Source organism: Nicotiana tomentosiformis, chromosome 6 (assembly GCF_000390325.3).
Source record: "Nicotiana tomentosiformis chromosome 6, ASM39032v3, whole genome shotgun sequence".
NCBI classification, from domain to species: Eukaryota; Viridiplantae; Streptophyta; class Magnoliopsida; order Solanales; family Solanaceae; genus Nicotiana; species Nicotiana tomentosiformis.
Genome location: NC_090817.1, coordinates 5,553,482 through 5,697,660, shown reverse-complemented (window position 1 = coordinate 5,697,660; position 144,179 = coordinate 5,553,482). Strand labels below are relative to the sequence as shown.

Below are 144,179 nucleotides of genomic sequence, written 5' to 3'. Positions count from 1 at the left end.
TGTGATTTTAGAACTTTGTTGTGCCTTTTTCCTCTTCTCCAATATGTTAGATAACCTAAAGGAGGCGTTTTTGGCTTATATATTGCGTACAAAAGTCGTGGGCCAAAGCTCTCCTATTCCTAGTCCAAATCGGCTTCAGGGATTGATGCTAAGGTGGATGCGACGCATCCACCTCGTCCTCCATTTCAATTTTGCCTGCGAAGGTGGATGCGACGCATCCACCTTGTCCTCTATTTCTCAGCTTTGCATGCGAGGGTGGATGCGACGCATCCACCTCTAGTTCCTCCATCTCAACTTTGCCCAGGTGCGGATGCTATGGCGGATGCTATGGGCTGACTTCACTGCTAAGGGTGCGCGAAATCTGATCTTTTTCTAGATTGGATGCGACGCATCCAATCTCTCTTCCTCTACCTAGAGCACCTTTTCTTCATATTTTTGTACTTCACACACCCTAATTCACCACACACGACTCAATTAGTCATAAAACTAATAATTAAACCATGTTGGGCATTTTAAAGATCAAATAACATCAAGAAGCGGTTAAAACATGGGTAAAGTAACATCAACACATATCGAAATATGCCAAATATCACTTAACTTCATGAATGTTGTGTAAATATTAAGGACAAAGTGTCTTGTATTTGCACCTTCCGTTATTAAACTTTAGGACATCATGTCCTTAACTTCATATGTGCAGTGTAAATGTTAAGGATATGGCGTTCTTAATTTCATGTGTGCAGTGTAAACAGCACTCATGAATAAAGGATAAAAACGTCTTTTCGTATTAATTTTAATAAATTAGTGGCTATTTTTGCTCAACATTAAAAATACCGGATAAAAGCTAAATATCATGTTAAAAAGTGGTTATCCCACGCCATTTCTATTGGAAAAAACATGTTATACTTTTATCAATTTGGTGTAAATATCAAATGTAGATATATTTTCTAATAGCAACGACGCGCAGCTACAGTATGAGAGCAAGTGTGCCCGTATTTATAACTTTAGATATTAGACTTGAATCACTTACATAGTTTAAGAATTTGTAAAACAAAATACTATATTTTTATTGTAGTAAATTTGAACGCATTACTGTAGATAATTTGTGAATGCAATAATAATATGGACCACTAAATTAAACACTTAAATTCTATTTTTTTGTATCAAATCTTAGTTGTTTCTAGGAGTACTTTGTAACGATTAAAATTCCAAGTTTACGGCAACTAGCAATGTTGTCTAATTTCTATTTATCTTGTAGATGTATATTTATGAGTATAACTTTCGAATGTGAATAAGAAATGAATGATTTTTCAAAAAGTCTAAGTTTTTTCTTTTTTCCTTTTTGATTTCTCAGGTATCATATATTCGCGTTCGGGCTCGACTAATTCGGATTCGACCTATTGGGGGAAGCATTCCCTATCAGAATTTTATTTATTTGCAAAGTTCAAATGCTAGACCTCTAGCTTACAGTAAAAGGATTATGCCCGTTTGATTACACTACAATCCTTGGTAATATAAAAATTGAGTTATTTGTAATACATGTAAATTAAGTAGAAAGTGAGAAAATACCTTCAGTTGCCAATCTAGAGAAAATAATTATTCATTTTTTTCCTGTCAAATGTTTATTCATTTCCTACCATGTCAATTTTGAGTTTAATACACACAACACATAATTGCTTTTGCATTAACAAGGATAAAAGAGAAAATGCAAAACAGAAAAAGTCATAGAAAAAAATTATGTTCAAAGCATCTGCAGTTCCATTTTTTAATTCTATTATTATTAGTTTGCAAAAGAAAGAAAAGTGACAAAATATATTTAATTTGTGGCCATTGTAAAAGAGATTACAATTTAAGCAAAGTTGATACTTGAAATCCAAGATGGTATAGTAACTATGGTATAAAATTAATTGTTTAAAAGCAATTGGCATTTGTTTATTATTTTCATAAAACTGTTTCCAATACAAGATGATGTTATTTAGTTTAGTTATGTAGTCCCAATACAAATTGAATTTATTTCCAAAAAAGAAGAAAAGAAAAGGTTTAAAAGACTAATAGTTGCAATAAAACAATTATGGTAGCACTGATTTTGGGCAGTAAAAGAAAAAGGAATTTAGGATTTTTAGTTGTTGCTGTAAATCTTGCTGAAGATAAAATTTATACCATTATACTAGTTTATCAAATCAAGATGATAATATGTAGTTAGTTAACTATAATTTAGTGATAACAATATTTGTAAAAACATGTGTCATACATTAATTGGTTTCGAAATTCTTTTTACTGTTTATAAAAAGAAATGTACTACAATTTTAATAGGGCAAAATGGTGTTTCTCCCTTTGCAATTTTCCTGTTAAAAAAACGAATTGGCAATGCTCTTAACAACCATTCAACTTATCAAAAATTGAAAACTACAGTAATAAAAGTCAGAAAAAAATCAAAAAACAATGTAATTAGAAAGACTTACAAAAGAGATTTTTGAAAAGCAATCGTTGAAGAGCAAAATGTTCTGCAAAAGAAATTTCGTGAAATGATTTTAAATTACCTTGAATTTGTTTCTTTTTTAAAATTAGCATATGCCAAAATTTATCGTAAAGGCAAAAGTGAGATTATTTTTTCCTTTTCGTTTTTGGATGATAAATGAGCATGCAAATACAGAAGATGATTTTTTTTATAAAAATAAGAGAGAGATTTTTAGCAAAATTTGAATCCTAATCCTGAATGTGATTATTGACTAATGAGTGATATATACCACCTAAGAGGCGTGGTGGGTTTCATGGCAGAGCTCTGAAATTAAAAAAATTCTTGATAGAAAATGTTTTACCCCTTTGTGAATTTAGTCGGCTCGAGTTTGGATTAATCTGCCAGGAATTTCGAATATCACATAAATAAACAAAAAAACACATAAATAGGGATGTAAAGTCCATTAGAATATGATTTTAGTGTTAGGGGAGCTAGAAATTACTCGCGCTTTTAGTTTAGTGGTATCGGTGAAAGTCTTTTTAACTAACATATATGAGTTAATTTGAATCCTTTTCCTTCTAATTCCTAAAGTAATAACGAGGGAAAAAAATACTAGGTTTAGGACCGTTAGGTGAGATAGAAGTAACAATTGGCTAATTGTTATTGCACTTTGAGTAATAACCTAAAATAGATTGAAACTAATTAAGCGACTTTAACGCTAATTTCACATGCCTAAAGGATTTGACTTGAAGTAAAGCTAATAAATGTAAAGAGAATTGACTATTCTTTGTTTTTGATTTCTCGTTCGGTGTTTGATATCTATATTGGGGCCAGATTAAATTCGGATTTGCGCCAGAAAATTTCACATTGAGGATAAAATGCTCTCTAACAAATGCTACTTCATACCCGGGGATTGAATCCAAAATCTCTAATTAAGGATGAAAGAGTACTTACTACTCCACCCGAACCCTTGTCGGTCAGAATTGACTTCTTTCTATTTATATGTTAGTGTACAATTTGTGGAGCACCCTTGCTAACCTTTGTTTCTTCTTTTAATAATCTTCTTTCTCTTCTTATTTTTCAATTACGTTTTAAGTGTGACGAATCATAATTAGTATTTCCTCCTGTCCAATGTAAGTGTCGTTTTAACCAAATCATAATGAGCAGAACAAGTGAAAATCAAGAAAGTAATTTTTTTTCCGAATCCATCCTTACTCCATATAAATGATTTATATCTTGCAATATTCTTAAAACTACAATAGAAGAGAAGGTTCAATTGAAACAATTATTTATTTCGGTTCAGGATTTCTCGTCTTTTTTTTTTAAAAAGAATTTTTAAAAAGGGAGGGTATGAGAAGAAATGACAAGAAGATGTTGGAATATATGATGGAGGGAAGGATAATTTGAGTGAATAAAGACTACTCAGGTAAATAACTTTTATGATTAATGTTAATAAATGATTTGATTAGATTTTTGAAACCTTAAACGACACTTATTTTAAACATGAAGGAATAAGAAATAAAAAGAGGAGAAAAGATGAGTGAACCTCTTTTTGTGAAATTTTAAATTAACAGCTAACTGATATATAGTTTGAAATTACCGTTACTAATCGTGTATTTTTTTATTTTTTTTGAAGATCGCAAAAGGTACCTTTCACAACCTAAAAAATAACAAACTAATATGTAATGGTGAATTATTAAAACATCTTTTTATTGAATATATAATTTGATAATACGTACATCAATAGATTATAAATTATCGTCCTACCTTGTTTAGGATCGAAAAGGTAACGATTTTGCCTTCCTTACTTGTACTTTTTTTTTAGTAGAGAGGTAAAAGCTCGGGCAAATAAATTTAAAAAAATACAAAAAATAATTGCGTATTCTTTGGGTCTACTCTTTTTTTTTTCTTCCTTCTCGTCCTTATTTTCTAAGTCAGCAGTCAACCGAAAAAAGAAATTTATGGCCACAGCTTTGAACGTCAAAAAGAATATCAGCCTAACGTGACATTTTATTATTGGCTAAATAAATACGTCAAAATCAGTACGAAGTTTATTAAGTCAGCAAAAAAGAAAGAAATTAATATCATCTTAATTGTGCATTGAATAACGTCTGTCACAAAACAAAAGAAGAGGGGACTGAATATGTCAAAACCATAAATGAAGCTCCGTTGTTCATAACAAGTACTTAGGTATATTAAGTGTTTAATAGAAAAATTAACTTTAATGATCTCTTACCCAACCGCTTAAACTTAAATTAGTTGATAGATATTTAATCTACGTATAATTCAGACGTAATATGTGTATAACCATATATAATCTATGTATGGCTAGAAAACATACACAGCAAATTTGGCCAATTAATTGTGTAAAGATCCCTAAGTTATATGCACTAACAATGTAACAATATTCAAATAATTAGGTCATTTTTAAAGTACCTACAGATAAATATCTTTTATAAGCATTAGGTGGTACCCTAACAAAATGGTGACTTATTGTCACGATCCCAAATTTCCTCCGTAGGATGTCGTGATGACACCTAGTATCTAAGAATATTTAAGCTTATCAATGCGGAATAACATAATAGAAATCTGAAATAAATGAAACTGCAATTCAAATAATTTCAACTCCTAAAATCCGGTAGAAATAAGTCACAAACTTTTAAGAATTTATTCTAAGTGTCTCTATACTTCAGGGTCTAAAGATAAGGAAAGCAAACATAATAAGGATAGAAGTGGACTCCGAGGTGTGCGGACGCTGGCAGATGTACCTTGAAGTTTCCGCATACGGCTAGTTCATTGATGCATGGTCTGATATGAAGTACATGGATCTGCACAAAAAACATGTAGAAGCATAGTATGAGTACACCACAGCGGTACCCAGTAAGTGACAAGCCTAACCTCGGTAGAGTAATGGCGATGTCAAGTCAGGGCCCTACTGAAAATAATAAAATACTGGGAGAAAAGTTTAACAATAAAATAATAATAATAATAATAATAATGACAATGAAAGTGAGTCAAGTAAGAAATAGGTCACAATTTAACTATACAGAATACAGGCAAATAATACATCACTAAAAAGAAACAGAAATTAACATATTTAGGGAAAAGCAAAACAATCAAGACAGTACACAAATGAGAAAATATCAACAGGGGCACTCCCGAGGTACCGCCTCATAATCCCAAAATCTTAAATAAATTCACAATATTTCATTTTCTTATATCACCACGGGAGCCTTCACATTTAATTTTAAAGAAATTATTTTTCCCGAAATAACATCCTGCGTTTTAGCCACTCTTATCACACCGCATGACTTCTAGTAGTTTTCCTACTAGCCACGCGTATCAAGCCACCCTTATCTCACCGCATGCGTTTCAACGCCCAGACCTTATACCACCGCATGCGTATCAATATCACAATATATCATAATTTGCACCTCAAATGCCCAAATATTTCAACTTGTCGAAATAAATCAACAACAACATTGTTTCCACAATAAGGAGCTCACGGCTCAATTATAATGAATACAAAATCTCACAAAATATTCGAAAGTGAATAACTCAACAAAAATAATATTTCACAAATTTAACATCGTACCTCAATACCAATTTTTAATGTCAAATACTTCATATTAATAATAATTCAATTAAGAAATTCAACTTTCAAATAATGAGCATAGAATAACAGAAACAAAGTTTCAATTAAACACGTAAGCAATTACTATGAAAAAGGTAAAGAAACTTTTAAAATATAAAAATAGACCAATGATGATGAGTATAATAGAATATAATAATTTAATTAATATGAGACAGAGATCTACACAATTTAAAATTAAAATATTTCACATTTAGCATGTGTACACACTCGTCACCTCGCGTACACGACTTTCAACACATCACAATTTTCATAACAATACCAATCATAAGGGAAATTTCTCCCACACAAGGTTAGATAAGTCACTTACCTCGACTTGTATAATTCTTTACTCCGATATGCATTTGCTTCGTGAATTGGCCTCTGAAAGTTTCGTATCAAGTCACAATTAATTCGATTTAATCAATACAAATTATTAGAATTTATTCCATATGAAAATATAAATTTTCCAACAAAATCCGAAATTTAATTCAAAAATTGCACGTGGGATCCACGTTTTAGAATCCGACAAAGTTGCAAAATATGAACGTCCATTCAACCACGAGTTCAACCATACCAAAATTACTAAATTATGACATCAACTCGACCCTCAAATATTCAATCTAAACTTAGGGATCTTCACAATCTTTCCAACTTAATCCACCAATTAAATATAAAAAAACTACCATATATTCGATTATTTTAAACAAAATTGAATTAAGAACATTTACCCCAATGTTTTCCTTGAAAAATCGCCTGAAAATCACCTCACCCGAGCTCTTAAAATCTAAAAATGGGGTAAAAATGGCCAACCCCCAAATTATATGTTATGTCCAGGCTTTTCGCACCTGCGACTGAATTAACCGCATCTGCGGTGTCGTAGGTGCGGCCAAAATTTTGCACCTGCGCTCCCTGGCCTCCTCTCCATTTTTGCTTTTGCGCTCTTCCCTTCGCACTTACGACGTCATAGGTGCGGAAAAATGCTCGTACTTGCGCACTCTGCCTCACCAGCCCCTGCTCACTTCTGCGCTTGCCAAGCTCGCTTCTGTAGGCTAGCACATGCGAGCCAATTTCCGCATGTGTGATTGCATTAGTAGGCAGTAGCAAGTTTCAATTGTTCTAAGTCCAAATTTGATCCGTTAACTATCTGAAACTCACCCGAGGCCTCCGGGACCTCAACCAAATACACCATCAAGTCCTAAAATACCATATAAACTTAGTCGAAACCTCAAATCACATAGAACAACGCTAAAACCATGAATCATACCCAATTCAAGCTTAATCAAACTTAAGAATCTTCAACTTCTATATTCGATGCCGAAACCTATCAAATCAAGTCCAGTTGACCTCAAATTTTGCACACATGTCATAAATGGCATGAAAGGCGTATTTAAATTTTTAGAATTGGATTCCGACCCTGATATCAAAAAGTTAACTCCCCGGTCAAACTTCCAAACTTAAGTTTCTATTTTAGCCATTTCAAGCCTAATTGAACTACAAACTTCCAAATAATTTTTCGGACACTCTCCTAAATCCAAAATCGCCATACGGAGCTATTGGAATCATCAAAACTCTATTCCGGGGCCGTTTACATATAAGTCAACATCCGGTCAACTATTTTAACTTAAGCTTTTAACCTTGAGACTAAGTGTCTCAATTCATTCCGAAATTTCTCCGGACCCAAACTAACTACTCCGGCAAGTCACATAACATCTATAAAGTACAAAATGAGCTATAAATGGGGAAACGGGGATACAACTCTCAAAACGACTAGCCGGGTTGTTACATCCTCCCCTTCTTAAACAAACGTTCGTCTTCGAATGAGTTTAGAATTATACCTGGAGTGGTGAAAAGATATGGATAACAGCTACGCATATCATGCTCGGTATCCCAAGTCACCTCCTAGACCGCATGACCCCGCCACTGTACTTTTACTGAAGCAATGCTCTTCGATCTCAACTTTATAACTTGTCTGTCCAAAATGGCCACTGGCTCTTCAACATAAGATAAATCCTTAGGCAACTGGACTGAGCTGAAGTCTAACACATGAGACAGATCGCCGTGATACTTTCGGAGCACGTAAACATGGAACACTAGATGAACTGCAGTGAGACTAGGTGGTAGTGCAAGTCTGTAAGCCACCTCTCCAATTCTTTCAAGAATCTCAAAAGGCCTAATATAACTAGGACTCAACTTACCCTTCTTCCCCAATCTCATAACACCCTTCATAGGCGAAACTCGGAGCAAGATCCACTCACCAACTATGAATGCAACATCACGAACCTTCCAATCGACATAACTCTTCTGTCTAGATTGGGTTGTACGAAGTTGATCCTGAATCAATTTAACCTTTTCCAAGGCATCATAAACCAGGTCTGTACCCAATAGCCAAGTCTCGCCCGGCTTGAACCAACCCAATGGATACCGGCACCGCCTTCTATATAAGGCCTCATACGGAGCCATCTGAATGCTCGACTGGTAGCTGTTGTTGTAAGCAAACTCCACAAGTGGCAAGAATTGGTCCCAAGCACCCCCAAAATCCATCACACATGCAAGAAGAATATCTTCCAATATATGTACGCTCGGACTGTCCGTCTGTATGGGGGTGAAATGTTAGACTCAACTCCACACGAGTACCCAACTTTCGATATACGGCTCTCCAAAATCGTGATGTAAATTGCGTACCCCAATCAGAGATGATAGATACCGGTACGTAATTAAGCCTGACAATCTCACGAATGTAAACTTGAGCCAGCTGCTCCAAAGAGTAAGTAGTAACCACAGGAATGAAATGAGCTGACTTGGTCAATCTATCCACAATCACCCAAACTGCATCGAACTTTCTCTGAGTCCGTGGGAGCCCAACAATAAAAACCATAGTGATCTGCTCTCATTTCCATTATGGAATATCTAACTTATAAAGCAATCCACCCGGTCGTTGATGCTCATACTTCACATGCTGACAGTTTAGGCACCGAGCTACATACCCCACTATGTCTTTCTTCATCCGCCTCCACCAATGGTATTGTCTCAAGTCCTGATACATATTTGCAGCACCCGGATGAATAGAGTACCGCAAAATTTGAGCCTCCTGGAGAATCAACTCACGCAAGCCATCTACATTGGGTACACATAGCATGCCATGCATTCGCAATACACCGTCATCGCTAATAGTGACTTCCTTGGCATCACCGTGCTGAATTGTGTCCTTAAGGACAAGCGGATGGGGGTCATCATACTAATGCTCCCTGATACAATCATACATAGAAGATTGAGAAACCACACAAGCCAAAACTCGGCTCGGCTCGAAAATATCCAATCTGACAAACTGGTTGGCTAAAGCCTGAACATCAAAGGCTAAAGACCTCTTTACTACTGGTAGATATGCTAAACTACCCAAACTCTCCTCTTTGCGATTCAGGACATCGGTCACCACGTTGGCCTTCCCGGGATGATAAAAAATGGTGATGTCATAATCATTACCCATGTTGCCGCAAATTAAGATCCTTCTGATTAAACAGGTATTGTAGACTCCGATGATCGGTATAAACCTCATAATGGACACCGTACAAATAATGTCGCCAAATTTTCAAGGCATGAACAATTGCTGCTAACTCAAGGTTGTGTACCGGATAATTCTTCTCATGTACTTTAACTGTTTAGACGAATAGGAAATCACCCTACCATCCTGCATTAATATTATGCCGAGACCAATACGTGACGCATCACAATACACAGTATAAGACCTTGAATCTGTAGGCAACACATATACTGGGTTGTAGTCAAAGCTATCTTGAGCTTTTGAAAGATCTCCTCATATTCCTCGATCCACCTGAACGGAGCACCCTTCTAGGTCAATTTGGTCATATGTGCAGAAATAGAAGAGAAACCCAATACAAATCGGCGATAATACCCCGCCAAGTCAAGAAACTCTGGATCTCAGTAGTTGATGACGGTCTGGGCCAACTCTGCACTACTTCAATTTTCTTCGGAACTACTTGGATTCCTTTGTTCGTTACTACATGACCCAAAAATCATACTGAATCAAGCCAGAATTCACACTTTGAAAATTTTGCATACAACTTCTTTTCTCTCAAAGTATGAAGCACAGTCCTCAGGTGTTGCTCATGATCTTCCCAGCTCCGGAAGTACACCAGAATATCGTCAATAAACACAATGACGAATGAGTCAATATATGACTAAAATATACTGTTTATCATATGCATAAATGATGATGGGGCATTGGTCAGCCCAAATGACATTACAAGGAACTCATAATGACCATACCGAGTCCTGAAGGCACTCTTCGGGATATCTGGCTCCCGAATCTTCAACTGATGATAGCCTGAACGTAAGTCGATCTTAGAGAACACTCTGGCACCCTGAAGCTGATCAAATAGGTCATCAATACGTGGCAATTGATACTTGTTCTTCACTGTAACCTTGTTCAACTAGCGTTAATCAATACACATCCGCATGGAACCATCCTTCTTCTTCATAAATAAGAAAGGAGTACCCCAAGGCGATACACTGGGCCGAACAAAACCCTTATCAAGCAGTTCTTGTAACTACTCTTTTAATTCTTTCAATTCTGCTAGGGGCATACGATATAGTAAAATATAAATGAGCTGAGTGCCCGGTAACAAATCAATGCCAAAGTCAATATCTCTGTCGGGGCGGCATACCCTGAAGGTCCGCTGGAAATACATCTGGAAAATCCCTTACTACCAGAACTAACTCCACGGTAGAAGTATCAACACTAACATCTCTCACATAGGCCAGATACGAATCATATCCCTTCTCAACCATTCGTTGAGCATTAAGAAATAAAACAACCTTTTTAGGAACATGATCTAAGGTACCTCTCTACTCTAGCCGCGGTAGACCTGGCATAGCCAACGTCATCGTCTTGGCGTAACAATCAAGGATAGCGTGATAGGGTAATAACCAGGCCATGCCCAGAATAATATCGAAATCAACCATACTGAGCAATAATAAATCAACTCTGATCTCAAAACTACTGATAACAATCAAACATGACCGATACACGCGGTCAACAATACTAGATTCACACACACGTGTAGATACATAAACAGAAGAACTCAAAGAATCACGGGATACGCCCAAATACGGGGCAAAATAAGATGACACATAAGAATAAGTGGAATTTGTATCAAATAAGACTAATGCATCTCTATGACATACCAGAACAATAAATATGATAACAGAATCATATGCAACTGCCTTCGTCCTAGCATGAAGGGCATAATATCTAGCATGGCCTCCCCTTCTAGGATAACCTCTACTTGTCCGACCTCCACCTCTAGCTGGTTGTGCATGTGGAGTAGCAACTGGTGCAGTAATCATGGCCCGAGAAGCCCGAGGGCCTTGTGGAATAGGTGGGTCCTCAAAAATCAGTGGAGGTGCACCCATCCTAAGTCTTGGGCAATCCCTCATGATATGATGAGTGTCACCACACTCAAAATAACCCCTCGGAGGACGTGACTGCTGGGACTGGCTCGGGCCTGATCAACTGGACTGACCGCTGAAAGCACCCCGTACATGAGGTACAGTTGACACCGACGGTGCATAATATGGAACCTAAGGTCTGGGAGTAGTCGGAATACCGCTAGCAGCTGGAAGTGCTGAATGAATAGGACGACCCACATAGCCTCTACTATGACGGGATGCAACTTGTGTACGAGAACAGTTATACGTGCCAGAATCTCGGGGTCTCTTAGATTCCCTCTCTTCTCTCTCCCGGATACGCATACCCTCCAATCTCCTATCAATTGACACTCACATGCTGGTATGTGATGTCCATCTCCAGCTCTCGGGCCATACTAAATCTGATACTAGGGTGGAGCCCCTCAATAAATCGACGGACACGCTCTCGAACAGTAGCAACCAAGGATGGTGCATGCCTAGCCAAATCACTGAATCAGATTGCATACTCTGATACTGTCATAGAGCCCTAGCGCAATTTCTCAAACTCAGCACGCCGTGTATCTTTGAGATTCTGAGGAACATACTCCCTCAGAAAAATATCTGAAAACTGAGTCCAAGTGAGTGAAGCTGCCTCGGCTAGACTATCCAACTCGTATGCTCGCCACCACTGGTAGGCCACTCCTCTAAGCTGGAATGTCGTGAAAGAAACCCTGCTAGTCTCTGCAATACCCATAGTATGGAGGATACAGTGACATTCCTCAAGAAAACCCTGAGCATCCTCTAAAGACAAACCGCTGAAAGTGGGTGGGTGGTGCTTCTTGTACCTCTCGAGCTTGAGCTGATCTCCCTCTGAAACTGCTACCCTAACCTCTGGCCGAACTGGGACAACTGGTTGCACTGGTATAACCCCTGGAGCATGGTCAACCTGGGCCCGTGGCTCTGGGGTACGGGCGGCGGGAGTCTGTGCTTATCCCCCGGCATGAGATATGGCAGGAGCAAATGGAATCAATCCTACATGAACTAGAGTGCCAAACATGCTCAAAAAGTGGGTGAGAGTCTCGTGAAATGCATGAGTAGTAACATGCATTTCAGGTGCCTTCTCTCCAACTGGAGCTACTTGGTGGCTCCTTTGCAACAACTCGTACATGTGCTCTGGCTTCACCGCGTGGTCTTCATCGGCCCCGGCCTCTTGCGGCACCAACATAGGGTGCGAGTGTTTGATCATCAGATCCAATTGTTCATGTCCTCACCATTTGTGAGATATTAGAAAGACAAAGGTTTAGAAATTTTAAGTCAACAAATGTGCATGATGAGGAATCAAAGAAGTGAACATTTCCTAAAAGTTCCATAGCCTCCCGAAGATAAGTACATACGTCTCTGTATCGATCCGCGATACTCTACTAAACCCGCTTGATACCAATTTTCCACGATCCCAAATTTCCTTCATGTGATGTCGTGATGGCACATAGTCTCTAAGACTAGGTAAGCCTATCAATGCGGAATAACATAATAGAAATATGAAATAAATAAAACTGCAATTCAAATAATTTTAACTCCCAAAACCCGGTAGAAATAAGTCACAAGCTTCTAAAACTTTATTCTAAGTGTCTCTATATATCCTGGTCTAAAGAGAATAAGGAAAGCAAACATAATAAGAATATAAAGGGACTCTGAGGTCTGCGGATGCTGGCAAATGTACCTTGAAGTCTCCGCGTACGACTGGTTCACTGATGCCTGGTCTGATAGAAAGTACCTGGATCTACATAAAAAGATGTGCAGAAGCGTAGTATGAGTACACCACAATAGTACCCGCTAAGTGTCAAGCCTAACCTCGGTAGAGTAGTGACGAGGTCAGGTCAGGGCCCTACTAAAAATAATAAATTATGGGGCGAAATGTTTAACAATATAATAATAACAATGACAATGGAAGTGAATCAAGTAAGAAATATGTCACAATTTAACTATAGAGAATACAGGCAGATAATACATCACTGAAAAGAAACAAAAATTTACATATTTAGGGGAAAACAAAACAATCAAGACAGTACACAAATGAGAAAATATCAACAGGGGCATTCCCAAGGTACCGCCTAGTTGTCCCAAAATCATAAATAAATTCACAATATTTTATTTCCTTATATCACTATGGGAGCCTTCACATTTAATTTTAAAGAAATTATTTTTTCCGAAATAGCATCTCGCGTTTTAGCCACCCTTATCACACCACATGACTTCTAGTAGTTCCCCTACTAGCCACGTGTATCAAGCCACCCTTATATCACCGCATGCATTTCAACACTTAGACCTTATACCACTGCATGCTTATCAATATCACAATATATCACAATTTGCACCACAAGTGCCCAAATATTTCAACTTGCCGAAATAAATCAACAACAATATTATTTCCACAATAAGGAGCTCACGGCTAAATCGCAATGAATACAAAATCTCATAAATATTCGAAAGTGAATAACTCAAGAAAAATAATATTTCACAAATTTAACACCTTGCCTCAATACCAAATTTTTAATGTCAAATACTTCATATTAATAATAATTCAATTAAGAAATTCAACTTTCAAATAATGAGCATAGAATAAAAGAAATAAAGTTTCAATTAAACACGTAAGCAATTAGTAGGAAAAAGGTAAAGCAACTTTTAAAATATAAAAATAGATCAATGATGATGAGTAAAACAAGATATAATAATTTAATTAACATGAGACAGAGATCTACACAATTTAAAATCAAAATTTTTCACATTTAGCCCGTGTACACACTCGTTACCTCGCGTACATGGCTTTCAACACATCACTATTTTCCTAACAATACCAATCCTAAGGGAAATTTCCCCCACACAAGGTTAGACAAGTCAGTTACCTCGACTTGTGTAATTCTTTACTCTGCTATACCTTTGCCTCGTGAATTGACCTCCGAAAGTCTCGTATCTAGTCACAATTAATTCGATTTAATCAATACAAATTATTGGAATTTATTCCATATGAAAATATAATTTTTCCAACAAGATCCGAAATTTAACTCAAAATTTGCCAGTGGGACCCACATTTCGAAACTCGACAAAGTTATAAAATATGAACGGCCATTCAACCACGAGTTCAACCATACCAAAATTACTAAATTTCGACATCAACTCGACCCTCAAATATTCAATCTAAACTTAGGGATCTTTATAATTTTTCCAACTTAACCCACCAATTAAGGGTTAAAAACTACCATAGATTTGGGTACTTTAACCAAAATTTAATTAACAATATTTATCCCGATGTTTTCACAATCGCGTGAAAATCGCCTCACCCGAGCTCTTAAAATCCAAAAATGGGTAAAAATGGCCAACCCTAGAATTATATGTTATGTCTAGGGCTTTTCGCACGTGCGACTGAATTAACCACATTTGCGGTGTCGCAGGTGCGGCCCAAAATTTTGCACCTGCGCTGCCCGACCTCCTCTCCATTTTTGCTTCTGCGCTCTTCCCTTCGCACCTGCTACCTCGCAGGTGCGGAAAAATGCTCGCACATGCGCACTCTGCCTCACCAGCCCCTACTCGCTTCTGCGCTTGCCAAACTTACTTCTGCGGACTCGCACCTGCGAGCCAATTTCCGCATGTGCGATTGCATTAGTAAGCAGCAGTAAGTTTCAATTGTTCTAAGTCCAAATTTGATTTGTTAACCATCTGAAACTCACCTTGAGATCTCCGGGACCTCAACCAAATACACCATCAAGTCCTAAAACACCATACGAACTTAGTCAAAACCTCAAATCACATCAAACAACGCTAAAACCATGAATCATACCCTAATTCAAGCTTAATGAAACTTAAGAATTTTAAACTTCTACATTTGATGCCAAAACCTATCAAATCAAGTCCGATTGACCTCAAATTTTGCACACAAGTCATAAATGACATAATGGGCGTATTCAAATTTTCATAATCGGATTCCGACCCTGATATCAAAAGTCAACTCATCGGTCAAACTTCCAAATTTAAGTTTCTATTTTAGCCATTCCAAGCCTAATTGAACTACAAACTTCCAAATAATTTTTCGAACACGCTCCTGAATCCAAAATCACCATACAGAGCTATCGGAATCATCAAAACTCTATTCCGGGGTCGTTTACAAATAAATCAACATACGGACAACCATTTCAACTTTGAGACTAAGTGTCTCAATTCATTCCGGAATCTCTCTGGACCCAAACCGACTACCCCGATAAGTCACATAATAGCTATAAAGTACAAAATGAGTAGTCAATGGGGGAGCGAGACTACAACTCTCAAAACGACTGATTGGGTCGTTACACTTATTTACTATTACATGTTAAATTACATTAGTAATATAACAAGTTTGCATTGATAGTAACATAACTTAAAATTCTATTTCAAATAAATTGTAAGCTTTTTCCGAAATTCTATTAAATAAAAATTATAAAAAGAACATAACCGAGTAAAACGACATTTTAAATATGAAACTACAGCTCTATAATTCAAACATAAATGTGATTGAACCATAATCACAAGCAAAATATAATTAAAATGTCCAAACAAGTACCTCGCATAGAAAGTATGCGACTTACTCGTATTTTTGTACTAAAACCACAAACCGAAGACCCTGCCCAGTATTTCAGCAGTTCGTGCAAGATATGGGAAGCTAATTTTTAATACCTGCGAGAAAAAAGAAAGAACGAAAGTGAAAGTAACAGAGAGCTACGGGGAGCTACAATATTAGCGTATAAGTTCAGATAAACTCAGTACCTTTTATATAAACTATATATTTGTATTAGAAAATTCATAAAATACGTATAAATATCAAAAGTGAAGCTAGTAACTATAAAACGAGTTATGTGTTCAGTAGCAAGTTCAGACCTATAAACTTAATCCTAGTTTCGCCGCGATTGGTATATGTAGACAATGTCGGAGCAGAATTCACTTGTAGCAGTACGAACTTCTTACTACGAAGCTGGAGCTCACTTACAATAGAGCGTAGTGGTGGCAAAATGAATAAAAAAAAATAGTTATCCACTCATATTATCCATTAAAAATGAGTTGAATAACCAACTTTCTAAAAATATGTTGAATAGGGATAAGAACCATATTATCCATTTAGAAAACTAATGGGTTAAATTTTTACATTTGTAAAGCCTCAAATTGGGGGTTCCTCAAGTTTGGGAGACTAGGAATTCTCCCAAAAGTGATCATATCCAATAAGTCATGGATAATATGGATATTCGTATTATCCGCTGGTTAACCCATTTTTTATCCGTATGAAATATGGGTCGGGTCGAATAATTTATCCCATTTTGCAAGGTGAAATTAAAAAATAGCCAGATTTACAAGTGGTAATTGAAAAATAGCCACAGTTTCTAAAATAATCGAAATTTAGCCACTTTTCATGTAAAGATAAATCTGAACGAAAACACTATTCAAAATCCGGAAAATAGTCCAACATAATATACTGTAGTTCGAATTTTTTACATATGAACTTCCAGCATAATATACTGGAGTTCCAGCATAGATATTGGTCCAGCATAATATGCTTGAAGTTAATACACAAGTGTTCCAATCTCCAGTATATTATGTCGGAACTTTACGTGTGCTGGAGTTCCAGCTTAATATGATGGAAATTCATACACATGTGCACCAATCTCCATTATATTATGTTGGAACTTTCTGTGTTGTAGCAAAAATTTTCAATGACTTTGCAAACGCTGACTATTTTTCAATTATCAGTCCGAAAACTGGCTAACCCGTGCTATTTTCACGTTTTTGCATTACCCGTTTTCGACTCGTCCACCTGATCCGCCCGTTTGCCATTCCTAGTAGAGTTACACTCGATTCTAAAGTTTGCTTGTAGCTGTTTCGAGGTCTATTTGCTTGTTGCAGTGCAAACTTCAGAACTCGAGCTATATTTATCCTCCATGATTGACTCCATCTTAATAAAGACTAAACTTATCGTAAAATTAATTTTAAATCATCATATGATATAATTTCGTATGGCTATGGAGTAAGTCCACCAATGCGGCCTGGTCTCTATCTCTACGTGGTACGTGCAAAAGCAAAAAACGCAACACTTGCATGGGCAATTAAACAATAAAATTATATAATAAGTACAAGAACTACTAGTACAGTAGTAGATAGAGAATGGAACAGCAGTGCCTGACTGCCAGTTATGAAGAATATGTAACTGTTAAGATGGGGGGAAATGAAGCGGAGCGGTATTTTTGTTCAAATTTTAGTTACTTATTAAAAAGTGGCTAAACTTTAAATAGTTATACTGGCTAGGTATTAAACAGTCTCCTTACAATGGGCTTTTGTGCATTTCGGCCTTCCAACAAATGCCAGGGAGCACCTCAGTATACTATCCGGTATAACATATGGGTTCACGTGAACCCAAAAGTTATTGCCCCTGTCCGTGTTTATGTACAAAAACAACAACAACAAACCTTGTTTATATAAATATTTGTAGATATTTAACTTTTAACTCAATTATTATTGTATATTAATATGACGTTGCTGCAAAAAGTAGGAATCCATAAATTTTAAATTCTGGACCGGTCTCTGATTGGGAGGGCTATGACACCTAAGGCAAATTTCAAATCACCAAACCAAGTTTCAATATTCTGTTGTTATGATCAAGTTATTGTTTCACACTTGACATAAAGAGTTAAAATGTATACCCGCGTTCTTTTCAAGAAACACGCAGGTTATTTAACAAATTTTTGTTGCACACATTCTATTGAAGGTGTAAAAAGTTAAACACAACAAAACCCTTCAAATACTAGCTTTTACTTTGAGTAGAACCGTAGAATATGATTTCAAGGGGCCCTCGGTTTTTTTAAGAAGAACTTAAAAAGGTCAAAAATATCCCTAAACTATTAAAATTGGTACAAAAATTGACTCCGTCTACCAATTGAGCCAAATTTGACCCTACCATTAAATTTTTTGCTCAAACATATCCTTAAAACTAATAGCCGAAAACTAATTCAGAAAATATTATAAATTTATATGACGTGTCTCATTCCTTATAAATTTGTCAAACCCACCCATATAATCTGACCCATTGGACCAACCCGACCCAAAAAAAATGGTACTGTCGCATAACATTAATCATGGTAATAATAGCACGAGCTAGCCAATTTTCGGACCGGTCATTCAAAAATAGCCAGCGTTTGCAAAGTCATTGAAAAATAACCACTATTTTCCTGCAACACGGAAAGTTTCAGCATAATATATTGAAGATCGGTGCACCTATGTATGAACTTCTAGCATATTATGCTGGACCGGTATATTATACTGGAACTCCAGTATATTATGCTGGAAGTCCAGTATACTTATGCTGGAACTCCAATATATTATGTTGGAGTTCCAGTATACTTATGCTGGAACTCCAATATAATGCTGGAGTTCCAGCATAATATGGTGGAGTATTTTCCGGATTTTGAACAGTGTTTTCGTTCAAATTTATCTTTATATGAAAAGTTACTAAATTTTGATTACTTTTGAAACCGTGGCTATTTTTGAATTTCTTGCTTAATCATGCCTTCGAAAAATGTACTTCATTCAATAATAACATCTCATCAGCACTTTGGCTAACAAAATTGCAAACAATGGCTCAAACATGTATCCTACAAAAACAATACATTTCTATTCCTGACTTGAGCTTCATAGCAGGATATGTTCGAATATGGTATAGCTGCTTCATCCCCGATTATTAATACATCGTTCAAGGGCAGTAAGCAACGATCGACTAATCTGTTATTGGACTGAGAGACTTTCGCTACAGCACGCCAATTTGTCACACGACCAGGAACTAAAGGCAGTGCTTTGTGTGAAAATCTTTATCAGATAAAAGATCAGAAATAAGAATTTTTATTCTCTGTGCACCTGGCCCGGGTCTCAGTGAAGTTATGTTTCTTAGAATGTACTGTGTGATGGTGGCATTTACATCCCCACCTTCAAACCAACTACCAGGAACAAAACCGTCGGCTTCACGCCCCAAGAGCTCAGAATCAATCTTGTCGAGCACTGGCTCGTTCCTTCCAAATTTTCTGGCGAATGATGCATTGCTGTCGACCATGTTCTGGTAATCGTTAAGAGTGAGAAAATGCGGATGTTGCTTTGGAGGGTTGTCCCAGGATATAAAATGCAGGTCGTGACTCACTGTAGTGTTTATGAACTGCTCTGCATTGCATATGACAGTGTGGAAGTATCCTTCAGGCGTCGAAAGGAAGTTGGCATAGTACATTAAGACTATCCTCGGGAGGTTATCCCAACCCCATAAAAGGTACTCCATAAAGGGGCGAGAGAGCATCATCCAAGCAGAGCCTGAGGAAAAAGGATAACAGCACATCTTCAAAATCTTTAATAGGTTATATTGTATTGATTTTTCATTGTACAGAAGCAAAATTTTACATTTTTAATAGACGTGAGACAAAAGTGCAAAATTGAAACACTGATCATATAGTGCTAGCTCAAAATGAGTTTCTCTGTTACTGCCACACTGGTGCAGTATTCATTTCAATATTCAACAAGAAAAAAAAATGGTTGTTTGGAGTGGTGACTTTGCTTTCTTCTTACTATTTTTCAGAAGGCCTAATATATATTTAACTTATTATTCACTTTCACTTTTATTTTATTTTGGTATATGATGATATGATCTGAACTTAAAGAAAGAATCGAGGATTCATGTTGCCGACCCCAACTTGTTTGGGATTGAGGCGTAGTTGTTGTTGAAGAAGAAAAGAAAATGGTATTTTGGAGTGTGGTTGCTTTCTTCTTACAATTTTTCAGAAGGGCTTCTACTACCCCTTGCGAAGATGCCAAGCACTAGGAAATAGAGGCAAACATTTGAGAGTGTCTGCGTATCAAGATCTCCTTTTAATTCATCCAAATTTTGTGTGATAGTTTTGCCAAAAGCTTACAATGTTTCATCAGCTCAGGTCTGGTATCCTTCCAATGTTTTGATGCCTCAGATATTCTGAACGATCATGCTTTAGGTTATAACAAAACATAATTCACGGCAAAATGTTTTGAGGTCATATTGTAGCACGAGATAACTCATGCTTGAACTAAGAACTAAGCGACAATAACAGTTTAAATGCATGCGGACAAATAAAACAGACAGCTAATCTCAGACAGTAGTAAGGAAGATAAGTGAGGTGAATCTGGTTTTGGAGTTATAACGTAATTTTAGAAATTCTTGGTATCAACATGTGCAGATACTCTACAAAGAAAAATAGTAAGAAGAAAGCAAAAACACCCGAATCGACAATTAAGGAGGCAAAGGAACAAGGCAGCCAAAAGAGCTTGATCACTTCCTTTTGCATCCACCAGTAATTGACTCAGAAATTAACAAAATTCTCACCTGTGAATAGTTTAAATGCTGTCGGCATACTTCTTTTCTGTGGGATCCAGAAGACGTCTGATTTATTCAGGCTGTACAACCCTGGATCGATTATTACAGGCCTGGCTCTGTGGTATCTACAAGCAAAAATAAAATTCGTAAGCTAAACCAGCTTCCTCAATCTCATTTTATTTTTAGCACCAAAGATATGATGATTAATTGATCAAATGAAAGCGATCCACATACTCCTTCCATCCAATGTCACTTGTATGCTCAATAAAATTAAGTTCTCTTGGCACGGTTGAAAAGGTATGAAGTAAATCTGTCAAACACAATATCAAGGCACAACATCATTAGAAATAGGGTAATCGATGAGCCAGTTCACACGATGAGAGTTATGCTAAAAATGTTTCACAACAATCCCCTGCACACAAAGGTGCTCCCCCACCCCACCCCACCCCTCCACCCCCACCCCAAAAAAAAATAGAGGAATCAATTAAATGTACCAATCAAGCACACCTCGATTCCATAATAGAAGGGCGGCTATATGAATATTTTGCAGCCATTAAACTCTATTTAATTTTAGGCTCATCTCATTCCAATACTAAAAATTTTGCTTTTATGGCAAATTAGAATTCTCTGAAGTCTCACACTTATATCTACATGAACACAAGTCTTTTCTCAATGAACCAGTTCATGCACTTATATTAAATGGAAGCTGCTTAAAACAATTTCGAACTCCTGTTAAACTTGGATTCAACAAATTTACTAATTTATTTTTCCAGATGATAGGATTAGCATAGTATTCTAAAACTGTTGCACCACAATCCCCTGGACAGAAAGTGCCCCCATCCCCTAAACCAAACAAAAAAGAGATTTCAATCTATGTATCAATCAAGTACACCTATCAATCAAGTACACCTCAATTCCAAACTAGCCGGGCACTACATGAATATTCTATATCCATTAGTTTCTATTTAGGCTCATCTCCAACACTGGAACAAGTGCACTAAGCTTCGGTTATGTGCGGAGTCCGGGGAAGGGTCGGACCACATTGGATCTTATGTATGCAGCTTTACCTCGCATTTCTGCAAGATACCGTTTCAGCAACAACTTAAACCGCTGCGTCAAGGCTCTCATTCCAATACTAAAATATTACTTTTGTAACGCAAATTGGTATTCTCTAAAATCTCACACTTATATTTAGACAAGCATACAAGTCTTTTGTCAAATTCAAAGGGCTCCTGCATTAGAGTAACAACAACTAAGTCTTAATTGAAACTAGTTCGCATCATTTGCAAGCAGGGGTGGAACTAGAGTATTAACTACGGGTACGGACGAACCTAATAGTTTTTCTTTAGACCCTTAATTTGTACGAGGAAATCCATTAGATATGTCTAAATAATTAATTGTGAACCCAGTAAGTAAAACAAGCTATGGAATCGATGGCAAGTTAAGAACCCATAAATTTTAAATCTTAGCCCCGCCTCTGCCTATATGAAACAAAAAGAATGGAAGCAATAGCAAGCACCATATTAACCTAATCTGAAAACCAAGAATCTCAGCAAATGATTGAAAGGAAAACTGAAATATTAAACAAACAATGACAACTAGCTCATAAAAGGATACTCACTAGCAAACACACAGAAAAGGGCAAGGACTAAAAAAGATTGCAAGAAAACAGTTTTAACCACATACCATCTTGTGTAACCAAAGGATAATCAGAAGCACTAAGATTAATAAACCAATCCCACTCACCACCTTCCTTAAGCAAAATAGCAGCAGCATGAAGTGTATTACTAACCATAGTAGGACCTCTATAAGTAACCAAATTAGATCTCACAATAACTCTCACATTCCCAACTTTAACAAATAAAGGCTCATTTTTAACAAAGTTTACTAACTCTAATCTCTCATCAGCTGGTGCTTCAAGGTCTAAATGAACTACATATTGGTTCAATGGATGGTACAAAGCTTTTAATGTTCTCTTTAAACTAACCCCATCTCCACTTGAACCAGATATCAAATAAGCTAATCTGGGTATTGTTGAAATAGGCCTAGTTTGAGATGTATGTAGCTTTGATTCAACAAAGATTGGAACTTTAGCTTTATTGGGTGATTTTTGAAATGGGGTTTTAGTAGAAACGAAAATGATTAGGAAAATGGAGATTAAAATGGTGAAAACTAGAGGTAGCATCCATTTTGTTTTCTTTATGGTAAGTTCCATTTTCTTGATCTACTATTTCCAAGATTCTTTTTTTGTTCTTCGGACTTTATGTATTCTTGGAAAACAGTACTACCATTCTTGAGCTTTGTTCTTTTGCTCTTATGACTTGAAAATCTAGTGTGTGTGTGTGTGTGTGTGTGTGTGTGTGTGTGTTTTCACTGAAAGTTTGGACAGTTGTAAAAAGGTGTTTCTTGCGTTGGTTCTGGAGCAGTTCGCAGGTTAGGGAATCAATGAATGTTTTTACAAGATTAGTGCAAGTATAAGAAAACTTGCTTAATTCTCTAAACATGGTGTTAAATGGAGGTTAGTGGACCCTACCACCAAGATAAGTGTAATGAACTGAATAATCTGTCTTTTTCTTAGGGAATAATTTTATTCTATGATGCTTCAAAAATATTCCAGTGAAAGAATCATTTAACAAGAGTTTAAGTTATATATATTTCATTACTTTAATGATGGAATGGTAAGTATTTTTTCTTTCTTATATTTTGAGTTCGAACTTTAAAATAAAGTCAGTTTTAGCTGGGAGCTTTACTTCCAAAGTGATACCTTGTGGTACGAATACACACTAGTCTGACTCAACGTGAATATTGGATGCTAGGTGAAAAAACCAAAAAAAAAGAAGTTATATACGCCATAATATAAAGAATTTTTATATTATCATGTCATCTAAAGGATATATATAAGTAATTCTCCTTAAAATATGTGATTCATAATCTTAAAAAAAAAATTACTTGCTACAATAAATAAATATAAACTAATGGTGTGAGAAGTCATTACCCTGACGCGAATAGAAGCATGAATTCATTATTTTCTAGCGAAAGAATATCTTAATCCCTTTATTAAGAGGGTACCAGAAATCTAGCGAAAAAAAAGAATTAACTTAAATAATTATCTATTCAACCAAAACTAAATACTAAATATATAATTTTATATATAATATTTGTATAATTGTATTATTTATGTATTAATTATATATATTTGTTGAAAAAATAGGTAATGAATTTGGCACATTATTTATGTGGAAAAAAAAGAAAGTTAAAAGGACTTTGTGCTAAAAGGCAATGATATCGTCAACCATCATAAGATTGACAGCTTCTCCACGCGCGACCCCACACGGTTCATTTTGTAGCATGGATTTGCATCTATACTCACTTTTTTTGTCATAATTTAACTTATACCCGTTTTACAAAAATAATTATAAGCGTACCCGCTTTTCGGATAACTTCAGACATACGGAACCTGAAGTAGCAAGAATTTATGTCTGAAGTGTGACCTTATCAAAGTAAAACTTCAGATATTTTCGTCTGAAATTTGGCCTGACTTGCAAAAGCAATCAAAAAAACTTCAGCTCGTAGTGCAAATTTCAGACAAATTAGTCTGAAAATCTTCAGTTTGTAGTGTAAACTTAGACAAAATCAGCTTGTTATATTTGAACTTCATATAATTTTCTCTGGCATGATAGTTGCAAACTTCAGACAAAATTTAACTTGGAAATGTCTGAAGTTTGGCCCTGCAGTCCCAATCTTAAGTTGATGCTTCTTCGAGTTTTGACAATAAACTCTTATTTTATTATTTACGTACTTTGTGGTGGGGTATAAATTTCAGACAAATTAGTCTGAAGTTTTTCAGTTTGTAGTGCAAACTTCAGACAAAATCAGTTTGTTATATTTGAACTTCAAATAATTTTTTCTGGCACGATAGTTGCAAACTTCAGACAAAATTTAACATGGTAATGTCTGAAGTTTGTCCATGCAGTTCCAAACTTTAGTTGATGCTTCTTCAAGCTTTGACAATAAACCCTCGTTCTATTATTTACGTACTTTGTGTTGAGATGTATTCATGTTTGAGAGGCAGTGGCGAGTATTTCTTTCTTCTTGATTTGTCGCTTTATCCAATTTCCAGAAACGATAACATGTGTAACTTACAGGATAACATGTTTGAGAGAGAAAAGAAGAAGAAGAGGAAAAGAAGAGAAGGAAGAAAGGAGCGCATAGGTAATAGGATCTGAAGTTGTCAAAATTAGGGTATATGTTAAATAATTTTAAAAACATAGGTACATGTTAAATGTGGGCGACCAAATAAGGCGCCCCATGCAATTTTTACCTAATTTTCGCACTTTTAATGGTAATCAACTATTGCGCTACAACACTTTCTTTTAGTATTGATTATACCCAACAATAATTACATTTTCTAGAAAAATTAATGTATTATATGATAATAAAAGTATTTTTTGTACTTGTATACTTTATCCTCCTACTCCATATTTATGTGAAAAATAGAGAACTTATTATTAGAATTATATAAAGTTTAAATTCGATTTATATGTGTTTAGATTTTTTAGCCTTTCATACTGATTAACGTAATGTAAAAAGGTACATATGCAACTTTAATTTATGTCTCAATGACTATAAACTATTTGAAATGAATTAGACTTTTACGTTAAATGTAACCATTTTCTATAAGCAAAATCTTTGTTCTTTTATTTTTTTAGTGAAGCGTGTTAAATTCAAAATGAGCTTATCTTAATGTATTTCCCACTATAGAATAGAAACACCACTTTAAAAAACTACAATTTACATAGTTATTATTCAAATAAATCAATAAATGTAATCCACAAAAGGCCACTATATGTTCCATGACATGATGATCTTATGAATTAACCTTTGCTCACGAGTTTTTATAGCACTTAAATGGTCAATTTACAAATGGCTTGTCACCGTGAGTTTGGTTTAATGGTAAGAACATAATACGTGATATGCCGATTAAGCATATTCGCCGATTTTCAAGTCATGAGCCACTGTCCTTAGATATTTCTTTTTCGTATAAAAGAAATTCAATACTAATTTTACAACTACAATAACAATAATAATGTACCCAATATTATTCCACACGGGGGGTTGGGAAGGTAGTGCATATACAAACCTTACCCCTACTTTGTGAGGATAGAGAGGTTATTTCCAATAGACCGTCGACTTAAGAAAGTATAAACACCACATTAATGAAAATATAGATAAGAAGGGACAGTACAAAAATATATATAAAAACATAATAAAAACAACAAGACAATAAGGTGATCAACAATGAAAGAAAACAGTGGTTAGTCATAAAAACCTACTACCAACAGAAAGTAAGTATATGTGTCAATACTACTGTTATGAACACTCTAGACTATCTACTATACTACCTTAATTCTCGACCTCCATACCTTCCTATCAAGGAGATGAAGCTGCGCCGTGTCTTGCCTAATCACCTATCTCCACCTCTTATTTGGCCTACCTTTACCTTTCCGTAGGCCCTTTAGTGTCAAACTCTCACACCTCCTTACCGGAGCGTATGTGCTCCTCCTTCTCACTTGACCAAACTATCTAAGCCGCGCTCCCCGCATGTTATCCTCAATATAGGTCACACCCACTTTATCGCGAATAAACTAATTTCTGATTCTATCACGATTTTTACAATTATAAAAAAATATAATTTATTCAATTAAATCGAAATTTAAGCAATGCTCTTCCTAATACTATAGTATAAGTTAAATTAACGTTTTAACTCTATATTACTTATCAAAAAACCAATTAAAAATGGAACTAGAACTACAAATATAGAAAAGACTAACGTCTCGAGGCATAAAAATAAGACCGTTGAACCGGAGACTGTAAATTTCCAAAAGAGAAAAAGCTGGTGCCTTTACTTCTTCCATACTAAAACCCTAAAACTAGGGTTTTTCCCGCCTTCTTCTTCCACCCATTTCGCTGCACCAGCGAGAGGAGCACGCTCAGAAAACTAGGATTTATTTTTTATAGTTCCGGCGAAGAAAGCTGAAAAAGCTGAGATTAACGGAGAAACAATGGTTTCTGCGAAGAATTTGTTATCATTAATCGAATCTACCTTATTGGGACCCACCCCTCCTACGCCATCGCAGCGGATTGAGCTGCTTCACGCCATTCGTCATTCTCTTCCTTCTCTTCAAAACCTACTTTCCTATCCGGTAAATTTCTATTCTATACATTTATTTAATCGATTTAAGTTATATAGTATAAAGATATTTTTTACGCTATCAGGTTGTCAATTGATGCTTATCATATGAATTTGGTCAGTATTTACCTTAAAAATGACATGATTGTTTAAATATTTACTATCATTGAATTTTAACATGTAATAGCAAGTTAATTATCATACTTAGTAGGTTTCCAATTGATAATCATAATATAAGTTTACTTGTAATTCCCTTAAAAATGACCTGATTGTGCAAATATTTTCTACACTGTCAGTTAATCTTGACCTGTGATAGCGAGTTAGACAGTTAGTTACCCTATTTACTGCCAATTGATGCTTATCATATTAATTTACTTGTGATTACCTAAAAAATGACATGACTGTGTAAATATTATCTAGACTGTTAGTGCATAGAACTTAAACTCTTATTTGGTATGTTAGTGTAGCTATTGAACTAAATCTTTACACTGTAAATGTAAAGATTCTTTTTAAACTGTCAGTGACTTTTTACTTGTGAAAACAAGTTCGTTTCCAGTTTTACCAGATTACCCAATTAATGTTTATGAACAGATTTACCTGTAATTACCTGATAAGTGACCCATTCGTGTGAATTATTTTTTCACTTGACAGTAATATGGAAGAATTATTGTGAAAGAATGACTGTGTTAAGTATTAAGCATGGGGATTTTTGTGTGCATAGATTTATTGAAATCATGATTGTTCTGGACGGATATGACCTGGTTTGCGAAAATTGGTAGTTTCTCAACATGTGAAGAAGTTCATTTCCATTTTCCTAAGTACTTGGTAATTTGTATAATTGCCAGGGATATTGTAATTCAGTTTTCTGAGTTTGTTTGTGTTTAAATATTGAAATTTTATAGCTTTGTCCAGAGTTCAGTGACCAAGTTTACATTTCTTCTTAATATGTAGCCCCCCAAACCCTCGGACCGAGTTCAAGTCCAGTCCAAAGAAGTGAGGCTTCCGGATTCTGGGCCAATCTCACTGGATGATCAGGATGTTCAAATTGTGAGTTGCATCCCGTGTTGTATTCTCCTTGTGTCCTGTGTAGTTAATTCATGATCTTTCTTAAAGGATTCTTCTATCATTACTTTCAAATCATCATTATCATTTGGAACATAGAACAGGACAGTCAAAACTTTTTATGCTAAGTTTACTGTTAATGCCTGCTATAAATATTTCCTGAAGAACTGAGGGTCTCAAGTTAACTGGCCATGGAAGATAATCTGGAAGGCCATTCCACCCCCAAGAACTGCTTGTTTCACTTGGATTGCCATTCACGAAGCTTGTTTAACTCAAGACAATTTGCAGAAGAGAGGCCTACCGATGTGCAGCAGATGTTCTCTTTGTGAAAAGGATAATGAAACAGTTAATCATATACTGCTACTTTGCACCTTCACGGTGCAGATTTAGTCACTGTGCATAGACACGTTTTTGAGTTCAATGGGCTATGCCAGGGAGTTTACACTTGTTTGTGCAGATGGTATAGACAGTCATTTTCCAAAGGCAAACAGTTCTAGGATGCTGTTCCTGCTTGCATAATCTGGAATATCTGGTTGGAGAGAAATAAGAGGTGCTTTAATGATAGGATGGATAGCATTTCACTTGTCATATTGATGTTTAAAAAGTCTCTGTTTATGGGGTAGGAGAGTATTGTATCTGATTTTGACTCTTTGCTAGACCTTCTGCATTCCTTCAATCTATAGAAGGATGCCCTCTTTTCTGATGTAACTTCTCAGTACCTTGTTGGTACTTTTTAAAATAAAATCTTACCTTTTCATTGAAAAAGAAGAAGTCTTCACTGGCCTCGCCGGACCGTGTCCTGACCTATTGCAATCCCTAATGTCAAGTCTAGTCCATGTAGGTATGAGATGAATTGTATGAGATGAATTCAAGCAAGATCTTCTGATGCACTTATTGGAGATAGTGATAGGAGAAATAGTAGAGTAAGAGCGTTGGAGGAAGAGGAAGACAGAGGTTACTTAGAGTGAACTAAATAAATTATTGTGGTCACTTCTTGCTTCGTGGTTAATGTTGCCTAGATAGAGAAAAATATAAGAATTGTATTTGTCTTACCAATCACTATTTCTATTTTTGTCTGGATTAAACTGTGTGTCTGTGTGTGTATATGTATCTATAATGGTGGAGTTTTAAACATATTATAACTGCTTTGTTGCTGAAGAGGGTTCATTCTATATCTCTGTGTGCATATTTTGAATTTTTCTCTTTTTACATTTGTTCTGGTGTAGCAAACCATTTGCATAGTCTCATCCTATGTTACTTTTAGGCCCTGAAGTTGAGTAATGATCTACATCTTAATGAAATAGACTCTGTTCGGTTGCTTGTTTCTGCCAACCAAGAGGTATGTCATTCTCTTTACTTGTTTGTCTTGTTGTATTTTGAAATTTTTTTGGTAATTATTTTGCTCATTGCGATGAGCAATGTACAATTTATAGGGTTCTAGTTTGCTAAGTGATGGAATTCATTGTAAGAGGTTTGATGATAAAAGAACTAAACAGAAGTCTTATAAGCTAAACATGCAGCACTGAATTTAGTATTTAAGTTGTATGCTTCATCCGTCCAATATATTATGGGCAAAATTTTTTCTTTTCAATGCGACGCTATTGTACTTTTTTGTGACCGTTCCGGCAACACTGCGCCCATGTGATCGTTTCCTGGTGGCGGTGCACCTCTTTGTGGTAGCCGTTTTAGCAGCAATGACTACTATTCCAGCAACCTTTTCATCAACTTTTTCTGGCATTCCTCTAAATACTTATCAAGCTACTTTAGCACAAGTTCAAACTTAATGATTTCATGAAGATTTGCGTCCACATACCTGTTGAATTTTCGGTAATTGAGAGATTCGTTTCTGTTTGTACTTTAAGAAGCACTTTATTTTCTTCCTTATAAAAAAAAAGCACTTTCTTATCTTGTGCGATTATCAGTGACTATCCAACGGGAAAACTGCAACTTCGATTTTCTTCTTGTTGATTATTCCTCAGCAATTGTACAATTTAGGCATCTTTGATAGGGTATATATTGATGTTGTAAGATTAGAGCCGTGTATACAAGTGATATCCAAAATGTAGAGAGCCTATTGACATTATAGTTTGAGGGGCCATACTGACAGTCTAGAAGAGCATTGACAATATTGTGTAAATATTTTTAAATGTTATGTTATAATAACCAGATTTCAAAGCTTTGAAATTTTTTAAAGTTAAAAAGAAAAGCTTTCTTGTATGCTCATGGACAATTTCAATGGGAGTTTCTCCTTTTTTCTTTTCACATAACCTGTTGTGTATTCTTTGTTATTTGATTGTTAAACCATAATCCCTCATCCTTGCAACAAATCCATCATCTAGCAAGGTTTTTGATCTGAAGAGTATTCTTTTTTACTTTATCTCTCCACCATTCAATTTGAAGGGTTCTCTCCGTTGCTTCATATCCCATCGCTAATGTGTTTAATGAACCCAAAATGAATCAAGGCTGAACGTGATTGGTGCTTGTGTCCTCATTGTGTTAATTCTTCTTTACGTTGTTAGAATACGTTGGGCTGAAGCAGTGGCGCTGTTCGTTTGACGTCTTAACTGGATTGTCCTTTCCGGTTTGACGATCAGCATTGGGCCTCTTTAACCTCGGCCGATCCTTTTCTCACTTCTTAGCCTCTTACTTGTAGCCTAAGTCGGTACCTCTGCACTAACTCAATTGTCTAAATCTGAAATTCGAGGTCAGTTTATGCTTCAATAACTCTTTTGTATTGTAATTTTGTATGTTGGACTCTGTTTATGCCTCCTTAGTGGAAATTTGCAGTGTTTTCCTCGTTTATTCCTCTCCGGTATTGGAAAATTGGCCTTGTGTCCTTTCTGAACAATTGTTTTTGCCACCTCTAGTGTCTATCCTTATTGGAACAATGTAGTCTCACTGACCCTTGTGCATGGTGATCATCTACTCGATAGTGTCTTTCTAGTTACCGCCAGCAGTTGCACCTGGGATTGATTTTTAGGCCTCCTTGTATCTTTGTTTGGAGGAAGCCTCAAGTTCTCTCACCTTTTAAACAGTTGGTTTGACCAAAGGTGTAGCTGAAGTCTTTTTAGTCTCATTTTAACAGCTCTAGGTTGTTGATTGACTTGATGCAACTGGCAATTCGAGACCACCAGTCTATAACAGAGAATTTCCATCATTCTCTTGCTTTTCCACTTTGATCATCTTTTTCCTTTGATCTTGATGGGAACGAAAAATTGAGATATATCTCATTCACGTCTCTCAGCTTGATGCTGGCCGAGAGTCCCACTTAGCTTTAACTCATCTTTCTATTTCGTCCTTGCTGGCTACCTCCAATGAGATTTCACCATAACGACCAATCTAAAGATTTTTTTGGAGATCACTGTTGACTTTCCTTGAGATTGCGTCGACATATGTCAAATTCTTCCTCTCCCTTGCATGTATGAACTTTTGATCTTCTAGCTATTGGAACATTGTCGAGGTTGGACGTTATTTTTAGAAACAATGCATTACAAGCAACTCCCTCTTTCTACAATTTTTTCAATCGTGCTCTCAAATTAGCCCACCCAGTGTTGAGTCTTAGATTTGGAATGATCTAGACGCGCTTCCCTTCCATTACGGAGCTTCCACCCTTAAAAATCTTCCAAAAGAGTTGAAGTTCCGTGTCACATGATATTCATAAAGATCAGGCGTTCTGTTCTGGTTCCACTAGATTTACCCTTCTTCAATGCTTGCTTTGATGTATCACAACCCCATCAATAGTTTGATCTGTCTAGAGATTCTGTTCACTGAGCCATGTATGTCTATGTCTGACGTTTTAAACCATAATGTGGACTGCTCAATAATCTTGAACGTTTCAATGAATGAGGTTTTTCTCTCTCTAGACATCTCTCTGACTTAAATACATAAAGATCAGGCGTTCTGTTCTGGTTCCGCTAGATTTACCCTTCTTCAATGCTTGCTTTGATGTATCACAACCCCATCAATAGTTTGATCTGTCTAGAGATTCTGTTGACTGAGCCATGTATGTCTATGTCTGACGTTTTAAACCATAATGTGGACTGCTCAATAATCTTGAACGTTTCAATGAATGAGGTTTTTCTCTCTCTAGACATCTCTCTGACTTAAATACATCTGGTTTTAGGAGTTGAATTGGGTTTTCAACCACCTCCTCCTAAGTTCCTTTCGGCACACAAGTTTTCTTATGTTACTATTTTTTTGACCAATTTTCGCCCTCACTTTCCAATTGTTGATGCATGCAGTGGGGATTATTGGGACGTGAGCCATTAGAGATATTCCGCCTTGCAGCTGGACTGTGGTATACAGAGAGAAGAGATCTTATAACAGCACTTTACACACTGTTGAGGGTAAACCTCATTCTCAGTTTCAAGGAATGGAGATTTATCTCTTGTTATCTGCTTGTTAGATATGACTAAAGTGATTTTGCAGGCTGTTGTCCTTGACCAAGGACTTGAACCTGATCTTGTGGCAGATGTTCAGAGATTTTTGGACGATCTCATTAATGCTGGAGTTAGAAAGCGGTTGATTTCTCTCATAAAGGTTGTTAGATTAACTTAGTTTGTCTTTCATGTCTATCCCTTTGAGTTACATCTTTTCATATTTTGAGAATCTTCAGAGCTTAGATAGAGACTTTTTTTTCCCGGTGAGTATCTTATTTGTGTATGTTTTCCTTCAACTCAATCATTTTTTGTCCTGTTAGTTTAAAGTGTGAAAAAGTCATGATTTTGCTGGAAAGTATCTTCCAGTGTCATCTCAATTAAATTTCAGGTTATTTCGAAACATAGGGCAGTTGTCCTGTTCCCTATTAAACTGAGAACGTTCCTCAATACTTTACCTTATCAATTAAAAAAAAATGAGAATGTTTCCTAAGTGCATGTGATCATGTGAGTTTATAATTTGTTCGCTGTTCATTTTGACAGAAGTGAGGTGAATGAATATATGCTGATGGTTTCTTGATATTATATCTTGAGTATACTTTTAGGAACTCAATCGCGAGGAACCAGCCGGTTTGGGGGGGCCTAACTGTGAACGCTATATTCTTGATTCAAGAGGAGCATTGGTGGAAAGGAGGGCTGTTGTTTCCAGGGAAAGGCTCATTCTGGCTCATTGCCTTGTCCTTTCTGTTTTGGTTGTCCGTGCAAGTACGTTATGAATGTTTATATTTTGATCTTCTCTTTCTTTGTTCACTCCAAAAATCATAGAAGTTATTTTTTATTAGGACATACATATAGTAGCTCTGTTATTTTTATTTTTGATTGCGCGGGTTAGTAAATGAGTGGCTACATTTTGATTTGCAGTTTATGTGCACTCCAGAAAGGATATAGTTAAGCAAGTGTAGTTTTTGATTAGGAGTTGCTCTCTTAGCTCCCTGTTTGTGCTTAAGTCTGTTTTGTTATGCCTTTCTGTTTCTAGGCTTCTATCGTTTTCGTGCATCATCAAATGGCAAAATGGAGCTGCATTATAATGAGGGCTTATCCTTTCTTCATTCTACTTGGGCTTTTGAATGGTTTCGGGTAAAGATGTTTGTGCCTTAGATGATTTCAGGGTAAATCCTATATCGGACCATTTGGAGGGTTAATCATTCATATATTTTCTTATTCTTCTTGACGATGGCTGGTTACAACTTGTTTGTGCATAACCAAAATGAGTTTTCATGTTCAAGAGGCCTGGTGTTTTATACCATGAACACTTAGCTAACCTAGTTTAGTCACATCGTTATAGAAGACCCCATGCTCATAATATCAGCCATATGTTTCTGAAGTTATACGCTGTATGCTAATAAATGTTAGTTAAATGTTTTTGAAGTAATTTATGTTGGAGTCCAACCATTCCTTATCTGCTATACGTGCTTGTCTGGCCTTATTTTTGTGCATATGACTCCAAAATTGAAGTGAGAACATCCTCAATGTGCATTTGCATTGGAATAGAAGAGACTGGATTCATTCTATTTTTAAATTAATGTTGTGGTTTTCCCCTTACCAACTGCCCAAGCCTCGGTGGGCAGAATTACATGGTACCAGTGCTGGTAGGAGGTAGAAGGTACTGGTCTGAACTCTGCCGTTATAGAAAAGAAATGTAGTGGTTCCCCCCTTTATGATTCGTTGTATGACTTTGTCCCCCTGAATGGATCTACTTTTACTGAAGCTTCCAATGTGCTTTGAACAGCAGAAAATGAAGCAATGCTCCTTAGCCAGTGTTTCTGTTTTCAATGTAGTCAGGAAAAAGCATATATGCGTGGACAGCTCCACACCTCGTTTATTCTCCTTTAAAAGCAATATAGTTATTCTGTAATGTAGTTACTTTTCTCTTTTACCACTGAAAAGTAACTATCTATTTCTTTTTGTAGGCCCTAAAGATGTGAAGGATGTCTTTTCTGCTCTAAAGGATAGTGCAGCAGGGCTTAGTGGTGGCACTGACACTTTAAGGCATCAGGTTTTCGCAGCTTCTGGCCATGGTTCTCTCAAGCTTAATGATGAATAATTGGTTATGAAATCGAAAAGAGTAATATTGTAGTGGTTGAGCTGGGAAATTAAGCATTAGATCTTATGCGTTTAATTGATGGTCCTTTTTTAGCCGTATCTTTTCACATAAGAACCATGTAGCTTCTCCAAGTGCCACTTTATGCTCACTTGTCATTTATTATTAACCAGATCGTATTTCATTTTCGCCAGAATTGGATTTTAAAGTTCAGCCTGTTTCTATATGCCATCTCATCTTTTGTGCCATTTAAAGGTTCCAAATCTTCTGATTCTGTGGTTTTTGGCTCTATGATTATCCAGCTTTAGATTTTCTTTTCATTCTCCGTTTCTTTTTCAAATGCTGAATAGAGGACAGAAACTAAGTATTTTTATCTCGATTGCATGCCATGTACCCTCCAGCTATCCTTTTTCTTATTCTTCAGTATTTTGCTCTATACTTTTATCTGATCCTGCTTTGAAAAAACTGCAGATAACATATAGTCTTCTCTTCTCTCTTGTGGTGGCCCTCATATCAGATGCATTGAGTGCAGTACCTGATAAAACATCTGTCTTGTCTCGTGATGCTTCCTTTAGACATGAATTCCAGGAATCTGTAAGCAGACAACCATTTTTAAATGTTTGACACCAACGTTGTGTCATTTTCAAAACCCTCTATCACTTTTCTTCTAGGTAATGGTCGCCGGGAAAGATGCTGTTGTTGAGGGCTATGTTGATTGCTTAAGGAGTTCGTGGGTTGTACATCTAATGTTAATACATGACGGGCTTGATGCAAAAGACACAGCAGCAAGTGCTTCGTCAAATAATGATATAAGGAACATCTATTCATGCTTGGAAGTTATATTCTCCAACAATGTCTTCCAGTCTTGGCTGAATAAGATCCTCCTAACTCCTGCCTATCAGGTGAAAATTGACTTGTTGTATCTGATTAAGGAACTGCTGATTGTTTTTCTTAGCCATTCTCCTTACCAATCATTGTTTTGGGTCTGATCATGACATTTGATTTACTTGTCATATTATCTCGTTGACGAGTTCTTACCCGCCAGTGATGACTAAGTTTTTCTCATTGATCAGCCATATTATGTAACTTGTAATTAGAGTTAGTCTGATTCTTTATTAAGAATTATCATTAGTCTCATTGGCATGGGTAATGGCATTCTCCTGTTGTTTTTTTTTGTTCTAAGACAAGTATGCAATTTTGCTATAATAAATGTAGGACAAATCTGAATCTGTTACTTTGGGATTAGCTTATGGCCGAGGAGTGAAGGAAAACGTTTAAGCTATAGTAACTTGGTAATGGTAAGAGTAGTTGATGGTTTGCAGCGCACAAGAAAATTTGATTAGGTTAATGTGTACGTAATGTATTCTATTTCTTGTGGCTTTGAGAGTCTCTCGCCAGCAACAGTTAGCTTTGTTTGTCCTGAGTGTTTCTGACCAAGCAAAGATAGTGAATTTGCTGGCCAAGGATTTAGAGGTGCTGGGAAAATTGAACGATGAGGATGGGATAAAGTTCCGGTGATCACTCCTGGCTGTTTCTGGTCCAGCAGAATGATTTCGATGGGAAAGGAAGAGATCCAAACTGAATGCGTGGACAAATTGAATAATGTTTTGATCATTTCTTTCTCCGGTATGAGGTACTGCTTCGGAATTAGCTGTAGTGCTTGTGAGCGTGAGACACATTGGAATGATATGTTCAAGCAGTGCAGATTGGATATTGAAGATTCTATAGCCGATCCCAACTTAGTTTGCGATCTAGGCTCTGTTACCAGTCTCAAAAGAATGTTTGCGGTTTAGGCTTAATTGTTGTTGCTGTTGCACTATGAACTGGCATTCAGAGCGATAAGGGGAGAAAAAGCAAGATAAAAACATGATCAGTTGATGTTTCCTTAATTTCTAGTGCTGCCGATTCGTTCCCAAGTATTTATTTATTTCTTTGTTTTTCAAGAATGATACACAGATACTTTTGGAGATGTATGAACCAGAACAACATTTTTATGATTTAAGGCAACATGAAAGTCTTCTTTCGCACTCCCTTTGGGTTCTAATTGTCTTGTTTTTAAGTAACTATATATTTTCAAAAGTAGGGAAAACGGCCAAAAGGAAAAACATAGATGAAATGTGGAAGAAACATAGGGCTAATAATTGAAGAATGCGAGTATTAACGAAAGAGCTGTGAATAATTTGAAGTGGAGTAGGACATTAGATTTACTTATGTCCTAAAATTTTATTTGGGCGCATAACGGGTAACTTCCTATTGGCTCAAAGCCTCAAGATATTTTTAATAGGTTAAGAATGACTTTGTAATTTGTCGTGAAGATATAGGGAAGAAGAGAGTGCTCATTGAATTGATTGAATAACAATGTATAAGAAGGGCTCCGTATGTGGGAGTCTTGAACTATGTATATTATTTTAACTAGTAATTCACTCTTTAAGTGATTGAAGTAATTTATTCTACTGCTAAATACAAAATATTTTAGGCATTGTAGGGAAAATATTACTCCATTGTTCCTTTATATATGACCTCTTTCCTTTTTAATTTGTTAAAAAAAAGAACGATACTTTTCTATATTTTGAAATATTTTAACTTTAAACTTCTTATTTTTCCTTAATAACATGCTTTTATAGCCATAGAAATGTCATGGTATGTTTAAGACCGCAAGTTCTTAGGGTTCTTTTTGATAATGTGTTTTTCATCTGAGCATTAAATTTGCGGTTACACCTTGAGTGTCACTTTTGGAGACTTACACCTTGAGTGCCCCAAGGAAAGTGGCTTCCATGGCCCTGTGGGGTGTGGTATGTCTAACTGGTGTCTTTTAATTCTTAAATTTAACTTACTTCTTTTTTCAGTTTTCCTTTTTTCGGGAAGTTCGAAACTATTAATCTTCCTCAAATGAGTACGGGTTTTGTGTTTAGAAATGTTATATAATTGTCCATTAGTTCTCCTGAAACTAAAGGCCAACCAGCATATACCCAATATAGGAATCTAATGCTTTTAGGAAACAACTTTGGGCTTTAATAGGAATCTGTCAGACTTGGGAAATGATATTTTGGAATGTGAATGTCTAAAATAGCAAAAGGTGTTTTACATATGTCCGATGGTTTTTATGTGTAATAGCTCGGGTGAAGAAGTGGACCATCTTCTTTTACATTGTTGGGTAGCATCTCACTTGTGGTCGGAAACTTTGTTGCTCAGATCCTTCAAAGATGTCGCCGGGTGCGTGTCCGGTCATTCGAAGGCTATGCATTTTTGGAGGGTGTGACACGGATGCGGCGGTTTTTTTGAGGATCCGAACAACATAGCTGGAAAACACTAGGATGGTTTGGAATTCAGTGGGTGATGCCAATTGTTAAAGAGTGATGTTTAGCTGGACTTTTAGAAGACGTAAGAGAAGACGCAGGGCGTGGGATGTTGCTTCACTAGCACTTATATGGGTCGTATGAGTGAAATAGAAAAGTTTAGGAGTAGCGAATGATTTTGTACCGTTCAAGTAGCCTCTTATCCCTTATTTCTTATGGTGCACTCACGGGGTTCTTATAGTAGAAAAGATTGGCTCTCGTTCTTAGAAAGCCACATATTTTTGTTAGGTTTTCTACTTTTTGGTATGCTACTTGTATACAAGCTTTTTTCCCCTTCATTAATAAAATTTATTACTTTTATCAAAAGAAAAACAAAAACTAGCAAAAGACCTCATCACTTTAATGCTTCCAGGTTTCCACATAATGTACTGATTATTGGTTGCTAGCCTACTGCCACTTCTTAGGTAATTTATGTTGTTATTTCTTTTTGTTCACTGTCTCAATGCCTTGTGATCATTCACCTAGCCTTAAGATATTTTATTCCTGTAGCTTGTCATGTATTGATGGCAGCATATAATTTTGAGCTGTATAACAAATAGATGTTACTGGTAGCAGATTATGCTAGTTGGTTGACCCAACTTTTATATGTGTATTCCTTCCATTTTGTAATTATCTCAAGTTTCTTTTCTATTTTCATGGGCAGAATGACGATGAGGATATGATCTACATGTACAATGCTTATTTGCACAAGATGATAACTTGCCTTTTGTCTCATCCACTGGCCAAGGACAAGGTTTGTTTAGTTTCTTTTCTGCAGTGATTCTAATTTCTTTTGAGGGTAGATGGTTGAAATTGCCTCTAAAAAAGAAGTTATGTTTGTTATTTTCTCCCAATTATGTACTTCATTTCTTTTTAAGGCGTGATGTGCAGTTAAAGGAGTCTGAATCATACTTTGCTTGCTGTCCATTTACCAAGTGGGAAGTTAGAAATTGGTGACTTCCTCATTTCCTTTCAATTTTTTACTCACTCTTTTATTCCAGGTTAAAGAAGCAAAAGAGAAGGCTATGTCGGCACTTAGTCCGTACCGCTTGTCTACGTCACATGATTATACTGTGGATGGAATTGGACATTTTCAAAATGCCACTGAACCAGCGCCACAAACTTTTGTCTCTCTCTTGGAGTTTGTGAGTGAAATTTATCAGGTTAGTGCCGTTTGCTGTTTTTTTTCCTCGGTGGGTGGGTGAGTGGGGAGGTTTCATCTTGGGTAGGCGGTGTTAACTTATTGTTTTTTGTGTGATGCTGATGTTCTCTTTGTGTTGGAGTCTTCTGTTACATAGTGGGTTTTTTGGGGAAGACATTATCAATGTTTGCTGTACTGGTAGTCTCTTAGCTACTGAGTTTTGCCTGGTTTCTTAATTTAAGCACTGGAAAGACTTAACACTATGCTGTTACCGCAATCAGTAAATGATTTAAGACTATCTTGGGGTATAATCAAGCATAGGCAACATAAATAAAGACCCGGCTTCTTTTTGACAAGGCACAATAGCGCAAAATGGCCGCCCTTGCTCAATTTGGCTGACCTTGAGCTGAAGTTTTCCTTGTATGGGAGTCTTTTGTTACATACAATGTTATCAAAGGCTCGGTTGAGTTGCAATTAAACCCTGAAGCTCAGTTAAAGCTGAGGTATGCGCTTCGCCTCGCTTAGGTGGCACTTTAATGTTGGTGGTAAGGTGATAAGGATGCACCTCATCACCTATGTTGCTCGGACTCTCCGAAAATGTCGACGGGTGCGTGTCTGATCCTCCAAAAGTAGTGCATTTTGGAGGATCCGACACGGGTGTGGCAGCTGTTTTGAAAAGTCCGCGCAACATAGCTCATCACCCGGGGACTCTTCTTTAAGTGGTCATCAATAGACAAAATATTGATGGTAATCTAATATATTAATTGTTAAAAAACGTTATGGATGAAATTTTAGTAATCAATAATAAGAGAGTAAAAATTTAGTATAAGAAAACTAGCTTAAAAATTAAACTACGTTTGTCCACCTGAATCAAAAGTTCAAAATGGGTTTTAAACTGATGGGCATGATTTTTACTTCATATATTGTGCTTTGTTATAATTTTTTTTTTCAAATTATTTTATCCAAACAATAAATGTTTGTGTTTGTAGTTCTTTTTCTTGCATTACATATATAAATTTCCTTTTTTTTGTTCATTAGTGCCATTCTTTACTAAAACTGATGCTTTTGTTTAACGTTGCGCTTAAAGGGCCAACAGCCTTTGGCGCTTTTCTGTGCTTTTTTGCTTTTGGCTACTCTAATTACATAGTGGACCTTTTGTTGTAGATGTCAAACATTGATGTTCACTGTACCTATGATCTCTGAGATATTGAGCTTGTCTGGTTTCTTTATTTAAGCACTTAAACAGATTTAACGCTATGCTGTTAGCAGCAGTGGTATTAAACGCCATTGCTTCGTAGTTTAAAGCGACGTCAAACAAGGAGTTTTTCCTTCATGGCAATGCCATGCGCTTCAAAGAAGTGTGTACTTTAAATAATGACGCATAATGTGATCCAAAAAACAAAGCATTGTTTTTTGAATGTATGTGGGATGCTAAATTTAGTTATTTTAATTGCGCTTTGATTATTATAGTACTAAATTCAAGTATGTTTGGTCTTTTCTATATTTTCCATAGTTTGGGTTACTTCAAAGAGTCTTTTATTCATTTTGCTTTGCTATATTAAGGAATGATTTAAGACTATCATGGGGTAGAACTAAGCGTAGGGCATAGGCAACACAAATAAAGACTAGAATTCTTTTTTGATAAGTTAGGTAGTTAGCCTCACTAAGAGAGTGCTGAAGTATGTACTGAGAGTTATGTACTGAGAGTGAGGGCCATCTTTCTTGTAACTATGTACTATCTAATTCTCTAAGTAAAAGTTAGGATCTACTTTTTGAGCCCTCAAAGATCCTCAAATTTATGCCCAAGTGATTCCTAGAATAGATCATGAAAAGCATGCTTGTGTAACCAAAACTTGTGTACTGTATCAATTGATACCTTTTACATATTTTAGGCTGTTAAAGGGAAGTCGATCTGCACTGTTGCATGACTCCTTATTACAAGGTAATCTATCTTCTTAAACCTGTTACGAAGTGAGATTGACCCGTTCCAGTAGATGTTTTATGTATTTTTTGAAGGCCGTTAAGGATTGTTTCATCGACGTCGGGGTACATGGTGTCTGCATTGTCTTGAGGTAATTTTAGTGAGTCTCTGTTAAGAATGAGGTTGTGGTGACGAAACTAAAGTTGTGGCATCACAGTCAATGAAGTTGGAATTAAAGCCCTGGAAGATCAAGACCTTATGGTGTGACTTAGTGGTCAATGAAATGGGTGCAAACCTTGAAAAGCAGGGTTTAAATCCATTAGAGATAAAAAAACACTAACTGATTTCTTCCCGTCTAGCTAAGCTTTAGTAGATAGAGTTACTCCGTACCTGCGCTGGTGGGAGGTAGTAAATACTCGGTGGAATAATCGAGGTGTGCAGATGCTGGACCGTGTACCACCGTTATAAAAAAAAGAAAGCAATGGAAGACCAAGATTCGAATCCCAGTAGATACAGAATTGCTGGGTTATTTCTTCCCATCTGCCTAAGCTTTGGTGGGGCATTGGTTATGCTGTACTGATAGGAGGATACAAGTATCCAGTGAAGCTGTCAAGATGCATGCAAGATGGCCCTCTCACAACTCACAACCATTATTTTAAAAGAAGTTAAAAAACATGAAATTGTGGAGACAGAAGTTACAAATTGCTTTTTCTTGTTCCATCTTTCTTGTGTTCTTTTCCCCCGTATGATTGTTATCGTCTTACTTTGACTTCCTTGTCTGTGATCTTTCATTAGAGAGAACCCGAGTTGCTGTCTGGTAATGATGTTCTATGGACATTTGTCAACTTTGCCGGGGAGGATCACACTAACTTTCAAACACTTGTAGCATTTTTGAGAATGCTGAGTACCTTGGTAAGTAAGTTTGGCTATATTGTCAAGTTGGTAAAAGTTTCATACCTTCTAATGAGATAAGCATGCTTCAACTAAGTCTTGTGATTGTCATGCATCTAACCCAGGCTTCTAGTGCTGAGGGTGCTTCCAAAGTTTTTGAGTTACTTCAGGGAAAGACATTCCGTTCTATCGGATGGAGCACTTTATTTGATTGTTTATCAATTTATGAGGAAAAGTTCAAACAAGCTGTGCAAAGTCCTGGCGCAGTTTTGCCAGAGATACAGGAAGGAGATGCCAAAGCACTTGTTGCTTACTTGAATGTTCTGCAGAAGGTGAGTGATATCACTGGCCTAGCTCATTTTTGTCTATGTTCTTTACAGTTTTCACTTTATAGACTAGAATGTAATGTGGTGGAAACGTTATCTCCTTTGTGTCTCAACTAATTTCATGTCTTAATTTTGGGGAGCCTTTGCATGGGAACATATCTTCAGTTATATATTCAAAATTACCTAGGTATTTAGCCTCCACGAAGTCTGAAACTCCCTGCATTTTATATGTGTACTACTTTGGCTTTATGTAAAAACATCACGCTGCACTCTTTCTGTGAAAAATAATCGATAATCAGTTTTTGGTGGGAAGCCCTGGTAGTTTCTAATGAATGTTGGGTACTATAAACTGCAAACCTCGTGGTTAAATTAATTTTATAATATCTTAGAGAATTGGATAAATAATAGGCTTCTGATATTTATTTAATCAGTTAATTTTTAATTCATAGTTAATTTTCTCAACTTCGTTTTTGATAAGGAGAATCCCCGAGGGCCAGCGGTGCTAGGTTGGAAACTCGGTGGATAATGGGCCCGGCCCTCTACCCTTCTCCACTTAAATATCAGGCTTTTGTCTACTTTAGGATTCGAACCCGTGACGTGCGCCTACACATGTACCACTAGACTAAAAGCCCTGGGGACTGGGGGCAGTTAATTTTCTCAACATAACCTACTTATAGTTAGTGTGGTCTAACAAATTTTGTAAGATGCTAATTGTTTTGATAGCAGGTTAGAGATAATAGAGATACCTCTGTTTAGCTAAAAAGGCCGGCGGAGGAACAGCTTTTGTACCTCAACTAAACCCTATAATGCACTGAGATAGAGATGAAATAATATTTTGTATGGAAGGTCATGGATTTTTCTCTCTCAAGTGATTAATCAAGAGATCTCTCAACATCTGATTTTGATTTATTTTTAGGAGATTGTAACGGAAATTCAGTCTATGTACGCTTTTCTGCTCCGGTGCGCGGATATAACAGACTTGAGATGATTTTTTGTGTGGTGCAGGTTGTTGAAAACGCGAATCCCGTAGAAAGGAAGAATTGGTTCCCTGATATCGAGCCGTTGTTCAAGCTCCTTGGTTATGAAAATGTCCCTCCCTATCTTAAGGCAAGTCCTCTATTTTCTCGTCTCTTTTGGTTCAGTTGCTCTTTCAGTTTCATGCTTATATGTTGCCACTGAGTTCTGCTACTAATTATTTTTGTGCCTGTGATTAATAGGGTGCATTAAGAAATGCGATAGCTACTTTTGTTCAAGTATCACCAGTTATGAAAGATACAACTTGGAGGTATTTAGAGCAATATGATCTACCTGTAGTTGTTGGGAATACAACACAACCCTTGACAACACAGGTTGGTGTGTCTGTGTTATTTTATTGGATTGGCAGTCTATGTGTCTTGTTTTTTATATATAATAAAGTAATCATTTTATTATATAGTTGGGAAAATCCCGTGTACAAGAGGTCAAGCTATTTGATTAAGTAGAGCTCGATTCTGTTGGATCTGTATTGCTGGGAGGGGTTGGAATGGGTGGGTGGCCGGTGGAATAAATTAAAAGATTAGACCATCACTCTGCTTGAATGAAGTTGCAATTTTGGGTTTTCTGATAAGGCGACTGCTTTTCATGGTCTAATGCATTGACATTTGCCTTCCCAAGGCAATTCCTTATTCTCTCCCATCTTCCCTCTGCTTCGTCTATTTTTAAAGGGGAACTATCTCATCCAAAACTTGTTTCTTGCAGGTTTATGATATGCGATTTGAGCTGAATGAAATAGAAGCTAGAAGGGAGCAATATCCTTCAACTATATCATTCATTAACTTGTTGAATACACTTATTGCCGCTGAAAAGGATGTTAGTGATAGAGGGCATAGGTATTGGGCTTTTAGCGATTACATGTACCATAACATGGTTTCTAGTTAATATTTTTCGGGAATTGTATCATTTCTCATTCCGAGTTACACCTCTGCAGATTCATTGGCATCTTTAAATTCATTTATGATCATGTCTTTGGGCCATTCCCACAGAGAGCTTATGCTGATCCGTGTGAAAAGTGGCAACTTGTCATAGCTTGCCTCAAACATTTCCAGATGTAAGTCTTTATCTCAATTTCCTCTATGGCCCTTTGTACATTTTTTTATCTTTTTCTCTCTTGGGCCTTGTCTATGAGGGGTTTAAGATTTACTCATAGATTTATGAAAGAAGTTGCTGACTTTCATGTCCAATAATGTTATATGCAGGATGCTGAGCATGTATAGTATCAGAGATGAGGATATTGACAGTGTCGTGGACCAATCTCAGCTATCAGAAGCAGGGCAATCTACGCCGCTGCAGATGCAGCTGCCTTTAATAGAATTGATGAAAGTATTACTTCCTCAAACTACTCTGTTACTTTACTTTAGTGTCTCTTTGTCCTGTTGATGCAATCTGATTTTGTTTTAGTGTCTCTTTGTCCTATTCATATCTAGTAAGTATTTGCTATTATTTGTATGCTATAAGTTACTATTGCCATACTTATCGTTGGCAACATGAGTTATGTAAATTCTTTTTGCTGTTACGCAGGATTTTATGAGTGGTAAAACAGTGTTTTGGAATATCATGAGTATTCTTTCACCAGGAGTCAATTATCTAATCGGTGAACGAACAAGTCAAATTTACGGGCAACTTCTTGAAAAAGCTGTCCTGCTTTCTCTGGAAATTGTAAATCTCGTATTGGAGAAAGATTTAGCTGTGTCTGATTTTTGGCGTCCTTTGTATCAAGTAAGGATCCTAAACTTCATCTCGAGTTTCCTGCCTTTTGTTTTCTGTAGCCTGACCTCCACTGGAAGAAGCTGCTAACTTGAATGAATATAATGTTTTGCTAATTTTAGTGTAACCACTATTCACAGATTACTGCCTATACCAATTGTAAAGTGTCATAGTTGTTGTTTTCTTTGCAACTAGTTAAAACGGTCTAGCATAGATGCTGTCACTTTGGTCTGATATATGTAGTGACTGTTCATGTTAATTCACACTACCCGTTTTTATTTTTATTCAGATTATTTTATTTATTCTATGTTTGTTCATAATAAAACTTGTCAATACCAAAAGTTTTTGTCTTTGTTTTACATGATGGGAAATTTAATGAAATAATTTGTTGGGTCAATGGTTGTCTATAATTTTGACAATATTTTTCTCATACCTTAAAATGGAGAATAATTGTGTCCCCCTGAGGGCAGATGTTATTTTCTGTGAGAAATCTGCTTGATTATTCCCTCAAGCTACTGGGATTAAATAGTGAGCAGCATAGTTGTTCACCAATTTTATTCATCCCAATTGAATGAACATGATGAATAATTTCAAGGTTTGGAAACTGTTTTTCGTGAGAACATTACATCATCCGAACAGAGATGGCGAATCTAATTAAGAGCCATCGCTTCGTCGTTTAAAGCGTTGAAGAGATGTGGAACGTGGGGTTATTGCTTCATTGATAAAGCCATGTGCTTTAGAGAAGTTTGGGCTTCAAACAATGGTGCACAAAGTGTGATTCTAATCAGAATTGGTCGCTCTTTTGAATCTGAGCTTTGAGGAGTTGGATTAACCTCGGCATTACTGTATATTGGATGCTGAAATCAATTAGACTTTAATTTAGTTTCTCAAAAAAATTAGTTTTTGTTATGTTTGATTATGTTTGATATACTTTAGTTTCTCATAATTGTGCATTTGCCTTTGTAGAAGCATGCGCTTTTCTTCTCGCTTTTGGCTTCGAGCACTATGAATCTTGTCGCTTTGTTGTGCTTTTAGCTTTTAAAAAAATTGGGCTGGGAAATGATTAAGCAAATCATTCACTACAGGTGGTTACTGGTTAGTGTAGAGCGGCCAATATAGGGCTGTAGATATTAAAACAAAACCAATCATAAGATACTGAATCTAGGACGGGTTATTTTAAATTATCAGAAAAGAAGATGATGTTTGGAAATTTCACAATCTGTAACTCTTGACGCACTTTCTTAGTTCTGTTATATTAAATGATTTAGAATCTGGTTTCTTGAATGTCTTGGCTAGGTTTTTTGGTATATATTCTAGGTCTCTTACACTACACTTCTTATAGATGGGTAGCTGCCACCCCTTTTTTGCTGTATTTTCTGCTAATACAATTTCTTTTTTCCTTAGAGACCTTGTAATGTTATTTGTTAATAAGATTTTATGCAAGCATGTTAATTTTTGAACCTTTTTCAAGTGGACACTGGTTCCATAGTGGCCAGAACATACAGGAATAGTTTTGGCCATGCTTTTAGTTTTACTTACTATCAATGCCACTTTACAGGGTAACATGTTGTCTTTGCCACTAGCAGCACTATTTGATGTTCAATTCTCGAGTAGTTACAGGTGTTTCCGTGGAAGAACATTAGGGAAATATTTTCGTAGATGGAGAGTAAATGATATTAAACGAATCAATGTTACTACAATGAATATTCTTAAAATGAAACATGTTGCACGTGATCATGTGTATGCACTAAAACTTATACTCCCTCTGTTTCAATTTATGTGAACCTATTTCCTTTTTAGTCCGTGCCAAAAAGAATGACCTCTTCCCTTATTTGGAAACAATTTACCTTTATGCAATGATTTAGAGCCACACAAAATATATGTGCCTCATTTTACACCACAAATTCAAAAGTCTTCTCTCTTTTCTTAAACTACGTGCCCAGTCAAATGGATTCACATAAATTGAAACGGAGGGAGTATATGATTTGGTCGAGTTGTTTGGCTGCATATTCTTACCTTCTTTTGCTGTCATCTCATTGTCTAACTGGTGGTTCTTGTTTATGCAGCCTCTGGATGTCATTCTCTCACAAGATCAGAACCAAGTTGTGGCTTTATTGGAGTATGTCAGATATGATTTGCAGCCCCGTGTTCAACAATCCTCTATCAAAATAATGAACATCCTAAGGTAATACTTTCATCCTCGCCTTTTCATTTCTACTTCCTTAGCCCCAAATGTTTGTCATTCTCTTAGTTCCAATTGTTCAAACAACATGATTAAATGCATTGATTGAAGTTCTGTTCCTTCACGCCAATGATATTTCTGTTACCAACTCAAATGTGGGCATTTACCTTTTACAGTTCCCACCTTTTTTCTTTCCCTTCTAATTAGTTTTTACTGAAAGCACAAACTATTTTAGGGCAATCGAAAGAAGAAATGTAGCATCATATTTAGAATTAAGAAAGGATGCATTGTCTCATGTTACAGTACCAATTTCTGACGTTGATGGTGCTTTATGGCAGTTCTCGCATGGTTGGACTTGTTCAGTTGCTCATAAAATCCAATGCTGCAGGGAGCTTGATTGAGGATTATGCTGCCTGCTTAGAGCTGCGATCTGAAGAATGTCAAATTATTGAGGACTCCCGTGAAGATTCAGGTGTTCTCATACTGCAAGTAAGTTCCTGGATCTAAGACCTTCAGAATTGGAAGGTGAGAAGATTTTAATCTAGCAAATAGGGATCCTGTATTCTGTAGCCAAGTTTCACTGGACTGATGGGAATGACGGAGAAGGATGCAATATAGAATAGTTGGTAGAAGGGCAAAAAGTGCCATCAAATGACTGGAATGTTTAACTGAAACATTGAATTAGGTGGAATCTGTATTCTTTTTTACTTGGTATGATACTGTATAATTGTAACCCTAATCTACTTAAACAATGTACTATTAGAGGAACTTGAACTTTCTAGTTTAACTTCGAAGAAAAGGACTTCCAATAACATTTTAAGAAGGGAATGCATTGCTATATGCAGAATATGCAAATAAAATGATTTTTTTTTTTTTTTTTTGAGATGGTAACATTTTGTATATTATAATAAAATCAGTACATAGGTTGTACTGAAACCGTATTTATAAGTGAGTAGCCAAAAGAAAAAAAACTTGGACCTCAGACCTAACAAGATTCTAGGACATCTAGGATTGAAACAATATCTTCTGCGTAGATCTGGTTACACCAAAAGCAAAAAAGCAAAACACAATTAAGCTTGATCTTCTGCACATAATTTCTTCTATCCTCAAAACATCTGGAATTCCTTTCTTTCCAGATTGTCCACCAAATACATGCTGGGATAGTTCTCCATCTATCTCTGTCTCTTGCTCCAGTTTCAGCTTCATCCCAACTGAAAAGAACTTTAGTAATCTTACTAGGCATTGTCCAAGCTATGCCCCTGAGATTAATAAAGATCTTCCATAACTGGTCAGTTATCTTGCAATGTAAAAATATATGGCTAATTGTCTCAACATCTTCTCCACATAAGTGACATCTTGAGCACAATTAAATCCCTCTCTTTATAAGATTGTCTTGTGTCAGAACAGCCTCCTTTGCTAGTAACCAAGAAAAACATGCCACCTTATAGGGAATCTTGATTTTCCATATATGCTTTCAAGGCCAGTTATTAATCTGCTGGCTAGCTTGATTCAGGATTTTGTATGATGTATTCACCTTATAGATGCCACTGTTATTTCTTTGGCACCTTATTGTGTCCACCCCACTCTGTAAACCTATGAATTTTTCCAGATGTTTGTAAAATGAGTTATTTTTGAGAAACTATGATTAAAAACAATCAATAGCATCAATTTCTAAGAACTTGCTATGGTAATTGCATATGTTGATCGAATATCTTAGTTCCTCATTAACAATATATATTTAGAAATGGTAATATTATGTGTTCCCTTGGGATGTCAAGATAAGTGTCTGCCCGCTATGATGTGTTATAGTTCTGCAGTTAGCTTTTATAACTGTTTAGTGTTGTCAAAGGCGCGCTTAAGCCCTGAAGCGAGGCTCAAAACATGTTGAGCGCTTCGCCTTGCTTTGGGGCCGCTTCAGTGTCGCATCAAGGCTATAAGGCATACTTTTCCTTGCCAATGAATGTAAGCCTGAAAAGGCGACACTAAACAATTGATATTTCATTTTATCATAATTCTTTTTCAACTTTTTTTGTCTGCATATGTGTTAATCATGCTTATAATTATTGGTCTTGGACTACATATATATATTTTTGCTTTTTCTCCTGTTGCGCCTTTTTTCACTAAAACCCACGCTTTATTTGCGCTTTGTAAAGATATGGCACTTGGGCCTAACTCAACCCCAAAAGCTAGCTCATGAGGGAAAGATTGCCCAAGTCCATATAAGGAGATCACTAGTCCATTTCCCAACCAATGTGAGACTCTAACCCACTCTAACACCCCCTCGCACGCCCAGACCACCAACTGGAGCGTGGACAATATATCACAGGGTCCCAAACGGGGATGAACCTGGCTCTGATACCGTGTAAAGATATGGCACTTGGGCCTCCTAACTCAACCCCAAAAGCTAGCTCATGAGGGGAGGAATGCCCAAGTCCATATAAGGAGACCACTAGTCCATTCCCCAACCAATGTGGGACTCTAACCTACTCTTATAACACGCTAAAAGGCCCAACAGACCTTGGAGCTTTTTTGCGCTTTTCGCCTTTGATAACACTGTAACTGTTATGTGCTTTCAATTTCACATATTTCTGCATTTTATATTTGTAACCTATACATTTATTTTTCCTTACAAAATGTAGCATGCCCTTTCTCTCCTTCGCGAGTTTTTTGAGTCCTGATCCCTAATTTAAATATTAAGCTTCCCTGTGTCTTGTTTATTAGTTTGAAGTTCTTTCCTTTTTTAATAAAGGTGTGAAGTTCTCTTTTTTCTTTCTTTAGGCAATCATAATCAGTGGGTTCCTGAACTTGGAACGTTAAGAAGAAATTAAGTTGTAGTGTTGTACTCCCTCTATCCCAATTTATGTGACACTATTTCCTTTTAGTCTGTCCCAAAAAGAATGACACCTTTTTATATTCAGGAACAATTTACCTTAAAACTTCTCATTTTACCCTTAATGAGATGGCTTATAGCCACATAAATTTCTAAGGCTTGTTTTAGACCACAAGTTTCAAAATCAATCTTTCTTCCTTCCTTTTTTTCTTTCTTTCTTAAACTCCGTGCCCAGTCAAACACCATCACATAAATTTGGATTGAGGGAGTACCTTTTTCCAAAGCTTCTGGTTCCTTGAACGACTTTGCCTTATCTGTTTGAATAAAAAGAGATGTTCTTACTTAGGCATAGATGTAGCATCCTGAAAAGTATTTGTAACTACAGTCAAATACATGCTGGAATACCGGCATGTATTTGGTGTACCGTATGGAAGGAAAGAAATGCCAGATGTTTCGAAGCCAAAGAATGCTCAATCCAGCAAATCAAATTTAAGCGTACACTTTTGTTTTCATTTTTGTGCAAAAAGGAATTCGTAGAAGAAGCAGAATCAATACTTAGCCTCTTAGAATCCCTATAAGATTAGAATAAGATTTATAAGATTAGAATAGGATTTTGTTTTGTTATTTGTTCACTTGTATGTAATTCAGCATTTTCTTAGTGCTGCTGATTTTATAAAACTTTCCATTTCTCAAAAACTATACTCAAATACAGATGTATTTCTTCGCTTTCTTTTTGGTGTAATATGGCTTCATTTAATGATGTAGAAGCCATGATTGTTTGAGCACATTACCTGACATGTAGTGGTGCTATATTGTACATACTCACCAGCATTGACTTGATGTTGGATATCAATAAAATCTTCTTTTTCCAATCAAAAAATTAATTAGTACTTTTAATTATCTTCACTTTTGATTTTAAAGAATTAAATCTGTCAAAGCTAGTGCTCTTTTCCTTCTACTTCCTTCTAAATTTTGGTTAGGATCATTGACTGATTCTCCGGTTTCAATTGCAGCTACTTATTGATAATATTAGCCGGCCTGCCCCGAATATCGCACATCTATTACTCAAATTTGATGTTGATAGCCCTGTGGAGAGGACCATGCTTCAGCCAAAATTTCACTATAGGTTCTATTCAATTGACATGTTTTTTCTATTCCCGTGCCCCTTTGTTTACTCAAGGGCTTGAAATTCCTTTCTTTCTACTGCAGTTGCTTGAAGGTCATTCTTGATGTGATGGAGAATCTTTTGAAGACTGATGTCAATGCTTTGCTCCATGAATTTGCATTTCAGGTTTGAATGGTTTGACCATCGTATTGCATTGTAATTTGTATGTTCTTGTTTAATGCCTTTTCATGTGAAAAGGGATTGTCTAATGACTTTAAGCCGCAGAGGCTTTGTCAGTCTATATTCTTGAAAACTGCTATAACTCCTTTAACTTTGGCGTGCTTATAATTGGTTACTATATGCAGCTTCTTTATGAGTTATGTACAGATCCCCTGACTTGTGGTCCTATGATGGATTTGTTAAGCACCAAAAAGTATTGGTTCTTTGTGAAGGTGCATATCAACTAATACATAGATTGAAATTATGTTATCTATTCACATTTTAGAAAAACTTTCTTCTTGATCAATGTTGTCTCAGTTGTTTGTTTAAATTTTATCTTTACAGCATCTGGATATAATTGGTATTGCTCCACTACCCAAAAGGAATAGTAGTCAGGCACTTCGCGTCAGTTCCCTTCATCAGGTCTGTTTTTGAGCTAGTAGTTCTTCCTTCTTTCTTCTATTTAACAAGGTAAATATGCTTAAATTATTATCCAAGTTTGCTTACCTGATCTAATTCATTTGTCTCACATCTCCCTTGTTTCTTCAGAGAGCATGGCTGTTGAAGCTGCTAACAGTAGCATTACATGCGGCTGATATGTCTAGTTCCACCCATCGAGAAGCTTGTCATAGTATCTTATCTCAATTATTTGGGGACGGAATTTTTGAATATGATGCTGATCTCGGTGTATCTTCTCCCAATCATCAAAGCAGTCCTGCAATGAATGGAGCCAGAATGATTAGTAAGGCTAAGGTGAAGTTTTCACTGCTCATTGTGTCATGAGTTTATTCAGGAGTATTATTGAAGTGTGTGACCATCTCATCAAAACATGGAATTCTTTTGGCATTTTTTTGATAATGAGTGGCAGTGAGAGTTGAACCTAGAAACCCTGCCTGCTCTGATGCCATGTTGAAATTCCACCCTCTGATGTTGATTCCCTTTGATAGTATGCACTTGTGTCATGTATAAGTCGCTCCTAAACCTGTGCACCAAATTATAGCTTTTACTACTATCAAGTATTTATAATGATTCTGTGACTGCAATTTCAAACCCTTTGGTGGTCGTTTCTTTGCGGACAAAATTATGATGGGATTATAATGCAGGATTGTGATACTGGGACTAATAATCGTTGGATTATAATGCTGAGATTAATACTTTATGATTTGCTTCATTCATTGCATTAAAAATGAGATATATGGTGTATAATCTAAGTTTGATTTTAAACTGGAGAAACTTGGATAGATTTTTGTTTCTGGATAAACTTGACCTGCGTACATTCCCATTGTCCCATTTTATGTGAAGCTTTCCTTTTTAGCTGATATGCAACTAGATTGTCAAACTCCTTCCCGCTATACCCAGCCAATTCTCAAGAACAAAAGGTAAACCTTACATTTTAACAGACAAAATGAAAGCCAGGTCTCTACTTCTTCTTCATTGAGGATGAAAGGCCTTGTTATCATCTAGGTCTACGTTTGTCCCAAAAAGGACGACAACTTTCTATATTTGGAGAAAATTTAACTTTAAACTTTCATCATATTACCCTTAATGAAATAATTTATAGCAACAGAAATGTTGTTGGCATGTTTTAGACCATAAATTTAAGAAAATCTATCTCTTGTTCTTGTACTCGGTACCCAGTCAATACCATCACATAAATTGGGATGAAGTAACTTTTGGAAAGGGCTTTGGCGGAAGGGCCATTTGCCATGTTATTTGTTTTATCTACATCTAGCTAATCCTTTGATTGTTATCTCACAATGGATGTGGTATACAATTATACCTGTATTACTTTTAACTAATGTGGAAAGATGTAACCGTCTCACGTGAAGTTAAACAGTTAGAGAAAACACACCTTTATATGCTTAGTTATGTATTCAACACGCACATAAACAATTTTTTGATAACAGGTGGCAGTGAGAATCGAACCTAGGATCTAGCCTGTTTCAATACAATGTTAAAGTCTCTGACCATGACCATCTCATCTAAAATGTCTTCAAATTTAAAGAAATGCCACCTAGGAGATGTCTTCAACAGTAAGAATCGAACCTAGGAGATGTCTTCAACATCGAAAATAAAAATGCAACCAAATGATGTATAAAGTAATACCAAATTTAATACTGGGATTTTCGTAACCCTGGTAACTAAATGAGCCGTTATTGTGGTATTGCTTCCTTGTCATTTGTGTTTTCTTCTTGCCTTCTGTTTTATTCTTAATATTTTTTGGATAAGTATCTTCTATTTTCTTTATTAAAGCAAGTTAGAACAACTTCCTTTTGCATTCATGTATAGGTATTGGAGTTGCTTGAAGTTGTCCAGTTTAAATCTCCTGATACTTTGTTGAAATCTTCACAAGCTGTTTCGAGCGCGAAATATGGGTTTCTGGTAAGAACCATATTGTGTTTGAATCAGTTTTTCCTTGATTTTTCTGGGCGTAGGCTTTTCATTCTCTGGCATTCTGCAGGCTGAAGATATACTTACCAATCCTGCTACTTCTGAAAAAGGTGGTGTTTACTATTACTCAGAGCGTGGAGACCGTTTAATTGATCTAGCTGCATTTCGTGACAAATTATGGCAGGTGCAGTATTTTTTATCGCCGCACCACACTTTTCCTTTGTTTTGTCACCTTTATTTTTGTAAGATCCCTTTAGCCAAGTGAGATTGCTTTTACCCAGTGGAGGTGCTACATAACGGTTCTTTTAAATTTTGATCCCTCTTTCAGAAGTACAACTTTTTTGATCCCCAGAATAGCTCCTTTAATGGTGAAGTTGAGCTTAATGAAATTCGAGATACAATTCAACAACTGTTACGATGGGGTTGGAGATACAACAAAAATCTTGAAGAACAAGCAGCTCAGCTTCATATGTTAACTGGCTGGTCTCAAATTGTTGAGGTGACATTGCTTCTCCTTTGTCACATTGTTTTCAACTTATCGATATGCTCTGATATATGTGAGTGCGTTGGGCTGACATATCCTGTTTATGCAATTTTTCTTGCTAGGTCTCGGCCTCCAGAAAAATATCCTCTCTTCCCAACCGTTCTGAAATATTATTTCAGTGGGTGACCATTTCATTTTTTTTCATTTTTTTGCTAACCTGTGATCCCGTCTAACCTTTACTTCCATGCATAGGTTGCTAGATGCTTCTCTCAGTGCTTCTGGTTCTCCTGACTGTTCATTGAAGATGGCACTGATATTGACGCAGGTTGCACTTATCTCATCTTCTTGGTTTATTGAAGTTGCGGCACCTTGTATCTAAGTTACCTCGATCATTGTCCTTATTTTGTTTAAGATATTTGTCTAGGTTGGTCTCACATGCATGGCCAAGCTACGTGATGAAAGGTTCTTATGCCCTAGTGGTTTAAACAATGATACTGTCACTTGTCTTGACATCATGATGACAAAACAATTATCGAATGGAGCATGCCACTCTATTCTATTCAAGCTCATACTAGCAATTCTTAGAAACGAATCATCAGAAGCATTGAGGAGGCGGTATAATGCTTCATATTTGATTTCTCCATTCCTTTATCTTTGCTATAGAAACAAAGGAAGTTCTGACTTTTGGTGTATGTTTCCTGACTACAGCCAATACGCTTTGCTCCTTAGCTATATCCAGTACTGTCAGCATATGCTTGATCCTGATCTTCCAACCACAGTTCTGCAATTATTGACAATGGATGAACAGGAAAATGGAGATCTGGATCTGGAAAAGGTTATACAATCTTAGTGGGGAAATCCCCCTTTGCACCTCCCTCTTGTTATGTTCTTACTGGATCAATTTAACACAATGATGTAGAAAGTTCTTTCTTCATTTTTTAATTCTGTTCCGCCTTAAACATGAACAGATTGTCAAAGATCAGTCTGAAATGGCACATGCAAATTTTTCAATAATAAGGAAGGAAGCTCAATCACTTCTAGATCTGGTGGGTATACACAGATGAAATTAAATTCTTAATTTTATTTGTTGTATCTTCTGATGCTGGTCTTAATGTCTTGATCCTATGGTATATAAATATTTGCATTTCAATTCTCTCTCCTTTCTGCATGCCCACAAGCCTGTTGAAGCTAATTAGGATCTTTAAGCTTGTCCCTTAACCCAACGAGACAATGTTATCAGTAACTTGAATATTCTCATTTGTATGCTGTGATGGATTAATGGTAATTAAGTACTTGTCAATTTATTTAAACGGTGTTGCTAATTAGGATTATAGAACTGTTGGATTTGAATACAGAACCAACTTAATAAGATCCATTTCATTAGCTAGAATCATAGATCATACAGTATAATCTGTTAGATTGCAACAGAATGAGAAGATGAATGAGACAATTTTGGGATGGGAAACTATATTTTATGGACACTACATGTATGTATGGGTGTCAAATGGGCGGGTTGGGCCAATTTTGAGCGAGTCAAAATGGGTTGAGTCAATAAATGGGCGGGGTCATTGACCCGTCCAAAAGTTAATTGGGCTGAGATTGGCTGGGTCAAGATGGGCTAAAATTTGGGTCATAACCCAACCTACCCAACTCTTAACATGTGTGTTGTTTTCTTATGAATTGTATAATTACTAAATAAGACTTTTTTCTTTTGTTATGGTCATATATAACATATCAAACAAAAAAAGAAGTGATTTCTAAGATATTTTGGTAAAGTTACTCATGGATTAATTTGGGCTAAAATCAGCCTAACTTTAAATGGGTTGAGATAGGTTGGGTCAAGATGGATTGAGTTTAATAAATGAGCGGGTCAATAACCAGCCCAACCTTGGGTGGGTTGGGCGGGTCATTTGGGCTTGGGCCAAATTTGACAGCCCCACATGTATGTATATGATCTGGTATGTGGAAGTAATTGGTACTTATATATGTTATTTGGTTAACTTTAGTGTATCTTGAAGAACATACACAAAGTGTCCTCACCCATGTCACACATTCGCTTTGGGTACGTCAAGGAAAATAAGGATCCTTGTAACATAGGTGGGAATTGGGGACGGGCTATCATGTCCTAGAGGCCCTGTGTTTCTATCTGCCAGGGAATTAAACTTTGGGAGTTAAAGAGGGAATAGGAAGACATGGGTTAACTGAGGAGAAAGAACGAAAACAAAAATGGCTAACACATTACGTAGGAGATTACTTAGAGACCAAAGCTGAGGGTATTCTTAGTTTGATCAGCTAAGCTAACAGGAGTAGATTCTGTTAATGGAGTACAAGCGAGGGGCAGATACGAGGGAAAGAGGAGATAAGAGTGGCTGCTGGCAATTTTTTACGTGAATGTGTTAGGAGGATCTGGAGTGGAGGCTAAAGCTAGAGTGAATAAATTTTATTAATAGAGAGCATAGGGGAGATGAGGTAGGCTAGTGACTTCCGAGTGGAGAGTGTGAGAAAGAAGTTGTCCGGGAGGCGAAACTCTGGGTGTTAACAGCTTCAATGTTGTTTTTGCATCAATGTTGGAACACAACAAAAGAGAATATTGTGGAGATATACTAAGTTATTTCCTCTCTGCATTTAAATGAAATATGGAAATTTGATAGGAGCCACATCCTATCCTTTATCACCCGTATACTGAAGAAGAATGTGATATTGAACATAAAAAACTTCCGACCTATGTCTCGTGGGAAGCATTTATAAATTTTTTGTATAGTTGCTTTCCTTCAGAGTAGGTCTTAGATACTACTAGTGTAAACGTCTTAGAATGCTTTCGTGGAATGAAGACAAATATTGGTTGCGACTTTCATTAGAATCCAGTTAGCGGACGCCAGGATGAAAGGTGGGTAGTCAGGAATTTTGTGCAAATTAAACATGGAGAAGCTATATCATCGTATCAAATGGGATTTCTTTTGTCTTTGTAACAGAGAAGATGGATTTGGAGAGAGATGGAAACATTCAATATACTTTTATATATACTTCGAAGTTTCACTCGTAATCAACAGGAGTCTCACAGGGTTATTTAGAAGCTCAAGGGGTCTATAACAAGTGATTTCTTATCTCTTTGTTTGTACTAGTCGTGAAAGTACTTGGCTAACTAATGGATAAAGCAACAATGTTGTTATCTGTGGAGCTTACATCTTTTTGTTTTGGTTATAATTAAAAGGAAAATTTTATTGATAAACTTTCAGTTCGAAGCTAGTATTGAATTGGTTCATCCATTGCAAGCTGGGAATCTTCTAAGACTGCAAGGATTCCAAAACCTCTAAATTTACATCAGTGTCATTCGCAAAACAACATTATACACCATATTTGTAGATTTTAAATACGTCTGTTCTTTGGTAAGAAGATGTTTCCTGCTTCCCATCAAAGCATCTTTTGCTTATTCTTTTCGAGCCAGTTACTCCACATTACATCTCACGGTGGAGCTTACATCTAACGGAGGAAGGCATTGACATAGCGGATGACAGTTAACTGTTAACTGATGCTGAGATGGTTTAGGTTCTTCATCTGGTGAGCAATCTACTATAGTGTTGTGCAATTTTGGGTCTGAGGATTTTTTTGAAATATGGTATCCTAGCCCTAAAACCCTGTGTAGGACTGAATAATGACCTTTCCCCCTTTGCTTCCCTGAGAATAAATCCGAATAAGTGTGAGATCATCAGAATGAATGAGTTGCATAGCATTAAACAGTTTGGGGAAAGCCCTTGGAAGTAAATTGAGCTTCTATCGATGACTTATCTTGGACTTCCGGTTGGTTGTGGCTCACAAGGAATGTGTAGCATGGAATCTACTAATAACAACATTGCAGAAGATGTACTTTCCAGAAGGGGAGGAAAAGGCTAATGAGGTACTCTGTCTGGCATTTAAATTTACGTCTTTATTGTTCGTAACTTTGATCATAGTAGAAAGATCAGGATAATGCAAAAGAACTTTTATAGGACATGATTGAGGAGGTACAGAGTACCACGTTGCTAATGAAGTGGATTTTTTAAGTTTGGTATGAACGGAGAAGGTTCATTGGCGAAAAATATAAGTAAATTGGGGGGTGGTCATTGCAATAGGGAGTACGTGGTGTGAATGGTTGTCATAGAGCATTAAATAATGATGACGTAACAACATGTGCAATATATTTTGATTAATTGATCACAGCGCTAGCCTCAATATTTGAAGCTTCTCGGATCCTTAGTTATCACTTCTTCTGTAGCATAGCCCAGGAGATAATAAGATTTACATATCCGTATGTTCGATATGAAGGAAAATGTAATATCGAAATTTTTTCTCCTTGATAAAAATTAAGTTGTAGTAATTGGTTACATTGAATTCCCCAACTAGCTCATATTGAAGCATAGGTGTTATTGTGGTGGTTGTTTGGTTGCATTGAATTGTTGAATATATTTTCTTTGTAGATTTTCTACCAAATGAGAAAGTAACTTCTCTCAGTCATTGGTGCAAATTCTTTGCTTTAAACTAGCTCAAATGTTACTCGATATCACTTTCTTCAGCTATCACTTTGACATTGTTGTCAATGTTCAGTACATAAATATCCTCAGAACAACAAAAAAAAAGCTCAGAACACTAGTCTCATATCATATTCTCCACTTTCTATGATTATCATATGTCATCTACTTCTATACTCGATCAAACACTTAAAAATGATTTCCTGCGGTAAAAGCATTTTCCACCATATCAGACACTCCATTACTCTATATTTTCCTTTTGCATTTTGAGGTGTATATGTATTAAAATTGCTGTTCTGCTGCATTAGCTTACTGTGTTCTTTGCTTTGTTTGAAAAATAGATCATAAAAGATGCAACCCATGGCAGTGAATCTGGAAAGACTATCTCGCTCTATGTTTTGGATGCTTTAATTTGCATTGATCATGAAAAGTTTTTCTTGAGCCAACTGCAAAGCAGAGGCTTTTTGAGGTCTTGCCTTGTGAGCATCAATAACTTTTCTCAGGTATTTGATCCATCTCCTCCATAAGATCTCTGTTGATATCTGGGCAGTCTTGCCTTTATGTCAACCATTACTGTTATACATGATAGAGAGCGATAAAAATCTCAGTTTTCCTGTTGGAGCATCTGATCTCTTTTCCACTAAGTTCATTTTTTTGGGTGTAAAATATGTTCCACTAAATTTTGTTTACAGGTTTCCATTATTTCCTTCAAGTTTCACTTTTAAGTCGTCAACACTTTGTTATGTCATTATTTATTAATTAGTAATAACCAAATTTATAGTATGTTCACTAGAGTGTCATTATTTCATGTGTCTACCCTGTATTTGTTTCCTTAGCTGTGCAGCATACCGTTATTTAACTGAAGCGTAATTCAAGCACATGCAAAAGCCTCTTTATTATGACATTTATTCCTTTGCTAATTGAAAAATCCTAGTAAGCCAGCTTACTTCTATTTTAATATTCTTCTGTTTTGGTAATAGAAGTCAAACCATGACTTCTATTAGTACCAGAAATGGCAAAAGAAATGAGTAACAAAAAATGTTGATGAATGAAGCATATGACTTTTTGTATCAACTTCAGTAGATCCAGTGTCAACCACACAAATCAGAAGGTTGCGTTTTTTTTTGGTTGTTGATGATGATGTTTTAGAGTTATTTTGGATCTTATTCGAAAAACTTTTTATTCTTTTTCTTGTATAAGTGAGTGAGCCTTGGAACAACAGAAACGTTGTCTCCTTGTGACCTATAGGTCACGGGATTGACCAGTGGTTGATTCCACTAAAGGTTGTTAGGGTAGACCGCCTACATTACACCCCGGGTGCGGCCCTTCCTCAGACCTTGCGTGAATGTCGGATTCTTCGTACACCGGGCTGCCCTTTTTTTCTTGTGTAAGTGAGTCTTTGTATGCAAAGTGCAGTGAAGAGTAAGAAGATGAAAGCAAGGGAAAGTCATGATTATGTCAAAGTCCATGCAGCGCAGTGTTGTCAAAGGCGCGCTTAAAGCGCGCTTAAGCCCTGAAGCGAGGCTCAAAATATGTTAAGCGCTTCGCCTCGCTTTGTGGGCGCTTCAGTGTCGCATCAAGGCTCTAAGTCATACTTTTACTTGCCAATGAGCGTAATCCTGAAGAGGCAACACTAAATAATTGATATTTCACTTTATCGTAATCTTTTTTTTTTTTTCAATTTCTTTGTCCATATATTTGTTATTCATGCTTATAATGATTGTTCTTAGACTACATATGCATATTTTTACTTTTTCTCCGGTTGTGCCTTTTTTTTTATTTTATATTAAAGCCCATGCTTTATTTGCGCTTTGCGGTTTAAGAGATAAAAGGACCTTAGAGCTTTTTTGCGCTTTTCGCCTTTGATAACACTGATGCAACGTCATTAGGGGTGTGTTTACCCCTCCCCTTGAAATGTGTATTAAGTTTCCAACCTGACCGAAACCGTTTGAGTGTTTTTTGTCTTTTATGACACAAATTCAGATTCTATGTATTAACTTGCATGTAATATGTTTTTAAATTTTTTTTGTTTTTGTTTTTGTTTATATATTTTTCGTGGGTTTTAAAAGTTTGATTGGAGTCCCTTATCAGGATGGTGGGCTATCTTTGGAGTCAATGCAGCGTGTCTGCACTCTTGAAGCGGAACTTGCTCTTCTTCTGAGAATTAGCCACAAGTATGGGAAATCAGGGGCCCAAGTGCTTTTTTCAATGGGTGCATTCGAGCATATTTCTGCCTGTAGGGCACTGAGTATGCAATTGAAGGTATTTGTTCCTCTCTTCATGTGCTTTAGTTCGCAATGACATTTTTCATTAAATTGTTACAACCTATTATCAGGGAAGCTACCGGCGCTTGGATGGAAAATTTGGCAGAGAATTGTCAGTTGATGTTGATAAACAACGAATGATCATTGCTCCAATCATGAGAGTGGTGTTTTCACTTACTTCATTAGTTGATGCATCTGAATTTTTTGAGGTTAGCTCCGTTTCTTCAATATAATGCACTATAAAGTCGTAAAGACATGTAAAAGATATTTCATATTGAAGTCAAAAAATTGTTGATGGCGAATAGTGCATAGAATTCTTGTACACTAACGAGTAACGTTTTGTAGAAAGAAAAGAAGAATGCACTTCTGATAATTTGGCACTTATGCACATGATGTAATAATTTTTTTTCCTAAAAGAGACTTTGTTTTCGAATGGGATGGGCTCATGAAAATGAGGAAGGGGAAAATAGAAGTGGAGAGGCCTTTTGACTGAAGTTCTGTAGCACTAGGTTCATCCACAATCCCATTGTATTCATAAACTCATATACTCTTTGTTTTGAGGTATTTGGTTGATTGCAGAGTTTAAGAAAGAAACAAATGACTTTTGTCATGTAAGTTGAATATTTTGTTTTGAGGCATTTGGTTGATTGCAGAGTTTAAGAAAGAAACAAATGACTTTTGTCATATAAGTTGAATATGCAAAAGATATAAAGTAATTGATGCAACACGGCTGAACTTAAATGTCATGAAGAAGCTACTATGTCTTGATATTAATTACTCCCTCCGTTCCAATTTATGTGAACCTGTTTAACTAGGCACCGAGTTCAAGAAAAAATGAAGACTTTTGAAATTTGTGATCCTAAACAAGTCAAAAAGGGGTCAAAAGTATTTGTGTGGTTATAAAAGCTTCTCATTAAGAGTAAATTGAAAGTTTAAGCTAAATTGTTTTCAAATTTAGAAAGGGATCATTCTTTTTGGAACGGACCAAAAAGGAAATAGGTTCACATAAACTGGAACGGAGGGAGTAAATGGTTTAACATTAACAATCTCCTTAAAGCTTATTTCTTTCGTGGGGTTTTCTTCATTTAACCTCACTTTTCTGTAGTGTAGTTGGTCTTTTCCATTGGGAAATGCTATCTTTCTTAAGTTTTGAAAAAACTTATGACATCCTAGGTCAATTACTAGAAAAATGTAGCCAGCTAAAGTAATATTTACTGTCCTTGATAATATTAATTAAATATATACATTGTTTAATATCTAGCACTATGTTGGTATGCATGGTTGTATCTGTTGACATTTTGTATATTTGCTATATAGCACCTCGTAGGCAGCATGCAGTTGTTCCATGTCCAAGGTACTATAGGATTCTATTTCCATCTTTTGGACCTCGTGGAATTTCTCTGCAAAGTTTTGACACTGATGGTTATTTAACTGCTACTGTTAGCATAGTGTACAGCTGCAATCTAAAACTGTTTTTAATCCGAAAATCAGGTTTTAGCTGTATGTTGAGTTAAGGAAATGGAAGTAGCACAGAGAAGTGCTACACTACCAGCTTTTGTTTGTATATCTATCAAAGCTTACATTACAATGTAACATCTATCTCATGCATAGATGAATGCGTTTATGTTTTTTCTTTTACGGGTAAAACTGTAAATGACCACATATATCTTTCCTATTGTCTAAAACTTTCTAATTGAATACTCCGTACTTTCAATTTGCTATGATAGATTCATTCACTTCTTGTATTTCATCTATGTTCAAGAGGTTCCACTTTGGTCATTGTTGTCACAGGCATTATGTATGAGGTGCACTTAAACCCTCTAGCACTTAGGGCATCCCTCAGCAAAACCAAGCAGCCAAGCACTCACTTATTCGTTAAAAAATTAGGTTGAGTATCAAAATCAAGTTAGGTTAACTTACAAGGCTCCTGTTTTCTCTCTTGCAGGACTGTGAGAAATACTAAATATAGTTAGCTAAAACGATACTAATGTATATTATGGATAAATGTGAGTCCGTGACTGTGATTAGAAATAGGAAATTAGAAACTAAATAAGAATAGAATAGTCATTTAATTTGGATTAAAATTTTTATTTGCATTATTCTTTCATGTATATCACTAAAATGAAGTTGAAGCTTTCTTTTTATGTGTATAGTTATGTTTTCTTGCTTGTACATGTCTATGTGGGTGTCTTTGTACATATATTGTTCGTGTATATTTCTTCATGCGCTCGTTTGTTGAATTGTAGGGCTTTGGTACATTTCTACACATTTTGCTTTTGACAATGCTGCTTTTGGTGAAATGAAATCCTTTTACTTAGATATAGGAGAGGGAGGGCGGGACCGAGGGAGGGAGGGAATATACAAGTATCACTGTGGGTATGTAACACCATGCATTAGAAAAATTTCAAAATTCTAACGCAATGGTGTCATACACTCGTATATGTAAATATACATGTATGTAGAATAAAGGATTCTTTATTTTCTAGTTTAAGACCCTTGAACTTTGTCACAACATTTTCCTGTTGTTTTCTGCTACTCCTGATTGTGCTCGACCTTCTCATTCCTGTTGAATTTTGGAATTGTTTTACTTTGTATCTTAAAATCTGTCATCTTAATTACGTGGGTGACTAGCAGGTTAAAAATAAAGTTGTCCGTGAAGTCATTGAATTTGTAGGAGGTCATCAATTACTTTTTGATCAAATCCTTCGAGAAGATCTTTCTGATGCTGATGACTTGACAATGGAACAAATAAATCTGGTGGTTGGCATACTTACAAAGGTACAGATATGTGTAAAGTTTGTTTGGCATTACTGTCTTTTAGATTGATTTCAATCCCAGTGATGGGTACATTCTGATGTTTTAGCCATTTAAATTACCACTTGCTAGTCCTTCTCTTATGTAACACTTCTTCTTGACCTACTTTTAACTGTAAATCTGTGCAGATCTGGCCATATGAAGAGAGTGATGAATATGGTTTTGTTCAAGGGCTTTTTGTGATGATGCGTTTTCTTTTCTCTAGTGATCCAGACTCTTTTATTACAAACCAATCCATACGTTTTCTGGAGGTAATAAGAACTCCCAGGTGTAGCTTGATTGTGTATTCCGGAGGCAAGATATATTTATAACGTTGAAGTCTGTATAGTCATAGTTCTTCTCAGTTGTGTTTCCTTTTCTATTTTCAGGAAAGGCGGAAGGCAGAAGTGAATGCTTCTCGTCTGTGCTTTAGCCTGAGCGCTTATCTCTGTTTTCTTGTAACGAAGAAGTCTTTAAGATTGCCGGTACATCAATTTTGCTTGTTTAACTATTTTCTTCTTATTAACTTTTAACTGTAACGGTTAGGCATGAAATGCTTATGTCTCTTTCTCTTGCTGCTGCCTTGAGAATAAAGAATGGCATGTGTCATACAATTTTGTTCACTGTATTTGGATCAGGTCTCAGATGGTCCGATGGACTATCGTGCTTCCGCTGCTCAGCAACAGCCAACCTTGAATTTACTTGGTTTTCTTCTGAACTCTCTGACTACAGCATTGGAAAGGGCTACGGAGGACAGATATTTACTGCTTAGCAAGGTGAAAGATCTGTGTTTTGGCTACTGAATAAAGAATAAAAATTGTACTTTTAATCTGAGTATAATTATCTTATAAAAAAATTAATCTTAGCTTTAAATCTCTTTATTTTCCCAGCTCCAAGATATAAATGAATTATCAAGACAGGAAGTGGATGAAATCATTAACATGTGTATTCCCAAGGGCTGTATTTCGTCATCTGAAAACATTCAGAAAAGGTATGCAGCTTCATGTAATACAATTTCAGGAGAGATACATGTCCAGTTGTAATATGATCTCTGATCTAGATTATTGAACTTTCAATACTAGCTGGAGGGTGGTCGGTACTGACTGGGAGAGCATGGATAAGATTTTGTTTTCTCATCCTTCTGCTGTAACGTGTGAGAGATTCAGATAGGCTTACTGGGTAGTAGTGATTTGTTGATGCAAATATGCATATTCCGGAATGTCATCTATAGTTCTATTGGAGGACTAGATGATCTAACACTGTCTGTGCTTAGGAAAAATATGCTATTTATCTTGTAATTCCTGTATATATCATTCAATGTCAATATGCTTCCTTCTAATTCATGTTTAAGTTTCTCATTGAGTGTCAATGAACTTCCTATTAGTACAACTCCATCGGTCCAACTCTCTGTGTTTTGGTCTATCTCACTTTCGATTGCTGATAGAAAAGACAGATCTTTCGCACCAGCTCTGATGCACTGATGATAGTACATAATATCTCCTTGGAAATTTCCTTAATTCCAGGACACAAAATAGATCCTGTGGGTGGTCAAATCTTAGGAATTGCATTAGTTTTTATTTCATTAAATAAACACTGATACAAAAAATAAATTCTCTTTCCATCAAATATTGGAAATAGAGTTGTATGCTTAGTCTGTTGTATGCTTAGTCTTGCTTGCAATTATTGTGCTGACTGGATGGTCTACATTGCTCAGAGGTGAATAATTATCATGACTAAAATCTCGTTAGTATGCTAATCAGACTAATTTCTTGATTGGTCCCTCTGTTCACATCATTTTATATTCCAGGAGATATATTGCAATGGTGGAGATGTGCCAGATTATTGGAGATAGGAATAAACTGATGACACTATTACTTTTACTGGCGGAAAATGTGATGAATATTATCCTTCTCCATTTTCAGGACAGGTATTGTTAATACATTTTTCTTTTTTTCATGGTTATGCAAATTCTGTTTGCTTAACTTCAATTGGGCGTTGCAGTTCTTTTGAATGTGGCACCAAACCATACGCAAAAGACGACTTGAATTTACTTTGTGGAAAGTTAATCTCAGCTTTGGAGAGGCTTGAACTTTTAAGCGAGGTATGCTAACTAAAACTCCTCTCCTTCCCTGCACCCTAAACAATATAAATTAAAGAACATCCAACTTTCCAGCACTAGTGGAGACCAATGTTTCTGTTCTGTTTGTTGGACCTCAACTCCTGGCTGTTACTTTCATATGGTTCACTTGTGATTGGCATACTGCTCTAATCCTTTGGATACCATCTACTTTGACCAATCTGCACAGTGACTGCACATTTGCTATATTTCACTACGAGGACAATATTTTTGGCAGTTAAGGCGAAAACTTCCTTTCTGTAGAAAGTGGAAAGAGAAATACCATCGCAAGTAAACATTCCACTTAATATGATATGCTTTGGACGTTTATATTACTGTTTTGCATTCTTTTATGATACAGTCCTAAATTAGCTTCTAAAGTTAACAATCCTCTAAGTATTATGTATATGATTCTTAGTATGTTGTCCCTGCCGTCATACTTCAACGAGCAGCCATGTTCAGCAAACTTCCTATACTTGCATGCCAATGCTTGTAATAATTCTCACCCACAAGGCTTTGTTTTAATGGTAAGAGCGCAATGCATGATGTGGATTATGTGTGTGTCACGGGTTCTAAACCTGCTGCAAAACATGATATTTAAGCGTAGAAGGGTAGAGAGGCGGACCCTTTATTCATTGAGTCTTCAACTGTGCGCTTATTGGCCCTTGAGGATTTCTCGGTTATCAGAAAAAGAATAAAATGCTTGTGATAATTCTCTTGTTCAGCCATGCTAGCAATATTTAAACTTTGTAACCTGCATGCTAATGCTTTTTATAATTGTCTCTTGTTCCTTAATTATGGGAATTTAGCATTTCATTTTTTATCCTTCATTCGTCTGCAGGATAAAACAGGTCATGACCTTAAGGTGTTCCGAAGATTAGCTAGTTCTCTGAAAGAAATATCGATTCAGAAGTCACCTGTTTGAGTAGAGATCTTGTTCATTCTTTTTCTTTTCTAAATTTTGGCATAGGGAGGATGAGTTTGGATGTCGTTTAAATGTAATTGTATATCGTCTTTTATCCAGTGTCGGTCTTGTAATTTTTTTTAATCCTCCAATCAGTTGTACATATTGTATATCATACAACTTGCTGTAATGTGCAATTTAGTATTTCCCATTTCAATGGAGTTTTGTTTTGTTTGTTCTAAATGTTTGTACATTAGAATTGGATTATTATGATATATTTTCCAAATGCTGTATGAAATGTTTTACTGACGACATGGTAATTTTATTGGAGTTGGGCGGTGGTGTTGCGAGTTTTCTAGTGATTATGGTGAATGATTCCTAGGTTGCAGGTAGTGGCGAAATCAGAAATTCGAATAAGGGGATTAGAGAAACAATACACTAAAAGTTTTCTTAATATAAAGGAATTTTATAAGTTTTATGTATATTTAAAATATTTTTCTCTCTAAAGATGCAATATAATTTTCCAACTCACTTGAACCCATTCACCGTACATAGCTCTGCCACTGAATGTAGTTGTCTGGTGAATATTTGATGAAGCTTAGAGGAAAAATGGGTACTCCTGTGTTGATGGCGTGAGTCAATTGATTTTGTACTCTATTACATTATTTTTAGTTTTATGTCAAATCTTTCAAGAGATTTTTATTTTTACATATAAAAGATCAAAGAATAAAATACAAGAGTGTTTGCAAGATCCAATAAAATTGTGGGTACTTGTTGATCCAGACACCACTGTCATAATAAAAAGGTGGTGTTTGTAAACAACTATTTCTCAAAGGTTGCTGGTATTTGAATTCAATACCCCAAGATTTTGCAGATATAGTCAGACTTGCTCTAATTGATATAAGCTACTGAAAAATCTGTCGGGAATTCAGCCGAGCAGATTCAACAGGACATGCAAGACAACTATGAAACATCTGTTGAGGTCCATATCTCTTAAGCTTGTAAGACATCTTCTTCCTTCTGATAATAATAATAATAATAAAAAAAAGTAGCCCGGTGCACTAAGCTCCCGCTATGCGCGGGGTTCGGGGAAGGGCCGGACCACAAGGGTCTATCGTACGTAATCTTATCCTGCATTTATGCAAGAGGTTGTTTCCACGGCTTGAACCTGTGACCTCCTGGTCCTATGGCAACAACTTTGCAGATATCGTACACAACCTTACCCTGCTTACTGAATGGGAAGTTTTCATTTCCTTGTTTATACGGGTCTATTTTTATTATCATCCACCAACATCTAGAAAAGACTAAAAAAACTCCAATTTTGACCTACCAAAATTTAGAACATACAAATCAAAAATCCACCAAAATTGGAATTGCTAAATATGTACATAAAATTTGGAGCATTTAAAAAAACACTGACAGACGGCTATACTCAAAATCATATACAATTAAGTTATGAATTGACATTTCTTTCATAGAACTGGCTAATCAGTGTGGCACCTTAATTAAGGTCATCACCTGTTTCTGCAGAAAAAAAAAATTAGATTTCCCAAAATTAAGGAACGAGAGAAAATTATAGTAAGAAAGAGCATGTAGGTATAAGAACTTACACATTATTGGACGGATTTGAATAGATCCAATGACAACTTAAAGAATTTTTACACTGTCAATATAATTTAACTTATTAAAGAAGGTAATTGTTCTATTATCAAGGTTACTGTATTCAGCTTGCTATAAAGAATTATATGTTGTAGCAGATTTTTACTGTTGGAACAATTTCACATAAAAGCAATTTTTTTTAAAAAAAACTTAACACTTTACTGTTTGGATTACAAACAGTAAACTTAATGCTTTAATGTTTGGATTACAAAAACTATTTTTTATTTAAACAAAAACGGTTGTATAATAGGGAAAATGTATGAGAGTATCTTGAAGGCAACATCTACTGTTTATACCGGCATTTCGCATTATGCTTGCATGTGGCATATTTGGACAAATGTAAGGTCAAAGTTCAAGAAGGGTCATCTAAAGTTAAGCGAATTGTACTTTTTCACAACACGATCATACACGTTTGATGAATTTAATGAAAGAATGTCAAAGATTGAAGAGATCGACACGCATGTTAAAGCATACCTATGCGATATTGGCTATCACAGATGGTCTCGGGTAGATGCTACGATGAACAGAACGTGGACGTGACATCAAACATTGCAGAATCATTGAATGCGGTAACAAAATATGTAAGAGAGCTGCCCGTAGTAGAACTATTAGAGTACATGAAGACTCTTCTTGAACGTTGGACTAATAAAAAGTTATTGAATGCAAATGGTACGTTCACATACCTAGGAAAAAGTACAACAAAGAGGGAGGACAAGAGGACATTATCGCAGAAGATGAGAGTAAACTATAGCCAGAAATATCATATCATTGATTCCATCAAACTAAATATATACTGTTAATTGTAGAAAAGTTATTGTATAATTGTAGTTATTTTATTTTTGTAGCTGTTGCTGACAACTTGTTGTGTGTTTGTAATGAAATTGTAGGTGGGGGCTTCCACAGATCACATCCATACTGTGATAGATGGTGTGAAACGCTTCACTGTTTGCCTTCAAAACAAGAGATGTAGTTGTGGACAATTTCAACTTGATAAACTTCCTTGTGCACATGCTTTGGCGGCTTTGAAGCACATGAACGAGTCTTATGAAAACTCTTGTTCTCCTTATTACACGAGGGAGAGCCTTTTACAGACTTATGAAATACTAGTAGACTCGCTGCCTGACGAAAGCAAATGGAATGTGCCACAACATACAGATAAAGAAGTTGAAATGCTACCTACTGGGAAAAGACAGCCAGGGAGACCTCAAAAACAAAGATACAAACCATATGATGAAGTAAATGCAAAGAAGTATAAGGTTTCATGTGGCAACTGCGGATTAGAAGGGAATAACAAAATATCTTGTAGGAATGCTCCCAAAAGGAAATAAAAATTGATATAGTCACAAGATTATTTTCCTGAGTACTGTTGATGATAATCTGTCCTTTAAAATATATGAAGTTGTATTTATTCTGTTCTGGAGAATTATAGTTGAGGTGTAATTGTGTTGCTAATTTGAATAAAGACTGTCTCCTATAATGAAATATTTTTAACTCTTAATGCAATTGGTTTGTAGTTGTTTTGTTCAAATACTGAGTTTATTTATTACTTTTCAGCCATTCCTAACAAAACTGCTTAAAATTGAATAGATTATGTATTTTTGTATATTAGTTGTAGACATAATTGTAGTTAAACTGTAAATAAATTATAAAGTAACAATATCGAGATCAAGTACTAACAACTTTCAACCAACAAAAAACCATTGATGTTTTCTATTCTAAGTAGTAGAATTCTGGCCAAAATAACAAAACAAAAGGTAAAACAACTGTAGCACAAATTTGCTACAAATAAATTGCAGCTGGCTTGTTCTTAGTTAATAATTTGTCTACAACTTCACTATAAACCATCTACAACTAAACACTTTAACTATAATTTTTCTACTGAAAAGGGCAACTAATTCTTCTTTTTCGGGACTTGTATTTTCTCGTTCACAGCTGGTGCACCTTTTCTTCTTGCTAAACTGCCAGTCACCTCACTTTTACTAATTGCACGAAGCTCTTGCTTTTTTCTAGCATAATCCCAAAGTAGAGCTCCATAACGTCTACAGTGTTGATCAATATCAAAAAGGTCTTCATTTGAAATCGCTAGCTCTCCAATGCTCACATATTCTGCAAATGCCGTCACGTATACACCACAGTTATTGCAAAAAAAAGAAGAAGGGGAATACAGTATAAAATACAATCTGTTAAATAGATAGAAGGAAAATAACTTTTTCATACAGTGATCCCTCTTTTTGCTGGGGTATCTCACCGACCAACCACTGAATGTCAAGAGGGTCAGTATCACCTTTTTAATGTATGCTTTTGTGTTCTTGTAGTTGATGTCTGGACGCTTGCCATAGAAGTCGAGTCATGACAAGTAGAAGAGGATCATACCAGCAAACTTGTTGAAAACAGATTCAACAAGGTTGTGATTTCGTGAAGAGACCATAGAATCATAAATGTATAGAACCCTATCGGTAATGTCAAACACATCCAACAACCAATGAAATTTCTCCACAATGTTTATGGGCATAATCACAAAATCAACTGTATCCCATGCAACATTTGCAAGTAACCTGTACCCCAATATGTATTCTGATACAACGTCCTGGTATTTGACAATAACAAGTTTCTTATCGGCAGGAGTATTAATGTACCTCTAATAAATTTATTCAATTTTAGTCTTGAACATACAGTCAGTGATTGTAAACCGTGTTTTGTTTTGAGGACCATACTTTCCTTTCTTCCTAAAATAGTATAAAATAACATCAGTGTGCTGCAAAAAACAGATTTTATTATTTCTCAATGCTTCATACAATTTAACTATAATTTTTAAACAAAAAACTACCGAATTCTAAAATAACAGAATACTAAAGCTAATCATTAAATTCTGCTAGAGTATGTGTGTACCGTGTTGTTGAGGACTTGTCCGGGATGTGCCAAAGTATAAAACTACTCCTTTTATCAACTTTTTCCACTCTAATATCATACCACGACTTGAGCTGGTTATCTTTTAAAGAATAAGGCGCCATTCTCCTATTTAAATACATAGCAAGTACAATTATTATGTAGTTTCAACTGAAAATTCAAAAATTATATGCACTCGATAATATGAATTTTTTTTTATATCTAAGCTCTTTGAAACCTTGTAGGTACCAAAGTATAACCACTTATTGAATTCTTCCAACAAGTCAGGATCAACATCGTCGCCAATAACCCCAGAAAATGGATGCTTGATGAGGATATTTGGAGGACCAACAGAAGTGCTTCCCCCAGAATTATAAAAAGGGAGAAAAGGGGATCTGGCATGCTTTCCAGGCTGCTTTGTTCTTCCTTGATGCACATGGGTAGTTTCATCTTCATTAAGCTCGCCAAACTTAACAATCTGAGAGAAGTTCTCTGGCAGCTCAAAATCATCAAGTGTTACTTTTCCTTTTCCAGATCTGGAGTCATTGTCCGAATCACCTACATTGATGTAGTCGGCTGGTTCACCTTCAAAATTTAAAACAAAAGAACAACATTGTATGTTGGTTGCATCAGTTCTTTTTGGAAAATTGAAACTTATATAAAACCTATTGTTTTTTCCTACAATTATATTGTAACATATAATGCCCCTGAAATCTTCACAGTAATCGTCTCCTTGTTGTATAACGTTTGCTTGTTGAATGGGAGATTGCATTTTTGTAGTCTCCTTCTCCTCATTTAAATGCTCTCCTTGTATGCCAACTTTAGCATCTTATTTTGGAGAGTCCACATGCATAGTTTCCTTCTATGTTACAATAAATATGTACAACTTAATAAAAATATAGATAATTTATAGTAAACAGAAATAACACTGTAGATAAATTAGAGTTTAATTGTAGTAAATTTGTTGAAATGATGTTCTGCAGCTGAGATGCAATATGTATTGTGAAATATGTTTATAAAATGTACTAAATAATAACTGCAGTTTCTTCATCCAATGCCCTTTGAATTTGGGAAGATAAGTTAACACCTACACAAACATTCTCCTCATTTTGAATGTCATTCATGTGTCTTGTATCTAAGAAAATCATTGAAAATATAATGTAGATTATTTGTTGGTAATTTAGGCTCTATGTAGATATAATGTTAATATAATAGAGAATATAATTTTAACAATTGTGTTAAAATTGTTAAGATACATGTTTTACTGCTGCTGGCCAACACTGGTTTAGCACTACTGCTCGAATTGTATTGATTGTTCTTTTCTTTGTAATGCTCATCATTTTTCGTAGAACTGTCAGTAAATTGCAAGTATAATTTGTAATAAAGTTTCAAATAGTATATAGGAATATAAAAATCTCTTTACATAATGTCATAGTTAAATCGGATAGTAATAGGGTTCCGCTGGTGAGTAATGGCATATATGGCCAAAAATGGTAATGCCGGTGGCATATTTATGTTTAACTATTAACAAGTCGCAAAAATAGACCATTAGATTGAGTTCCATTAAATTTTTTCCCTTTTTTCTTACAGTATCAAAATTATTATGGTGCAGAGCTAGCACCTCAATTATTACATCTACCTAAGAAACTGCAAGACATGTTCTTATTTTGTGGTTGGCCCTTTTCGGACCCCGTGTGCAAATCGGGAGTTTAGTGCAACCCCCCAAATGTACTTCAATAATTAAGTTTGAGTGTGTACAATTATTCTTGTGGTCAACAGGTGTGTAAGAAGGATTTGACTACAAGTTCAGATGTCATTTTATGTATTTTGCCTAGATAACTTAACAGCGCTTGAGCTGATTGATTTAAGCAACTATCCGAAATGTGTGACAAAATTTCCGCCAACCAGATTCAACAGTACATTGGAGACAACCCTGTATTTGTACGAAGTAATTCAATGAATATGTATAAATTATTAATTTAGAACTCAGTAACTTAAAAGTATTATAATCTCAGCTCGTAAGGTTCTAATCCTAGTTTTGCTTCTGTCCCTGCCCCCAATTTTACTTCAATAATGTCTACGGGTACAAAAATCAACTGTCCATCATATGCTTAATATTCAGTATTCAGTTTTTAATACACTATCTTAATATTTATGTACGTATACCGATTCAAACGTTTTTATATTTAAGTGCTCACTTTGAGAAACAGTCAAAGAAGATGGCTTTAATTTTGTTTGTTGAAACAGACTTCAGTTTACAACAGCCTTCTTTAACGTTTTCTGTTTGCCGTGTCGGCAACTTGTCTCAAGGAAAAAGAAAGACATGAAACTCTCACAGCCACTCATTTAGAAATTGAATGTTGGTACTTTGCATATATTTGAGAATGTTGGTACTTTGCATATATTTGATTTATATGTCAAAAGAAAATACTCTCAACCTCAATTTATGTGAAACTGTTGAAATTTCGAAAGTTAAATGAGTTGGTCTTTGATACTAATATTTTTCCATATCTTTTAAACATTTTAATTAATTAATTAATTATTATGACGTTTAGTACTATATAATTGATTTATGTGTCAAAAGAAAATTTACCACTTACCAAAATAAGGGTACTGTTTCACTTCACGCGGAAGCACCTGTCCTGCAGTCTCTAAAGTCAAGACCACTTGTAATGTGAATAAAGGATTTCCTTTGCTAAAAATTTTAGCTTAGAAGTTCATTGGAGTTTTAAAATTATATTAAAATAGAGTACACGAAATTAAAAAAAATAAAAAGTTGCCAATTCCAATTGGGGAGTAGTTTTAAGGGCTTTCCACTTTCTGTTTTTAAATTTGAGAAATTAGGAACTATCACACAAAGAGATTCTGCCTTGTTTATGCACAAAATCTCCCTATTTTTATCACACACATAGGAGAGAAATAGTGAAACTGAGAAATCGCTTATGCTGCTATTACTTCCCTTATGAGCACCATACAACAATCTATGCAACTTACTGGATGTAATTTGCAAACATTCTATGATAAGCTTGAATTATTGTTAGTGTTTTATTGTTTGTTTCTTTTCATATTCTTGTGGCGAGGGTATATCGGAAACAACCTCTACCTCCAGGGTAGGGGTAAGGTCTACGTATACGCTATCCTCCCCAAACTCCATTTGTGGGATTATACTGGGTTGTTAATGTTTATCATATTATGGTTTCGGAGAGATTTCATTTGGGGGGGGGGGAGGGGGAGTAGTTTGGTTCTGAGAAATGTGCAGCTGGGTGGAATTCATGTGCCCAATTAATTGATGGTTGTTGGTACATAAATTCTATCCCACAAGATTTTATAGATAATTTAACAGGTCTATTTTTACTAAAATCCAACAACATGTAGAAAAGACTAAACAAAACTCCAACTCTGACCTACCAAAATTTAAAACAAACAAAACAAAAATCCACCAAAATTGGAATTGCTAAATTGCTCACTAGAGTCTTTTATGGAACACACAATATGTACATAAAATTTGGAGCATTTAAAAAAACAATGGCAGATGGCAATTCTACTTATGAATTGACGTTTTTTTCATAGAACTAGCTAATCAATGGAGCACCTTATCTGCAGAAAACAAAAAACAGAAGTGTTAGATTTCCCAAAATTAAGGAGCGAGAGAAAATTATTGCAAGAAAGAGCATGTAGGTATAAGAACTTACACATTATTGGACGGATTTGAATATATACAACGACAGCGTAAAGAATTTTTAAAATATCAATGCAGTTTAACTTATTAAAGAAGGTTATTGTTCTATCGTCAAGGTTATTATATTCAGCTTACGATAAAGAGTTATATGTTGTAGCAGATTTTTACTCTTGGAACAATATAACAGGAAACAATTTTGTTAAAAAAACTTAACACTTACTTTGGAAATGTGTAGTTTGGATTACAAAAAGTATTTCTATTTATACAAAAAAATGATTACATAATAGGGAAAAGGTATTATTAAACTTAGTGGCTCAAATAAAGATCAGATTCTTATTTCTGATAACATTTTTTCCCAGGAAATTATATCTTCTTGAGTAGTTCTTAATCTTTAAAGCACAAAAGAGATATTGTTGATGGCCAAATTTAGGAAGTATAATCGTGATTAATTTTAATTTTATTAATCTTGAGAAAGATCAAAGCAACTCTACCAATGACAATAGTGGGTTGCTCTAGTGGTGAGCACCCTCCACTTCCAACCAAGAGGTTGTGAGTTCGAGTCACCCAAGAGCAAGGTGGGGAGTTCTTGGAGGGAGGAAGCCGAGGGTCTATCGGAAACAACCTCTCTACCTCAGGATAGGTGTAAGGTCTGCGTACACTACCCTCCCCAGACCCCAAGTTGATCAATATGTTTCTTCTTCTTCATCGTCTTCCTCTTCCTCTTTAGGAATCCTTGGTATTGTACTGTTTCTCTCTTTAGACTATTTCCTAATTTAAAGAAGTCGCAAATACATGGCACCCGCAAAGAGTTTCGTAGTCGCAAAGACCTCTATGATTTTCACTACGTAGATCAGCTCGAGGAATTGGAATTTTATCAGTCTTATCCAGACAAATAATCTATTTTTAATTGATCCTTAGATTATTCATCAATATTTGATTCAATTATCATTAATATATCTTGGTAAATGATAGATTTCTTAAATTATTCATCACTATTTGATTCAATTATCATCAATATATCTTGGTAAATGATAGATTTCTCAGAGAGCAATTGGTTTGACAGTGTTACGTTGAAAATGTAGTCACCAGAATATGTATTTGGTAATGTATGTCCCATTTAAAAAAAAAAAAAACAATAAATAACCGAAAAACCCGAAAAATTGACAAAAACCGAATCGATAAAAAACCGACTTAACTGGTTTGGTTTGATTTTAATATTTGATAAACTGACTTACTTGATTTGGTTTCTTTTTAGGAAAAAATCGATCTAAACCGAACCATGAATACCCCTAGTTGTACATATTGTAAAACACACACCACGCTCTAATGTGCAATAGATTTGAGTGATCATAATCTATAACAAAATCTTAATATATATCATCATTAAGATGCTATCATCCACTTTCACCACTAACCGTTGCCGCCATCTATCATTATCAACTACCACCACCCACGACCCACAATTGCATACCCTCAATTACAACCACCACCGTCGATTCACCGCATCAACAATCACCACCACTAGCCACATATTACAATTCATCATCACCAACCAATGTTATCACACAATCACAAGCACAACGACAGTCACCACATCAACCATTATTATATATCGCCAATCATAGCTATCAACCACCACCACCATTAGCTATTACTATCATCCACCACAATAATTAGCTGCCACCAATAATGACCATCATCAACCGCCATTATTAACTGTTATTGCTAGCCACCGTCACTACTAGCGACTATCCACAACCACAACACCATCAACCACCAACCACCAACCACCAACTACCACCCTAGTCGGCACCCACAACCACTATCAAATATCATATTATTTTTAAAAAATAATTTATTGATATAATAATAGATTAATTAGTATTTTAGGTGAATTTTATATTAATTAGTTTTATACATTCAAATGCTTAATTATTCAATATTCAAATTTCAATACACATCTTAATATTTATATGTGTATACCGGTTCAAACGTTTTTATTTTAATAAAAGCAAATGAGGCCTAGTCCACAAGCTTTTGTGCTGATTTCTTGGCGAGCGCAGGAGCTGAGCAGGAAATTGGATAGTAAAATATTGTAGCTTTTGGCAGAATGAAAGTCTTCCCTCAATTTTACTCCAATAATGCCTATGGTGGAGAGTGGTACACAAATCTAAGTGCTCACTTTGAGAAGCAGTCAAAGAAGATGGCTTTAATTTTGCTTTCTTAATGAACTTAGGAAAAAATGGACCTTTATTCCTGAAAGAGAGAATTTTATACATCTAGAAATTACAAAAGGAATACTGAAAAAGAGAATTTTATTTACGCCAAAATGGTGATGTGATTTAAATTATTAATTGAAGTTTTCTTAGTATAACTCTTGTGAAGCAAAAAGTGACAAACATTTTAATTTGGAACAAAAAAGACTATTAACAGTTTAAATATATTTTTGGGACTATTCATATTAGTAAGTATAAAACTAATACTACTTCCAGCTGGTTGATAGAGACAAGAGAGTGGACCAAGCTGGAAATGTGATGGAAGGTAACTTGTGATCTCAATAAACAAAAGAAAGCCCTTTCCACTTTCTGTTTAAAAAAAAAAAGGAAATTGCATTCCTTTTTCATTATGCACAAACTCCTAAAATTGCATCACATATACATTGAGAGATATTCTGCTTCTTATCTCTGCACAAATTCCTTTTATCACACACACATACTTAGGGACTTATGGCTTTTGTTTTTTAGTAACCATCACGGAGGGTTTAGGCTGACCTCAACCTGTATATTAGAATCCAAAAAGGAAATACATGGAGACGGGGGACATAAAATCTTACCTCTCCTTCTACAACAAGTAAGTTAGGTATTCCTAACCGTAAAGTTAGCAAAATATTACATGATATAAGGTCATTCCCATATTGATCACCAAATAAATAAGTTGATCCTAGTGTCGGATTGGCTAAGAATAAACAGTGAAGCTTCCAAAAAATGAGGGAACACAACTCCCTATTACCGATGTGTAAAAACATAGCTTCAAGAAGTTCCATTCTTGTGCTTTTTCCTAATTCTGAAATTAGGAATTTGATTTTGATCCATTCTGGAGCATCCTCTAGCCTTCTTAGGGAGGTCTTTTCATTCATCAAACAAGACAGTAGTACCATCTAATAAGTTGCTCCCAGTTTTTGCTAGAACATCTGCCACGGTGTTTGCTTCTCTAAAGCAGTGTTGAATTTTGGAATGATGGGTTTGTGGACCTTGTATAATCTCCTCCACCCATTGAGCTAATTCCCATGGAATAACATTCTTGTCAGTTAGCAAATTTACAACAAGCAATGAGTCCATTTCCAAAATAATGTTACTGTGCGCTTGTTGATTGCACCAATTAACTGCAAATAAGGCTGCTTGCACCTCAGCTTGATTATTAGTGCAGAAATGGAGTTTTTTTTAGCAAAAGCCATAATCAAATCTCCATTTTCATCCCTCACAATACCTCCAATACCAGCAGTTTGGTTAGCTGAGTTACTACAACCGTCTGTATTAACTTTTAACCAATTAAGTGGAGGTTTTTTCTAACTAACTGGTACAATAGTTAACATAAGTCTGGTGTTGTCTAGAGCATTACATAAGGTATGCCAATTCCATTTTAAGTCAATCTGACCACCAATCTTCTTTAAATAGATTTTCAGATGAAAAAGAATTTCCTCACAAATTCTTTCCACATGAGGAAATCCTCTTCCAAATCTAGCTTCACATCTAGCTTTCCAGATTTTCCAACAAATTAAACCGGAGCAAAGTGACTCAGAGCTCTAATGTAGAAATTGGTAGAATTGAAGTTGTTCCAAGTGAAAAATCTCATTCGTAGAGTAGGAGAGTCTGATGTAAATCCCAAAGCTATGAAAAAAAAGACCATATTTATTTGGCCTTTTCACTAGTGTTAAAAACATGTTCAATTGTTTCTGCGTGAGGTTGTCTGCAACATAAGCATTCAGAAACAATAGTAAGCCCAAACTTGAGTATAATATCATCAAGTGAGATCTTCTTCATCCAAATTCTCCAAAGTGACAAAGATATCTTGAAAGGGATATGCTTGATCCAAGTTTGTTTCCAGATTTATTGTTGCTCCTTCTTTGTCTGAGTAGTTCAAAGTCTGAGGAGACTGAAAATAAACCATTAGTAGAAGGTTTCCAGATAGCTTTATCCTTCTCTTAATTATTCTCAATCTTCACATGCTTGATGTGTTGTAAAATAGTAACTGGAACTAGTTGACTAATGAGTTCAAGGTTCCAATTTCCATCGACAATGCAATCATCTACCAGAAGGGTACCAGGATTGTGAATTTGCAGTAAGGAGGCTAGGTAGCCCAGCCCACTCCAGTTATCCCACCAAAAAGATAAATCTCCTACATATATTCTCCAAAAATATGAGAGTCAACTTTATCCTTAATATCCATAAGTTCCTTACAGCTGCTAGAATCTCTAGGCTGCTTCTTTTTTGCCATAGGGTGACTCCTATGACAATATTTGCTTGGCATAAACTTAGACCAAAGGTTGTCTTGTGATCTCAATCTCCACCACCTCTTGGCTGCAAAGGCCTTGATAATATCCACTAAACTCCTAAAACCTGCTCCTCCCTCACTAGTAGGAAAGCATAGTTTATTCCAAGCACTCTAGTGAAATTGTTTCTTGGTATCATTATTTCTGTGAGCACCTAAGTTTTTACCGTGTTTAAATATTTCCCGCTCCCATCTTCCCACGCGTGTCCCCACTCTTTGTCCCCCATACTTTGTCCCCACTCCACTTTCTGTTGTCCCTCATGCTTGTCCCCCCTCTCTTTATTCCACTCCACTTTCCTTTGTCCTCCATGTTGGTCCCCCACTCACAACCTCTAACTCTTTTCTTCTTCATCAAAAACGGACCAAAGGAGACCCTGAAGGGGAGGGGAGCTCAATCCTTTTCTTTCTCTAAGAACAAGCATGAAAAAATTCCAGCAATTAACCAACAAAAAGACCCCCCAAACACTTCCTAACCAGCTCTGAAAATCAGTCCAAATCCACCCAAAAATACAGCTGAAACGCACTGCTTTTTCAATCAAAATCCAATCCAAAAATAGTCCAAAACACAGCCGTGAAGCCATCCCGAAACCACCAAAGATCAGCTGCGAAAATAATCCAAAAAGCAACGAAAAATCCAAAAAAAATGCCCCTTCCAAAATCGCCTTCGCACAACACTACATAACAGCCCGTAACAACAGCATTTTCGAGTTGAGATTAATATCAGAGGTCGTCGAACTTCCGATTGAAGTTCTCGGTCATAGGTTTAGTTCACGTTCCAGCTTTGGACGTCATTTTCTTCATTGTAGACTATTCTGATGCTCTAACCCATTGAAGCAGTCATTTTACTAAAGGTCATATATTAACTCTATTCTTCTTTCAATTTCTAGATCTTGTGTCATGAATGTTTAAATTGTTTGTTTGATTTTTCTTTTATTTTTGTTTACTTCTTACGTGATGATGTTGTGAGCATTTCTGTGGTAGCTTTTCTTGCCTCGTTCTTAATGGAGTAGATAAGTCTTGGTATTCTCTTCTCTCATGCACATGTGAATCTTAAATGGATGAAGTTAGTCTCAACAAGTATGCCATAGATTTCAACTTTCTTGATGAGATGCTCATGTTGAGGTTTTATTTTTTAAGATGTAATATTCTTAAAATGAGGGTGAATGGGAAATGGAGGGAAAATGAAATTTTGAGTAAAATTTTAAGTTTCCCCCTCTTAACAATGAGACATTGTCCCATATTGGAAGTGGAAGACATTTTTGGTGGGTATATATATAATTGCTCTTCTTGTAGCTCTTAAAGAGTTAAGAAGAAAGCAAGCCTCGCGCCGTCGTCGTCGTCGCTCGCTCGGCTCGGCTTCGGCTACGGCTTCGGCTTCGGCTTCGGTTTCGGCTTCGGCTTCGGCTTCGGCTTCGGCTTCGGCTTCGGCTTCGGATTCGGATTCGGATTCGGATTCGGATTCGGATTCGGATTCGGATTCGGATTCGGATTCGGATTTGGATTCGGATTCGGATTTGGATTTGGTCAAATGATCGATTGATTGATTAATTTTTTGGACCAAATTTATTTGTTAATAGTAAATATTAACGTAAGATTATCCGTATTTGTAAACGGATATTTTTCAATCCGTGTATTGATAATTTGGCAGCCGGATAATGGTCTTCCCACCATGAAGTGCTTGCTCCACAAACATGAAGTGCTTGCTCCACAAACATGTAATGCTTGCTCCACCATGAAGGGTGGACGTTTGGTCTTGCACTCCTTCTTGGCTGCTATATATATGAGCAGCAAATGTTGAAGAAATATACTCAACTCAACATACAATTCGCTCAACAAATTGGCTATACATTGCATTCCTTCCTCTCAGAACTTCCATACGTTTTTCTGAGTATATACTCCTTCGTTCTGCATTGTTTTTAACTTCAAACAAAGCAACTGTAAGTGTGATTTGCTACCGAACTTTGTGTTCGCCGAAACACTGGGGTTTGAAGTACCGCTACACCAGTGTGTTATTCGTTCTATCCTGGGAGGAAATAATCCATTACCTTGGGTACTAGGAGGGGATTAAATTCCTTAAGGAAACACTGTGAATTCAGTGGGCTCGAATTTATTATTATTGTTTCATTACGTTAACTTATATTTTGCAGAATTAATATTTACAAATACAGCAATATTGACCGGGAATAACAATCTTAAGGAATTTAATATTTATTTCTGTACTTGTGTTATTCTTATTATTCTGCAAACTAAAACCTTTGTGGTTTGTGTACTCCCGTTTTGGAGAGTTAAGCCTTCGTGGCGTTTTGTTGGATATTAAAATCTACGTGATTTTTACTCCAGTTTGAAAACGTGTATTAAACGTTTGTTTGTGTCATTCTTTTACAGAAAAGATGATGACTGAAAACGAAAACCAAGCTGTTCCGATGGCGACTGCCAACGCAACGACAAGCCGAACACCGGCGTTGGCACCGGCAGAAAAACCCGGAAAATTTTTCGGGATTGATTTCAAACGCTGGCAGCAGAAGATGTTCTTCTACTTAACTACGTTATGTCTACAGAAGTTCATCAAGGAAGATGTTCCTGATCTGCCGGATAAAACTCCAGATAATGAACGCTTTCTCGTGATTGAAGCGTGAAAGCATTCTGATTTTTTATGCAAGAATTATATTCTTAGCGGACTGGATGATAATCTGTATAATGTATACAGTAGCATGGAGACATCCAAAGAATTGTGGAATGCGCTTGAAAAGAAATATAAGACTGAAGATGCCGGGATGAAGAAATTCGTTGCCGCAAAATTTCTGGACTACAAAATGATAGATAGCAAGTCTGTTATTACTCAAGTCCAGGAATTGTAAGTGATTATTCATGATCTACTTGCTGAAGGTCTTGTAATCAACAAAGCATTCCAAGTAGCAGCAATGATTGAGAAGTTGCCTCCGTTGTGGAAGGACTTCAAAAATTATTTGAAACACAAACGAAAGGAAATGTCCCTTGAAGATCTCATTGTTCGGTTGAGAATCGAAGAGGACAATAAAGCTGCTGAAAGGAGAGGCCGTGGAAATTCAACAATAATGGGAGCAAATATTGTTGAAGCTAACAAAAAGAGGAAGAAGGCTTCTGGTCCGAAATACAACCCAAGTAAGAAGCGGTTCAGTGGAAACTGCTACAACTGTGGGAAAACCGAACACAAATCTACGGAGTGTCGTGCTCCGAAGAAAGACAAGAAAAGGGGTCAAGCAAACATGGTAGTAAACCATGATGATGTTGATAACTTGTGTGCCATGCTCTCTGAATGTAACTTGGTGGGAAATCCTAAACTGTGGTGGTTTGATTCAGGAGCCACTCGCCATGTTTGTGCAGTTAGAGAGGCTTTTGCTACCTATGCTCTTGCTGAACCCGGAGAGACAGTTTATATGGGAAATGCTTCAACAGCAAAAGTTGAAGGATATGGGAAGGTATTTCTAAAAATGACTTCTGGCAAGGTCATGACTTTGAACAATGTCCTTCATGTTCCCGAAATGAGAAAGAATTTAGTCTCTACTGGACTTCTTGTTAAGCACGGTTTTAAGTGCGTTTTTGTATCCAACAAGGTTGTAATTAGTAAGAATGAAATATTTGTGGGAAAAGGTTACCTCACCGAGGGCCTTTTCAACCTAAATGTAATGGTTGTTGAAAATAATAATAATATTTCAGCTTCTTCTTACTTACTTGAGTCAAATGATTTATGGCATGTACGTTTGGGTCATGTCAATTATAAAACCTTGCGGAAAATGATTAACTTGGAAGTACTGCCCAAGTTTGAATGCAAAAAATCAAAATGTCAAACATGTGTGGAATCTAAGTATGTTAAACATCCTTATAAGTCAGTTGAAAGGAATTCAAATCCTTTAGACTTAATTCACACAGATATTTGTGACATGAAGTCAATACCATCTCGCGGTGGAAAGAAGTATTTCATAACTTTTATTGACGATGGTACTCGATATTGCTATGTTTACTTACTGAATAGTAAAGATGAAGCAATAGACGCATTCAGGCAATACAAAAATGAAGTTGAAACGCAACTTAACAAGAAAGTAAAAATGATAAGAAGTGATAGGGGTGGTGAATATGAATCTCCTTTTGAAGAAATATGTTTAGAATATGGAATTATTCATCAAACAACAGCCCCTTACACGCCCCAATCTAATGGGATTGCGGAAAGAAAGAATCGCACATTAAAGGAGATGATGAATGCGTTGTTGATAAGTTCTGGTTTGCCACCGAACTTGTGGGGGGAAGCCATTCTTACGGCTAATCGAATATTAAATCGAGTGCCCCATAGCAAAACACAATCCATTCCTTATGAACAATGGAAAGGAAGGAAGCCCAACTTGAATTATTTTAAAGTGTGGGGGTGTTTGGCAAAAGTGCAAGTTCCTAAACCCAAAAGGGTAAAGATAGGACCGAAAACCGTTGATTGTGTTTTCATAGGATATGCGACAAATAGTAAAGCATATCGATTTCTGGTTCATAAATCAGAAAATCCCGACATTCATAATAATACGGTTATAGAATCAGATAATGCTGAGTTTTTTGAAAATATATATCCGTATAAAAAGGAATGTGAGTCATTTGGTGAAGGATCTAAACGACCTCGGGAAGAAACAAAAGAAAGTACATGTAATCAGGAGAATCCAAGACGTAGTAAACGTCAAAGAACGTCTACTTCATTTGGACCAGATTTTGTGACTTTCTTATTGGAGAATGAGCCTCAAACATTTAAAGAAGCTATGACTTCTTCGGAATCATTATTTTGGAAAGAGGCAGTCAATAGTGAAATAGAATCCATATTGAACAACCATACATGGGAATTGGTTGATCTTCCTCCTGGAAATAAACCTTTGGGTTCTAAATGGATTTTTAAGAGAAAAATCAAAGATGATGGCACTATTGATAAATTCAAGGCAAGGCTCGTAGTCAAAGGGTATAGACAACGAGAAGGTCTAGACTACTTTGATACATACTCTCCAGTTACAAGAATTACGTCCATACGGATGTTAGTAGCATTAGCTGCAGTGTATGGTCTTGAAATTCATCAAATGGATGTTAAGACGGCCTTCTTAAATGGAGAGTTGGAGGAAGAAATTTACATGGAACAACCTGAAGGGTTTGTGGTTCCAGGTAAAGAAAAGAAGGTATGTAGACTTGTTAAGTCTCTTTACGGACTAAAACAAGCACCCAAACAATGGCATGCGAAATTTGACCAAACAATGTTGTCAAATGGTTTTAAGATAAATGAATGTGATAAATGCGTGTACATTAAAAATGTTCCAAATCACATAGTCATTGTTTGCCTATATGTGGATGATATGTTGATAATGAGTAATGACATTGCCAACATAAATGCTACTAAGCGTATGCTCAATAGCAAGTTTGATATGAAAGACTTGGGAGTTGCTGATTTAATTCTGGGAATTAAGATCAATAAGACTCCTCAAGGTCTGGCATTGTCACAATCTCATTATATTAAGATAGTACTTGAAAAATTCAAGCACTTGGGCTTTAAAGTTGCAAAGACTCCAATTGACGTGAATCTTGCATTAGCAAAGAACAAAGGCCAAAGCATATCACAATTGGATTATGCTCGTGTATTGGGATGCTTAATGTATATCATGAATTGTACACGACCAGACATAGCTTGTGCTATAAGTAAACTGAGTCGATATACGAGCAATCCAGGCCAATCTCATTGGATGGCAATGAAACGAGTTTTGGGATATTTAGAACATACCCAGAACTTTGAATTGCACTACAGTAATTTCCCTGCGGTGATTGAGGGATACTATGATGCAAATTGGATCACCGGTTCAACTGATTCTAAGTCCACGAGTGGATATGTATTCACTATTGGTGGAGGAGCGGTATCTTGGAAGTCGTCCAAACAAACATGTATTGCCCGCTCTATAATGGAGGCTGAATTCATAGCCTTAGATAAAGCCGGTGAAGAAGCTGAATGGCTCCGGAATTTCTTGGAAGACATTCCATTTTGGCCCAAACTGTTGGCACCAATATGCATACATTGTGATAGTCAAGCGGCAATTGGAAGGGCTGGGAGCATCATGTATAACGGTAAATCTCGTCATATACGACGAAGACATAAAACCGTTAGGCAATTACTCTCTAGAGGAATTATCACAATTGACTATGTAAAGTCAAGTGATAATGTGTCGGATCCACTTACAAAAGGCCTAACTAGAGAGGTAGTTGAGAAATCATCAAGGGGAATGGGGCTATGGCCGAGAACAAGTCATTGTGGCGGTAACTCTACCTAGAAGACTGGAGATCCCAAGATCTAGGTTCAAAGAGATCAAACAAAGTCATTAATGACGGTTCAACATTGTCAAATAAAATTTTAGTCCATTCTCGTGATGAGACAATGTTCAGTACCAAGGATAAAGCATTAAGGTTTTTTAATGATTTCTAAATTTGATACGGGGTATATCAAATAGTGTATCTACAGGATGACACGTTTAGGAATCACCTATTTAAGTGTGAAGTGTGAGCCGCTTCAAGGAGAACTTTGTAAGGCCAGTTCTCTACGCACTTATGAAACCAGGCGGTGTTCATGGCTGAAACGAACACAACAATGAGAACCAAAGACGGTTAAGGGTTGATTGTGTGACTTATGGTTGTCTAGGTATACACCAAAGATCGACGGTTCAAAGATATCAAATCTACCGATTGACCGAGTATATCCGACATAAGTTTACTACGGAAAGTTCAAAGGGAAACCTACTTATCCAGATGCAATTAATCCTTGCTTGTAAATCACACAGTTTTTTCATGCATACTTCCGTGATATAGCCATTCCCCATTCATGTGGGGGATTGTTGAGGTTTTATTTTTTAAGATGTAATATTCTTAAAATGAGGGTGAATGGGAAATGGAGGGAAAATAAAATTTTGAGTAAAATTTTAAGTTTCCTCTTAACAATGAGACATTGTCCCATATTGGAAGTGGAAGACATTTTTGGTGGGTATATATATAATTGCTCTTCTTGTAGCTCTTAAAGAGTTAAGAAGAAAGCAAGCCTCGCGCCGTCGTCGTCGTCGCTCGCTCGGCTCGGCTTCGGCTACGGCTACGGCTTCGGCTTCGGCTTCGGCTTCGGCTTCGGATTCGGATTCGGATTCGGATTCGGATTCGGATTTGGATTTGGATTTGGTCAAATGATCGATTGATTGATTAATTTTTTGGACCAAATTTATTTGTTAATAGTAAATATTAACGTAAGATTATCCGTATTTGTAAACGGATATTTTCCAATCCGTGTATTGATAATTTGGCAGCCGGATAATGGTCTTCCCACCATGAAGTGCTTGCTCCACAAACATGAAGTGCTTGCTCCACAAACATGTAATGCTTGCTCCACCATGAAGGGTGGACGTTTGGTCTTGCACTCCTTCTTGGCTGCTATATATATGAGCAGCAAATGTTGAAGAAATATACTCAACTCAACATACAATTCGCTCAACAAATTGGCTATACATTGCATTCCTTCCTCTCAGAACTTCCATACGTTTTTCTGAGTATATACTCCTTCGTTCTGCATTGTTTTTAACTTCAAACAAAGCAACTGTAAGTGTGATTTGCTACCGAACTTTGTGTTCGCCGAAACACTGGGGTTTGAAGTACCGCTACACCAGTGTGTTATTCGTTCTATCCTGGGAGGAAATAATCCATTACCTTGGGTACTAGGAGGGGATTAAATTCCTTAAGGAAACACTGTGAATTCAGTGGGCTCGAATTTATTATTATTATTTCATTACGTTAACTTATATTTTGCAGAATTAATATTTACAAATACAGCAATATTGACCGGGAATAACAGCTCATTTTGTTCATTTCTATATTAACATGTTAAAAATATGAATTTCCATTTAACAGATTTTTGAAGTTTATAGTAACTTGGAAATTTTGATAATATGCTCAACTTCATTAATCTGGTAACTTACTGCAAAGTTTCAGCATAGGAACTTAGAAAGGAAAAAAAAAAAGAACAGTAACAAAAGCCTTTTGTTTCTATACCCTTGATATTCTCATTATACCAGCAAGACCATGAGTTTATTTTTATGTGGAGTTTTGAGTCCTTAAATGATTTCTTCCTTTAGTCGACATTTAGTGATTTAGTTCTTCTTTGGTTTGATCAATAACATGATGCACATGGCTAGAAAATAGGTCGGTTATTTTTTTTTGTTTCGGTAAAAATAGAAGGTTTGGACTTTTGTTTTATGACAAATTTGGCCGGGGATTGATTTTACATATGGATTTTAAGATTAATGGACCATTGTTTATAATCTAACCCGGATAGAGCCTACTTTTTCATAACTTATGCCTCACAATAAAATCAAAGTTTAGGAAGAATAATGAACACTCTTAGAGTGCTTTAGTCACACTTTTAATTAGTTTATCTCAATTATGTATACGTTCGCGTGGCATGATTGTGATTTTCAAAATTAAAATCGAAGTATGTGTTCACATAACTTTGACCAAAATAATCTTAATATAATAAAAATGGTATTAATTGTGTACACGTACGCGTGACATGATTTTGGCGCAATAAACAAAACGAATTCACACACGTGATTCGTTTCAAAGATAATTCCATATTTTAAAAGCGGATGGATAAAACATGGAAACCAATAAATCACATTTTATCCAAATTTAATCAAAGTCAAGTTAGAGTCAATAAAGCGACCGTGCTAGAACCACGGGACTCGGGGAATACCTTACACCTTCTCCCCGGTTAACAGAATTCCTTATCCGGACTTTATTTTTGCAGACCAATAATATTAGAGTCAAACCTTCCTTTGACTAGGGATGCAAATAAAAGGTGACTTGAAACACCCGAAAATCAACTCCAAGTGGCGACTCTGAACAATAAGATAATCCCTATTTCAAAGTGTCACTCTAATTGAAAAAACTCTTTAACCCACAACAAGCCAATAACATATTTATTTTGTAGGGGGCATATGATAGGTGTGACAGCTCTGGCGACTCTGCTGGGGACCTTTAAGAATTCGAGCTTGTACATTGACTTTATTTGGCTTTATTAATTTTTGTATATATTGTGATTTATTTGGGCCTAATGTGTTACTTGTCGAGTTTTTACCGTTTTGATATTGTTGAACTGTACATATAAATTGTATCTTCTCTCGCATCCCTCTGAGTCTTCTGATAATTAGTTATGTTGTGTTTGCCTACCAGCATCACAAAATTTCTGTCTTGAGATAAAGCCAGTTAGCCTACCAGCTTCTGGTGAAGGATTTAGTCACACGTATTTAGGCGGGAGAGCCGTTAGCTAGCCAGTGCTGTTCTACTACTGGTGACGCTTGACGCTCCTCGGCTCGGGTTGTCCGCCCGGGTAAGCCAGGTCTAGATACCATCTCCTTTAGGATTTACAAACTTAGAAGAACAAGCCAGAAGCAATGAATATCCCTAGTAGGCTACGCTTTATTTGCATCATGTGCATTTGACTTAGCAGCGCTCGACACAGAGGTCGAGTTCTGTTTTGGGACAGGCTTTGTTGAGACCATTATGTCATGTTACGTGCTACTTGTTGCATTATTTGGGAGGCTTGCATGTCGATTGGCTTTAGCATATATCAGTTGAACGAAGAGAGAAAAAATGATGTGGTTTAGTGCATATGGTTTTTAAAGATTAATTTTTATTAAAAAAATAATAGTCGGTTTTTACCGAACTACGCGGGTCTGATTCTCACCGGATGTGAGATACGTACGCAAACCTCATCGGTTCCGGCCCCCAATTTTTAAAAATCCAAAAAGATATTTTCCTTTAATTGCTTCTTTAGAAATTTCTTTTTTTGAGACCAAAAATCCAAAAATATTTTCTTCCTTTTTAAAAAAAAAAAGTCTTTCATCCAAAATCCAAAAAATATTTTCTTTCTTTTGAAATTTAAAAAAAAAATCAAAATTCAAAAAAATTCTTTTTTCTTCTTTAGAAGTTTTTCTTTCACCAATTCCAAAAAAACAAAAACAAAAAAAATCGAAAACAAAAATTGAAAATATTTTCTTTGCTAGGAGATTTTGTCGGATTAATTGTATATGAAAAAAAGAGTTAGTTTATCTATTTTATTTCTCATCCACCGAACTACGCGGGTCTAATTCTTACCGGATATGAGATACGTAGGCAAACCTCATCGATTCCGGCCCCAATTTTCAAAAAAGAAAAATTCAAAAATAGTTTCCCTTTCCTTGATTCCCCCTCTAGAATTCTTTCCTTAGAAAATCTAAAAAGAAATTAAATCCAAAAATATTTTTCTTCTTTTCCGAAGCCTTTTATTCGGAAAAAAAAAAGAACAAAAACAATCTTCAAATCAAAATCCAAAATATTTTCTTCCTTCTTTAGAATTCCATCTTTTTTTTAAAAAAAAACAATTCAAAATTTCATAAAAATAAAAAAAAACTCAAAAATATAGTTAAAAGTCTTTATATATATAAAAAAAGAAAAGAAAATGAAAAATGGGTCTGTCTATTCCCAATCCCCCTGAACTACGTAATGATCTGATTCATGCGACGACATGATACGTAGGCAACCCACAAAAGGTTGGATCAAAATATTTTTCAATGATTCTAAGATGAGGGATCAAAATGAGGCGTGGGTAAAGAAAACAAAATGAGAAGAAAATAAGAGCATCAATAAGAAGCAATCTCATAAGCCGGAATGAAACATGAAGCCTCTAAAAGCATGTTAGAAATAGTGACAATGATAGGAGCATGTCACATTATGTGTGATTCATATCTATAAAATTCTTAACCCTAACATGTTTGCTGTCTCTTACTTAGTAAGCTTAAGGTGGTTGGTTTGTGGTGAAACTGGCAACACACCATTACTTTACTAGATCTAAGGGAGCAGTAGTAATGGCCAACGATGATGAGATCGAGCTGATCAGTGACGACCCCAGGGTCAATCAGTTGAACAAGAGTCGGAAGAAATAAGAAAATCGAGACAGCAGTTGTCTAATGTATATCAAGCTTGGGTGTCTGGTCAGCCTCCACCCCGTGGTCCCTCAGAGGGAACTTCTACCGTACCCCTGGCTACTCAACCACCGCTCCATGCAACGAGCGACCACATCCTACCACCAGGGTATGTGCCAAACTACAGCCTCCACGTTGCTCCTGGTACCTCTAATGTGCGATCTCCAGTCACACCGGTCAGGAACACTCCTCTAGTCGTGTCAGGCGCACCGGCATACACAATCCCGCCTCCACCTCCTGTGACGAGGCTAATCAACGAGCCACCATCTCATGCTTATGATGGCCAATACTACTCTCCAAATATGGCTTTCGGGGTCTCGGCTCCATATAATCAGACTCCTCAGTACGAGTCACTAGTGGAAAATGAAAAACTTGCCAAGACGGTTGAGCCGGATGAGATGGCCAGGAAAATGAAAAGTCTTGAACAGAAAATAAAGAACATACAGGTACTTTGGGGTCACAAAAGTGTTTCGTTCAGTGATCTATGCATGTTCCCTCACATCCATTTGCCACCAGGGTTCAAGACCCCAAAATTCGAGAAGTATGATGGACACGGCGACCCTATCGCCCATTTGAAAAGGTACTATAACCAGCTGAGGGGTGCAGGTGGAAAAGAAGAATTACTGATGACTTATTTTGGGGAAAGTCTTGTGGGGGTAGCCTCTAAATGGTTCATTGACCAAGATATCTCTCACTTGCATGTCTGGGACAACATAGCCCAAGCCTTCGTCAAACAATTTCAATACAACATAGATATTGCGCCGAATCGCAATTCCCTGACTAATATGAAGAAAAATCCTACTGAAAGCTTTAGGGAGTATGCAATCAAGTGGAGGGAGAAAACAGCTAGAGTTAAGCCACCCATGGTTAACTACGAGTTGATCACTATTTTTCTGGAGGCCCAAGAGCCTGATTACTTTCAGAACATGATGTCCGCAATGGGTAGACCTTTTGCGAAAGCGATCAAAATAGGAGAAATGGTCGAAAATGGCCTCAAGACTGGCAGAATTGTAAGTCAAGCTGCTCTCAAAGCCACCACCCAAGCTATCCAAAATGGGTCAGGAAGTTTGGCCAATAGAAAGAAGAGAGATGAAGGGTCCATGATGACTTCGGGATCCAGGGAAGTTCAAAGAGGGGCATCGCACCCTTATGTGCAAGTTCAGCAGGTGCAATCCAGCTACCCTCAACATTACTATCCCCCGTCAATTCCTTAGTACTCCGTGAGACCGCCACAATATACAGTGTTTGATGCTCAATCATATGCTCATCCTCCCAATCAACAGGTATGTGCACCAGCTCCAAGATTCCCCCGACCTCAATAGTAAAATTTTTGGGCACCCTACAATGCTCGTCCTAGGAAGGATTATGGTCGAGAGAAGAGGCCGGTGGAAAAATTTACTCCATTGGCTGAATCATACTCTAGTCTGTTCCAAAAGTTGAAGCAGATAGGCGTGATTGGACCCATCACTCCCCACGATATGCATCCCGATTCACACGGATTTCAAGCAAATACTAGATGTGAATATCATTCAGGTGCTCCGGGGCATAGCACTGATGATTGTTGGACCCTAAAAAGAACCATAGAAAGACTCATTGTTGAAAAAATGATTGTAGTCACGAATGGCGAGGACCCTTCTAACGTGACCAATAACCCATTGCCAGTACACAATGATGTTCATTTTGTGGGAATGATTGGCCGAGATCATGAATACAAGCCGGTTGGTCGAGCAGAAATGACAGTGGTAACGATTCAAGAGGGAACCAAAAAGTAAGTCCAAGCCTAGATGCACCGTTGCTTATGAAAGGCGCCCAGAGCTCAGAGAGGGTAAATTTATTTGTTCCAAAAATCTCGAGGTTGGAAGTTTGCTCCAATGTTCCAAACCCAAAGTTATACGTCCTTAGAAGTCACCCCATTACAAAGCAGAATCAGGGCGATACGACGGGTATAATAGAACCGATCATAATCAAGCCTTCCACACACCCCCGTGTAACAAATACGAAAACCATCCCTTGGAACTACAACAAAACTGTAGTAACCTACAAAGGCAAGTAAATCATAGAAGAAGTGGGGGAAACTGGAGGTTTGACTTGATCAGGGAGGTGTTACTCTCCAGAAGAGTTGAGGAAGGCTAAGCAAATCAGAGAAGGCCAAATGCCAATAAAGAAACCGGGCACTGAAGAAGAGGCGGATGAGTTTTTGAAAAAGATGAAAGTTTAGGATTACTCAATCATTGACCAGCTGAGAAAGACTCTTGCCCAAATCTCTCTGTTATCTCTGCTCATACACTCAGGAGAGCATGCCCGTGTACTAATCAAAATCCTGAACGAGGCACATGTCTCAGAGAATACCACCGTGAATTAGTTAGAGAAGATGGCCAATAGATTTTTTGAGGTGAACAAAATTTCCTTTACTGATGATGAACTTCCTGAGGAGGGATCCGGTCACAATAGGGCTTTGCACTTGATTGTCAAATGTGAGAGGCATTATGTGAAGCGAGTCATGATTGATGGAGGCTCAAGTGTAGATGTATGCCCCCTCTCTACCTTGCAAAGTATGAAGATCAATACAGACAGGATCCGACCCAACAATGTTCGCATCCGGGCTTTTGATGGTTCAGCGAGAGATACCATTGGGGAGATCAACCTCACCATGACGATTGGTCCTGTTGATTTTGAAATTGTCTTCCAAGTAGTGGACATGGAAACTTCTTATAACTTTCTTCTTGGAACGCCATGGATCCATACGGCCCGAGCTGTGCCATCCACCTTGCATCAGATGCTCAAATTCGAGCACGACAAGCAAGAAATTATTGTTCACGGAGAAGACGAGTGATCCATTTATAAAGACCCGTTAATCCCATGTATTGAGGACAAGGAAGGATGTGAGTCTATTGTCTATCAGGCTTTCGAAGTGGTTGTTGTGGACCATGTTGAGGAAGGAAAGCCCATTCTGCATCCTCGTCTCTCCGCCACATCTGTAATGGTGGCTGCACTTATGATGAGACAAGGGTATGAGCCAGGAAAAGGCTTGGGGCATCATTGCAAGGAATTTCAGAACCCATTTCTTTGTTCAGTAACATGGGTACTTTTGGTTTAGGCTTCAGGCCAACACAAGCGGACAAAGACAAAGCCAAGCACCGCAAAAAGTACGGGTGGGTCTTGCAGCAACCTATCCCTCACATTTTCTACACTTTTGTCGAGCCACAATTCAAACATGGTCAAAATTCCACGGCGCATGCAAACATTGATGAAATTTGCCATGGCCTCAGGCAAATATTTTCTGAAGTGGATATGATCCAGGCTGGTGAAGGCACTAGTCGTGCCGATATGCAACTAATTGGCCCAGAAACCATGCGCAATAACTAGGAAGCAACTCCTCTCCCCACAAGGAAGGAGTCTTGGTAGTTGACTTTTGCAGCTTCTTTATTTTGTACTTTGGGTTACTTTCAGGGTTGTAATCCAAATATCTTAGTATGATTGTTTTATTTTGATGTTAACCCTTCTATCCTTTCAAATTCAATGAAATGCAGTTCAGTTTCGTATTAAATTTTGTATCTTTTCCTTTTCCTAATTCCTGCCATTTTATTTCCATTTCAGTTTTGTTAATGCCGGCTTTAATAATATGACATGCATGCGAAATTCACGCCCAGATCTCAAAAAGCTGTCTAATTTAGAAATAATGCATCAAGAGGTCGAATATGATGAAGATAAGGTTTTTGATGAAATAAAAAGAGAGTTGGAACAATTTTAAAACAAGCCTAGGCCCAACCTCAATGAAACTGAGCCAATTAATATCGGAGGTCATAACAAAGTCAGAGAAACAAAGATAAGCATTCACACTGAACAAAAAACCAGAGATGCCTTGATTCAACTTTTATTTGAGTATAGAGATGTGTTTGCCTGGTCTTATGATGATATGCCTGGTTTAAGTGCCGATTTAGTGGTTCATAAGCTTCCTACGTATCCTGATTTTCCACCAGTCCAATAGAAACAGCGAAAATTTAAAATGGACATGAGTGATAAAATCAAAGAGGAAATAATGAAGCAATTGAGCGCCAATGTTGTCAGAGCCTTACGATACACCACCCGGGTGGAAAATGTTGTGCCCGTGCCAATGAAAGATGGAAAAACTAGAGTCTGTGTTAACTATAGAGACCTGAACAAAGCAAGTCCGAAGGATAATTTTCCTTTGCCAAACATCCATATTCTTGTAGATAATTGTGCAAATCATGAGATACAGTCATTCGTGGATTGCTATGCTGGGTACCACCAGATTCTAATGGATGAGGGTGATGCAGAAAAGACCGCTTTCACCACTCCGTGGGGTACCTATTGTTACAGGGTCATGCCATTCGGTTTAAAGAATGCAAGGGCAATTTACATGAGGGCCATGGCCACCATTTTTCATGACATGATGCACAAAGAGATTGAAGTATATGTCGATGATATCATCATAAAATCAAAGACACAGGCTGATCACGTGAATGATTTGAAAAAGTTCTTCGAACGGCTTCGAAGGTATGACCTTAAGCTTAATCCAGCCAAATGTGCGTTTGGGGTTCCATCTGGGAAACTCCTCGGTTTTATAGTCAGTCGGAGAGGCATCGAATTTGATCCATCTAAGATAAAGTCCATTCGAGATCTGCCACCCCCGAAGAACAAAAAAGAGGTCATGAGTTTGCTCGGAAGGTTGAACTACATCAGTAAGTTCATTGCTCAGCTCACAACCACGTGCGAGCCCATCTTTAAGTTGCTGAAAAAGGATTTTGCAATCAAGTGGACGGACGATTGCCAAATTGCTTTTGACAGGATCAAAGATTATCTATCAAAACCCCCTGTACTAGTCCCACCTAAACCTGGTAGGCCTTTGTGTTTATATCTATCGGTGATGGATAATTCCTTTGGATGTGTTCTGGGGCAACATGATGCGACATGCAAAAAGGAACAAGCAATATATTATTTGAGCAAGAAGTTCACCAATTATGAGGTTAAGTACACCCTTTTAGAAAGGACATATTGTGCCTTGACTTGGGTCGCTCAGAAGTTGAGACATTATCTTTTGGCCCATACTACTTACCTCATATCCAGAATGGATCCTCTGAAGTATATCTTCCAAAAGCCAATGCCCACCGGCAGGCTCGCAAAATGGCAAATCCTGCTCACAGAGTTTGACATCGTCTATGTCACTCACACCGCGATGAAAGCACAAGCTTTGGCTGATCATTTGGCAGAGAATCCAGTTGATGATGAGTACAAGCCACTTACCACATACTTCCCAGACGAAGAGGTCAACTCAATAGAGGAAGTAGTTTCAGATGACAACCCTCTATGGAAAATGTATTTTGATGGAGCTGTCAATATCAAAAGAGTTGGGATCGGGGCAATCCTCATCTCGCCTATTGGACAGTATTACCCTGCAACAGCCCGGCTTCGGTTCTTCTGTGCCAATAATACGGCAGAATACGAAGCCTGTATCATTGGTTTGAAAATGGCCCTCGATCTGGATGTGCATGAACTATTGGTTATGTGAGATTCTGACTTGCTTATCCAGCAAGCCCAAGGCGAATGGGATACTCGAGACATCAAGCTTATTCCATACAGACAATGTGTACAAGATTTGAGAAAAATATTCAAATCCATCGAGTTCAGGTACATTCCTAGGTTTCACAACAAGCTAGCCGATGCTTTGGCTAGTTTAGCCTCGATGCTCCCTTATCCGGGAAACACCCATATTGATCCACTAGAAATCCAAGTTCGGAATCAACACGATTACTACAATATAATTGAGACAGAACCAGATGGTGAACCATGGTATCATGACATAAAACGATTACTGAAAACGAGAGAATACCCAGAGCACGCCAAGGGAGATCAAAAAAGAACTATAAGGAGGCTCGCCAGCGGTTTCTTCCTAAATGGGGAAATTTTGTACAAAAGGACCCCAGATTTGAACTTGTTGAGATGCGTAGATGCCACAGAAGCTGAGCGGATCATGAGTGAAGTGCATTCGGGGGTATGCGGACCTCACATGAATGGATATGTTTTGGCGAAGAAGATTCTGCGGGCAGGGTATTATTGGCTTACAATGGAGCGAGATTGCTTCAGTTTTGTTCGCAAGTGTCACCAATGCCAGATTCATGGTGACCTTATTCACTCGCCACCTTCGGAGTTGCATCCCATGTCCTCTTATTGGCCTTTCGTTGCTTGGGGAATGGATGTTATTGGGCCAATTGAGCCAAAGGTTTCAAATGGGCATAGATTCATTTTGGTTGCAATTGATTTTTTCACCAAGTGGGTGGAGGCCGCCACTTTCAAAGCAGTCACCAAGAAAGCAGTGGTAGACTGTGTTCATTCCAACATCATCTGCCGCTTTGGTATCCCAAATACCATTATTACTGACAATGCAGCCAATATCAATAGTCATTTGATGAAGGAGGTATGCGAGCAATTTAAAATTATGCATCGCCATTCTACTCCTTACCGGCCAAAAGCCAATGGAGCCATTGAAGCAGCGAATAAGAACATCAAGAAGATTCTTAGGAAAATGATCCAAGGTTCGAGACAATGGCATGAAAAGTTGCCTTTTGCTCTTTTGGGATACCGTATGACTGCTCGCACATCTGTTGGTGCAACTCCTTATCTGTTGGTATATGGGACGGAAGCTGTAATACTGGCTGAAGTCGAAATTTCCTCTCTTTGGATCATTGTGGAGTCGGAGATTGAAGATACGGAATGGGTAAAGACCCGATTAGAACAACTAATGCTGATTGATGAAAAATGGCTAGTAGCAGTGTGCTTTGGCCAGTTATACCACTAAAGAATGGCACGCGCTAACAACAAGAAAATGCGTCCAAGGCATTTCGAGGTAGGCCAACTCATTCTAAAACGCATTCTTCCACACCAAGTAGAAGCTAAAGGAAAGTTCGCCCCAAATTGGAAAGGACCCTACATCATCAAGAAAGTATTACCAAAATGGGCCTTGCACTTGGTAGATGAAGAAGGACGGGTACCAGATATGACTATTAATACAGATGCAGTCAAAAGATATTATGTCTGATATATACCCACTGTGGAACATTCACGCATGATTTTCTTAGATCGAGATGACGAAGGCTACCATTGCTCGCTATTCCAAGCAAGTGTCACCCTTTTGTTACCCCTTTTAAGCTGTATTTTTCTTCCTTGTTTTCCATTTTCTGGAACCTGTGTACTCAAAGAAAAAAACAAAAAGTCAAATAATAAATTTTTTGAGTCATTGAACTACGTCCGACCTGATTCCGAAAGGATATGTAGGCAGCCTTACCCTGGGTTCGGTCCCATCGCAACAAAAATCCATATTCCCAATACTCCAAAACTGGGGCAGAAGTTTGTTTTTATCTTACGGTTTTCCTGTAGAAACAGTTCCAAAAGTTGTAATTCAGTTCAAGGTTCTTTTCGCCTTTTCTGATCGATGTTTGAGAATACTTGAAGTCCCTATGCCAGGGGCATTGGCCAACCTTCCGCATGGAAAAAAAATAAAAGAAAAGAAGAAATGAGAGAGTCTTATCGGTGAAAACCCGTATGAGCACTGTAAGGTGACGGTGAGCAGAGAAATGCAAGAGTCCTATTGGTAAAAATCAGATGGGCACCATAAGGCTGCAGTGATTAGAGAAATGAGAGAGGTCAGTTAGCGATAACCCGCAAATGGCGCTACTTGCCGAATGAGGGTCTTCGATGCTCCAGCATGAGCACAACTAAGACAGTTTCAAGATGAACATTTGCGACGTATTTTGAGAATTAGACAGCTCAGATAGATCAGGCGTCCAGTCCAAAATGCATGTCATGATTCATTGAAGTCGGCACATATCTCCAGATAAGTCTCCTTATTTCTCTCCCCGAAAGGGACACCTTTTATTTAGACACAATTCCTTTTTCACTTCCAATTGCTCTTCTATTCTTTTCCATAATTTTTCTTAGATTCCCTTTCGGTCTAATCTTGCATCAAAAGCAAAGAAAAAATAGCTGCAAAACTGTCTACAATTTTTCTGTAATACCGAGCACAATTTGGAGCATATACGGCATTGACGAAGGCAGGAATCCATCTGTGATATTTTTTGATAAGGCGGACAAAGTGTCTCAAAGAAACTGAAAAGGTCGCCTAAGCAAGACTTGCTTCATGGGAAAAGTTGATAAGCACTACAGACACAAATTGGTTCTGAGAGCAAGACAAATAAGTTTGATTTTAAAGAAAAATTGCTTTGCCTTAGATACAAGGGTTAACGGTACCGTGGACATCCGGGTATGAAACAACCAGGGGAGACGTCAGAAAGACAAAGTCTCCAAAAAATGATACAAAGTATCCGAGCATCTCGGTACCACTCTGATAGAATTAGTTCTTCGACAACGGGGTGTCCGTGAACTCAAACTCCTCAGTGCATCAAGGCCACAAACCGACCACCACTTTAAAAACTCACAAATTTTCTTTATTTGAAACAGGAACAAAGCAATGCGGAATTGCAATTCTGAAAAGACGAATATCACCAAAGGTAAGTCCCTCAAGATCTCCATTTTATTTTATTTTCAGCATGCATCACTACTGTCCATACCTTTCATTTTCGTAGCTTAACCCAGGTAGAACCTTTTCGCCTAAGGGGATCCAGTTCATAGTTCCGGGTAGAAGTACTCTTCGCCCAGGCTTGTTTTTCATAGCTTAACCCAGGTAGAACCTTTTTGCCTAGGGGGATCCATCTCATAGTTCCGGGTAGAAGTACTCTTCGCTCAAGTTGTTTCGTAGCTTAACCCAGGTAGAACCTTTTCACCTAGGGGGATCTAACCCATAGTTCCGGGTAGAAGTACTCTTCGCCCAGGTTGTTTTACAGTAGCTTAACTCAGGTAGAACCTTTTCGCCTAGGGGGATCCAGCTCATAGTTTCGGGTAGAAGTACTCTTTGCTCAAGATGTTTTACGTAGCTTAACCCGGTTAGAACCTTTTCGCCTAGGGGGATCCAGCTCATAGTTTCCGTGTAGAAGTACTATTCGCCCACGATTGTTTTTTGTAGCTTAACCCAGGTAGAACCTTTTCGCCTAAGGGGATCCAGCTCATAGTTTTCGGGTAGAAATACTATTCACCCAGGATTGGTTTTTGTAGCTTAACCCAGGTAGAACCTTTTCGCCTAGGGGGATCCAGCTCATAGTTCCGGGTAGAAGTACTTTTCACCTAGGCTGTTTTAAGTAGCTTAATCCAGGTAGAACATTTTTGCCCAGGGGGATCCAGCTCATAGTTCCGGGTAGAAGTACTCTTCGCTCAGGTTGTTTTATGTAGCTTAACCCATGTAGAACCTTTTAGCCTAGGGGGATCCAGCTCATAGTTTCGGGTAGAAATACTCTTTGCTTAGTTTGTTTTACGTAGCTTAACCCAGGTAGAACCTTTTTGCCTAGGGAGGTCCAGCTTATAGTTTCCGGATAGAAGTACTCTTTGCCAAGATTGTTTTACGTAGCTTAACCTAGGTAGAATTTTTTTCGCCTAGGGGGATCCAGCTCATAGTTCCGAGTAGATGTACTTTTCGCCCAGGTTGTTTTACGTATTTTAACCCGGGTAGAAACTTTTCGCCTAGGGGGATCCAGCTCATATTTCGAGTAAAAGTACTCTTCGCCCATGTTTGCTTTTTGTAGCTTAACCTAGGTAGACCCTTTTCGCCCCGGGGATTCAACATTTTTTCAGTAATACAGGGCGCCAACCCCTGGTTATATTTCCTTTTCCAGTAATACAGGGTGCCAACCCCTGGTTACATTTCCTTTTCAGTAATACAGGGCGCTAACCCCTGGTTACATTTCCTTTTCAATAATACAGGGCGCAAACCCCTGGTTACGTTTCCTTTTAAGTAATACAGGGCACCAACCCCTGGTTACATTTTCCTTTTTAGTAATACAGGGCGCCAGCCCCTGGTTACATCTCTTTTCCAGTAATATAAGGCACCAACCCCTGGTTACATTTCTTTCTCAGTAATACAGGGCACCAACCCCTGGATACATTTTCTTTTCAGTAATACAGGGCACCAACCTCTGGTTACATTTTCCTTTTCAGTAATACAGGGCGCCAACCCCTAGTTATATTTCTTTTTCAGTAATACAAGGCGCCAACCCCTGGTTACATTTCCTTTTCAGTAATACAGGGCGCCAACCCCTGGTTACATTTCCTTTTCAGTAATACATGGTACACCAATCCCCTGATTATATTTCCTTACCAGCATATGGTACACCAATCCCTGATCTCCTTACCAGTATAGGGTACACCAATCCCTAGCTTTGTTCTCCAACATAGGGTACACCACTCCCTAGTTGATTTGATTTTAAATGCAGGATACACCACTCCCTTGTATCATTGCCAATATAGGGTATCCCATTCTCTGACCACATTTTTCCAACATAAGGTAGACAAATCCTTAGTTGAGACATTCTTTTGGGACAATAAAAAAAATAAATCATCATGACCTTTTCAGGGTACACCATTACTTTTTTTTTATTTACTTTCAATAAAGAAGTAGTTTAGAATTTTGTTATAATAACTCACGAAATTTTTTCTAGTGAAAACTGGGGCAGAAAAATTTCGTTCGTTTGTTTGTTGTGATGTTTGAGCAGGTTTTACCCCGAGGCACAAGGTTCGAGATGAACAAAATAAGAAGTCTGAATCCAAAATAAAGAAAAGAAAAGGGAAAAAAGTGAATCCAAATACAGAAGCAGATGGAAATGATATGGACTGCTCAAAACATGACTGAAGTTACGAGCTTCACATTTCCCGTTTTGCTCAGAAGAAGCCGTAGAAGAATGAACTAGCACCTACAGCTAGCAAGCATCAAGGTTCAGATCAGAGTCTGCATGAACAACCAGTCAAGACTCAAGATCAAGGTTCAGAAGACTTATAAATAGGAATCTTATAACTTATAGTTCATAGGCTTGTTTAGTTCCTTTAGATTTTGATGTAATAACAGGGCCACGGACCGGAGCCTCGACGGAACCTAGCTCGACTTTCGAACTCATCACTCCATCATTCTTCTTGAACTACACGCGACCTGATTCCCTTATAACCCGGGATATGTAGGCTGTCCAAAACCAGGACTTGGTTGCACCTTTTCTTTTATTTTCTTCCTCTTTTGAATAACGATATGGTCAAAACTTAGTCACACGGCTCACTTTATATTTGCCTGAAAACTTTTAATATTTTCAAGCAAAGAGGAGCATACTGTGAGCACCTAATTTTTTATCGTGCTTGAATATTTCCTGCTCTCATCTTCCACGCGTGTCCCCACTCTTTGTCCCCCACACTTTGTCTCCACTCCACTTTCTCTTGTCCTCCATGCTTGCCCTAATGCTTGTCCCCCCACTCTTTATTCCACTCCACTTTCCTTTGTCCCCTATGTTGGTCCCCCACTCACAACCCCTAACTCTTTTCTTCTTAATCAAAAACGGACCAAAGGAGCCCCTGAAGGGGAGGGGAGCTCAATCCTTTTCTTCCTCTAAGAACAAGCATGAAAAATTCCAGCAATTAACCAACAAAAAGACCCCCAAAACACTTCCTAACCAGCTCTGAAAATCAGTCCAAATCCACCCAAAAACGCAGCTGAAACGCACTGCTTTTTCAATCAAAATCCAATCCAAAAATAGTCCAAAACACAGCCGTGATGCCATCCCGAAACCACCAAAGATCAGCTGCGAAAATAATCCAAAAAGCAACGAAAAATCCAGAAAAGATGCCCCCTTCCAAAATTGCCTTCGCACAACACTACAAAACAGCCCGTAACAACAACATTTTCGAATTGAGATTAATGTCAGAGGTCGTCGAACTTCCGATTGAAGTTCTCGGTCAGAGGTTTAGTTCACGTTCCAGCTTTGGACGTCATTTTCTTCATTGTAGACTATTCTGATGCTCTAACCCATTGAAGCAGTCGTTTTACTAAAGGTCATATATTAACTCTATTCTTCTTTCAATTTCTAGATCTTGTGTCATGGATGTTTGAATTGTTTGTTTGATTTTTCTCTTATTTTTGTTTACTTCTTACGTGATGATGTTGTGAGCATTTCTGTGGTAGCTTTTCTTGCCTCGTTCTTAATGGAGTAGATAAGTCTTGGTATTCTCATCTCTCATGCACATGTGAATCTTAAATGGATGAAGTTAGTCTCAATTAGTGTGCCATAGATTTCAACTTTCTTGATGAGATGCTCATTTTGTTCATTTCTGTATTAACATGTTAAAAATATGAATTTCCATTTAACAGATTTTTGAAGTTTATAGTAACTTGGAAATTTTGATAATATGCTCAACTTCATTAATCTGGTAACTTACTGCAAAGTTTCAGCATAGGAACTTAGAAAAAAAAAAAAGAACAGTAACAAAAGTCTTTTATTTCTATACCCTTGATATTCTCATTATACCAGCAAGACCATGAATTTATTTTTATGTGGAGTTTTGAGTCCTTAAATGATTTCTTCCTTTAGTCGACATTTAGTGCTTTAGTTTTTCTTTGGTTTGATCAATAACATGATGCACATGGCTAGAAAATAGGTCGGTTATTTTGTTTTTTTTGTTTCGGTAAAAATAGAAGGTTTGGACTTTTGTTTTATGACAAATTTGGCCGGGGATTGATTTTACATACGAATTTTAAGATTAATGGACCATTCTTTATAATTTAACCCGGATAGAGCCTACTTTTCCATAACTTATGCCTCACAATAAAATCAAAATTTAGGAAGAATAATGAACACTCTTAGAGTGCTTTAGTTACGTTTTTAATTAGTTTTTCTCAATTATGTATACGTTCGCGTGGCATGATTGTGATTTCCAAAATTAAAACCGAAGTATGTGTTCACGCAACTTTGACCAAAACAATCTTAATATAATAAAAATGCTATTAAGTGTGTACACGTACGCGTGATATGATTTTGGCACAATAAATAAAATGAATCCACACACATGATTCGTTTCAAAGAAAATTCCATATTTTAAAAGCGGATAGATAAAACATGAAAATCAATAAATCACAGTTTATCCAAATTTAATCAAAGTCAAGTTAGAGTTAATAAAGCGACCGTGCTAGAACCATGGGACTCGGGGAATGCCTTACACCTTCTCCCCGGTCAACAGAATTTCTTATCCGGACTTTATTTTTGCAGACCAATAATAATATAGTCAAACCTTCCTTTGACTAGGGATTCAAATAAAAGGTGACTTGGAACACCTGAAAATCAATTCCAAGTGGCGACTCTGAACAATAAGATAATCCCTATTTCAAATTGTCACTTTAATTGGAAAAACTCTTTAACCCATAACAAGCCAATAACATATTTATCTTTGTGGGGGGCATATGATAGGTGTGACAGTTTCCCCAAAAGAAGTCCGCAAAATGCTTTTCTAATTGTTTCAGGATGGTCTTTGGAGGGGAGATAGAAGCCATTATGTGCAGTGACTGTGAGTGAAGAACGTGTTTGATCAGGGTGCCCCTTTCTCCCACTGATAAAAGATTACCCTGCCATCCTTAGCTTTTGTAGAGAATTTTAGTAGCCATGTCTGTGAAGAAACTGATCTTCTTTCTACCATAATAGATAGGGCACCCCAAATATTTTAGTGGAAAGTGTTGGTGTTTGGAACCAGTCACTCTCTGAATTCTATCTCCTCTGGATTGAGGAGTGTGCGTAGGAGTGAGAAAAAAGCTCTTTTCTTTACTAATTTCTTGTCCTGAAGCTTGTTCATACTTTTGCAGCTTCTTTATTATCATCTTTATTGACCTCTTATTCCCAGAGGTGAAGATGACTAAGTCATCTGTATAACATAGATGGTTAATTTGAGGGCTATTTTTGTTCATGGAGAATCTCACATACCCTTCCTTATTGTGTAGATTGTTAAGGGATCTTGAGAGAACCTCAACATTTATGATGAATAGAGAAGGGGATAGTGGATCACCTTATCTCAAACCTCTGGTGGAGTGAAAGAAACCTTGTCTAGTACCATTAATTAGTATAGAGTACCAAACATCAGCCACTAACCTATAAATGATATCAATGAAATCCTCTGAAAAACCCATTTTTCTCATTGTAGCAAAGAGAAACTTCCAAGAAACCTTGTCATATGCTTTAGCCATGTCCAATTTAATAACCATATTCCCTCCAATATTTTTCTTACCAATGTCCTTAACAATCTCCTGAGTTAAGAGGATATTCTCAGTTATGAGCCTTCCTTTCGTGAAACCTGTTTGGTTTTCTGAAATAATCTTAGGCAGCATTAAAGAGATTCTATTTGTGACAATCTTAGACACTATCTTGTTGGAGAAATTGCTGAGACTGATTGGTATGAGTTGGGAAAAGAAACTACGGGACTCCACTTTTTGAATAAGTACTAAGCAAGTGCTAGTTTAGAATCTAGACATCTTTTGGCCTTCAAAAAAAGCCTGAACCATATTCACCACATCATTGGGTATAATGTCCCAGCATGAGTGGTAGAAGCACCCATTGAAACCATCAGGACCTGCTGCACTGTTGGGGTTGAGTGAGAAAATAGCCTCCTTAACCTCTTCAGTAGTTGGTATAGTAGTGAGAAAAATGTTATCCTCCTCAGTGATGTGATTATCAATCTTGTTCAATATACTAAAATCTGACTCTTGCACTGGCTGGGTGAATAAGTTGCTGAAATATTGAATAGCAACTTCAAATATTTTCATATTACCCTGAATCCAGTTACCTTCCTCATTTTTTATTCTATGGAGGTAAGACTTCTTCCTTCTTTGTCTAATAGTATTATGAAAATACTTTGTGTTACTATCACTATCCAGTTCCCATTTTACTCTAGCCTTTTGATTGAGAATATTATTTTGCTTTTTAATCCAGGTAATCTGCTCAGCGTAAAGTTTGTTCAGGTTAATTCTGTTAGTGTCACTATTGTCTTCCCCATAATCTGCCTCCATAACTTCCACTTTATCCTCCAGATCCTTGATTTTATCAAACACGTTACCAATTGTGTTTCTAGACCAGTAACTGAGTGAACTAGCTAATCTCTTCAGTTTTTGCTACATTATCCACATATGATTGCCAGTAACCTCTTCATCCCACGAGTCTTGCATAATTTTTTGAAAGTCATTTTGCTCTGTCCAAAAGTTTAGAAACTTAAAATATTTAATGGGGGGAGTGTCTTGAATTGAACAGGTCATAAGAAGCATATTATGATCAGATCCTGTTCTAGGAAGATGTCTAACATTGACAAGAGGGAAAGTCGCAGACCGTTCATCATTATAGAATACTCTGTCTAGTCTCTCTCTTATCCTTTTCCTCTTTCTTCTGTTATTAGTCCATGTAAAATTATTACCAGAATAACCAGCATCCATCATACTGCATTCATTCATACAGTTAATGAAATCCAAACTTTTACTCAATCTATGAGGTCTGCCTCCATCCTTTTCAGAGGTATTCATAATACAGTTAAAATCACTAAATATAGACCATGGTCCTTGAATTTTGTTATTAATTTATTCTAGGCTCTCCCATAGTTTCTTCCTCCTTCTAGATGAAGATTTTGCATATACAATGGTCACCCAGTGATCCTCAAGAGTGGTACTGTGTTTAATAGAAAGTATAAGCTGCTGTCTGTAATTACATATCTCAGTGCAAGTGTAATTAGAATCTCAGAAATACCAGATTTTTCCATTGCAATTAGCAATAGCCCCTTACATTCCCAGTTTCCTTTTGTAGTTGTCTAATTGAGAGCTGTATATGAAAGGTTCTTGTAGAGCAACAAAACTAACTTTGTGCCTTCTAGTGAGTCTTATCAATCTGTCAAAAGCTCCTTTTGACTCTACACCCCTAATATTCCATATGATTGTGGTAATCATTGGAATACTTAGGATTGGCTATTTTTGTTAGTTTTCCCCTGCCCCTGGTAACAGGAGTGGAAGGAGGGTAAGTTTTGAAAGATTTTTTATTTGCTAAAGGAGTTCCTCTAGGTGAGAGTCCACCTTTATCTACAGCTTCCTTGATTTGATTTGCTATTTCATCGGTTTGATTATCCCCTTCAAGAATAGAGGCAATTGGTAAACTGTCAGCCACTACTTCCTCTTCATCGGAGAAGTGTGGTTGTTGACTACTTACTTTATCAATTTGTCTATTTGATAAGGCCACATTGCTTTGTATCAGATTCCCCGCCAAAGTGTCATGTTGCAAATCTTTTTTGGAGGGGGCTTCCTCTTCATTGACTTGTTCCTGGGATAACTGTTGAAAAGTGTTTTGGATCATAATAGGGGGGTCTAGGGGTGCATAAATGGTGAGGTCTTGACCACCCTTTCTCTGATTTGTTACAACAATAACTTTTCCTTGTTTCATCCTTTCACTGAATCCGAGTGTGTTCACACTCTCCACCATCTCATCTTCTGTCCTTTGTTTTGTGTGGTCTGAACTAGTTCTAGGTGCCTTGGAAGTACCTTCCACCAGTTCTTATTGCTTTGAGCTCTTGGCTTTCCTTTTCTGCGTAACTACTTTGAGAGAGTTTCTTTGTCTTCTCTTCTTCCTTTTTTCCTTTTCCTTGCCTATCCTCTTAGAAAATTCTTCCTGTGGCACTTCACCCTGATCTATTTTTGGTACTTCTTGTATTTTGCTTCCTTGTTGCATCACATTTTCAAGTTCTTTGTCTTTAGGGCCTTCTTTTTGAATTGGCTCATTGTTAGCTGCCACTTGTTTCCCCTCATCTACTTTGCTATTATCATCTTGGTTTTTTTTCTCCAAGACTCTGCACTCAGCTATAGAATGTCCCAGTAATCTATAATGTTTGCAGTATTTTGGAACAACCTATCTTTTGAGCAAAGCCTTTCAAACCAGCGTTTTCATCTTCTAAGCCAACCCAAACTTGATCAAGCTGGGGTTTTAGTAAATCAATTTCTACTCTAACCTTGTCCATGCTAGGCCTAGTCCTGCCTCTCGTAGCTGTGTCTAAAGCTAGGGGAGTACCAACAGGTCCTAAAATCTGCTTGATATACTCCCATTTGTGACAGTCCATAGGCAGCTTAGGAAGTAAGATCCAAATTGGGGCGTATGGGATATCCTCTTCTGGTTTCCAATCAAGAGTCCATTTGTTAGCCACATATCTTTTCCTTCAACTTCAATTCTCCTCTTAAATCTCATTGTATTGTAATCCTCCTCGTTAGAGAGTTCAATAAAAACATTGTATAGATCAAAGACTCCAATTTTAGAGTTACCTTTAATTGAAATCTTCTTTACAAAGGTTGATCTGATTTTTTCGATTTGAGGTCGCACCTTAATGAATCGTCCCACAATAGGAAATTTGCACTCTTCCGCCATAATCCATAATTGTCTTTAGCCTTGAAGATCACAGCTGGCATGCCATTGTGACTTGAGGTTCGAGCTATTACCGGTGGTCGATTTGGGGAAGGGTTTGGTTTCCCTGTCGTAGTGATTGCTGTAGCATAAGATTTTATCGATTGAATTCCTTCAGAGGATATGGTCGCACCATCTGGGGGAGCAGTTTGGATAGCCGGACGCGCCGATTGGTCGCCGTCCGGTGGCTCCATGGCTCGGAGCGTGCACTAGACGCACTAGTCGTTAGGAAAGTTGGGTTATTACCGTTGATGAGTATTATTAGAATATTGTGTTTCGCTCAATGAGGTGCAGTTGGGTATGAAAAATACATATGAGTGAGTAAACTAAGAGTATGTATGCATTTTCATGGTAAAATTTGGGTATTACAGAGGTTGGGACGTGGTGATGGCGTGAGAAAATAACATGAAATTTGTTTAAGATTAAAAAAAAAAAATGGGCTTAAAAGAGAGTACAGTAATGGGCGTAGTTGGGTATGGAAACTACATACGAGTGTGTGAATTAAGAGTATGTATGTATTTTCATGATAGAATTTTTGGGGTGCTACAGTGGTCAGTAGGGGCGTTCATGGTTCGGTTTGGATCGGTTTTTCCATAAAATAAAATAAACAAAGCCAAACCAATTAAGTCATTTTTTTATCGATTTGGTTTATGTTGGTTTTTGGAAGGTTTTTTTCATAAAGATGAGAAATACACTACCAAAACATAATCCGGCGACTACATTTTCAACGTAACACTATCAAACCAATTGCCCTTTGAGAAATCTATCATTTACCAAAACTATATTGACAGTAATTGAATCAAATAGTAATGAATAATTTAAGAACTCAATTAAAAATAGATCACTTTTAATATGAAATAGATTCTCATACTTAGCAAAAGAATATACAACTAGGATGTAACATCAAAGAACTAGAATATTATAATAGCAACGAACTAGACTAAAAGTACAAAGAATTAACAAGTATCGTAAAAATTAGAAACTTTGTATATATATATATATATATATATATATAGGTGTACTGACAATTTTCAAATTGCCACTTTTATAGTCGGTTTGGTTTGGATTTTTCGGTTATTTTTTTATTAAAACCAAATCAATTTTTTCGATTTTTGAAATTCAAAATCAAAACCAAATCAATTTTTTTCGGTTTTTGAAATTCAAAATCAAAACCAAATCAAATAAAAAAAGTATCAGTTTATTTACTCGGATTCGTTCGGTTTTCGATTTGATTCGATTTTTCGAGTTTTTATGAACAACCCTAGTAGTTAGGATGTGACGGTGACTTGGAAAAAGGACATAAAATTTGTTTAAGAAAAAAAAAAAAGACAGGTTTAAAAGCGAGTACATAGTGACCAATATTCATTGACTTTCAAGTTCATTTTCGAGTGTTTCGAGGTCATGCAATACGAATTAGTGATTATATCCACTTTTTCATGTGTATTAATACATGCTAATTTTGTAGAATTTATTTTTGACAGATTCTTATTCGCCTGAAATTTCGTAGGTCCATCAGAAACGACCTAATGAACAATACTCATTGCATTGCTATGATTGTTCCTTACTTTTTGGTATTTTATGACCATAAAATAGGAATTCAGGATAATTTTTAATTTTTCTTGTGCTATAGTCCACGCCATCTGTATAAAATCAGACGATCGGATTCGAATCGCCTAAAATTTTACGGCCCGTCAAAAATGACCTACTGAACAATAGACACTGCTTCGCCATGACCGTTCCTCCTTTTTTGGCATTTTAGGGATATAAACACAGGAATTAAATACGATTTTTGAATTTTCGTGTGCTATAGTCCACGCCATCTGCATAAACTCGGGGAACCGGCTCCAACTCGCTTAAAATTTTGCGTGCCAATCACAAACAACCTAATGAACAATAGTCATTGCTTTTCCATGATTGTTCCTCATTTTTTTGGTGTTTTCAGATGATAAAAGAAGAATTCAGGACGATTTCTGATTTTTCATGTGCTATAGTCCATATCAACTGCATGAATTCGGGCGAAAAAATGTGTATGATCCAGTATTCCTGTTTTATGGCCCTAAAACACTAAAAAATGAGAACCGATCATGGAGAAGCAATAACTATTATTCATTAGGTCGTTTTTATGGGCCCACAAAATTTTATGTGATTCAGAGACCATCACCCGAATTCTTAAAGTTGGCGTGGATATTAGCACACGATAAATTAGAAATCGTCCTGATTTTCTGTTTTATGGCCCTAAAATATAAAAAATATAAGAAACGATCATGGTGAAGCAATGGCTATTGTTCATTATGTCGATTCTGATGGAACCACAAAATTTTATGCGATTCGGAGCCCGTTGCCCGAATACATGAAGATGGCATGGACATTATCACACGAAAAAATAAAAATTATCATGAATTCCTATTTTATGTCCCTAAAATGCCAAAAATATAAGGAGCAGTCATATCGAAGCAATGACTATTGTTCATTAGATCTTTTCTGATCGTCCAAGAAAATTTTAGGCAATTCGAAACATGTTGCACGAATTCATGAAGATGACGTGAATATTACCACACGAAAAATTTGAAATCATATTGAATTCCTGTTTTATGGCCCAAAAATGCCAAAAAATAAGGAACGGTCATGGCGAAGCAATGACTATTATTCATTATGTTATTTTTGATGAGTCCACAAATTTTTATGCAGTTTGGAGTCCATCGCCCGAATTCATGAAGAAGGTGTGGAGATTAGCACAAGAAAAATTGAAATTTGTCTTGAATTCTTGTTTTATGGTCCTAAAATGCTAAAAAGTGAGGAATAGTCATGGCGAAGCAATGACAATTATTTATTAGGTCGTCTCTGATGGGCCACAAAATTTTAGGCGATTCGGAGCTCGTCGAACGAATTCATGAAGATGGCATGAGTATTAGCGCATGAAAAATTAAAAATCATCTTATATTCATGTTTTATGACCCTAAAACGCTGAAAAATGAGGAACGGCCATGGAAAAGTAATCTATTGTTCATTAGGTCATTTATGATGGGCCCAAAAAAGTTTTAGGCGATTCGGAGCCCGTCGCCCGAATTCATGATGATGACGTGGATATTAGCACAAAAAAATTAGAAATCGACTTGAATTCCTGTTTTATGGCCCTAATATACCAAAAATCGAGAATGCTCATGGTGAAGCATTACTATTATTATTAGGTAGTTTTTGATGGTTCTACAAAATTTTAGGCGATTCGGAGCCTGTAGCTCGAATCTTGTTTTTCCCCATGAAAAAAGGCATGTATAAGAAGAATTACATATACTAGTACTACTCCCTCCGTTTTAATTAATTTATCATAGTTTTACTTGACATAAATTTTAATAAAGAAATAAAGACTTTTGTGATATGTCGTATTAAATAAATCATAGCATTTGTGAGGCTATAAATAATTCTTAATAAAAAAAAATATAATATTTTTTTTAAAACAGACTAATAAGAAAATAGTATCAAATAAATTGAGAAAAAAGAGTAGTATCTAACATGGCCTGGAAAATTAGATCTAAACCTAGTGGGGTATGCAACATTATATTGATTTGGTTTATGTTGGTTTTTCGGTTTTTTCGATTTTTTATCGAGTTTTTTCTTAAAGATGAGACATATTCCGGCGAATACATTTTCAATATAACACTATCAAACCAATTAGTCTTTGAGAAATCTGTCATTTATCAAGATATATTGATGCTAATTGAATCAACTAGTGATGAATAATTTAAAAACTCAATTAAAATAGATTATTTTTAACAATAAAATAGATTCTCGTACTTAGCAAAAGAAAAATACAACTAGAATGTAAAGGCAAAGAACTATATTATTATAATAGCAAAGAACTAGACTAAAAATACAAACAATTAACATGTACCATTAAAGTTAACTACTTTGTATAAAATACAAATATATATAGGTGTAATAATAAATTTTAAATAGCTACTTCTATAGTCGGTTTGGTTCGGATTTTTCGGTTATTTTTTGATTCAAACCAAAACCAAACCAAATTTTTTCGGTTTTTAAAATTCAAAATAAAAACCAAATCAAACCAAAAAAATATTTGATTTTTACTCGGTTTGGTTCGATTTTCGGCTTCGATTTTTCGAGTTTTTATGAGTACCCCTAGTAGTCGGGATGTGATGGTGGCTTGGAAAAAGGAAATAAAATTTGTTTAAGAAAAAAAAATTGGACAGGTTTAAAAGCGAGTACGCTACTAGTGACCAATACTCATTGACGTTCGAGTTAATTAAATTTTTGAGTGTTTCGAAGTCATGCAATACCAATTAATGATTATATCCACTTTTTCTTGAGTTAATGTACATTCTAATTTTGCAGAATATTTTTTCACAGACTCTTATCCGCCTGAAATTTCATAGGTCCATCAGAAACGATCTAATGAATAATACTCATTGCTTTGCATGATTGTTCCTTATTTTTTGATATTTTACAACTATAAAATAGGAATTCAAGACGATTTTTATTTTTTCTTATGCTATAGTCTACGCCAACAGCAACAACAACCCAGTAATAATCCCACTAGTAGGGTCTGGGGAGGGTAGAGTGTACGCAGACCTTACCCCTACCCCTGAGGGTAGAGAGACTGTTTCTAGGAGACCCTCGGCTCAAAGACAAAAGATTTGTAACAACAACAGAAAACATACACATAAGATCAGCACCATAAGTGACAACAAATAAGTGGGAAGGATACTAATTATGGCAATAATAAAAATTGAAAATAAAAATAAAAATTAAAGTAAAAAACAATAAACAAAAAATAAAAAGTGTGATGGAACAATAACCGCTAGCAGTCCTATATAAAACACTATCAGACTAGCCAGAACAACGAAGAAAAATGCTCAATTACCCCCTAACCTACAACCTTAATGCTCGACCTCCACACCTCCCTAGCCAGAGCCATGTCCTCGGAAATCTGAAGTTGCGTCATGTCCTGCCTGATCACCTTAGCCTAATATTTATTAGGCCGCCCTCTACCTCTCCTCATACCTGTCAAAGCCAACCGTTCACACCTCCTGACCAGGGCATCTAGGCTCCTCCTCCGCACATGCCCAAACCATCTAAGCCTCGCTTCCCGCATCTTGTCATCCATGGGAGTCACACCCACCTTCTCTCGAATATCTTCATTCCAAATCTTATCCAGCCTAGTGTACCCGTATATCTATCTCACCATCCTCATTTCGGCTACTTTCATCTTCTGGATATGAGAATTCTTGACTGGCCAACACTCAGCCACATACAACATGGCCGGTCTAACCACCGCTCTATAGAACTTATCATTAAGTTTCAGTGGCACCTTCTTGTCACACAGGACTCCAGACGCTAACCTCCATTTTATCTACCCCACCTCGATACGGTGCGTGACATCCCCATCGATCTCCCCATCTCCTTGGATAATAGACCCTAGGTACTTGAAACTCTTTCTCTTAGGGATGACTTGCGAGTCAAGCCTCACCTCCTCGTCCGCTTCCCCCGACACATCGTTGAACTTGCACTCCAAATATTCCATATTGGTCCTACTCAACTTGAAACCTTTAGACTCGAGGACCTTTCTCCATACCTCCAATCTCTCATTAACGCCGCCTCTGGTCTCATCAATCAGAACTATATCATCAGCGAACAACATACACTATGGCACCTCCCATTGAATATGGTGTATCAATGCATTCATTACTGGGGCAAATAAGAACGGGCTGAGCACAGATCCTTGGTGTAACCCCATAACTACCGGAAAGGGTTCTGAGTCACCTCCCACAGTCCTAAGTCTTAGCCCCATCATATAAATCCTTTATCTCCCTAATATAAGCTACCGACACACCTTTCACCTCCAGGCATATCCAAAGAACATCCCTAGGGACCTTGTCATATGCCTTCTCTAGATCAATGAACACCATGTGAAATCCTTCTTCCTATCTCTGTATTGTTCCACCAACCTCCTGATAAGATGGATAGCTTATGTAGTAGAGCGACCCAGCATGAACCTGAACTGGTTTTCTGATATAGACACTGCCCTCCTTACCCTCCCTTCCACCACCTTCTCCCAAACTTTCATGGTATGACTTAGTAACTTTATACCCCTATAATTGTTACAATTCTGGATATCCCCTTTGTTTTTGTACAACGGAATCATCGTACTCCACCTCCACTCATCTGGAATCCTCTTCATCCTGAAAATAATATTAAATAGCTCAGTCAGCTACTCCAAGCCTGCTTTACCCAGATACCTCCAAAATTCTACTGGAATCTTGTCTGGTCCGATCGATTTGCCCTGGCTCATCTTACGCATTGCTCCAACGACCTCCTCCACCTTAATACGTCTACAGTACCTAAAGTCTTGGTGGCTCTCGGAGTGCTCCAATTCCCCTAACACGATATTTTTGTCCCCCTCTTCATTCAGAAGTCTATGAAAGTACGACTGCCATCTCTGCTAAATCTAGGCCTCTTCTATCAATACTCGACCTTCCTCATCTTTGATTTACCTCACTTGATCCAGATCACGATCCTTCCTCTCTCTCGCTTTAGCCAGCCGAAATAACTTCTTGTCCACACCTTTACCCCCCAGTTCCTCATACAGCCGCCCAAATGCTGCAGTCTTAGCCTCCGTGACCGCTAACTTCGCCTCCTTCGTAGCTTCCTTATATCTTTCTCTGTTCGCTCTCCTTTTCTCCTCATCAGTGCTCTCCACTAACTTAAGGTAAGACACTTTCTTTGCTTCCACTTTACTCTGAACCACGTCATTCCACCACCAGTCGCCTCGGTACCCATCTGGGTGCCCCTTCGAGACCCCTAAAACCTCTCTCGCCGCCTCCCTTATATAGTCCGCCGTCGCCGTCCACATAACGCTAGCATCCCCACAACTCTTCCAGGCTCCTGTAGCTGCCAAACTTCCCTCCAACTCCTATGCATCTCCTTAGTCAATACTCCCCACCTGATCCTCGGTTTCCCCCGTACAAACCTCTTCTTCCTCTTTATCAAGATACCGACGTCCAACACCAGGAGCCTATGATGTGTCGCGAGGTTCTTACTCGAGATCACCTTACAATCCTCGCACAACCCCTTATCACACCTCCTGAGGAGAAGATAATCAATCTGAGTCTTAGCCACCATACTCCGGAAAGTAATCAAATGCTCCTCCTTCTTTAGAAAAATAGAGTTCGCGATCACCAACTCAAAAGATCTAGCGAAATCCATTAGTGAAGTACCTCCTCCGTTCCTAACCCCAAGGCCGAAGCTACCTTGCACCTCACTATAGCCATCAGCAGACGACCCAATATTCCCATTGAAATCCCTTCATATAAATAACTTCTTCGTAGGCAGAATACCCCGCACCACCTCATCCAACGCCTCCCAAAAATGCCTTTTAACCTCCTCGTCCAAGCTTGCTTGTGGTGCGTAAGCGCTAATGACATTCAGAGTGCTTCCTCCAACTACTAACTTAATCTCCATCAATCTGTCACTCACCCTGTTAACCTCTACCACTGACTCTCAAAGATCCCTATCCCCCAAAATACCAACTCCGTTATTGCCCTTCACGCCTTCGGAGTACCACAACTTATACCCGTCGGCATTCCTTGCCTTCAATCCTACCCACCTAGTCTCTTGAACACAAGCTATACTAACCTTCCTTTTCTGGAGAATCTTCGCCAGCTCTATAGACTTACCCGTCAATGTCCCTATATTCCACGATCCAATTCTTAGCCTATAGGCACCCTTGTTCCCCTTACCCCCTATGGGCCCTGTCCACCCCCTAACCCTTGCCTTAACCCATGCCCCACCACCCGCCCTCCCCGGGAAGATGACCCTACACTGTCATTACAGACCATAACCGCTATACCTATGGAAGTCTATGAAAAATAGGAATATAGGTCCACTACTAAAATGACTATATTAATTACGTACTACTATGACAACAAATCAACTAACACAAGAGGGAGAGAAACAGGAGGCGGGAGGTACCAATTCCCACAAATATAACCTGGACTTTCGACTTGGTATACTCCTGATGTTGTAAAAACCGATGTTCTTCCCTTGTTCCTGGCGCCTCTGTTGTCTTCCTATGTCCCCAGTGACGATGACTAATCGCTACTTCCCTTGGAATCCTAAAATGGTCCGAAGAAATATAGGTTGCCCGGAGTTTTTGGTGCCGCTGGTTGAGGACTGAATGTCGTTACCTGTGTGGGCCGTTGTTACCAGAAACTAGTCTATGGTGTTTGGGTGTTTGCCGGAAGACCAGATCTAGAAAAAGGGGAAGAAGAAACGGAGAGAGAAGAGAGATCGCAGAAGGGGAGAGAAGGTAGAAAGAGAGAGAAAGCAAGAAAGAGAGAGACTTACCTAGGCTGCTCTACGCCGACGAGGGATCTGGAGGGGAACGGAAGGGAGGCGTGAAAAGTGAACGTTGAGGGAAGGGGAGGAAAGTCAAAAAGAGAGAGAGAGAGAGAGAGAGAGAGAGAGAGAGAGAGAGAGAGAGAGAGAGAGAGAGAGACAGAGACAGAGAGAGAGAAAAGAAAAATCACCTATGCTATAGTCCCCGCCATATGTATAAAATTAGACGACCGGATCCGAATCGCCTCAAAATTTGAGGGCCCATTAGAAATGACCTAATGAACAATAAACATCACTTCGCCATGACCGTACCTCATTTTTTTGGTATTTTAGGGCGTTATAGAACAGGAATTCAACACGATTTCTGACTTTTTGTGTGTTATAGTCCACGCCATCTACATAAACTCGGGGAACCGGCTCCAACTCGCCGAAAATTTTACGTGCCCATCAGAAATGACCTAATGAACAATAGTTATCGCTTCTCCATGATCGTTCCTCATTTTTGGGTGTTTTCAGATCATAAAACAGGAATTTAGGATGATTTCCAATTTTCTATGTGTTATAGTCCACACCATCTGCATGAATTGGGGCGAAAAATTGGGTATGATCCAGTATTCCTGTTTTATGGCCTTAAAATGCCGAAAAATGAGAAACGATCATGGAAAAGTAATGACTATTGTTCATTAGGTCATTTTTATGGGCCCATAGAATTTTCTACGATTCGGAGACCGACGCCCAAATTCTTAAAATTGGCATGGATATTAGCACACGATAAATTGGAAATCATCCTGAATTCCTATTTTATGATCCTAAAATGCCAATATTTTTTACTATATAACCCCTAATAAGATGGCATAGATATTAGCACACGAAAGATTGAAACCGTCCTGCATTCTTGTTTTATCGCCCTAAAACACAGAGAAATGAGGAACGACCATAGAAAAATAATGACTATTGTTCATTAGGCAGTTTATGATAGGCCCAAAAAAGTTTTAGGGGATTTAGAGCCGGTCGCCTGAATTCATGAAGATGACGTGGATATTAGCACAAAACAAATTAGAAATCGACTTGAATTCCTATGTTATGACCCTAAAGCACAAAGAATAAGGAATGTTCATGGTGAAGCAATCATTATTATTCATTAGGTAGTTTCTGATGGGCCCTCTAATGACTCGACTGGTCGTTTTGAGCAATTGCATCCGGCTCGGCAGTTTGAGATCACGAGTAGCTTCACACAGTGTATTATGACTTGCGTGCATCATCGGTTCGGGTTTTTGAGAGGTCCGGAAAGGGTTTTTAGGAGTGACTCTCATTTGAGAAGCTCGAAGTTGAAGGAATTGACCAAGATTTGACTTTTGAGTATTTGACCCTGGATCGGAGTTTCGACGGATGCAGTAGGTCCGGATAGTGATTTTGGACTTTCATTTGGATGTTTCTAAAAGGTTCCGACATCATTCGATGGAAGTTGGCCATTTAAAGGTTTAGAATTTTTCTAAGTTTAACTATGGTATGACTTTAAGGATATCAGGTCCGGATTGTGGTTTCAGAACTTGGAATAGGTCTATTTCATCATTTGGAACTTGCCTGCAAAATTTGGTGTCATTTGGAGTTGATTTGATATGGTTCGGACGCTTGGTTGCGATTCTAGAAGTTATTGAAGTTCATTATGATTTTCATATGTTTTGGTATCTGATTCATGATTCTAGAGGTTATTTCGATGTTTTGATCACTCGAGCGAGTTCGTGTTATGTTTTTCAGACTTGTGAGGGTGTTTGGTTTAGAGACCCGAGGGCTCGGATGAGTTTTGTACGCATTTCAGAGTGTTGGAAGAATGTTCAGTTGTGTTGGTGTCTCTGTTCTCGCATTTGCGAGGTTTTCATTGCATTTGCGATGTCCGCATTTGTGAGATCATTCTCGCATTTGCGACAAAGAGTTGGGGCAGGGGAGTTCGCATTTGCGAACTATTTCATCCCATTTGCGATTAGGCAGCTCCGTATTTGCTACACAAGCAGTCGCTTTTGCGAAAACTCTGAGCTCGCATTTGCGAGTCTTATGTCGCATTTGAAACTTTGACAGAGCTGGTCAGCCTTCGCTTTTGCGATACTTTTGTCGTATTTGCGAGCATCGCATTTTCGATCCTGGTCTCGCAAATGCGACATCTGAGGCAGGTATTAAGATTTCCATTGCGGGACTTAGCTTTATTTTATCATGTTTTGAACCCTAGCCTCGATGGGAGGCAATTTTGTGAAAGGATTTTCATACCAAATCACTGGGTAAGTACCTATAATCAATTTTCAATTGTATTATATTATTATACATTAGATTTAACATCAAATTCATGAAAATCTAAAGGAAAATTTGGGGAAATTTGTAAAATCTTTCAAAATGAAAAATGATGATTTGAAGGACGAATTGGTATCAGAACTTGATAATATTGGTATGGTTGAACTCGTATCAGAATAGGTGTTCGGGTTTTATAAATTTTATCGGGTTTCGAGGTGCGTTCCGGGGGTGTTGACGTTTTGCAAATTGTATAAAGATCATAGCTTTGTTAATTGAAGTTGTTTTCTCTTGCATTGTTTGATGTATTTAAGTCGTCTTTGGCTAGATTGAGCCGAGCGGAGGTGAATTTGTAAATGAAAAGCTAATTTGACTATTTATTTGGCCGAATTGAGGTAAGTGTCTTGTCTAACTTTGTATGGGGGGAAACTACCTCTTAGGAATTGAGTTAATTGTGCTATCTTGTTATGTGAAAGTTGTGTATGCAAGGTGATGAGTGGGTACACGGTCTATATGTGGTATTTGACCAGTTTAGACTGTCTAGTGTCTTTCCATGCCTTTAATTGAATTGTCATAACATGTGGTATCTCGTTGTTAGTCTACTCTTACATGTTTTATCTGACGTTGTTAGCACCTAACTGTACTTCTTACTCGTTGTTTGGCCTTATATGCCTTAGTTGAAGTTATTGCCTTCCTTATTGTCTTGTTACCGCTTAATTGTTGAGTTTCTTCTATGTCTTGTACTTATCTGCTACCTGTCCTAATTGTTGCGATTGCATACTTAGTTATCACATACCTTACCTGTCCGATGATTTTTTAAGGTTTGTTGTGTTCCTCCGGGTTCTATGTGGTTCCTTTGTTGTTGTGTACTGATACCCTTGATTGTAGAAATTCTTGTAAATTGAGTTATTGAATTATTGTTGTTGATTTAAATTATTGTAAGGGGGATCGGGTTGCACGCCGCAACAGGTGAAAAAAGGGAGGATATTTATATTGTGATATTGTTATTATACGATGGGATTGGGTTGCACGCCGCAACAGGTGAAATAAGGGTGAATTGATATGGTGAAATAAGGGTGAATTATGATATTGATATTATATGGTGGGATCAGGTTGCGTGCCGCAACATATTTTGTTTATTGTTATGATATTGATATTATACGGTGGGATTGGGTTGCATGCCGCAACAGGTGAAATAAGGGTGAATTGATATGGTGGAATAAGGGTGAATTTTGATATTGATATTATATGGTGGGATCGGGTTACGCGCCGTAACATATTTTGTGTTTTATATTCCCTGTTTTGTTGCATTGGTTTCGGTTCTTTCGTACGAGATTCTAAGAATTTATATTCCCGGTTCTTTACTGTTTTTCGAGGATTGAGTTATTGCCATTGACTAAGCGCCTTGTCGTCATTTCCTGAGTTCTTTTTCCTAATACTATTATTCTGGTAAATTAATTTTCTAGGTGAAATTACTACGTTGAGTCATTGCCTCCTGTCCTGCTGAGTTGTTATTAATATAGTGATTTTAAATAAATAAAAGAATTAATATCACGCTGCCTTGTGTGAATTTTAAGTTAAAACCCGTTATTTATTTCGATACTTACCATTTCTACTAGTTGTCATATTTTACTTCAATTGATTTCTCAACTTAATCTCCTTGGCCTGTCTGAGGTTTTTATTTTACTTAAAAAGGAATTGTTATTATATTGTAATTCAATAAATTCTATATTAAATGCAGTAGCTTATCCGATGTTGTATTTATTTGAAAAAAAGGTTATCTTCACTACCCAAATGATTTCCAAAATAAACTCATTTTCTCATTGATTTCCTACTTGGTTCAGAAGCTGTAGTTTTACTTTTCGATATATATACATAAAGTCTCTTGAACATCCTAATTAGAATTTGTCACGGATATTATGTACTGAGTAGCACATGGATTTTGCCGTGCAAGGTGAGATGGAAAGATGTGGGCACAAGGTTCCGTGTGTTAAAGGTTTGAAAGATGTGATCTATGGTATGAGATTACGAGAATTGGGATTATTGGAGTCGTGTATTAGAAACGATTTGATTTGTTGAGTTGACATCGTTTTCCCTACTTGAGCACATTTACCATCCCAACTATGTTGTTGTCTAATTACTTGATTATTTCTCTTTGCCAGTCGTGTTTTCCCTTATCGATACTACTGTTTGTAATCTAATTTCTGTTTGTTATTGGCATTTCTTTAATATTCCTTTCTTGTTAGCTTTATGTCATATCCTGCACAGGTTTAGATGTTCAGTGAGTGTCTTGACCTGGCCTCGTCACTACTCTACCGAGGTTAGGCTTGATACTTACTGGGTACCACCGTGATGGTACCACCGTGATGTACTCATGTTACGTTTCTGTATATTTTTTTGTGCAGAGCCAGGTACTTCGGATCGAGTCGGTTTTGAGACTTATGCTTGATGTGGCTAGAAACTTCAAGGTACACCTTTCGGGCGTCCACAGGCTCTGAAGTCACCCTCTAATGTATTTATTTTCATTGTTTCCTTCTATTCTGGAACAGTGATGTATTCATTATGTAAAATTTCTCCTAGAAAGGCTTATGACTTGTACTACTGGTTTTGGGATATTGTACCATGCTGAGACTATTGATTTATTTAGAATTTCTAGTTCATGTTCAATAGTTGTTAGTAGAATCTGTTATCTTTTCGGTATGTGTTAGCCTTACCTAGTTTTAGAGACTAGGTGTCATCACGACTCCTTCGGAGGGATTTTAGGTCGTGACATGCCCATAAAATTTTAGGCGATTCGGAGCCCGTTGCTCCACTTTCCTTTTCGTCTTTTTCGCCTATAAATATCCTTAGTTTCATACCTCCGCATTCTTGTTCTCGTAGGATTGCTTCTGAACTGAAATTTTGATTACTTCCCAGTGGCACTCTCTTTTATTTCCGTAACACCTATACGGTACCTTTAACTACTTAACTCCTCTTTGAATATTTCTCGAGGATCACGATGTCATATCTACAAGATTGATTGAAATAATAAAGGATTATAAGCCATAGAGTCATATCCTCATTCCGAGAAATAAGTTGGTGACTCCAACGTGATTACCAAAAGGAGAAGTTAAACCCCGGAGTGATAGAAATCAATATGGGCTGGTGAACAAGATAGACTAAACATGAATTAGGGACCGAATGATTTGATAATAGTCGACATCATAAGAATTTCAGAGATCGCGTCCGGGGAATAATAGAATGGACAACAGAAGAATAACCTTTAAAGGTTAGTCAGGAAGACGCTTCCTTAAAGCAAGCATTGTAAGCAAAGTTAAACTTAAGGGACTAAGTGTGCCAGTTACACCAGGTGTTACCCTTGTGCGCAAGAATTTTGTTATCCTTGGTATAGAAGGGTTACTGCAAGGCGAGTAAGAGTCAGTGAAGATGTGAAAAGACGCCAAAGATAAAGAGGGGGGAATATGGTGTGATATGGTATTAAGTAGGAGTTACATGGTTCAGGTAACTATGGAATAATAAAGGAAGAATGTGGTAAAAAGGCGAAAGGAATGAGATTGCATTTATATAGATTCTACAGATATGTTACGACTTCAGAATATTATGAAAGCATGATGCCGGGTAGAGGAGTAAGGATTCCCACCCAGGATGTTATTGATAAATAAATGCGAATGAACACTTGATACATAAGGAGCCAGTGCGAGAGGTAAGTTGGGACAAATGAAATAACCTAAGAGAAATTACGCGGAATATAAATATGAGAATGGAGACTTTTGAGATATGTCATATTAAATAAATCATAATATTTGTATGGCTATAAATGCTTCGCAATAAAAAAATACAAAAAATTTCTTTTTAAACAAATTTTTAGAGAAAGGAGTAATATCTAACGTGGCCCGGAAAATTAGATCTAAACCTAGTGGGGTATGCAACATTATATCTACGGGTTCAATTGAACCCATAACTTTTAAGACGAAGCATAAATTTATGTGTACAAATTCATTAAAATTGTAAAAGATAGTAGATAAAATCCATAACTTTAAAAACATAACGAGTCTAATGGTAAAAACTGCAAATGTTGAACCCATAAAATTTTAATTTTGAATCCGCTTCTGCACTAAAGCTACAACTAACCGCAACAGTCTTTTTGTTTTTCCTTTCTTTCTAAACGCAACAGTTAACTCTCTGAAATATAGTATTCCTAGATCCCATTTTATATTGGCACACTTTCTTTATTTAATCTTTTGCAAAAAAAAATATTTCTTTATTCGAATTTTTTTAATTTAAATTTCCTTTTTTTCGAGTATTCAGATTAGTAAGTGTAAAACTAAAACTAGAGCTGGATTGACTTCCAGCTGGGTGATAGAGACTAGAGTGGACAGTGGACCAAGCTGGAAATGTCATGGAAGCTAACTTGTGATCTCAAGAAATAAAAGAAAGACCTTTCGCACTTCCTATTTTTAGTTTCTGCCTTCTTCTCTGTGCAGAAACTCCCCTATTGCATCACGCAGGGGCGAAGCTACACTCCGGTGAGGGTGGTCAATTAGCCACCTTTCCTCGAAAAATTACGTTGCGTATATAGGTAAAATATTAGATTTTAGAGGTATATCATATATATTGCGAGGAATATTTTTTTTTTACTTCTTTTAAGTTTGAACTTCTTGGGTAAATTCCTGGCTTCGCCACTTGCATTACATACATACTGAGGGACATGGCTTATGCTGCTATTGATTCTCTTATGAGCACCATACTGAGATCAGTAAAATCTACTGGACTTAACCTGCAAAAGTACTATAAAAAGCTTGAATCCATGAGAGCTATTGTGGAGAAACCGTTGAAAGTAATAGGCGATGATCTTGAGGTATTGACAAGTTTGGAAGCTAAAATCGCAGCGCTAGCATACATGGCAAGAGATATCGTTGGCTCGGAATCAAGAAAGGTTCTCCTTGCAAAAAGTCCAATTTCACGAAGAATGGCAATTTGGAAACTTCGTTTCAAGATGAAACGAGCAGTAGGACGCATTGATTCCACCGTAAGGAAGTGGATAGGAATGGTGAACAATAAAGATCTGAAAGCACAAAATTTGACTCTTGCCTCTACATCTGATAGTGCTTTAGAGCCTGAGAATAAGATGGTTGGACTTGAAAATGAATTCGAGATGATACAGGATCAACTTGCATCACACATTTCCGAGAGTGAGATAAAGAGGGACATGGCTTATGCTGCAATTACTTGCCTTATGAGCACCGTACACGAATCAATGCGAGTTACTGGATGTAATTCCCCTTGAGAAATTGACAAGCTTGGAAGCTGAAATCATAGAGGTAGCATGCAACACAGAAGATATGGTTGATTCGGAGTCAAGAAAGATTCTTTTCGCAGAAACTCCAGATGAAAGAATCAATGCTTTGTGGGAACTCTTTTTTCTATTGGAACAAGCAGTGGAATGCATTGATTCCACCATGAAACATTGGATGGCAATAGGGGATAGGTACAACAACACCAGAGATCGGGAAATACAAAATTTCTCTCTTGTCGATATATCTCAATATGCTTTGGAGATGGAGAATATGATGGTTGACCATGAAAATGAATTCGAGATGATACAGGATCAAATCGCTAGAGGAGCAAGGGAATTAGAAGTTGTCTCCATTGTAGGGATGGGGGGCATCGGCAAGACAACTTTGGCTAACAAACTTTACTGTGATCCATTCATTGTGTCTCGTTTTGACATTCGTGCAAAAGCTACACTTTCACAAGAGCATTGTGTGAGAAAGACTGATGAATGTTATGAGGAGCAAGATGATGGGCAACTAGCAGACCGATTGCAAAAGCTTCTAAAAGCTATGTTTCCCAGATTGTAACAATGGGGGTCGAATACTCCTAACCACTTGGAATGTGGAGGTGGCTGAATATGCTAGCTCAGGTAAGCCTCCTTATCATATGCGCCTCATGAATTTTGATGAAAGTTGGAATTTACTGCACAAAAAGGTGTTTGAGAAAGAATATTTTTCTCCTGAATTTGAAAAAATCGGGAAACGAATTGCATCAAAATGTGGAGGATTACCTCTAGCAATTACTGTGATTGCTGGACTTCTCTCCAAAATGGGTAAAGCATTGGATGAGTGGCAAAGTGTTGCCTAGAATGTAAGTTCAGTGGTAAGCACATATATTGATGTCCAATGCATGACGGTGCTAGCATTGAGTTACCATCACTTGCCTCATCACCTAAAACCGTATTTTCTGTATTTTGCAATTTTCCCAGAGGACGAACTGATTTTTGTAGATAAACTTATGGAATTATGGGCAAGTGAGGGATTCCTGAAGGTAGAAGAGATGAAAACTATAGAAGAAGTGGCAAAAAGATGTCTGAAAGAACTTATAGATAGAAGTTTAATTTGCGTACACAATTTGAGTTTTGATGGAGAAATTGAGAGTTGTTGGATGCATGATGTGATCCGTGAACTCTGCTTGAGAGAAGCTCGAAACATGAATTTTGTGAATGTTCTCAGACGTAAGAATAGTCAAACTCCATGTCTGCAATCCATGCATCTTTCCTCTATTAGTCGAGGTCGGATCAGTGTCCAATTGGCTAGGTATCCTGATATTGAGGTCCGTTCTATTATCTGTTTTAGTGGGAATTGGTTCCCAGAGTTGTCGCATTTCAAGCTAGTAAGAGTACTAGATCTTGCTTTAATGAGATGTGATCGTTTCCCCAGTGAGATACTTGATTTAATTCATTTGAGATACCTAGCTTTGACTCTTTCTCCTAGCTTATGTCATCTGGAAACTTTTATATTATCCGGGGACTGGCGAAGGGGATGGATATATCCTTTGATATTACCATCGGAAATTTTGGCAATGCCACAATTGAGGCTCCTCCGTTTGGATTGGAATTACTTGGTGTATCTCGAGCCAACAGAGAAAAGTTTGGTTTTGAAAAATTTGCAGTATCTGTATGGATGGAATCCTTGGTATTGTAATGGATCTCTCTTTATACTATTTCCTAATTTAAAGAAGTTGCAAATACGTGGCATCGGATAAGACTTCAGTAGTTGTAAAGACCTCTATGATTTTCGCTTCTTAGATCAGCTCGAGGAATTGGAATTTTGTCTTGCTTATCGAAATGTAGATGCTGCTTGCTTTCTGGAAACAATTACACCTTCAGGTGCTACTTCACAAGATCCTCTGAGGAGGCTGAAATTTTCGACGGAGAGTCCATCTCTGCCCCTTCTTCCTACAGATGATGCTTTGCCACATTTGCTCTTACCTCCTCCAGATGCTTTTCCACAAAGACTTAAGAAGTTAGCTTTTAGTGGGACTTGTTTGCAATGGATGGATTTGGTAAATTGCCCAATTCACTAGAAAATGATGCCTGGAGAGCCAGTTGTGATCACTTTCCATGCCTTGAACGACTGTTTCTGGAACGTTGCTTTGGTTTGGATTCAAAACCTCAAGATTTTGCAGAATATCTTTGTTCTTATTTCTCTTATGTTTCTTAAATTTTTACTGATCTGGCTTCTGTTACAATATGGTCTTAAGTCAGATTCTTTTTTGTTTTCCTTTTTTTTCTTTATGGAAATAAATAGTAGCATACTTTCATGAGTAGGCATGTCCGATAAGAGTTTAAGTTTTGTGCACCGGTGTATAAATTTTTTATACCATCATGTAATGCTGATTTACAACAACATATTTCATAGCAAGCTCGATTTAGTAACCTAGATAATAGAATATAACTTGCTATAATAAATTGCATTAATAGTGTAAAAAAAAATTAAACTATCATTACATATAACTTAAATCCGTCCAATAAATGTGTAACTTGTTATAATTTTCTCCTGTTCTGCTATGTGCCAACTGATTGACAACAAAATTGGAATGCTTTGATTGGATACTAATCCGACCTCGACGTTTGGAGGAAAAATGCATGGATTGTTCACAACTTCACATGTATTTTGATCTTCCATAATACCATAAAATTTATATTTTGAGCTTCGCTCGAGCAGAGTTCACGGATCATATCATGCATTCAGCAAGCTTTGATTCAACAGGACACTGAAGACAACTATGCAAGTTCTGTTGAGGTCCATATCACTTAGGTTGGAATTGGATTTTTCATTTTTGTTGTGTTTGTTCTAAATATTGGTAGGTTGGAATTGGACTTTTGTTCAGTCTTTTATAAATGTTGGTAGATTATAAGAGAAACTAGACCTGTATAAACAAGTAAGGACATGAAATTTTCTTTTGCTATTATACATTAACTTTGAAAGACCGCTGCTTGTTTGGATGGTTATTATGTATCCTTTCATAATGTACCGTATAGTATTGTACTATATCATTTTGATATATACAATGTTTGAATAGATTGCATTATTTGTCGTCGTTTTATTAATTCATGCACCCACAATATGAAGAATAAACTTGTAATATTATAAAGAAAAAGTAAGGTACGAGGTAGAATTATTATATAAAAAGATAGGATAAAAGATAAAATAGGATTATTTAATAATAAGGAAGGACAATTAACAACGCAACCACACCAAATAGATCGTTCCATAAAGTGGTGGATTTAACGACACGATATAATAAAATTAAAGTAACAATCAAAATAAACATTGTATTTAAAGTAACAATACGATACAATACAATAGGCAACAACCATCCAAATAACACATAATAGCTATGTAGCGCGGACTCTCCAAAACAGTTGCCGCACCGGTGTCGGATCCTTCAAAACTATACTATTTTTGGAGGATCCGACACGCACCTATCGATATATTTTCGGAGAGTCCATGCAAGTGAGTAACATTCATTCCATCACATCCCTCGGTAGTTTTCTCCCTGATAAAAGGAAGGTTTGACTTAACACAAGCTGTATGTGTTGGCGTAATTTAATGTTACGTCCTAATCATGAACTGGCAACATGTTGTATGAAATTAAATAGTAACTGATTATTCAAAAAGAAGCCAAGACGTGCAGAGCAGGATTATAAATTATGATTCTACTACTTCTGCTGTTCTGCATTTATACTCAGCCTTTCTCCTTTTATTAATTATTCATGTAATTATCCTTTATTCTGCTTATGTTTAACAGGTCATCTTTTAACTACTGAAATTTTCAGTCAACCAATGAAAGCTTACAGCTCATTTTTTTTTTATCTTAAACTAGAATCTGTAAGCAAACTTAATTCTTATCAAACACCACCTTTTTCACCAGAGTATACTACCCATTCAAGAAATAAGAGAGAGACCTTGCTCTTTTTGAGAGATTCTGTGTTCTTTATACAAAAACTCCATATTGCATCATATACATACGAGAGAGAGAAAGAGAGACATGGCTTATGCTGCTATTACTTCTCTTATGAACAGCATACAACAATCAATGGAATCGACTGGACTTGTCCTGCAATTGTTCTATGAAAAGCTTGAATCGTTGAGAACTATTATGGAGAAACCCTGTAATATAACAGGTGATCATGAGGCATTAACAAGCTTGGAAGCGCAAATCGCAGAGCTAGCAGACGAAGCAGAATATAAGGTTGACTTGGAATCAAGAAATATTGTTTTGCCCGAAAATGAAAAAAAACAAAGAAGAGCTTTTGTGAATCTTTATTCCCTCGTAAAAGAAGTAGTAGGACGCATTGATTCAACGATGAAGAAGTGGATGGCAATTCAAAACAAGCTCAAGAACATCCAAGATCTTAAAGCACAAAATTTGTCTCTTGTCAGTCCGTCACGACATGGCTTAGAGCCTGAGGATAAGATGGTTGGCCTTGAAAATGAATTCGAGATGATGCAGGATCAACTTGCTAGAGGAGCAAGGGAACTAGAAGTTGTCTCAATTGTCGGGATGGGGGGCATCGGCAAGACAACTTTGGCTAACAAAATCTATAGTGATCCATTCATTATGTCTCACTTTGACATTCGGGCAAAAGCAACTGTTTCACAAGAGTATTGTGCGAGAAATGTGCTTCTAGGCCTTCTTTCTTCTATAAGTGGAAAGACCAATGAATTTCAGGAGCAGCAAGACGATGATCAACTAGCAGACCGACTACAGAAGCTTCTAAAATGCGGGAGGTACTTGGTAGTCATTGATGACACATGGACTAGAGAAGCATGGGATGATATAAAGCGATGTTTCCCAGACTGTAACAATGGGAGTCGAATACTCATGACCACTAGGAATGTGGAGGTGGCTGAATGTGCTAGCTCAGGTAAGACTCCTTATCATATGCGCCTCATGAATTTTGATGAAAGTTGGAGTTTGTTGTACGAAAAGGTCTTTGTGAAAGACTGTTTTTCCCCTGAATTTGAACAACTTGGAAAAACAATTGCACTAAATTGTGGTGGATTACCTCTAGCACTTGTTTTGATTGCTGGACTTCTCTCCAAAATTGGTAAATCATTGGATGAGTGGAAAAGTATTGTCAAGAATGTAAGTTCAACGGTAAACACAGAGGTTAATGTCCAATGCATGAGGGTGGTTGCATTAAGTTACCATTACTTGCCTCATCACCTAAAACCGTGCTTTCTATATTTTGCAATCTTCCAAGAGGATGAACTGATTTTAGTCAATAAACTTGTGGGATTATGGGCAGCAGAGGGATTTTTGAAGGTAGAAGAGAGGAAAAGCATAGAAAAAGTGGCAGAAAAATGTCTAAAAGAACTTATAGATAGAAGTTTAATTTCCATCCGCAATTTGAGTTTTGATGGAAAAATTGAGATTTGTGGAATGCATGATGTGACCCGTGAACTCTGCTTGAGAGAAGCTCGAAGCATGAACATTGTCAATGTTACAAGGGAAGAGGAGTATCAAAATCCATGTGTGCAATCTATGCATTTTTCCTCAAAGAGTCGAGGTCGGATCAGTATCCAAGTGATCAAGTATGAGTCTATTACTGAGAAAATACTGGAAAGGTATCCTAAAAATGAGGTTCGTTCTATTATCTGTTATAGAGTGAATATGTTCATGCCAAAGTTGTTGCATTTCAAGCTAGTAAGAGTACTAGATCTTGCTTTAATGGGATTTTCTGCTTTTCCCAGTTCGATTCTTGATTTAATTCACTTGAGATACCTAGCTTTGAGGCTTTCTCCTGGCTTGCAGCATTATCTAGGAGAAGAGATTTCCTCATCTTTTGCAGTAGACATTCCTCCATCGATAGCTAGCCTATGTTATCTGCAAACTTTTATACTTAGACTTTTACAACCTAATGCCCGGCAATATCCTCTGGTATTACCAAACGAAATTTTGACGATGCCACAATTGAGGCACCTCCATTTGGACTGGAATTACTTGCAGTATCATGAGCCTAAGAAAAGTTTGGTTCTGAAAAATTTACAATGTCTGTCTGGATTGAATCCTTGGCATTGTACTAGGTCCGTCTTTAGACAATTTCCCAATTTAAAGAAGCTGCAAATATGTGGCATCTGGGAAGACTTTTGTAGTCGCAAGGACCTCTATGATTTTCACTACTTAGATAAGCTCGAGGAATTAGATGTTGTTCTTACTTATTCATGTTATGCTTGCTTTCTGGAAAGCATTACATCTTCAGGCCTTTTGAGGTTCACGAGGCAAAAACGACGAGCAATTTTTCTGGATAGACTATCTCGGGCCCTTCCTCCTACAGAAACTTTTCCATATTCAATCCTTCCTCCTCCAGATGCTTTTCCGCTGAACCTCAAGAAACTGGCTTTTTACGGGACTTGTTTGCAGTGGAAGGATTTGAGCATTGTTGGTAAATTGCCCAAACTCGAGGCCCTTAAACTGGGAATTAGTGCCTGCATAGGCATGGAGTGGAAGGTAGTTAAGGATGGTTTTCCTAGCTTGAAGTTTTTGCTACTGGAACGTTTGAAGGTTCGCTACTGGAGAGCCAGTTGTGATCACTTTCCATGCCTTGAACGGCTATTTCTTGAACATTGCTGGGATTTGGATTCAATCCCTCAAGATTTTGCAGATATAACCACCCTTGCACTAATTGATATTAGGTGGTGTGCAGAATCTGTTGGGAATTCCGCCAAACAAATTCAAGAGGATATTCTAAACAACTATGCAAGTTTTGTTGAGGTCAATATCCATGAGCCTCAGTAAGACATCTTCTTCCTTGATTTACTTCTTATAATTGTTGCTTGTGGTTGTATTTTTGTGTCAAAAATATAAATGCTAAGGCTTGTTTGGTCAAGAGTATAGTAAACAGATAGTCATACGTTAGATTCATAGGTTAATAATCCTCTTAAATGTCCATGATTCTTAGTTTGCTGCTCTAGTAGCCATACTTTCATTAGCTGGCATGTCCATTAAGAATTTAGTTCTGCGCACTGCTGTATATTTTGTTATATCGTTGTGTAAAATTGATCTACAACAACATATAGCTCTTCATAGTAAGCTCAATATAGTAACCTAGATAATAGAGCAATATCCTGCTCTAATAAGTTAAATCACACTGATAGTGTGAAAATCATCTTCTATAAGTTAAATCCGTCAAATAATAATGCGTAACATGTTATACCTGCATGCTCATTCTTGCTATAATTTTTTCTTGTTCATTTATTTCGAGAAATCTAACATTTTATTTTTCACTCTTTGTGGATTTTCTTTTTTTTTTTCCTGCAGAAACAAGCGACGAGGACCAAGCCCTGTGTCAGCTACTTCGCACTATTAATATTTGAGGAACCACACTTGCTCTAATTGATGTAACGAACTGTGCAAAATCTGTTGGGAATTCCGCCAAGCAGATTCAACAGGACATTGAAGATAACTATGCGAGTTCTGTTGAGGTCCATATCAGTTAGGTTGGAGTTGGAATTTTCAAATTTCCATAGATTTTTCATTTTGGTTGTGTTTGTTCTAAATATTGGTAGGTTGGAATTGGATTTTTGTTCAGTCTTTTCTAAATGTTGGTAGATTATAAGAGAAACTAGACCTGTATAAACAAGTAAGGAAGTTAAACTTTCTTTCGCTATTATACATAAACTTTGAAAGAGAAGGGGAGCCTTAGCGTAGATCAGTTGCTGACATGTGATCGTTAGGTCACGGGTTCGAGCTGTGTAAACAGGTTCTTGCAGAAATGCAGGGTAAGGTTGCATACAATAGACCCTGTAGTCCGGCCCTTCCCCGGACCCGCGCATAGCGGGACCTTAGTGCACCGGGCTGCCCTAGACCTAAACTTTGAAAGACAACTAATAGCTTGTTTGGCCAAGCTTCTCAAGAGGCCAAAAGTGTTTTTTTTTTTTCTCAAAAACACTTTTTTTCCTAACTTGAGTTGTTTGGCCAAGCTTTTTTGAGGGAAAAAAATAATTTTGGGAAAAAGCAGAAGCAGTTTCTGAGAAGCAGAAAAAAGTAGCTTCTTTCCAAAAGCAAAAACAGTTTTGACTTTTCTTCTTACCAAAAATACCCTTAACAAAATATAGTATATACCCAAATAACCGTTAAACCTAATACTTAGGATATTAATGTATAAATATTTCTTATTATTTTTAAGATAGCTTTCTAATATATAGTGACTTTAGGGGTGGATGCTTTTATATTTGTTGAATGATTTTTAATATATTTAACTTATATTAAAATAATTAAGTACTTTTAAATTTTATTTTCATATTTTACTTAAATAAAATGAAAAGATTTAATTATTGTCTGTAATAACAAATTTTTAAGATTATTTATTTACTTATAATATTAATTATTAAGTAAATTTATTCATGTCCTTATTCGTAATTTGATACTTAAAAACACTTTCTGAAAAGCTTGGCCAAACACAAATTAATTCTCAAAAGTGTTTTTCAGCATGATTAGCCAAACACAAACTGCTTCTCTTCAAAAGTACTTTTTTCAAAAGCACTTTTGAAAAAAGTGCTTCTCAAAATAAGCTGATTTCTCCGGCTTGGCCAAACAGGCTATTAATAGCACAGAATAGTTACATGTTCTACTTATCTCATAAATAGGATGCATTAATTCACATAACAAGAATCAAGTGAAAAGATGCCTTACTATCCTGTTGAAAATAAATTGTCTGGTGAATGTACAAGCCAGCTAAGTATTTCAAAACTCAAAAAGTATATCATTTGCTACTAATAATCCTATAAGTTGAACATAGGAATACAAGTAATAATTATAAAAGCAATTCAATCAAAAATACGACCTAAAGGAGGTAACGAAAACGGACCTCAATAGAACTTCCATAGTTGTCCTCAATTTCCTCTTGAATATTCTTGGCAGAATTCACAACTGACTCCTTACAGATGCGTATATCAATTAGCTGAAGTGTGGTTATTTCTGCAAAATCTTAAGGTATCGAATGCTAGTTTGAGGGCCTCGAGTCTGGGAAACTTACCAACAATGCTTAAATCCTTCCAAATGCTTAAACTAAACTCTAACTTCTTAAGGTTTGGCGGAAATACATCTGGAGGAGGAAGGATCAAAGGTTGAAAAATCTGTACAAGTAAATATGCATGGTTTTTAAACTTAACATCAACACTAGATTATCTCTTCATATAGATTGATGTGAAGATCGAGGACAATTGCTTAAATTTCACTATTTTAGACTCAGTGAGGTCAGGTGAATGCCCTGCCTTTTTTTTCTTTGATAAGTTGTCCTGCCCCATCTCTTGTCTCTTTTTTTTTTAAATAAAAAATTGTTAAAAGAAATGCTGCAACCACAGAGCATACTTAGACAGTACCTTGGCTCTGATACCAATTGTTGCGGAAGCCAAATGTATATAGTGTGAATGAGTCACAACTACTATACCAAAAATTATGACAACCACTAAATAATAAACAAGACAATAAGACAACAATAAAAGAACACCAGAATTTACGAGGTTCGGCCAATTTTGCCTACTTCCTCGGACACAATCAATATTTTATTCCACTCCAAAATTACAAGTGAAATAATACTAAAGAGAGAAGATACAAATGCCTTAAGAAGATAAAAAAGGCAAATGAGAGGTGTACCTAAAACCTAAACATTAGACCTCCTTTTATATGGTGAAATTCCCATTCAAAATTGTCATCCACCGATGTGGGACTTTTGACAATTTCAACAAATCTCCACCTTGGCAAAATTTCACATCTTCAATTTTCTCTCAATAACAAATTTTGGTTGTGTCTTCATCTTCAATCTTTAGTGTTCAACAATGTTGATCAAATCCAAACAATGTTGAAACTTGACCGCAGTCACCACTTTTGTCAACATATCACCAGGGTTCTCCGTAATATGAATTTTCTTCACCGTGACTCCACCTTCTTCTATGATTTCTCGTACGAAATGATACCGAACATCAATGTGCTTCGTCCTTGCATGATAAACTTGGTTCTTCGCTAATTGAATAGCACTTTGACTATCACAAAAAATTGTAATATTTTTTTGTTCAATACCAAGCTCCTTTAGCAACCCCTGAAGCCAAATTGCCTCCTTCACAGCCTCTGTAATAGTCATGTAATCTGCCTCTGTTGTAGACAAAGCAATTGTTGACTGCAAAGTAGACTTCCAACGAACTGGTGCCTTTGCAAAAGTAAACACATAACCAGTAGTTGACCTTCGTTTGTCCAGATCACCCGCAAAATCTGAGTCACAATATCTAACTACAGACCGATTGCCTTCCTGCTCAAAAACTAACCCAACATCTACAGTACTATGAATATACCGTAGAATCCATTTCACAGCTTGCCAATGCTCCTTTCCTGGATTATGCATATATCTGCTAATAACTCCAACGGCTTGTGAAATGTCAGGTCTCGTACAAACCATTGCATACATCAAGCTACCAACAGCATTTGCGTATGGTACCCTTGACATATACTCCTGTTCAGTTTTATCCTTTGGCGACATAGTAGTACTTAGCTTAAAATGGGGAGCAAGTGGCGTACTAATTGGCTTAGTCTTCTTATCTATGCCAAAACGCTGTAGTACTCTCTTCAAATATTCTTTCTGAGATAAACAGAGTTTCTTTGAACGTCTATCTCTTATTATCTCCATGCCAAGAATTTTCTTTGCCTCACCCAGATCCTTCATCTCGAACTCCTCCTTCAGTTGAATCTTCAACTTATCAATTTCTTCCGAATTCTTGGAAGTTATCAACATATCATCAACATATAGGAGAAGATATACAAAGGAACCATCATTAAGTTTGCGCAAATACACACAATGATCGTATTTGCTTCTCTTGTACCCTTGCCGCAACATAAACTTGTCAAATCGCTTGTACCATTGTCTAGAAGATTGTTTCAATCCGTACAACGATTTTTCAAGTTTGCATACCATATTTTCTTTTCCAGCAACTTTGAATCCTTCTGGCTGATTCATGTAGATTTCCTCCTCCAAGTTTCCATGTAAAAACTGCGTTTTTACATCCATCTGAACTAGTTCCAAATCCAACTGTGCTACCAAAGCCAACATAATTCTAATGGAGGAATGTTTTACAACTGGAGAAAATACTTCATTGTAATCAATTCCCTCCTTCTGAGCATATCCTTTGACCACCAGTCTTGCTTTGTAGAGAACATCTTCTTGGTTAGGAAATCGTTCTTTCTTTGCAAATACCCATTTGCACCCAATTATTTTCTTTCCTTTCGGGAGATTGGCCAATTTCCATGTATGATTCTGATGAAGGGACTGCATTTCTTCATTCATGGCAATCCTCCACTTATCTTCTTCTGAACTTTGGATTGCGTCTTTATAAGTGGTAGGAACACCATCAGCTACAATTGAGGTTGCGCAAGCACGCAACCGTCTCTATGAGACGAACAGGTTTCGTTATTGTCCTTTTTGGCCTGCTGGTTGCTATTGATTCAAGTTGTTGTCGAGGTTTCTGAGTTGGAATCTCCCTCTCTACTGTCTCTTCTTCCAGAGGGTAATCTTCATGAGTTTCCTCCTCTGCTTCTTGTGTAGGAAAAATAAATTTTCCCTCAAACTCCACCTGTTTTGATGCACCACCAGTTTGTTTGACATCTTCAATTGTCACCTTATCTGTTATGGCAGATTCATCAAAGGTAACATCTCTGCTGAATATAATATTCCTTGTCTCTAGACACATAAGCGGTATCCTTTGACTCCATAAGTAATCCCCATAAATATAGCCTTCTTTACTCTCGGATCCAATTTTGACTCTTTCACATGATAGTATGCAATTGAGCCAAACACGTGCAAAGAGTCATAATCTACAGTAGATTTTTCATACCATTTTTCAAATGGTGTCTTGCCATCAATAACAGCAGATGGTAGACGATTAATGAGGTGGCATGCATATGTAATTGCCTCAGCCCAAAATTCTTTGCCCAAGCCAGCATTGGACAACATACACCGTACCTTCTCCAGTAAAGTCTGGTTCATACGTTCTGCCACTCCATTCTGTTGTGGTGTATGTCTGACAGTGAAGTGTCGGACGATGCCATCATTTTCACAGACCTTATTGAAATGATCATTTTTGTATTCACCTCCATTGTCTGTGCGAATACACTTGATCCTCCTGCCTGTTTGATTCTCCACCATCGTCTTCCATTTGAGAAAAATTCCCAACACTTCATCTTTCCTCTTCATTGTATACACCCACACTCTTCGGGAAAAATCATCAACAAAGGTTACAAAATAGTGCTTCCCACCCAATGAAGGTGTTTTGGAAGAACCCCAAACATCAGAGTGTACATAATCCAAAATGCCTTTAGTATTATGGATCGTTGTACCAAATTTAACCTTAGTCTGTTTCCCTTTGACACAATGCTCGCAAAACTCCAAGTTGCAAGTCTTTACGCCTTTTAACAATCCTTGATTAGATAGAGCTTTCAAGGATTTCCCTCCAGCATGTTCCAAGCGCATGTGCCATAGCCTGGTTGCTTCTGCCTCTTTGTCATCACTGGATGTCACTGTTGTTGTCCCAATAACTGTACTACCACGATAGCGGTACATGTTATTGTTCTTCCGATTGGCCTTCATTACCACTAGTGCACCGGAACATATTCTCATTACTCCATTTTCTGCAATGATTTTGAACCCTTTTGATTCTAGGGCTCCCACAGAGATGAGATTCTTCTTCAAACCCGGTACATATCAAACATCTGTTAATGTTCTGATCATTCCATCATGGCTCCTTAATCTTATTGAACTAATGCCATATGAGGTAAGAGGGCTGTTATCCGCTGTGTGGATGACTCCATATTCTCCTTCTTGAAAATTCACGAACCAGTCCTTGTTGGGACACATATGATAGCTACAAGCTGAGTCTATCAACCATATGTCTGATGATGTTGATAACTCTGTTGTAACTAATGAGAAGTCTGAATCATCACAATCAGATACATTTGAATCCATAATGGCCTTTCCATTGTTATGTCTGGCCTTATTCTTCAACTTCGGACAGTCTTTCTTCCAGTGCCCATTTTCTCGACAAAAGGCACATTCATCTTTGCTGGGTCTAGATCTCGACTTGGATCTTCCCTTCTTAGTCCTCGTTTGATTTTGAGGACAACCCCTCACAATTAGTGCTTCTCCTTCTCCGCCCTTCTGTTTTTCTCCCTTTCTTTGTTCATAGCTGTACAAAGCCGAACAAACTTCTCTGAGAGAAAGTTTGTCATTTCCATGAGGTAGAGTAGTTTCAAGGTGCCCGTACTCATTAGGAAGTGACCCCAACAATATCAAGGCCAAGTCACCGTCATCAAAAGTTGCATCCATATTTTGCAAATCTGTGACCAACTTATTGAAACTGGTGATATGTTCATTCATTGTGGTACCAGGAACATAGGTGAAGCGAAACAGTCTCTTCTTCATGTACAATTTATTTTGACTGTTTTTCTTCAAAAATTTATCCTCCAATGCTTTCCATAATTTACTTGCAGAAGTTTCCTTTGTGTATGGATATTTCTGCTCTCTAGCAAGGTAGGATCGAATGGTACCGCAAGCAACACGATTGATAATTTTTCAATCTTCTTCTCCAATAACATCTGGCTTCTTTTCTTCAATGGCAAGATCTAGCCCTTGTTGAAAAAGAACATCTAGAACCTCGCCTTGCCACATCCCAAAATGTCCTGACCCGTCAAAAATTTCTACCGCAAATTTCGAATTTGACACAATTCTTGTCATAAGCGAAGATGCCAACGATGACGTATTATTGACACTTGATGTAGATTCTTCTTGTTTATTGTCTTCCATTTTGACACAAATATTATTTAGTAGCTGACGACACAAATCAAGATTATTTCCTTTCTGGTGTGGAAGATCAGACTAAGCTGCAACCACAGAGCATACTCAGACAGAACCTTGACTCAGTTACCAAGATAGATCTTTTCTGATGTGGAAGATCAGACTATGCTGCAACCACAGAGCATACTTAGACAGTACCTTGGCTCTGATACCAATTGTTGCGGAAGCCAAATGTATATAGTGTGAATGAGTCACAACTACTATACCAAAAATTATGACAACCACTAAATAATAAACAAGACAATAAGACAACAATAAAAGAACACCAGAATTTACGAGGTTCGGCCAATTTTGCCTACTTCCTCGGACACAATCAATATTTTATTCCACTCCAAAATTACAAGTGAAATAATACTAAAGAGAGAAGATACAAATGCCTTAAGAAGATAAAAAAGGCAAATGAGAGGTGTACCTAAATCCTAAACATTAGGCCTCCTTTTATAGGTTGAAATTCCCATTCAAAATTGTCATCCACCGATGTGGGACTTTTGACAATTTCAACACTTGCAAGTCTCATTTTCATCCAACATCAACTATGGTACTACATAGAAAATTAGCAGTACATAACTTAACCTTAAATGAAGGCTAAACAAAAATTTGAGTGTACAATGATTACTGTGCTACAACACTGACAAGTTTGTTTCATTTTGTTTGTCATTTCCTTTCCTTTTCTGGTTATGCACACAACAAAGAATTATTGGTGTTAGCACTATAAAGTAGGTGTTGAGAAAAATTAAAAATCTCAATATTCTGAGATACAAGGACCAGGTTCAATACTATATTCTTGGCCATAAGCATTCCTACAATAAGCAGTGACTTCCCTTCCTGGTGTCGCTGTTCCTGGTGTCGCTGATGTTAGTTGTATTAGTTGCATTGTTATATCAGTACATGGCACTGACATACTGCAGTTCAGATTTATGGCGATATTTGTGCTCGATGTTCCAAATATATTCTGGTAAATAACATTGCTGATTTGCACTCCAGTTACCTATCATGAAAAGGGTAATGAATATTTATTACCTTACTCAGTGTTATACTATACACCAAACCAAGAAATTTAACCTTAGCATAAAAAAGTGTGAAAGGCCATTGTCGTGCATTCATTGGTTTGGTGTGAACATCAGGTGCAAACAAGTTTCTATTAAGCTGAATATGTATTTTTAGCAATGTTAATTTGTATTACCATTTCCTTGCAAGCTCCTCGAACATCGCAGTAATTCTGGTCAATTATAATGGGGTTCTTGACTGAGTTAAATTCAAGATTCTCAAATATAACATCTCGTACATATCCTCTGCCAACCTATTCACAAGAAGTTAATAGTAAGCGGCGGGTGGATTTCATATACTATGGGATCAATTGAAACCATTATTTTCGAAATGGGGCATAGAGATATACTGAAAAACTACTAAAAGTTCAACAAATACTAAATTATGAACCCGTAATCTCAAAAGTACATATGAGTATGAAGCTAAGAACCTTGAACATTGAGTCCATTGAGTTTAAATCTTGAATCTGCCTTTCGTTTTGATTAGTCTGTTTAGTAAGAGTAAATTCATGTTTGAAGTTTCAGTAGTGTTGTACCGTTTTATGTTCAGTTTTTTCAATGGCTAAGTCTGCTATGGATACCTGCCATGTCTTGATACGAGCTCCATTTGTAGTTCCATAGAAGAAAGCATTGCTCACATGAATGTTTTCTACTTGAGCAAAATTACCACCTTTTCCTAAGCTTCCAATACTAAATACAAGCACAGTATAAAGATTCATCAGTATTAGGAAGTTAAAATCTGTTTACTTGGCAAGTTATACTTACCTATTTAATCTAAATAAACATGACATACTGAACTCCTCTTATCTAAAGATTTAGAAGATAACAACTGCTATAACTGCTGAAGATTCTATTGTCTTTAGCTTTCAATAAGATTCATTTACCATAAGAAAGGAGTTAATCTAGCATTCTAGAGCATGTTAGCTGAGTTCGATTTTGAGCTAACTGAAGTCTTTGAGCCAAAATCCTAATGGAATTATTACAATATAGTCAAAGTTTTATCCCATAAATGAACTTCTCTCCTTTTTAACTTCCAAAGATCACTTCTTTTATTCAAGCCAACTTAAACTTAGGTACTCTTATAGTCTTTTGCCGCCTTTTTTTCATCATAGTATAGTTTATTGTTATTAGAATATTAGAACTTCATGACAAAAGGATGTGGTGGAATGGTTGGGATCCCTCCGCCCTTAATCAGGGGCTTGGACTCGAGCCCCAAGAATGGAGAATTTCTTGGTAGGGAGTACTTAACTCCCTTAGTTGGCCTATCCTGCGGATATCTGGATTAGTCAGGCCAGTGGGTTGCAGAAACTGGATAGTTAAAACGAATAAAAAGAAAGATCATAACATGGTTTTTGTGGCTGCAAGGGGATAAAAATACTGTTGATTTTTAAGCTACTACAAAGCACTGATGAGGAGACAACCTTATACCATGACCTGGTCCACATTGGATATTGTATATTTGGACATTAGAAGTGTAATCTCCAATTGAAATGCAATCATCCCCTATTAATCACAAAGCTAAAACTAAGTCAATACATGAGAAATAATTAAAGTATAACACACAATATTTGACAAGTTAAGAATACCACTGCTTATTTTAGAATTGGTAATGGCCACATATTGAGAAGACTGAATGTGAATTCCATCAGTATTTGGACTATTTCCTGGAGATTCAATCATTACACTATCCACTTTGAATCCATTGCATCTCTCTATAAGTATATGAGTTTGGGCACTGTTGCCAAAGTAAATGTTACTAATAGAACTCTGACTGCAAAAAATGAACTTCAAGGCCTGTGGAATATTAACAAATTAGTAAGAAGTGAAGATATAAGTAGTCTTGCTACTTTTCAACAATTTTCTTTACCTTCTATTTAAATCATGGCCTACTTGAACTTATAAACATACTTAGCATGTTTGGTATAACAGAAGTCATTTTCGAGGAAAATATTTTTTTTATGAGGAAGTACTTACAGTAGGAGCTAATCTTGTACATCCTTCCTGAAAAGTAAAGAATAAATAAAAGTTAATCCATGTCGAAGTTAAGAATCATTAATAAAAGCAATAGTGGAAATAGAACTAACGATAGTTCGGAAACAAAAAACTTGTAAGTGATTTTGATATGATCCAGAATAATAGTGAATTGATTTCTTTTAGTTGTTTCATTCCAGTTGTCAAGTTAGTTAGGAGTTAGTTGACACACGTGAGAGGCACGTGCACAGTGCCCTTTAGTAAGGGATTGTAAATGCATTGACAATTGATTCTTATCAATAACATCTTCACTTTCTCTCTCTCTAAACTCAGAACTCAACTCGACTATCTTGGGAAGTCTGTTAAAGAGCAATTCTGTGACTTTGCTCTTTAGGATTCTCATTTCTTCTTCTATTTTTCTTTAGTTGCTATCATTGGTATCAGAGCCACTCACCACCTCTGTGCCCACCAAGCCTTGGATGGTGATGCTGGTATTGCAGTATTCACCTGAGGCTAGAAATGTCTAGCGCACAGCCGTTGAGGACGACGGATCCGGAGCGTGGTGGTTTGTTATGGTCTATTGCAAGGAATGGAACTTGAGTCCCTCATCGGTACTACAAAGTGCTTATGTAGGGTTTATATAGCCTTGGGCTCTCCCACCTCAATAGCTAGCTTTTGGGGTGTGGTTCTCTCTATGTTGTATCAGATTTCTATCCATCTAGCGTTGGTGCATAAAAACTTATTCGTGAAACACTGTTATCGATAAAAGAATGTTAGCTTATCTGGTATCCTGTGACATACCATGTCAGGGTGGTATCTACATGATTGATCCCACCATCCTTGTCCCTGCCCATCAATGGTTCCTGAGCCATCGACAATTAGACCGCTAACATTTCTAAACGCCAGCCACTGACTCGCATCCTGCCCGGTCCATATACCAGGTGAGCTTGGTGCAACAAGTCTACCTGATATCTACAGAAGAGTCATAAAGATTCACACATTTCACTGTAAGTTTGAGTTCTGCAAATAGCTAGGATTTAACTTATATACACTGACAATGTAAAGAATTTTTACACAATCAGATTACATAAAAAACAATAACTACAAATAACTGCCAAAATAAGTGGAACTAGTTACTAAAAACTAGGGCATACAACCTCCTACAACAAGCTAAATTATGCAAATGATGTTTTAAAATTAATCGTTTGCGTATATAACTTAAAATCTATTTGTATAATTTAAATAGTAAGTTATATGCCTAATATTTTCAGGTATCCAGTTGATTATTATGTGCAGTTACATGTAGTTATCTTTTAAGTGAGCTGATAATATAAAAGAAATTCTACATCATGTATACATTGTGTATGTAGAGAAGTTAAATTCTTCTGAATATTAAAGAGTAGTTTATGTTTTTCATACCACAAAATAGATGTTTTCAGAATTGCAGGGACCTCTGAATGTGACAGGACTAAGTAAAAATATCATATTTGGAGGAATAATCACTTCAGGAGATCCACCAGCTGATGAACATGCATCATTCCAAGCATTAAGAAATGCCTGAAAAAGAAAACAATTCTTTAATTCTTGATTTCAAGAGCAAAAAAGAACATACTCCTATTTGATATTTAGTGGAAAATAAAGGAAGAACAAAAATATAATAAGACTTACTTGAGAATCATCTGTAATACCATCAGCAGCAGCTCCATAATCCAGGACATTAAAACTTCCTGCATATCCAATTATACTTGCATAGGATATTCTTGAATTTGTCAAGCCAAGAATGAACAAGAGAACCAAAGTTTTCTACAAAGAAAAAAAATGAAGATCAAGAAAGTAAAAATTAAATTAATTTGGCAATGTATATATAACTAGTTAAACAGCTCAAGAAAAACAAATATATAAGAATTATTGTCATATTAATTAATCTAAATGGTTATTTAATAAAAGAGATATAAAAATGAAAAAAATATATAGGAGGAATAATGAGCTTCAAGATTCAAGAATCCTTACCATGGTATATGAAGAGTTAGAGGAACACATTGAAAACTGATGATAATTATCTGTGCCATAACCAAACAATTAATATCACGAGTTATTGAAAAGAAAGGGAAAAAAAATATCAGATTGCATTTCTCAAAATTGTAGTAATGCATACAATCTTGGAAAGCTAAGCAGCTTTTTTAGCCTACTACTTCATTAAATACTTCGAAAATTTAAAGTCGTATTAGGACGCACATTTTCAAAAAAAAAAATTGAAATGAAAAAGAAGAAAAGATTATTTAAAAGGAATTATAACACAAATAGCCCGTCAGATTCCCTATTTATTTTTTTTGGCCGGCATACATAGATTATACATGCATGATTATATACGGTTATACACATATTATATATGAATTAAACATAGAGGCGGAGTCGGGATTTAGAATTTATGATTTTGAGATTTTAAAGGTGCTTTAAATTAATAATTTATACATATTTAATGAATTTCTTAAGACAAATATGTTGTTTGTACCAAAACTATTTGGTTCGGCAGAAACTGTAGGTTGTACTCTTCCTCCGACCCCGATTTACATATATTATATATATCCGCCGGCTATTTTTAGTTTAAGTGGTTGGATAGATAACTATTTAGATTAATACTTCTGTTTCAAAATTCCAAAAAAAAATAAAAAAATAGTTAAGATATATATAAAACTTACAAGTTCAAATGTAGTAGGATATGATCTTGAATGAAGATGTGATTTCTTTGTGTAGAGGTGCAGAAGTAGGAGAGTCTTATAAATGAGGTTTTTGCCATTGTGGGAAAAGATTGAAAAGAAAGCAACATAACACAGGTTTACAAATTTGGAACAGTTTAAGATAAGAATATATGTCAGATTTGGAGTACAAATTAAGTTTGATTCATAAGAAGAACAGTTGGAGAATTTGCCAATCCAAGCATGCAAAGCCGACACTTTATTTATTGTTTATGTTATCATAAGAGAGAAAGAATATTTATTAGTTGAAAGAATATGCATCACCATTTCTACTATTTTAGTTTGATATTTTTCGCATTATGTGGCGATTATATGGAAGTGAACTACCATAACTAAAGTTTGAGATTTAAATAAAGGATTACAAGAAAAATGATGACTAAAATGGTCTATCTCTAAGAATTAATGCCAGTGATTTTATTAGTTTACTTTTCCATGATAAGGTGACAATAACAATTATGTCTCAATCTCAAGTTAATTGAGGTCGGCAGTATAAATACTCAATATTATAAATACTTCATTTGGATACATTTTCATGACAAAAGTAGAAAGCTTTCCCACTATTATATTAGTATTTAAAAGTACTTTATTTGAATAATAGTATTAGTTTTTAGAATGGCTTGAACTTATATGCCAAGCAATTGTTGCTTCAA

At 36.9% G+C, this 144,179-nt stretch overlaps 6 protein-coding genes and 2 long non-coding RNA genes across 9 annotated transcripts; 3 read left to right on the top strand and 5 right to left on the bottom strand.

The window, feature by feature from the left end:
* Window positions 1-19,093: 19,093 nt before the first annotated feature.
* On the bottom strand, window positions 19,094-23,372 carry LOC104090087 (beta-glucuronosyltransferase GlcAT14B-like). The gene is made up of 4 exons (XM_009595121.4): window positions 22,594-23,372; window positions 21,142-21,217; window positions 20,917-21,032; window positions 19,094-19,877 (listed from the first exon to the last, which is right to left on the bottom strand). The coding sequence occupies exons 1-4, from the start codon at window positions 23,120-23,122 to the stop codon at window positions 19,363-19,365; spliced, it is 1,236 nt and encodes a 411-aa protein (XP_009593416.1). The 5' UTR covers window positions 23,123-23,372; the 3' UTR covers window positions 19,094-19,362.
* A 3,388-nt stretch (window positions 23,373-26,760) lies between these two features.
* Window positions 26,761-67,028, top strand: LOC104090086 (nuclear pore complex protein NUP205). The gene is made up of 45 exons (XM_009595120.3): window positions 26,761-27,110; window positions 28,049-28,144; window positions 29,424-29,498; window positions 32,401-32,505; window positions 32,588-32,698; window positions 33,141-33,300; window positions 34,506-34,591; window positions 35,108-35,230; window positions 35,308-35,538; window positions 38,636-38,725; window positions 38,973-39,134; window positions 41,829-41,945; window positions 42,050-42,256; window positions 43,256-43,357; window positions 43,468-43,599; window positions 43,988-44,118; window positions 44,217-44,336; window positions 44,485-44,608; window positions 44,807-45,004; window positions 47,059-47,177; window positions 47,513-47,663; window positions 51,018-51,130; window positions 51,214-51,295; window positions 51,475-51,561; window positions 51,674-51,751; window positions 51,878-52,081; window positions 53,618-53,710; window positions 53,790-53,903; window positions 54,048-54,218; window positions 54,326-54,381; window positions 54,456-54,528; window positions 54,628-54,818; window positions 54,912-55,038; window positions 55,172-55,249; window positions 59,050-59,211; window positions 60,800-60,970; window positions 61,044-61,181; window positions 63,607-63,750; window positions 63,915-64,037; window positions 64,155-64,250; window positions 64,404-64,541; window positions 64,656-64,756; window positions 65,573-65,692; window positions 65,767-65,866; window positions 66,723-67,028. The coding sequence occupies exons 1-45, from the start codon at window positions 26,970-26,972 to the stop codon at window positions 66,804-66,806; spliced, it is 5,625 nt and encodes a 1,874-aa protein (XP_009593415.1). The 5' UTR covers window positions 26,761-26,969; the 3' UTR covers window positions 66,807-67,028.
* An 8,406-nt stretch (window positions 67,029-75,434) lies between these two features.
* Window positions 75,435-75,802, bottom strand: LOC138893494 (uncharacterized). The gene is made up of 2 exons (XR_011409018.1): window positions 75,672-75,802; window positions 75,435-75,519 (listed from the first exon to the last, which is right to left on the bottom strand). It is a non-coding gene; the product is annotated as an uncharacterized lncRNA (long non-coding RNA).
* Window positions 75,803-113,309: 37,507 nt separating this feature from the next.
* On the bottom strand, window positions 113,310-114,809 carry LOC138893519 (uncharacterized). The gene is made up of 3 exons (XM_070178129.1): window positions 114,451-114,809; window positions 113,953-114,138; window positions 113,310-113,556 (listed from the first exon to the last, which is right to left on the bottom strand). Exons 1-3 carry the CDS (start codon window positions 114,807-114,809, stop codon window positions 113,310-113,312), a joined length of 792 nt encoding a protein of 263 aa, XP_070034230.1.
* Window positions 114,810-124,756: 9,947 nt separating this feature from the next.
* On the top strand, window positions 124,757-125,935 carry LOC138893518 (probable disease resistance RPP8-like protein 4). The gene is made up of 2 exons (XM_070178128.1): window positions 124,757-125,549; window positions 125,658-125,935. Exons 1-2 carry the CDS (start codon window positions 124,757-124,759, stop codon window positions 125,933-125,935), a joined length of 1,071 nt encoding a protein of 356 aa, XP_070034229.1.
* Window positions 125,936-127,053: 1,118 nt separating this feature from the next.
* Window positions 127,054-133,168, bottom strand: LOC117280997 (uncharacterized). Its single transcript, XR_004511587.2, has 2 exons — window positions 132,729-133,168; window positions 127,054-127,411 (listed from the first exon to the last, which is right to left on the bottom strand). It is a non-coding gene; the product is annotated as an uncharacterized lncRNA (long non-coding RNA).
* LOC104114140 (putative late blight resistance protein homolog R1A-3) lies at window positions 127,506-131,957 on the top strand. 2 transcript variants are annotated; one of them, XR_011408312.1, is made up of 3 exons: window positions 127,506-130,653; window positions 131,180-131,358; window positions 131,428-131,957. XR_011408312.1 is itself a non-coding variant. In XM_009624517.4 (2 exons), the coding sequence occupies exons 1-2, from the start codon at window positions 127,904-127,906 to the stop codon at window positions 131,226-131,228; spliced, it is 2,799 nt and encodes a 932-aa protein (XP_009622812.1). In that variant the 5' UTR covers window positions 127,506-127,903; the 3' UTR covers window positions 131,229-131,957. The 2 variants fall into 2 exon arrangements, 1 of the variants encoding a protein (XP_009622812.1); XM_009624517.4 differs by having other exon boundaries at window positions 131,180-131,957.
* Window positions 133,169-138,309: 5,141 nt separating the features above from the next.
* On the bottom strand, window positions 138,310-143,566 carry LOC104100682 (polygalacturonase QRT2-like). Its single transcript, XM_009607964.4, has 11 exons — window positions 143,473-143,566; window positions 142,784-142,833; window positions 142,442-142,576; window positions 142,193-142,330; window positions 141,575-141,745; window positions 140,777-140,803; window positions 140,389-140,596; window positions 140,224-140,305; window positions 139,384-139,492; window positions 138,940-139,056; window positions 138,310-138,744 (listed from the first exon to the last, which is right to left on the bottom strand). The coding sequence occupies exons 2-11, from the start codon at window positions 142,811-142,813 to the stop codon at window positions 138,499-138,501; spliced, it is 1,263 nt and encodes a 420-aa protein (XP_009606259.1). The 5' UTR covers window positions 142,814-142,833; window positions 143,473-143,566; the 3' UTR covers window positions 138,310-138,498.
* Window positions 143,567-144,179: the final 613 nt, after the last annotated feature.

Bases quoted from the DNA above. Each gene is read 5' to 3' on its own strand.
- LOC104090086 (XM_009595120.3), top strand. From the start codon at position 26,970: ATGGTTTCTGCGAAGAATTTGTTATCATTAATCGAATCTACCTTATTG. The intron at 64,038-64,154 runs GTAATAAGAACT...TTCTATTTTCAG, and splicing joins AATCCATACGTTTTCTGGAG to GAAAGGCGGAAGGCAGAAGT. The intron at 64,757-65,572 runs GTATGCAGCTTC...TTTATATTCCAG, and splicing joins TCTGAAAACATTCAGAAAAG to GAGATATATTGCAATGGTGG.
- LOC138893518 (XM_070178128.1), top strand. From the start codon at position 124,757: ATGACGGTGCTAGCATTGAGTTACCATCACTTGCCTCATCACCTAAAA. The intron at 125,550-125,657 runs GTAATGGATCTC...TTCGCTTCTTAG, and splicing joins TGGATGGAATCCTTGGTATT to ATCAGCTCGAGGAATTGGAA.
- LOC104090087 (XM_009595121.4), bottom strand. From the start codon at position 23,122: ATGGAACTTACCATAAAGAAAACAAAATGGATGCTACCTCTAGTTTTC. The intron at 21,033-21,141 runs GTATGTGGATCG...TTTTGCTTGTAG, and splicing joins AGTGACATTGGATGGAAGGA to ATACCACAGAGCCAGGCCTG. The intron at 19,878-20,916 runs GTGAGAATTTTG...CTTTTTCCTCAG, and splicing joins AGCATTTAAACTATTCACAG to GCTCTGCTTGGATGATGCTC.
- LOC104100682 (XM_009607964.4), bottom strand. From the start codon at position 142,813: ATGTGTTCCTCTAACTCTTCATATACCATG. The intron at 142,331-142,441 runs GTAAGTCTTATT...TTTCTTTTTCAG, and splicing joins GTATTACAGATGATTCTCAA to GCATTTCTTAATGCTTGGAA. The intron at 139,057-139,383 runs GTATCCATAGCA...TCTTGTGAATAG, and splicing joins CTCGTATCAAGACATGGCAG to GTTGGCAGAGGATATGTACG.
- LOC138893519 (XM_070178129.1), bottom strand. From the start codon at position 114,809: ATGTGGACGGCGACGGCGGACTATATAAGGGAGGCGGCGAGAGAGGTT. The intron at 114,139-114,450 runs GTAAATCAAAGA...TATTATTTTCAG, and splicing joins CGTGATCTGGATCAAGTGAG to GATGAAGAGGATTCCAGATG. The intron at 113,557-113,952 runs GTTCATGCTGGG...TGATGAGACCAG, and splicing joins ATATCAGAAAACCAGTTCAG to AGGCGGCGTTAATGAGAGAT.
- LOC104114140 (XM_009624517.4), top strand. From the start codon at position 127,904: ATGGCTTATGCTGCTATTACTTCTCTTATGAACAGCATACAACAATCA. The intron at 130,654-131,179 runs GTAAGACATCTT...TTTTTCCTGCAG, and splicing joins GTCAATATCCATGAGCCTCA to AAACAAGCGACGAGGACCAA.